This window comes from Bos javanicus, chromosome 2 (assembly GCF_032452875.1).
Source record: "Bos javanicus breed banteng chromosome 2, ARS-OSU_banteng_1.0, whole genome shotgun sequence".
NCBI lineage: Eukaryota > Metazoa > Chordata > Mammalia > Artiodactyla > Bovidae > Bos > Bos javanicus.
Window position 1 is genome coordinate 99,102,808 of NC_083869.1, and position 144,179 is coordinate 99,246,986.

A 144,179-nucleotide genomic window follows, 5' to 3' on the forward strand; every position below is an offset into this window, starting at 1 on the left:
ACTATGGGGTTAACTAAAGGAAGTGGTGCTATTCTGTATTTTATAATCTGAGCTGGTTGCAGAAGTTAGTTTAAAACAGGAACCAGGTTCGATGCATGAAACAGGGTGCTCAGGGCAGGTGCACTGGGATGACCCTGAGGGCGGGGATGGGGAGGGAGGTGGGAGTGGGGTTCAGGATGGGGAACACATGTACACCCATGGCTGATTCATGTCAATGTATGGAAAAACCACTACAATATTGTAAAGTAATTAGCCTCCAATTAAAATAAATTAATTAAATTAAAAAATTAATAAAAATAAAACAGGAATCAATTTGAGAACAAAAGTCACTTAATTTTGAATATTAGAATTGCAAATTGTCGATTTCTGCCAATAGGCCATTACTGTGCTCATGAAAAATAGCCAAAATGGATAAGGCATATACCCTCAGATAACTGAGGGTCCTACTGTCTTTCATCGTCTCTATTCTCTCACTCTAGGAGCCATCCTAACTCTTTTGGTTTCCTTCCTGGACTCTGCCCACACCTCCTTATCTATCTCCCATCTTATGCAGAGCAGACACTCTAAAGTCTTGGCAGGGATGGGTCGTTAGAGAAGTCAGCACTCAGCTTACAGGTACAGAAGTGATCTGCAATAAATACAAATTTTCCTCAACGTTTCTTTTTTCTATTTAACCTCCTTATCTGTGTCATTGTGCATATATAGCAGACACATCCCAACATACCTCTGAAAATGGATCTCTGCTGCTGAACCACTGGTTGACAGTTACGTGCATACAGGGAGTTTTTTTATGAGATGTGGGCTCTTTTTTTCGTTTTTCAGGAATGCATCCATTAGGATAATAGAAACATTCGATAACTTTAAAATTACAAAAGAATAATAATACAGAAATTGACTAGTTGCAATTATACGAAGGCTGTAGCCATAATTGAGTTGCTAACTATGTTGAAATACAATGCATTAATAAGGTAAGAATCAAAGTTTAGGAAAGAAATCCCCTCCACATCACTAAATACATAGTACTGATATGCCTTGATTTTAATTTGTTCTATGACTATGTTGCTTCTGGTTGGTGCTGTGCTTGCAATGGAATCAGCTGTGATTAATTAACTCCATTAGGAAACTCAAGTATGAAATATTTCAAATCAACTCAAAGTGCATATTTGAAAATTATAAATGGTTTTAAACTTTAAAATCAATCCATCATCTTCTCCAGAACTAGGTTTTCCCCAGTATTAATGTTGCCTCCAATTATGCACATTTTTGCATGTTACTATTAACTACGGGTCTCACAGGGGAAAGTCTCAGGCTCAAATTTGCAGTTTTAAGATAATTTATCCATCACTTCTTTTTATAACAGAGTTTTAAGTATAAATACACATGACTTCCTCTAGTGGCTTTGGTACTGCCTTTCTTTCTATTAATAGTTCCTGTCTTTTTGTTTAGCTAGGCCTTTTGAATTTTCTTCAGGAAACCATACTTCAGAAAGCATAGATGAAGCCCTAGCTGCTTCAACTTGGGATTCATCACTGAATTTGAACCAAGTTCACACCCCTGTTTTGCTGTTCCCAGTTAATGATGAGCATGGGAACTTTGGGTAGCAGTGCCCACCCTTTCCTTCCTGCCCAGGACTCATCCAAAGGACAGCCTATGCTGGGGAACTTCCCATTGTTTCAGCCAAAATTTTTGGAGGAATCAATTGCACATGACATCTTCCTACTCAGTCCTTCCTTATCTTTCTCCTTTCACAGGTATCAGATCCACAGCTGGGTGTGACATTTCTCCCCTCCCACTCCTTTACTCTCTCATGTTTATCCTTTACAGGTATTTCCCCCAATAAATCTCTTATACATCTACCTAATTTAGTCTGCTTCTTTGAAAATCTAAACTTTTTATAGGATTATTTCAACTGTCCCTTTAAATGTTAAAGTTTCCCTTGGTTCCATTGTCCACTTTTTGTACTTTGTACCATAACTCATTTTAATTACTTCCATATATACACAGTGTCAGACTTTATTTTTGGGGGCTCCAAAATCACTGCAGATGGTGACTGCAGCCATGAAATTAAAAGATGCTTACTCCTTGGAAGGAAAGTTATGACCAACCTAGATAGTATATTGAAAAGCAGAGACATTACTTTGCCAACAAAGGTCCATCTAGTCAAGGCTATGGTTTTTCCTGTGGTCATGTATGGAAGTGAGAGTTGGTCTGTGAAGAAAGCTGAGAGCCGAAGAATTGATGCTTTTGAACTGTGGTGTTGGAGAAGACTCTTGAGAGTCCCTTGGACTGCAAGGAGATCCAACCAGTCCATTCTAAAGGAGATTAGCCCTGGGATTTCTTTGGAAGGAATGATGCTAAAGCTGAAACTCCAGTACTTTGGCCACCTCATGTGAATAATTGACTCATTGGAAAAGACTCTGATGCTGGGAGGGATTGGGGTCAGGAGGAGAAGGGGACGACAGAGGATGAGATGACTGGATGGCATCATTGACTCGATGGATGTGAGTCTGAGTGAACTCCGGGAGTTGGTGATGGACAGGGAGGCCTGGCATGCTGCGATTCATGGGGTCGCAAAGAGTCAGACGTGACTGAGTGACTGAACTGAACTGAACTGATATATATATAACATAGCATCTTTTTCTTAAGAGGTATCAAGTGTTTATCTTAGATACACGTCACTTTCTGGTCAAACAAAACTGTATGTATAGCTCATTGGTAGACATTTTAGTTTGCAAGACCTACAGGCACCATAAAATCAGCACATTAAGCACTGAGTGTATCAACATTCTGAACACACCAAAACCACTCTCTTATTACATAGGGGCTTCCCAGCTGGCTCAGTGGTAAAGAATCTGCCTGAACTTCAGGAGACTGCCTGCAAAGCAGGAGATGCAGCTTTGATCTTCAGGTTGGGAAGGTCTCTTCGGTAAGGAAATGGCAACCTATTCTTTCCTGGGAAATCCCATGGACAGAAGAGCCTGGTGGGCTACAGGCCTTGGGGTTGCAAAGAGTAGGATAGGACTGAGCAACTAAAGCACACAGCACATTATCTAGCTCAGTAAATTCTAATACTGTCAACTCAGTTACACAGCTGGTATTCCTCTCTGATTTCTCCATCCCTTCATTGAGTCATTACGATTTATCAATATTGCTTTCTGAATACTTCATGCCTCTATGCTTTTCATATTTTGCATCAGCTCTGAGTTAATGTTTACAAAGAGAGGGAAGCTAAATACCAAGTGTCTGCAAGGAGGCTTCCAAAGAGAACCAACCTTATTCAAGATGCATGAGTCCAGGAAATCTCAGCAAGTGAAAGTACCACTTATCTCTAATATGTGTGCAATGTGGGGCTAACGACAGGCGTTGTTTAAAAGTCACTATATGCAGTTTTAGATTCTCCACAGCCAGGCGATTGCTGGATCCTGAAAGTTTCTTCTGAAGATAAACTGAGTCAGAGCAGCTTCAGAATCTAGGGGACTCTGCAAAATACAGGAGGGGTGGGTGCTGATCTGAGAAGCCAAGTGCTATGCCTTGAAAGGCAAAATTCTTCCTCCTGGATACTGCTTGGCTCCAATAACTTTGGTTTGGAGTCAGGCATAAAATCACCACCTTTCGCCTCTCCCCTAAGATAAGAAATTGAAAAAATCTTATTAGGGGGAACTGAACAGCCCATAGCAAAAGACAAAAGACAGTGACTTGAGATGATTCTCTAATTACATAGCTGAGTTCCTCCTGGATCAGATCTGCTAGCAAAGTTCATCAGTGGACAACTTCCACCATAATCACAAGGCTTCCATGTCATTTTTCAGTGGTTTGTCTTAGAAAGAAATGGTCAACCTCCAAACTGCCAACTTCCAGTGTAAGAACAGGCTAAAAACATTTTCCTATAAGAAAGACTCAAAATGTTTAACTTTCATTCATCTTTTATCAGGGAGAAGAAAGAAAGAGAGGAGTTAATGAGAGAAAAACAATGGTTGAAACAGAAATGAGACCCACAGGAGAGACAGGGAAAACCAGAGGGAGAACTCTGCTTACCACTCAGGAGAAATACTCCCACTTGGAACACAGAGGTCTCCTGGAAGTACCCTCAGTGGGTGAAGGTAAGAACAGAGATTGATGTATATGACAAGACACAAAATAGCATTTGGGTAGTTTTATGCTTCTCTTAGTTGATTTGGGAAGAATATTGGATGGAATGCAGGAAATGACAATAATTAGCTCTAGGAATTTTTTTTAAGGAAATATAATCAGAGAAGACAACCTAGAAGAGATCTATGTGAGTACAATTACAATAAGATAAAAATTGAATATGGATTTAACTAAAATTTGTGATACTAAAAATGAAAAGATTCATGAGAGTAAACTAATCTCATTAAATATATATATATTTATACAGGTATCTTAAGAAAAGAGGAAGATGGCTGTTCACTTGAGCAGATGATCTCAGACATTAGTGGGCATCAGAATCACCCGATTGTTGTTTTGTTGTTCAGTCACTCAGTCAACCTTTGCAAAGTTGACTCTTTGCAAACTTCATGAACTACAGCAGGCCAACCTTCCCTGTCCTTCACTATCTCCTGGATTTTGCTCAAACTCATGTCCATTGAATCAGTGATGCCATCCAAACATCTTATCCTCTGTTGCCCCTTCTCCTTTTGCCTTCAATCTTTCCCAGCATCAGGGTCTTTTCCAATGAGTTGAATCTTCTCATCAGGTGGCCAAAGTATTAGATAGAGCTTCAGTTTCAGCATCAGTCCTTCCAATGAATATTCAGGGTTGATTTATTTTAGGACTGCCTGATTTGATCTCCTTGCAGTCCAAGGGACTCTCAAGAGTTCTCCAATACTCCAGTTCAAAAGCATCAGTTCTTGGGCACTCGGACTTCTTAATGGTTCAACACTCACATCCGTACATGACTACTGGAAAAACCGTAGCTTTGACTATATGGACCTTTGTTGGCAAAGTGATGTCTCTGCTTTTTAATACTGTCTAAAATCTGTCTAGGTTTGTCATAGCTTTTCTTCCAAGGAGCAAGTATCTTTTAATTTCATGGCTACAGTCACTGTCCACAGTGATTTTGGAGCCCAAGAAAATAAACTCTGTCACTTTTTCAGTATGTCCCCATCTGTTTGCCATAAAGTGATGGGAGGTTTGTTAAAAAGGGAATTACTGGATCCCATTCTTAGGTGTGACTGAAGAATGTGCATTTCTAATAAGTTCCCAGGCGATGCTCCTCCTGTGATCTGGGACCCTGCTTTGACAGACTGCTATAGGATATTTCACTTGCTATGCTAGATCACTGAATCATCCCTTGTAGCAGAGCTTATTTTTGATAGATCTTTAATAAAGATGCTGGGGATATGACAAACGTCCTTAAAATGTAGTAAGCAAAGCCTTACTCCCTCCAACCTTGCCCCCCATTTACTCACTAATTTTAATCCCTTGCTATATCCTAAGAGGGTGGGGGGAAACTCTTGCCTGATAAATAAAAAGAGATCCAGTTAATGTGCACAGTAAAAGTGACTCTAGGGAAAGGCCATAGAAAAGCAGTAGTTGGTTATATCTGTATGTAATTTAAAGCATGCCATCCCTCTGGATCACATGTATACCTGTGGTGGATTCATTTTGATATATGGCAAAACCAATACAATATTGTAAAGTTAAAAAACAAAATTAAATTAAAAAAAAATAAAATAAATACAACAAAATTTAAAAAAAAAAAAAAAGCATGCCAGAAGAGAATTCCGATCTCTGTGTTAATTTTGGCTCTTTATGTAGATTCCTTTCTTGGGAAAGGACAAGGGAGCACCTGGAGGAGTCCTGTCTTTGGGAATCATCCCGTAGATGCTGAAAATGCAGAACAATGAATTCTGAAACTGAAACAGTAGCTTTGTTTTCCCCTCAAGAATTGAGTTTTAACTATTATCTAAGGGTAAGAAGTCAGAGATGAGTATAGAGTCAGCAAAGATGGGCTTTGTGTGAATTGATCTCTGCTTGATTCCCAACCCCACAGGAGTAGTCTTGGAGCACTCAGCCAGATGCAAGTAGAATTAACCTATATTCATTTCTGGGCTCCAAAGGGGAAAATATCATCCTTAAGTAGCGAAAATAAAAATCACTGAAAAAATAAATGCAGGCAACACTACCAAAGTAAGCTAATTCTTAATTGTAATACTTACCACTCTTAAATCATCTCCTACTTAGGTGCTCTTTTTCAATAACGTATTTTGTTACTGCCAGTTTTCTGCATGCAAAATTCTAATGTAGCATTCGACGGGGAAGGAGGGGGATTGCTTCCATTATAAGCCATCACTTTTTTTCTAGTGTTTTAACTACTTTTCGAAAGCACTTTCACATCTGTTATACTTATAGTTTTACTTTCAGAGCTGAGAAGAAATGCTTTGTTTTGGTTTCTTGGGGCATCCTTAACTTACTGGATTTCCTAAAAGTAGTGCAAGTTTATTGAGGGATAAGTCCCCAGTCCCTCTTCCCATCTAATTACTTAAGTACACACTTCAAGGTTAATCTCCTCCAGCACCCAGCTCTCCCTGGAGGCACCTACAGAAGCTAAGAAACAAGCTGGTCCAAGTTCCTTCACTACAAAGTTGTAAACAAATCAGCAACCTTCTTCTCCTACTTGAGGAAGTACTAGAAAGAGTAGAGGCTAAATATTAAACCAAGTTCATGCAGAGATAATTTAAAGAATTGTAGAAGTGAGTAGATGCTTGTCATTACCTCTCAAGCAAAGCAGTCCTTCTCTTACAAAGAGGCTCCTATGGGTGCTTCCCAGAAAGTGTGTCATTAATCCCAAACTAGTGGTAAGTGATAGAATGCATTACCAAGTTCACAGGTTTGTTTTAAATTCTCATAGCCCCCCCACCCCAGGGCAATGGCACCCCACTCTTTTCTGGAAAATCCCATGGAAGGAGGAGCTTGGTAGGCTGTGGTCCATGGGGTCGCTAAGAGTCGAACATGACTGAGGGACTTCACTTTTACTTTTCATTTTCATGCATTGGAGAAGGAAATGGCAACCCACTCCAATGTTCTTGCCTGGAGAATCCCAGGGACGGAAGAGCCTGGAGGGCTGCCATCTATGGGGTCACACAGAGTCAGACATGACTGAAGCGACTTAGCAGCAGCAGCAGCAGCAGCAGCAGCAGCTCATAGCCCCTCAAACATGAAAGAGGAAGATGTGAGCTGCATAGTGATAGAGGATTTCCTTACTTCCTTTCAATAGATGCAGTATGCATGCAGTAGTTCTTAACTTTATAATTATTACTTTATTTTCTTTGGTCATAAACCTTTTAAGAATCTAATTAGCAAGGGAACTATATTCAACCGATTATTCAATATCCTTTGATAAACCATAAAGGAGAAGACTATTTTTAAAAAGTGTGTGTGTGTGTGTGTATATATATATATATATGTACAGCCCAATTTGCTGTGCAGCAGAAATTAACATAACATTATAAATCAACTATACTTCAATAAAAATAATATTGAATAAAGGAATCCAATTAAATACCCAGACCACTTTCTCCTATCCAAACCTACAAACAACATTTGGCCTATTGTTTCAAGAGTTTCGCAAATTCATTAAAGCTCCTTTTTGAGCCTCAGTTCAATAATTTCTGATAGTGACACACACACTAGATCTGAAGTTAAAACATCTTCCAACCTTAGCCATGTCATTTACAACCGCTTTAGCCTTGTGCAATTGAGCGTTGAAGTTTTCAGATTCTCCATTTGTAGAACTGGCACCATAATGCGTGCCCTGCCTTCTTCACAGAAGAACAAGCTGGAAGTATGCCTTTTGTAACTGTCATGGCAGCCACCGCACCTGAAATAGCACTCTGATCTTCTTGTGGGAAAGTATCCTCCCCTCCCTTAAATAATGTTGGTAGTATGATCAGCCAAGATGCTTCAATATTCCCTGGCCAAGTGGTGGGCACATGACAAAATGTCACACTAGTTACACATTCCCTTGAACCTTGAATGTAGTGACATACAGTCTAAAAATGTTTGCTTCTAGTCACAAAGTGCTGTGACTAGAATCTCTAACTCCTTTAGCCAAAAGGCTGCAGATAAAAACTGGCAGTCAGTTGGGAATAAATAAAGTGCTTCTTTTTTGCCCTTCAGTAATGTTTTATAGGAATAAACATATGGAAAAGCAAACATGCATTGACTTGCAAATCTGGTTATCCATACCAGAAGGTTCACTCCATGAAAGCAGGTACAACATGGTGCCTGTCTTTTCACTCTAGGATGCCCAGCACCCAGAAGAGTAACTAGGATAAAGTGATATTAATAAATATTTATAGACTAAGTGGAATAACAGAATGAGGGGATATCCATGAAATAGGCAGTGGCCATATTACATTGGTTGTTCCAGACCATGTTAAAAGAGTGAATTTAATTGTCTCAACCTACAAGACACTTTTAATCAGAGGTGATTGGATCAGTGCTTAAAATTACATTCAGTGTGTGTTTCTCACCAAGATCCACACTTAACTTTTATAGAAAGTGCAAAACACTATTCTAAGAATTAGAGCATGGTAAAATTATGGAACTAAGAAAAGAAAAAAAACGTAGCCATGAGCTAAGATTACAAATCCCATGTATTTCTTTGTATAAAATATTCTATGATTTGCAAAAACATTGTTATTAATAAAGATAATTTTATTAAATCCCCACAGGAGAAGCAAGGTATCTCATCTTGATGAATTATTAATTCCATAAAAGAGCTTTATCTTTCTTGACAGATTTTTTATTAACACTTTCATACTTATCTGATTCCATGAACTTCTTTACTAGTGAAAGGAAGCATTTACATAGTGAACTGAGTTGCACATGTTTCCTCTGCTAGACTTCTATGCCTCCGTTGTTGAAGCTGCAAAGGCCATGTGGTCAGTGGTACTATCCATTCCAGTTGATAACTACAAGAATAGGAGGACCATATTATAGGGTTTCCAGTTCTCCCATTCAAATAACCTGTCAGTGTAATATGATGCCAATGAAATCTACTTTCATTTTTAGGACTTCACAAAATAATTCTAATATTCATTTCAAAGAATACATGCATTTTCTATGAGAGTTGTTTTTTTTTTTAATAACAACAATGAGTGGGTACCTGCCCTTGATAAATTAAAATAGACTATAATAATTTTTTTAAGTTTTTATTTTGAAACAGTTACAGTTTCACAGGAATTTGGAAAAGAGCAGAGAGATTTTACCCCCATCATCACATCTTAATCATAATCACTATCAAAACAAAGAAATTAAAACTGTCACAGTGTGTGCATTTGGTTTTATGTCATTTTATCAGATGTTGAAATTTCTGTTACCACCACTGCAATCAAGAAACAGGCTATGGTATCATCACAGAGCACTGCCTTAGGCTTATCATCAGCCAGCCTCCTTAGTCTCGTAAACCAAAGACCCTGACCTGAAATATCTAACACTTTGGTCAATGGTGAGGGCTCCAATTGGTCAAACCTCACCTTCCTCATGTACACCTTCCATATCCAACTGTGAAGCCAGTTATCAAAATTATGGGTACAATTATTCATGTCTAAAAAGTAATTTGTAATTGAAAGTATTGAATCATAAATGAAATCAATTCAGAAGGAGATGATTTTGAGAATCCCATGAATGTGGTTTAAAGCAAATAATCACATGCATAAAAATTCTGGAACAAATAGGTGAGTTCAGCCAAGTTTCAGGATACAAGTTCAAGGTATGAAAATCAATAGTGTTTCTATATACTAACAAGGAGTAGAGTTCAAGATGGCAGAGTGGAAGGCTCTGTACTCAGCTTATCTTCTTGTGCAAGAATCCCAAAATTGCAACTAGCTATTGAAAACCATTGAGAGGAGGATGTTGAAACCAAAAAACAGACACCCCACATCCAAGGAAAAAGAAAGTCAAAATGATCAACACTGAAACCTGGTTGATTATATCCTTTTCAGCCAAAGATAGAGAAACACTATACAGTTAGCAAAAACAAGACTGAGAGTTGACTGTGGCTCAGATCATGAACTCCTTATTGCAAAATTCAGGCTTAAATTGAAGAAATGAGAGAAAACCACTAGACCTTTCAAGTATGACCTAAATCAAATCCCTTACCCTTATATAGGGGAAGTGATGAATAGATTCAAGGGATTAGATGTGATAGACAGAGTGCCCGATGAACTATGGATGGAGGCTCATAACAACTGTAAGGGAGGTGGTGGACTTCCCTGGTGGCTCAGACAGTAAAGCATCTGTCTACAATGCGGAAGACCCAGGTTTGATCCCTGGGTTGGGAAGATCCCCTGGAGAAGGAAATGGCAATCCACTCCAGTACTGCTGCCTGGGTTGGGAAGATCCCCTGGAGAAGGAAATGGCAATCCACTCCAGTACTACTGCCTGGAAAATCCCATGGACAGAGGAGCCTGGTAGGCTACAGTCTTTGGGGTCACAGAGTCGGACACAACTGAGCAACTTCACTTCACTTCACTTCAAGAAAAAGAAATGCAAGAAGGCAAAGTGGTATTCTGACAATGCCTTACAAGTAGCTGAGAAAAGAAGAGAAGCAAAAGACAAAGGAGAAAGGGAAAGATTAACCCAACTCAATTCAGAGTTCCAGAGAATAGCAAGGAAAGATAAGAAAGTCTTAAGTGAACAATGCAAAGAAATAAAAGGCAAAATTTTTTAAAGGGGGAAAGCCTAGAGATCTCTTCAAGAAAATTGGAGATACCAAGGTTACATTTCATACAAAGATGGGCACAATAAGGAATAGAAACAGCAAGAACCCTAACAGACAAGAAGAGTTTAAGAAGAGGTAGCGAGAATATACAGAAGAATTATACCAAAAGAAAAGTCTTAATGACTTGGATAACTACCATGGTGTGGGCATTCACCTAAAGCCACACATCCTGAAGTGTGAAGTCAAGTGGGCATTAGGAAGCATTACTACAAACAAAGCTAGTGGAGGTGATGGAATTCCAGCTGAGCTGTTTTAAATCCTAAAAGATGATTCTGTTAAACTACTGCACTCAATATGCCAACAAATTTGGAAAACAGCAATGGCCACAAGATGGGAAAAAGTCAGTTTTCATTTCAATCTCAAAGAAAGGTAATGCCAAAGAATTTTCAAACTATTACACAGTTGCACTCATTTCACATGCTAGCAAGCAATGTCAAAATCCTTCAAGTTAGGCTTCAACAGTACATGACCTGAGAACTTCCAGATGTGCAAACTCGATTTACAAAAGGCAGAGGAACCAGAAATCAAATTGCAAACATTCTCTGGATCATAGAAATAGCAAGAGAATTAAAAAAAAAAAAAATCTACTTCTGTTTCATTGACTATGCTAAAGCCTTTGACTGTGTAGATCACTACTAACTGGAAAATTTTTAAAGAGATGGGGATACCCAACTACCTTACCTGGCTCCTGAGAAACCCGTATGCAGGTCAAGAAGCAACAGGTAAAACCAGACATATAACAGTGGACTGGTTCAAAATTGGGAAAGGAGTACATCAAGGGTGTGTATTGTCACCGTACTTATTTAACTTATATGTAGAGTACATCATGCAAATTGCTGGGGTGGATGACTCACAACCTGGAATCAAAATTGCTGGGAGAAATATCAACAACCTTAGATATGCAGATTACACCACTCTAATTGCAAAATGCAGAGAGGAATTAAAGAGCCTCTTGATGAGGGTGAAAGAGAGTGAAAATACTACCTTAAAACTCAGCATTCAAAAAACTAAGATCATACCGTCATTTCATAGCAATAGATGGGGGAAAAGTGGAAACAGTGACAGATTTTATTTCCTTGGGCTCTAAAATCCCTGCAGACAGTGACTGCAGCCATGAAATTAAAAGACACTTACTCCTTGGAAGGAAAGCTATGACTAACCTAGACAGCATATTTAAAAGCAGACACATTACTTTGCCGACAAAGGTCCAAATAGTCTAAGCTATGGTTTTTCTAGTAGTCATGTATGGATATGAAAGTTGGTCCATAAAGAAGGCTGAGCACCAAGGAATTGATCCTTTTGAATTGTTGTGCTGAAGAAGGCTCTTCAGAGTCACTTGGACAGAAAGGGGATTAAACCAGTCCATCCTAAAGGAAATCAACCATTAATATTAATTGGAAGGACTGATGCTGAAGCTGAAGCTCCAATATTTGGCTACCTGATGTGAAGGGCCAACTCATTGGAAAAGACTCTGATGCTGGGAAAGATTGAGGGCAAGAAGAGAATGGGGCACAGAGGATGAGATGGCTAGAGGTCATCACGGACTCAATGGACATGAGTTTGTGCAAACTCTGGAAGACAGAAAAGAGCAGGGAAGCCTGATGTGCTGCACTTCATGGGGTCACAAAGAGTCAGACATGAATTTGGGATTGAAAAACAAATTTTAACAATTAACATGTAAAAATTAAGTAAAACCCCCAATACTATTATAATTTAAAATGGTTCTTTGACCAAACTTTAGGTTCCTTTGAGCCTCTCCTCTATTAGATCTCAACCTTTATTTTCAGCAGAGAATCCTGCTAAGTCAGTTTAACAAGAATCCTCCTACCCTTGATGCCTCATGACACCTAATATTATCAAGTTCATCATCCATCACTCTTGATGTGTATACCCTCATCCTGACTTTAGTGAAAAATTTTGTTAAGCCAGTTTACCAAGAATCCCTCTACCCTTGATGTCTTCTCATTAATTTTCCATCCACTGTCTCCCTCATTCTGCTCATTGACTATAAATCCCCACTTATTCTTATATTTGGAGTTAAGCCTAGTGTTTCTCCCCAGTTGCAATAGAATTGACCCTTATTACAATATTCTTAGTCTTCCTTATCACTTTAAAACTGTCAGAACAATTTTTCTTTTTCACAATCACATCAAGAAAAATAAAATACTTTGGTATATAGTCTTAAAAATGTACAGGATCTATATACTAAAAATTTGTATCTTTAATGTGATTCCAAGAAATGATTTATTACCCTACTAATGTATTTTGCTAGAACTTCATGTATTTGTTGAACAAGAAAAAAAAAAAAAAACAGTTTTACGGATGGGAGAACTGCTGAGTTAATTGGAACACAATTCTGTACATGAATTATTCTTTGCAAAAATGATGAGTGATCCACAACCATTCTTTTCTCTTAGCTCCCTGTCCAACCTACCTTTAATTTAATATTTGAACTTATAAGAAGTTGGATGAAAGTTGGCTACAGCTCTGGTATTCCTCAGAATATTCTTCATAATGCATTTGAGAAATAATTTTCACTCTCATTGGGCCCTGAAATATTTACACAATGCACAGAAATCACTGCCATTAGATAACACAGGAAAAGCTAAAAGCTTCTGATCGATGATATTCCGCACACCAAATCATAACAAACATGTAGTTATACTAAACATGAAAGATCAGAGAGCTCTGAATAACAGTTTTATCCACATGCCAGAATGCTGTATGCTTTCTGATTTGCAGTGAATGGTTTCTTTTCTTGGACTTTTAGAAAGATACCTTTGTATTTGGGGATTCTGATAAGTATAGAAAGAAAATATAAGAGCATAAATTCTAAGTTATTTCCTAGCACTGCCAAAATCTCTCTACAGCCCTAAAATAAATCTGAGTTCTTTAAGGTTTCCTGTATAATATGGGATTAATAACATGCATTATCTAAGTCTGAGTTCACTGAAAAAAATATGCATTATAGAAACAAATTGCTGCTTTTTTGTCTGCCATCATCTGACTGTAATATGTATCTTCTTCTAATAGAATTTTCTGGGTAATAGAGTTTTTACAACACTGTATATTAACATTCACAATTGAGAGTAAAGGTGCGTGATAAGTTTGGTAGTATCGGAAGCAGAATGAGTTATTCTTTTGTGTGTGTGTGTGTGTGTAATAAAGTTTTATTAAAGTATAAAGGAGATAGAAAAAGCTTCTGACATAGGCATCAGAATAGGGCAGAAAGAGTACCCGCTTGCTAGTGTTAACAATGAGGTTATATAATCCAAAGAATGTCTGGAGGTTGTAAAGACCTCATCAGACCTACTCCCATAATTTAAGTTTTAAGATAACACTGTCCTCAGGCAAGATACATCCTTGTAAAGACCAGGTCTACTCCCATAATTAACATTTTAAAATAACAGAAGGTTGAATCCAAAGACTGTCCTTAGGCAGGATACATTATTGTTATATAATCCTAAGGAATGTGGAGAAAGAAAAAAAGTTTGTCCTTTCTTCCTCCTTGAGAATTCCAGACCCCTCCCTCCTTGGGGACCCCTAGACTCTATCAACCTGCCTAGGAACTGACTCTCTCATTCCTCTGAAGAAAGTTGTTCAAGACAGTGATTTCTCTCAGCCGTGCAAATCATTTCAGGATTTTCTCTTAAGAGATGCCTTATATGGAAAAAAAAAATCATAAATGATGATACATAAGGTTATTTTGGTTAATTTGTAAAGTTGGGTAATGTGACCATAGCAAATATAGTTTCAGTGCTATCCCTAATTTTCTTATTGACTTATCCTTCCTACCAACCCCTATCCCTTGACCCGTCTCTCTCTGTATATCCCTGTCTCTCTGTCTCTCTCTGTCTCTCCCTCGCTGTCACGTGGAGGCAAACATAGAGAAGTGAAAGTTTGCTAGTTATAGTTTTCTGGCTCAATTCCTTAAACTCTACAGACCTAAACATAAAGGAAATTTTTTCTTCATTACTTCATCGTCCTGTAATTTTTTTGTTCTTAGAATTCAGTCTGTATACAAAGAAAAAGAATGTATATAGAGTTTGGCTTCACTTTCACAGTAATATATATATATATATATATATATATATATACACACACACACACATATATATATATATACACACATATATTTACATATTTATCTACCTAGGTAAGGATGTTCAAAGACTCCAAGCAATTAAGGAGACAGAAATAATAACAGTAATAGTAAAAGACCAAGAACCATAGACTGCTGAGGTACATTTTTCTAGGCAATAGAGCAAGGATTCTATCAGGAAGATCAGCACTGGTTTATTTTTATCCTAAATTCTTCTGAGTAGTTAGTTTTTTCTATCTGCTGCTTAAGATTAACTCTTCTTTTTTTGTAGTTAAACTCATTTTGATGAGCAGTGTAACAATATTTCCACTTTCACTCCCCCCCCCCTTTTTCATCCCACTATTTATTCTGTATGGGAACAAGAAAATGGTTTTGTTTTTTTTTAATCCTTCAATATTGTTTATTATGATTCTAGTCATAAACAAGAAACACATAGTCTAAAGTCATGATTTTTAGCAGGATGTGGAAAAAAAAAGATGAGTTGAATCATAAGGCAGTATTACTTAATTGCATGGAAAATTCCCTTAAATGTTCTGGTGACCATTTGTCCATTTGTTGGACTACTTGCTTGTCCAACAAGTAAACAGGGAGCTTGCCTCCCTTGGTTATTTTTGAACCAAATATTATAATTTTTATTAAGTCAAAAATGATAGAAAATTGCTAACCTCATATAATGAATAGATCCCAGAATATTATAGGTCTTTAAAAATAGAAGTTAATTTTCAAAACTTATAAGTAAAATTTAAAACATTTCATGAGATTTGGAGGAAAAAAAAGGAAAAACTCCATGATTTTACCACACAAATATACAAATTTTATAATTATTTCTGTACATATCCTCTCATTATTATTCTCTCTTGCACATATTTTTGCATCATTCTACCTTGAGAGATTTTTGCCCAAAAATGTAACAGTTAAATAGAGAGTGGGTGATAAAAAGGAAACCTCCAGCCTAAGAAATACCACAGTCATGATTCAGTGTTACTAAGATGAATACAACCTATTAAGTGTATTAGGGCATGAGGAAGATTAAGAACAATCACTGTGCATACAACATGAATCCATTACCCCATTTACTTCTTTTAAGTTAGAAGTAAGTTATAACTTACTTGCCAGGCTGAATGAAGCACAAGCTGGAATCAAGATTGCTGGGAGAAATATCAATAACCCCAGATATTCAGATGACACCACACTTATGGGTGAAAATGAAGAGGAACTAAAGAGCCTCTTGATGAAAGTGAAAGAGGAGAGTGAAAAAGCTGGTATAAAAATCAACATTCAAAAAACAAAGATCATGGCATCTGACCCATCACGTCATGGCAAATAGATCAGGAAACAAGGGAAACAGTGACAGACTTTATTTTCGTGGGCCCCAAAAACACTGTAGATGGTGACTGCAGTTATGAAATTAAAATATGCTTGCTGTTTGGAAGAAAAGCTATGACCAACCTCAGTTCAGTTCAGTTCAGTCTCTCAGTCGTGTCTGACTCTTTGTGACCACATGAATCACAGGACACCAGGCCTCCCTGTCCATCACCAAACCCAGAGGTCACTCAAATTCATGTCCATCAAGACAGGGAATCCATCCAGCCATCTCATCCTCTGTCATCTCCTTCTCCTCCTGCCCCCATCCCTCCCAGCATCAGGGTCTTTTCCAATGAGTCAATTCTTCACATGAGGTGGCCAAAGTATTGGAGTTTTAGCTTCAGCATCAGTCCTTCCAATGAACACCCAGGACTGATCTCCTTTAGAATGGACAGGTTGGACGTCCTTGCAGTCCAAATGACTCTCAGGAGTCTTCTCCAGCACCACAGGTCAAAAGCATCAATTCTTCAGTGCTCAGCTTTCTTCACAGTCCAACTCTCACATCCATACATGACTACTGAAAAAACCATAGCCTTGAATAGATGGACTTTTGTTGGCAAAGTAATGTCTTTGCTTTTGAATATGCTATCTAGGTTGGTCATAACTTTCTTTCCAAGGAGTAAATGTCTTTTAATTTCATGGCTGCAATCACCATCTGCAGTGATTTTGGAGCCCAAAAAAATAAAGTCTGACACTGTTTCCACTGTTTCCCCATCTATTTCCCATGAAGTGATGGGACTGGATGCCATGATCTTCATTTTCTGAATGTTGAGCTTTAAGCCAACTTTTTCACTCTCCTCTTTCACTTTCATCAAGAGGCTCTTTAGTTCCTCTTCACTTTCTGCCATAAGGGTGGTGTCATCTGCATATCAGTCAAGTCAGCAATCTTGACTCCAGCTTGTGCTTCTTCCAGCCCAGCGTTTCTTATGATGTACTCTGCATATAAGTTAAATAAGCAGGGTGACAATATACAGCCTTGATGTACTCCTTTTCCTATTTGGAACCAATCTGTTTTTCCATGTCCGGTTCTAACCCTACCTGCATATAGGTTTCTTCCTGACCTGCATAAAGGTTTCTCAAGAGGCAGGTCAGGTGGTCTGGTATTCCCATCTCTTTCAGAATTTTCCACAGTTTATTGTGATACAAACAGTCAAAGGTTTTGTCATAGTCAATAAAGCAGAAATAGATGGTTTTTGTTTTTGGAACTCTCTTGTTTTTGCAATGATCCAGCAGATGTTGGCAATTTGATCTCTGGTTCCTCTGCCTTTTCTAAAACCAGCTTGAACATCTGGAAGTTCATGGTTCACGTATTGCTTAAGCCTGGCTTGGAGAATTTTGAGCATTACTTTACTAGCGTGTGAGATGAGTGCAATTGTGTGGTAGTTTGAGCATTCCTTGGCACTGCCTTTCTTTGGGACTGGAATGAAAAATGACCTTTTCCAGTCCTGTGGCCACTGCTGAGTTTTCCAAATTTGCTGGCATATTGAGTGCAGCACTTTCACAGCATCATCTTTCTGGATTTGAAATAGCTCAACTGGAATTCCATCAAATCCACTACCTTTGTTCGTAGTGATGCTTTCTAAGGCCCACTTGACTTCACATTCCAGGATGTCTGGCTCTAGGTGAGTGATCACACCATCATGATTATCTGGGTCTTGAAGCTCTTTTTTGTACAGTTCTTCTGTGTATTCTTGCCACCTCTTCTTAATATCTTCTGCTTCTGTTAGGTCCATACCATTTTTGTCCTTTATCGAGCCCATCTTTGCATGAAATGTTCCCTTGGTATCTCTAATTTTCTTGAAGAGATCTCTAGTCTTTCCCATTCTGTTGTTTTCCTCTATTTCTTTGCATTGATCACTGAGGAAGGCTTTCTTATCTCTCCTTGCTATTCTTTGGAACTCTGCATTCAGATACTTATATCTTTCCTCTTCGCCTTTGCTTTTCACTTCTCTTCTTTTCACAGGTATTTGTAAGGCCTCCCCAGACAGCCATTTTGCTTTTTTGCATTTCTTTTCCATGGGGATGGTCTTGATCCCTTTCTCCTGTACAATGTCATGAACCTCCATCCATAGTTCATCGGGCACTCTATCTATCAGATCTAGGCCCTTAAATCTGTTTCTCACTTCCACTGTCTAATCATAAGGGATTTGATTTAGGTCATACCTGAATGGTCTAGTGGTTTTCCCTACTTTCTTCATTTAAGTCTGAATTTGGCAATAAGGAGTTCATGATCCGAGCCACAGTCAGCTCCCAGTCTTGTTTTTGCTGACTATATAGAGCTTCTCCATCTTTGGCGGCAAAGAATATAATCAATCTGATTTCAGTGTTGACCATCTGGTGATGTCCATGTGTAGAGTCTTCTTTTGTGTTGTTGGAAGAGGATGTTTGCTATGACCAGTGTGTTCTCTTGGCAAAACTGTATTAGCAACCTAGACAGCATATTAAAAAGCAGAGACATTACTTTGCTGACAAATGTTCATCTAGTAAAAAATAATTTTTTCAGAAATCTTGTATGTATGTGAGAGTTGTAGCATAAAGAAGACTGAACGCTGAGGAATTGATGCTTTTGAACTGTGATGTTGGAGAAGACCGAGCATTCGTTGCACTGCAAGGAGTTCAAACTAGTAATCCTGAAGGAAATCAGTCCTGAATATTCATTGCAAGGACTAATACTGAAGCTGAAACTCCAATACCTTGGGCATCCTATGTGAAGATTGACTGACTGGAAAAAACCCTAGAGCTGGGAAAGATTGAAGGCAGGAGGAGAAGGGGACAACAAAAGATGAGATGGTTGGATGGCATCACTGACTTAACGGACATGAGTCTGAGCAAGCTCTGGGAGTTGGTGATGAACAGGGAAGCCTGGCACGCTGCATTCCATGGGGTTGCAAAGAATTGGACACTCTGAGTGACTGAACTGAACTGAAACCATAACAAATAATCTTGCCACTGAACATAATATGAACTCACTGTCATAAAACTTGCTTCAGAAACTAGGCCATGTCATTCTAATCACCGTGTTACCCTCCTCAACCATGGTGTTATCAAGAGGAAACACTAAATATTCCTTGAAGTAAACCAATTATAACTTGGAATGTCTGTTATCTCTGAAGAAGAATGGCTGTGTTAAATGTGTCTGTGTTTCCATTTATTAATTAAATTAGAAGTCTTCAACTTTTCTAGTGTAATATTAAAGAACACAAAAACTGGAATTTCAGACATAAAATTTTTGATCCTCACCCAGTTTGTGCAGATCCAAGTGTGAAATCCTAGGAAATTCAGTTAAGTTCTCTAATAGGAAATTCATTTCCTCATCAGTAAATTAGAACAATTATTCTAAAGTACTTATCACAGGAACTGTACAAATTAAGCACTCAGTAAGTGGTAGCTATCATTTTTATATGAAATTAGCTCTGTAGGATATTGACGAGTAAGTCAGTATATATTCCAATATGTGTTTGATTCAAGAAGAAAGCTGTTGATTTAATTACAAAGTTATTTCATGCTAAGATAAACACAAATGCTTACAACTGAGATATTTGGTAATTATGTATAGATTATTCTAGGTTTGTTTCTAAAGAAAGCTGAAACTAAGTGATAAAAGAATTAATTCTGTATTTCTTTTAGTAGTTTAGCACATGATAATGCAATTTTAAAAAGAGTAAAAACATTTACTCTGACCCTTAAGAATTAAAGAATTCTTAATTATTTAATTCAATCATTATATTTTAAATGTTGGATCTGTATTTAATTTTATTGGGAAAATAATTTGTCAGTATATTATGTGAGTTGAATAACATTAATAACTACCACTTGCCCCAATCTGCCAAAGTGTATGAAATGCTAACCTACTTCAGATTGGCTAAGTTGTCTGAGATTGTGGTTTCAGTCTGTCTGCCCTCTGATGCCCTCTCTCAGTGCCTACCCTCTTACCTGGGTTTCTCTTACCTTGGACTTGGGGTATCTCTTCATGCTGCTCCAGCAAAGCGCAGCCGCTGCTCCTTACCTTGGACGTGGGGTAGCTCCTTTCGGCCGCTCTTGGGCTGTGCAGTTGCTGCTTCTTTCAAATCCTAAAAGATGATGCTGTGAAAGTGCTGCACTCAATATGCCAGCAAATTTGGAAAACTCAGCAGTGGCCACAGGACTGGGAAAGTTCAGTTTTCATTCCAATCCCAAAGAAAGGCAATGCAAAGAATGTTCAAACTACCACACAGTTTCACTCATCTCACACACTAGTAAAGTAATGCTCAAAATTCTCCAAACTAGGCTTTAGCAATTCGTGAACCGTGAACTTCCAGATGTTCAAGCTGGTTTTAGAAAAGGCAGAGGAACCAGAGATCTAATTTCCACTATCCTTTGAATCATCAAAAAAGCAAGAGAGTTCCAGAAAATTCACATTCCAGGATGTCTGGCTCTAGGTGAGTGATCACACCATCATGATTATCTGGGTCATGAAGCTCTTTTTTGTACAGTTCTTCTGTATATTCTTGCCACCTCTTCTTAATATCTTCTGCTTCTGTTAGGTCCATACCATTTCTGTCCTTTATCGAGCCCATCTTTGCATGAAATGTTCCCTTGGTATCTCTAATTTTCTTGAAGAGATCTCTAGTCTTTCCCATTCTGTTGTTTTCCTCTATTTCTTTGCATTGATTGCTGAGGAAGGCTTTCTTATCTCTCCTTGCTATTCTTTGGAACTCTGCATTCAGATGCTTATCTTTCCTTTTCTCCTTTGCTTTTTGCTTTTCTTCTTTTCACAGGTATTTGTAAGGCCTCCCCAGACAGCCATTTTGCTTTTTTGCATTTCTTTTCCATGGGGATGGTCTTGATCCCTGTGTCCTGTTCAGTGTCACGAACCTCCATCCATAGTTCATCAGGCATTCTATCTATCAGATCTAGGCCCTTAAATCTATTTCTCACTTCCACTGTCTAATCATAAGGGATTTGATTTAGGTCATACCTGAATGGTCTAATGGCTTTCCCTACTTTCCTCAATTTAAGTCTGAATTTGGCAATAAGGAGTTCATGATCCGAGCCACAGTCAGCTCCCGGTCTTGTTTTTGCTGACTATATAGAGCTTCTCCATCTTTGGCGGCAAAGAATATAATCAATCTGATTTCAGTGTTGACCATCTGGTGATGTCCATGTGTAAAGTATCTCTTGTGTTGTTGAAAGAGGGTGATTGCTATGACCAGTGCATTCTCTTGGCAAAACTCTATTAGCCTTTACCCTGCCTCATCTGTATTCCAAGGCCAAATTTGCCTGTTACCCAGGTGTTTCTTGACTTCCTACTTTTGCATTCCAGTCACCTATAATGAAAAGGACATCTTTTTTGGGTGTTAGTTCTAAAAGGTCTTGTAGGTCTTCATAGAACTGTTCAACTTCAGCTTCTTCAGCATAACTGGTTGAGGCATAGGCTTGGATTACCGTGATATTGAATGGTTTGCCTTGGAAACGAACAGAGATCATTCTGTCATTTTTGAGATTGCATCCAAGTACTGCATTTCAGACTCTTTTGTTGACCATGATGGCTACTCCATTTCTTCTAAGGGATTCCTGCCCACAGTAGTAGATATAATGGTTATCTGAGTTAAATCCACCCATTCCAGTCCATTTGAGTTCGTTGATTCCTAGAATGTTAACATTCACTCTTGCCATCTCCTGTTTGACCACTTCCAATTTGCCTTGATTCATGGACCTGACATTCCAGTTTCCTATGCAATATTGCTCTTTACAACATCAGACCTTGCTTTCATCACCAGTCACATAGACACCTGCGTATTGTTTTTGCTTTGGCTCCATCCCTTCGTTCTTTCTGGAGTTATTTCTCCACTGATCTCCAGTAGCATATTGGGCAACTACTGACCTGGGGAGTTCCTCTTTCAGTGTCCTATCATTTTGCCTTTTAATAATATTCATGGGGTTCTCAAGGCAAGAATACTGAAGTGGTTTGCCATTCCCTTCTCCAGTGGACCACATTCTGTCAGACCTCTCCACCATGACCCACCCACCTTGGGTGGCCCCACACGGCATGGTTTAGTTTCATTGAGTTAGACAAGGCTGTGTTCCATGTGATCAGATTGACTAGATATAAACAAGCTCTTCAGAAAGCACCTCCACAACTGTTCTAGTATAAAAATAATCATAGCAGATGATTTCACATCTTACTTTTAGTCATTTAATCCCCACAGCTGTATTTTCCTATGCCTCTTTTTTTTTTTTTTTTAAAGGCAAAATTGACCTTAAATAGCAGTTCTGTCATATCTGTTCTTTGGACATGTAACTGCATCAGCAGCTCTTGGTTTCTGCATATTTGGGGGGATAAAGTACATATAGTCCTGGATAACAGAGCACTTCTCTTTGTGACCTGAGAAGTAATGGTTACCTCTGTTTTTAGTGGGGCTTCCCAGGTGGTGCTAGTGGTAAAGAACCCGCCTGCCAATGCAGGAGGCATAAGAGGCGCAGATTCGATCCCTGGATAGAGAAGGTCCCCTGGAGGGGTGAGTGGCAACCCACTCCAGTATTCTTGACTGGAGAATCCCAGGGACAGAGGAACCTGGCAGGCTATAGCCCATGGCATTGCAAAGAGCCAGACATGACTAAAGCGATTTAGCATGCACCCACCGATTTTAATCAGATCTCCATGACTATGATATTCTTTACTGGGTATACCTTTTATTACCAATCAATGAAATACCATTACTTGCCAGCTCTTTATTACTGAGTATCAGGTAATTGTTAGTTAAGCCCTTCCTTGCATGTCTGTTTTACAAATTGCTGCTATAGTAGTTTTCTTTGAACTTAATCTATACTTGTAACAATAATTTACCCTGTTGCATTTCTCCGAGACTCAGGCCCTCTATCCTAACTTCCTTAGAAGTAGATCTACTCTATCAGCCCTGTTCATACCCAAAACTAATTTTCATCTTTTATCTGCTTTTTCCTAGATAGCAGGACAGGACAGGTGCTGCTTCACAAGGATTCGGTTCAGTTCAGTTCAGTCGCTCAGTCGTGTCCGACTCTTTGCGACCCCATGAATCGCAGCACGCCAGGCCTCCCTGTCCATCACCAACTCCCGAAGTTCACCCAGACTCACGTCCATTGAGTCAGTGATGCCATCCAGCCATCTCATCCTCTGTCGTCCCCTTCTCCTCCTGCCCCCAATCTCTTCCAGCATCAGAGTCTTTTCCAATGAGTCAACTCTTCCCATGAGGTGGCCAAAGTACTGGAGTTTCAGCTTTAGCATCATTCCTTCCAAAGAAATCCCAGGGCTGATCTCCTTCAGAATGGACTGGTTGGATCTCCTTGCAGTCCAAGGGACTCTCAAGAGTCTTCTCCAACACCACAGTTCAAAAGCATCAATTCTTCAGCACCCAGCCTTCTTCACAGTCCAACTCTCACATCCATACATGACCACAGGAAAAACCATAGCCTTGACTAGACGAACCTTTGTTGGCAAAGTAATGTCTCTGCTTTTCAATATGCTATCTAGGTTGGTCATAACTTTCCTTCCAAGGAGTAAGCGTCTTTCATTTTCATGGCTGCAGTCACCATCTGTAGTGATTTTGGAGCCCCCCAAAAATAAAGTCTGACACTGTTTCCACTGTTTCCCCATCTATTTCCCATGAAGTGATGGGACTGGCTGCCATGATCTGCATTAGAGGGATCAATTTTCTACCAAGGACTAGATCCCTCTAGAGAGCACAAATATCTCTTATGATGGGGATGCCACAGTCCCACGTAATTCTCATTCCAATTTTGTGCAGCCTTTGTCCATGGGAAGATTTTCTTTTCATTGTGCCAAAATTTGCTTCTGTAAAGCTCTTATCCACTGGTCCCTGTTTTGTTTCCTGGGTCCAACCAGAAATACATCTAATCTTGTTTCCACATGAAGCTAGAGTCGGCAAGACCTGGAGTCTTATTGGACCCTAAGAAGGAAAGAGTAGCTTGTAACAGCTGTGAAATCACACTACATACACAGCCTATATTGTTTTGCCTTCTTATTAATATTTAAAAGGATATGTTAAGAAAGTGTCTGATTCATTGTTTATGCTATTGTTTGTAGTTGGGACTGGCTGAAATATAACCCAAGTGAGACACCTCTATTAGTCTGCCATAACTGCCTAACACTTGTCCTAGACCGCTGTAGCTAAATACCACACATTGAGTTATTTAAATACAGAAATTCATCATCTTACATTTATGCAACCTAAAAGTCTGAGGTCAATCAAGCAAGCAGGATTGCTTCTGTTGGTTGTGAGCAAAAGTCTGTTTCAAATTTCTCTCCTGAATTCTGGTGGTTTACTGGCAATCTTGGTGATCCCTGAAGTGTAAAAGCATCACCCCAATCATTATCTTCTTGTTCACATGATATTCTCCCTGTGTATCCATAGTATGTCTAAACTTCTCCTTTAGACATACTACGTACATACATCAGTCCTCCTTTATGAAGACATCAGTCATATTAGTTTGAGGCCCAGCATAATAACCTCATTTCAATTTGATCATCTACAGAAATCTTGTTTCCAAATAGAGTTACATTCTGAGGTACTGGGCGTTGGGACTTCAACATATGAATTTAACCTATAACAATAACCACATTTGTATTATGAACTATAATTTCGAGAAAGTTATTAAACACTTTTTTACTTTCTTCCTTGATAAAAGGACTATAATAATAATACTTAACTTCACAGAGTTGTGATGAACTAATATTCACCTTACAAACCACTAGTCTTGAATCATATATAAGTGGGAGTCACTTTTGTATATTTCTGTCATACTACTTGTCTGGCCACCATGGATATACCCCTTCCATTTTTTGTGGCTTCATTTCTAGGATGACAATCCAAGTGGTTCCAGTAGTTCCTTTATATGATTTGACTTATTTTTCATCAGCTTGTTCATTCTTCTCCAAACATGATCCACTTTGACTATAGACCTATTCATTACATAGACATAGTGTGTGCATATGTACTCAGTCGTTCAGTTGTGTCCGACTTTTTTCAGCCCTATCGACTGTAGCCCACCAAGTTTCTCTGTTCATGGAATTTTGCAGGCAAGAATATCAGAGTGGGTTGCCATTTCCTACTACAGAGGATTTTCCCAACCCAGGGATCAAACCTGCATCTCTTGCATCTCCTGCATTGGCAGGCAGATTCTTTATTACTGCGCCATCTGAGTAGCCACCATTTGACTATAATTCTTTTCAAAAAAGGACCCCAAATTTGAAAACAAAATAACACAGTAGAAACAAATTATGATTTTTCTTGTAAATTATATTTATTAATGTTTATTTGGAGAAGGCAATGGCACCCCACTCCAGTACTCTTGCCTGGAAAATCCCATGGACGGAGGAGCCTGGTAGGCTGCAGTCCATGGGGTTGCTAGGAGTCGGACACGACTGAACGACTTCACTTTCACTTTTCACTTTCATGCATTGGAGAAGGAAATGGCAATCCACTCCAGTGTTCTTGCTTGGAGAATCCCAGTGACAGGGGAGCCTGATTAGTTATTTTTCTTCCTTTTCCTTGAAACAGATACTTATATCACAGTGAACTCATGTTGCTCTCTGATGTTTGCTCAAAAATATCCTGTGTTGGTGAAAATGAAAGTGCATATAAGAGGGAAACGCAATATTTAGGAGACGGATGACAGATAGATAGATAGATAGACAGACTGAGAGATTTATTGCAAGGAACTGGATTAGGTAACTGGGTTTATAGAAAGAAACTGGGCTATAACCAGGTAAGCTAGAAATCCATAGGAGAGTCCATCAAGAAAGGCAGACTGGAAACTTCAGCAGGAGCAGATTTTATAGTGGACAAGCAGAATTTCTCCTTCCTCAGGGAAATCTCAATTCTGTTCATAATGTCCTTCAACAGGTTGAATCAGGCTCATCCAGATTATGTAAAATAATCTCCTTTTCATAAAATCAATTGATTGTCAATATGAATCACATTTATAAAATGTATTCGTGTGCATGTCTGCTAAGTTGCTGAGTCGTGTCTGACTCTTTGTGACCCCATGGACTGTAGCCTGCCAGGCTCCTCTGTCCAGGGAATTCTCCAGGTGAGAACACTGAAACGGATTGTCATACTTTCCTCCAGGGGAAAGCAACCCAGGGATCGAACATATATCTCTTATGTCTCCTGCATTAACATCCTGTGTGGTGCTAGTGGTAACACCACAGGGGAAGGCCAAAATATCTTCACAGCATCACCAAAATCCTCAGTAGATTCAGTTCAGTTCGGTTCTGTCACTCAGTTGTGTCCAACTCTTTGCGACCCCATGCACTGCAGCATGCCAGGCTTCCCTGTCCATCACCAACTCCCAGAGCTTACTCAAACTCTTGTCCATAGAGTCGATAACCTCATCATGTTGAAACTGAACATCTCAGGGACTCATTCCCATTCTAAAAACTATCAATGGTTGCCTGAAGTACCATATTCAAAGGGATTCTGAGGTTGTGTCTTGCCTCAGCAAAAAGATTACTTGGTACTGTCTACCAAATGCCAGGGATGAAGGAACAGTTATTTATAACATTTGCTATTCTTAACCTAACATCAAAAATAGATAAATAAAAATACTAGTAATATATGGCCAACTGTGATTTGTTTAACAACAGAGACTCAACGTAATACACCATCAAGAAAAATGCAGCTATATATCACGATGTAAACAGAAACTGTCTAGGGCATACAAAACATGCTTAAATTTTTTCCAGTAGCCAGGTTTTCTATTATATTATGCAATGTAGTAAATTTGTGGAATAATGAAAATAATATCTAAAAGATGTCTAAGATGGATTACATTTTTGTCCTTGAGAACTTAAATTCTTCAAAGTGTTTATAACATACATCAAATGTTTACCACATTGTGCAGTTAGAATAAGTCAGTGGAAAATGGTTAAGAAGAGAGATTTCATTATCTCACCACTTCATTTGAATATTTAAAAAAGTACTTGAAAATCTAACAAATATTTTAATCCATCGTTTTAAAAAGGGTTTTCTTAGACATAACTCTTAGACAAAATACTTAAACTGCAATGTAGCCTTTCATGCATAGTTGTTTCCAGATTTTAAATCCTGTCGTTTCAATATTTATGAAGTCTATATTTTCCCATTCAACTGAGTTTGTTTCTTATGTTTCTTTAAAAAAAAAATAAATATTGAGATCTGTAATTGTGGATGAAATAGTATTTATTTTCATAAAGTTTTTTTTTATGCAGAGATACAGTAAAACTAATTAAAATAATCACAATTGCATACATGTAAAAAAGAGATAAAAGGCAGAGAGAAATGTTTCTTCTATAGGTAAAAATCATATGTAATAAATGACCTAGTTACTGAGAGGACTAAGCAGGTTTCTGTGCTGGGCAGTATGCTACAAAATGACGAGACACAGAACTCACCACATGCAGCTACTCAGAGCAATCATGCATGAAACTCTTTCAAGAACAGTGTCCTGTGACAAGTAAGCCCAAGAGTGTCCTGGATCCTTGACCGTGACTCCATGCTCGGTGAGCGCCTAACACTACAGAAGGTTCTGCAGGCTTGCCCAGCTACTTTCCCAATCTATGTGCACACTCTCCACATTCAGTTTCTTCTAACCCCAAATTTCGTCCCTTCATTTCTCTTTTTTTATGATTATGGACCTTGCTTTATATCTTTTTAAAAACTTTTAATTATGTATTGGGGTGTAGCTCATTAACAATGCTGTGACAGTTTCAAGTGAACAGCAAAGGGACTCAGTCATACATATACATGTATCCATTCTCTCCCAATCCCCCTCCCATCCAGGCTGCCACACAACATTGAGCAGAGTTCCATGTGCTATACAGTAGATCCTTGTTGGTTATCCATTTTAAATAGAGCAGTGTGTACAGGCAACCATAAATTCATTCTCTTAAGTCCTTGAGTCTCTTTCTGTTTTGTAAGTTCATTTGTATCATTTCTTTTTACTTTCCACATATAAGGTATGTCATAGGATATTTCTCCCAAATATACGGGCCCCCAAATATTGACCCTGATTACAGATATTAATCTGTTAACAGAGCTTTATAATGGTTTATCTTCTCTTCAACCACATTTCCCTCTTCCAGTGCTCATATCTATACATCCTGGAAACTCCCAAGCCTGGTTCCTCTTTAATGGTTAGTTTACTTGACAAATGTATATTAAATGTTTGCTAAATGCATGACTAGAGGGCACTGATGATAAAATGGTTTATTGTCCTATATTCCTCAAGCCACTGGCATCTTTCCAATTCCACATCTCTTTAACTCCATAAATTCTCCAAATTTAATGTCCCGTGTTAGCCTTAAATAGATTCAATTAGGATAATAGGTACCAATCTAATAGATGTGTTGAGTTAGAGACAAGCTTGGAAAAGATAAAACCAGTAGTTCTCAGCTATGGGGATTTTGCCCCCAGGGCACACTTGATAACATCTGGAGATATATTTAGCTGTATCAAGTGGAGGAGTAGATGTTAATGTCATCTAGTGGGGGGAGGGCAGGGGCCCTGTTGAACATCTTAAAATGCATGGGATAGCCTTCCCCAACAACAAAGTGTCCAGCCCAATGTCAGTGGTGCCAAGGTTGAGAAATCTTGACATAAATTAAAAGAGACTTAAAATTTCTTTTTGGTGTGGATGAGGAACAAAGACACAGGTGAATTATCGATTTGTATTTTTACTAAAAAGTAAAATAAGCTTACATTTCTGAAACAGATTGTTTATCTAAAAAATAAACTTTCTGATTCATAATTGTTTTAACAAATGTCCAGAACAGGTGAGTATTTTTCTTGAGTCTTCTCAAGTATATTCCAGCCTAAAGGCAGTGGGAAAAAATATGAGCACATTTCAGGATTTTTACAACATCCTTAGCTTTCTGGGAACAACAAATATCAGTTCACCAAATAAACAAGCAAAACCCAAAAGGCATGCCACTCACTGCTCTAAGACTTTTCCTGATTTTTTTCTACTATTGTTAGTTATGAAATTATCTTCTTTATATATCAATATTATTCTTTCAGTCTCATTCCTGCTGTTTTTAATAATTGCTCTTACCGTCAAAATAGCCTAATGATTGACATCAAAATCTTGGCTCATTTTATCAAGATCGATTTTTTTTTTTTTACCTTTATGGTACATAGCTGCAATTGCTGTACTATTTTGAGTTCTTTGTACTCAATTATTTGCAATTGATTTGTATTCTTTAACATTTCAGCAATAAATTGTCCTTTCAGTTGATAGCTATTTTAACGCAAAAATACATAAGAATGCAATTTCATAATAGTTCATCCTTGTGACTAGTTTTTCTGTTCATTTAGCTGTCTTTGCTTGTTTTTGCAAAAATGACATTTAAAAATCACTTTAGAGGAACTTCCCTGGAGGTCCGCTGGTTAGGACTTAATGCTTCCACTGCAGAGGGCTTGGGTTCAATCATTCAATTCCTGGTTGGGGAACTAAAATCCTATATGCTGTGTAGTGTGGCAAAAATTTTTTTTAATAAATTTTAAAAATTAAAATAATTGTAAATTTAAAAATTTAGGTAACTTACACCTGATTTAAAAGAAGGATTTTTATTTTTCACAATTATAATTCAAAAACTTTAAATTATCAAAAGTTCCTGTGTTAAATATTTTATATCCATTGACTCTCTGGAATAGTCATGTTGAGGGGTTTTTGTTGATTTTATTTTTCCCAAGTATTAGTAATCTTTACCTCCACTTACCTTGTTTTGGGAAAAAACGTCTCGTTCTTTCTTAAGTAGGTCATAGCTATGTATATACATGTTTTGTCTTTCCTTTTAGATTACAAACTGCAGAGAAGAAATGGGCCTTTCTCAACCTTATATCTCCTGACACACTCAGCCAAATTTCTAGAAGTTAGAGTTGCATATATAACCATATGTATCTTCTATGTCTGTAATTAAAGACAAACTAAATTGATCTCTAATGCACTAGAGGAAAAAAACAGGAGTAAGTCAAGAGCTTGATATGGCTCTGGCATTAACGAGCATGAGCTACGTGACCTGAGGCAAGTTATATGATCTCTTGGGCATCGAGTCTTTCAGTTTAAGTATTTTTTTTTAAACCATCCACCTAAATATTACAAAGTGAGCAATGAGCTCCCTTCCCATTTTCCCTCAGAGGTGAGTAGAAATAAACGTCCCTTATTCATGCAAAAATACCTGCCGCTGCCAGCTTTAATCAGAGTCTAAAAGGCATGGTCTTCTGGCAGCTGCTCCTATAAGTGGACAAAATAGTGGATGACAGCTTCTGGCTTTGGAAGCCTCTGGCAGTTACAGGTCCTTTCAGTAGAGTCCCAGTGTTGATTCCTCTTCTATTGCTATCCAATCAGCAGTATTACTAATGCTCACTATACCACAGATGACTGGAAAAAGTTCATATAGGTAAATGTAACTGTTGCAAACCACAGGAGAAAATCTGGCAGCAGTTAATAATAAAAGCATCGCTACTCTGCTCCAAACCCACATTCCTGTACTCTTTGTGATTCTGAGATTGAAATGGTGCAAATCACTTCTTTCCAGCTGGCTCTTGGTTAAGCTCTCCTAATAAGGGGCTTAGAAGAAATCTGGAAGGGTGGATGAAAGAAAAAGAGGTTGCTTTTTCCTATTTGCCTTTCCTTTCTGTTAGCATCCCTTCGCTTCCCTTCCCTGGCTGCATCACCCAACCTCGTTTCCAGTTTTTACTCAATTCTCAATACCACCCTCATCATACTTCTCAGAGCTATCAGCCTGGGTGGCTGATGCACAATTTCAGAAGTCTTAGTATGACCTCCAGAGCATCTCTACTCCAAGATTCTGTGTTCTGACAATCCTAATAGTATTCTTTTGTTCCCTTAGCTCCAGCAGCAGTAGTTGCTTCCTGTAGTTGCTAGCTCAGTGTTGCTTTGTTCATCCTTTTTGACTTTGTGTGTGTGTGTGTGTTTTGTCACTCAGTCGTGTCCGACTCTTTGCAACCCCATGGACTGAGATCCACCAGGCTCCTCTGTCCATGAGATTCTCTAGGCAAGAATACTGGAGTGGGTTGCCATTTCCTTCTCCAGGGGATCTTCCCCATCCAGGGATTTAACCAAGGTCTCTTCCATTGCAGGCAGGTGCTTTACCATCTGAGCTACCAGGAAAGGCTTTACTGTCCTTCAATAACTATAAATCCAATTCCTTATATTAATGACATTTTCTCAGACTGTATTAAAACTAATGCAGGAGTTATATTAAAATATCCAAATAGATGCACAAGGCCAAATGTAGTCTATAATGGAAAGTTAAACACTTGTCTAGGGTGTGAAGGTGGAACTCTAGTACCGTGCTGTATATATGAGTGTGTATGTGTCTATGCAGGACCTAGTGAGTGAGAACAAGGCTGTTTATCTAAAGAGCTAAGGAACTTGAGAAATCAAGGCAGTTACTATCACACTAAGAACTTAAGGATTTTTAAGATGGCAAAATAGCCCATCTGCTGACCTCATCCTGTAATACCAACCCTAAACTACAGCGGTAGAAAAGAAACTTGGATTCTATTAGCTAAACAAAATAAAATATAAATTATAAGATAACCACAGAAAGAACGAAGGCTCTCTCTAACTGCCATGTTGTGGGTTGTTGTTCAGTTGCTCAGTCGTATGTGACTCTTTACAATCCATGAACTGCAGCACACCAGCCTTCCCTGTCCTTCACTGTCTCCTGGAGTTTGCTCAAACTCATATCCATTGAGTCAAGGATAATGCATATATGAGGCTATTGATATTTCTCCTGGCAATCCTGATTCCAGCTTGTGATTCATCCAGCCCAGTATTTTGTGTGATATACTCTGCATAGAAGTTAAATGAGCAGGGTGATGATATACACTCTTGACTTATTCCTTTACCAATTTGGAACTAGTCTGTTGTTCCATATCTGGTTCTAACTTTTGCTTCTTGACTTGCATACAGGTTCCTCAGGAGGCAGGTACGGTGGTCTGGCATTCCCATTTCTTGAAGAATTTTCAACAGCTTATAGTGATCCACACAAAGGCTATAGCCTAGTCAATGAAAGAGAAGTAGATGCTTTTCTGGAATTCTCTTGCTTTTTCTATGATCCAGTGGATGTTGGCAATTTGATCTCTGGTTTCAATGCCTTTTCTAAATCCAGCTTTACATCTGGAAATTCTCAGTTCACATACTGTTGAAGTCTAGCTGGAAGGATTTTTGAACATTACCTTGTTAGCATATGAAATGAGTACAGCAATTGTACAGTAGTTTGAACATTCTTTAATATTGCCCTTTTTTGAGATTGGAATGAAAACTGACCTTTTCCAGTTCTGTAGCCACTGCTGAGTTTTCCAAATTTGCTGGTACATTGAGTGTAGTACTTTCATATCATCATCTTTTAGGATTTGAAGTAGCTCAGCAGGAATTCCATTATCTCCACTAGTTTTGTTCATAGTAATGCTTCCTAAGGCCCACTTCACACTTCAGGATATCTGGCTCTAGGTGGGTGACCACACCAGTGTGGTTATCTGGGTCATTAAGACCTTTTTTGTAAAGTTCTTCTGTGTATTCTTCCCACCTCTTCTTATATCTTTTGCTTCTGTTAGTTTCATACCGTTTTTGTCCTTTATTTTGCCCGTCTTTGCATAAAGTGTTCCCTTGGTATCCCCAATTTTCTTGAGATCTCTAGTCTTCCCCACTCTATTGTTTTCCTTTATTTATTTGCATCATTCACTTAAGAAGGGCTTTTTATCTCTCCTTGCTATTCTCTGGAACTCTGCATTCAATTTGCAGGAGGCACAGGCTAAGGCCCAAGATTCAAGGTAGCCAAGGCAGGAGTGGAAGAAAAGAGCTTTAGTTTATTTCTAGTAATCATCCCATTTCTACTATTGCCTTAGAACAAACATTATGTTTTTTACCTCAGAAGTGGGCAGGGACAGTCCAAACCACTAGGGCCTTTGCACAACATCAGGAAAGTTGGAGAATATCAGAGAAATAGGAGGTAAAGAAAATACAAATGGATTGAGATGGCAGCTTCTCGCATTCATTTATGTTCCCCCTCCTTACCCTTAGACTTAATGAATTACAAATCTAAAGAGGATGGCCTTACCCCAGTGCTGGTATTTTGAAAGAAAAAAATAAGATGAAACTTGAGGGGAGTAGTTGCTTGGGACGTAGGAGCAAATAAACATGAAACATGGTCGTTCTATCATTCCCAGGACTCTCTATCCTAGAAAAAAAGTGGAATAAGTATAAAAAGATATGATGATAGGTTCTACCTCTCAGCATTGTTGTGAGGATTGAATACACTAATTCATGTAAATCATTTGGAAAATTCTAAGAATTATTTTAGCAGTCCCTGTTATTACTATTACAATGTTTTTACTTTTGGAGTATTTTTAGAGTATGTGTATAGGTGACAAGGATTCCTACATATTCAGTGTATAATCTAAGTATTATACTAAGTAGTACTTTATATTGATTATCTCACTTAATCCTCACACCAGTTATTTGTGATTGTTTTTCGCCCGTTTTATAGGTTACAAAGTTTATGTAGTTAACCCACGGTAATAAAAGTACAAAGAGGTGGTTCAAGGTGAGTGCTATGATTGCTCATAGCTAAGAGACACCACATCCAATTGTGGACGATTAGCATTATTGACCCCGATTATTGCATATAGTTTTCCTAAGGTCTTAGCCTAGGCTAGTTCGTGCATAGTGGGATGCTCTTTTGTTAGTAGCCTTGTTTATCTTAGAATAGTTTCATTAGTTTACATTTCTCAGGCATCATTCCTATGAGAAAGCATTTTTCTGGAAGATGGTAAAGACAGTGGCACCATTTAATTAATGCCAGAAGAGCTGAAAGGGATCATCTATGTAAAATGTGATGTTTATTTATTTTATTTGGAGGAGAGTTGCTTTACAATGTTGTGTTGGTTTCTGCAGTACAACAATGTGAATCAGTTATAAGCATTGTTGTTCAGTCACTTAGTCGTTTCTGAATCTTTGCAACCCATGACCAAAGCATCCAAGGCTTCCCTGTTCTTCACTACTTCCCAGAGTTTGCTCAAATTCATTTCCATTGAGTCAATGATGCGTCCAATCATCTCATCCTCTGCCCCCACTTCTCCACCTACCCTCAATCTTTCCCAGCATCAGGATCTTTGCCAATGGGTTGGCTCTTTGTATCAGTCTTCCACAGAATTCTATCCATGGAAGACAAAGACTTTCATGACTCTTGAGTCTCATCTGAAAGAAGTTTCTCATGTTTGACCACTCATGCCTGTATAAATCCGGAATGTCCTAAAGTCAAACCAGAGCATTTTGCAATGATTCTCCAAAAAAGAGAGTACATAGTGCATTTTAGAGTCTATTTCTTAAATTGTGATTTGATTAATGAGACCTTCAAAATCTTGAGCATAAGGATCACTGGCATTTTCAAATAGAGAAAAATATCATAGTCCACACAATCTTTTCCATCTATTCAGAAAGCTTTCACTCTTTGGCGGTATAAAAACTATGAATAAGCTTAGGAATATGCTGTCCTTAGTCTTTCACGATTCTTCATACATACTTAAATAGTTGCTTTTTTATATAATTACATAGTAACTTTTTTCTCTATCATCATGAAGAAAGGCAGAAAACTTGTTTTATGTATGATGAGGTGTGAATTTAAGTAGTTAAGCTATTTCAGCATTGGATAGAATGTACTATCCATTCAAGCAGCTAAATATATGTTGTTTATTTTAAAATGGCAAAAACAGATAAACTTGCATATTTTCGGTCTAAAAAATGTTGTTTGGCAAAAAATATCACCTGCTACTTAATATTTTATTTTTATGTGGTCTAATATGTGGGCTAATTCAGATTTTATTCTGAAGAGTCTTGCTTTGCAGAGCAGATCAGAAGATGATTAAGGGACTTCTGTGGTGGCCCAGGGGTTAAGAATCCACCTGCCAATGCAAGAGACATAAGAGATGCATGTTCAATCCTTAGGTTAGGAAGATCCCTTGGAGGAGGGCATGGCAACCCACTCCAGGATTTTAATCTGGAAACTCCCAGGGACAGAGGAGACTACTGGGCTTTAGTCCATAGGGTCACAAAGAGTCAGACAAAACTGATGCAACTTAGCATTCAATGCAGGGGACATGGGTTTGATCTCTGGCCCAGGAAGATCCCACATGCCACAGGGCGATTAAACCTGTGAGCCGCAACTACTGAGCCTGTGTGCTGCACCCACTGAAGTCTGCAATCCCAGAGGTCATGTTCTGCAACAAGAGAAGCCTCAGCAATGAGAACATGAGCACCCAACTAGAGAGTAGCCCCGACTTGCCGCAACTAGGGAAAAAGACTGAGTGCAGCAACTAAGACCCAGCAAAGCAAAAAGAAAAAAAAAGAACCAAAATCTCTCATTGATGAAGAACAAATTCATATGAGATTTGCATTATCTACCCTATATTGCTTTTTTTTTTTAACACTTTTAAATTTTGTATTGTGATATAGCCAGTTAACAAACAAGGTTGTGATAGTTTCAGGTAAACAGTGAAGGGACTCAGCCATACATATATATGTATCCGTTCTCCTCCTATATTGCTTTTTTTTTTTTTTTTTTACTTCTGTGAGACCAAATATCTCCAAATAGTTCTCAATAAGAAGTTTAAATCATGATCCTTTGTAGGACAACATATAAATAAAAAAATTATTATTAGACAGTGAATGAAGTACATCAGAGGAGCAAGACCACATGAAGCAATTGAAACCACTTCACATTTCAATATCCTTCCAAAAACTAAAAATATCAATGCAGAAGAAAATAAATAATTCAAAAATAAATTTTGCAGGTTGACAATAAATCACTTGCTATTTAAAGTAAAAGACAGAAGTTTTTAGGCTAAAGAGAAAATTGCTCTTCCAGCACTGAAAGATGCTTATCAGAATGTGACAGGACAGGGGTTACACGTTTAAATATAACAAGATTAGGCTTTTGATTCTCAAAGTAGAAAGAACATGTTCAGCAGGAATAGTTTTTACATTGCCTACTGGGCTGATTTAGAATCAATTCTATTATCTTTGGCATCAGCTGTGGTTCAGAGATTAGAGATTCTTAGTTTAAAAAAAAAAAAAGAAGTATTGGATTTTAAAATTTTTATTGTTGGTAAAATGCAACCTTATATAGCTTTTATTACACAAAGACTTCACCTAATTTTAGTTAACTTTAATATAAGATGTAATTTTTCAGCTTGACTTTTTAGTGTTTGTGTTAGATATAAAAATCCTATTAAGAAAAGTTTTAAATAAAAAGCCATTTATTATTTTAAAATATGTATTTATTTTCCATTATTTTCTAATACCTAGTGCTAGATTCTTGTTTAGTAAAAGAAACTTAAAGAAACAATTTAAATCTGAATGGCTTATTTTTCTGGGCAATATTTTAATACTTCATTTTTATCCTGAAAAAATATGAAAATATATAATGCAAATGAACATTTACTCTAAGGTCATATTTCTCTCTTTCTCTAATAATTTGACTAGTTCTACTTGAAGTACAGTTGGCACTTGCACAACGCAGGTTTGAACCACCTGTATCCAGTTATGCATGGATACTTTTTATTAGTAAATATTAGAGTACTGCACACTTCCTGGTTGGTTGACTCCTTGGAAATGCAGAGAAACTGTTGACATGAAAGTTTAAATTATACACTGATTAATCCTCATATTGTAAAATAACATCAAGGGTGACCCCTGCCTTTTCCTTGGAATTAAATACCATCAAAGAAACTCTATTTCATTTAAATTTTGTATATGGACTACTTCAGTACGTATGTTGCTATAGACTAAGGGTTTGTGTTCTCTACAAAATTCATGCCAAAATCCTGCCCCTCAGTTTGATAGATTAGAAAGCGGGACTTTGGGAGCTGATTAGGTCATTTCAGTGGAGCTCTCATAAATGAGATTCAGTTCAATCGCTCAATCGTGTCCTACTCTTTGTGACCCCATGGACATCAGTACACCAGGCCTCCCTGTCCATCACCAACTCCCAGAATTTACTCAAACTCATGTCCATTGGGTCGGTGATGCCATCCAACCATCTCATCCTCTGTCGTCCCTTTCTCCTCTGGCCTTCAATCTTTTCCAGAATCAGGGTCTTTTCAAATGAGTCAGCTCTTCACATCAGGTGGCCAAAGGATTGCCGTTTCTGCTTCAAGATCAGTCCTTCCAAAGAACAGTCAGGACTGATTTCCTTTAGGATGGACTGGCTGGATCTCCTTGCAGTCCAAGGGACTCTCAAGAGTCTTCTCCAACACCACAGTTCAAAAGCATCAATTATTCTGTGCTCAGCTTTCTTTGTAGTCCAACTCTCACATCCATACATGACCACTGGAAAAACCATCAATTATTCTGTGCTCAGCTTTCTTTGTAGTCCAACTCTCACATCCATACATGACCACTGGAAAAACCATAGCCTTAACTAGACAGACTTTGTTGGCAAAGTAATGTCTCTGCTTTTTAATATGCTGTCTAGGTTGGTCATAACTTTTCTTCCAAGGAGTAAGCGTCTTTTTATTTCATGGCTGAAGTCACCATCTGCAGTGATTTTGGAGCCAAAAGGAAAATAAAATCAGCCACTGTTTCCACTGTTTCTCCATCTATTAACCGTGAAGTGATGGGACCAGATGACATGATCTTCGTTTTCTGAATGTTGAGTTTTAAGCCAACTTTTTCACTCTCCTCTTTCACTTTTATCAAGAGGTTCTTTAGTTCTTCACTTTCTGCCATAAGCGTGGTGTCATCTGCATATCTGAGGTGATTGATATTTCTCCCAGCAATCTTGATTCCAGCTTGTGCTTCTTCTAGCCCAGCGTTTCTCATGATGTACTCTGCATATAAGTTAAATAAGCAGGGTGACAATATACAGCCTTGACGTACTCCTTTTCCTATTTGGAACCAGTCTGTTGTTCCATGTCCAGTTCTAACTGTTGCCTCCTGACCTGCATACAGATTTCTCAAGAGGCAGATGAGGTGGTCTGGTATTCCCATCTCTTTCAGAATTTTCCTGAGTGTGTTGTGGTCACACAGTCAAAGGCTTTGGCATAGTCAGTAAAATAGAAATAGATGTTTTTCTGGAACTCTCTTGCTTTTTCCATGATCCAGCAGATGTTGGCAATTTGATCTCTGGTTCCTCTGCCTTTTCTAAAACCAGCTTGAACATCTGGAACTTCATGGTTCACGTATTGCTGAAGCCTGGCTTGGAGAATTTTGAGCATTACTTTGCTAGTGTGTGAGATGAGTGCAATTGTGCAGTAGTTTGAGCATTCTTTGGCATTGCTTTTCTTAGGGATTGAAATGAAAACTGACCTTTTCCAGTCCTGTGGCCACTGATGAGTTTGCCAAATTTGCTGACATATTGAGTGCAGCACTTCATCTTTTAGGATTTGAAATAGCTCCACTGGAATTCCATCACCTCCACTAACTTTATTCATAGTGATGCTTTCTAAGGCCCTTTTGACTTCACATTCCAGGATATCTGGCTCTAGGTGAGTGATCACACCATCGTGATTATCTGGGTCATGAAGGTAGTTTTTGTGCAGTTCTTCTGTGTATTCTTGCCACCTCTTCTTAATATCTTCTTCTTCTGTTAAGTCCATGCCATTTCTGTCCTTTATCGAGCCCATCTTTGCATGAAATGTTCCCTTGCTATCTCTGATTTTCTTGATGAGATCTCTAGTCTTTCCCATTAAGTTGTTTTCCTCTATTTCTTTGCGCTGATCACTGAGGAAGGCTTTCTTATGTCTCCTTGCTATTCTTTGGAACTCTGCATTCAAATGGGTATATCTTTCCTTTTCTTCTTTGTTTTTGGCTTCTCTTCTTTTCACAGCTATTTGTAAGGCCTCCTCAGACAGCCATTTTGCTTTTTTGCATTTCTTTTTCTTAGGGATGGTCTTGATCCCTGTCTCCCATACAACATCACAAACCTCTGTCCATAGTTCATCAGGCACTCTATCAGATCTAGTCCCTTAAATCTATTTCTCACTTCTGCTGTAGAATCATTAGGGATTTGATTTAGGTCATACCTGAATGGTCTAGTGGTTTTCCCTACTTTATTCAATTTAAGTCTGAATAAATGAGATTAGCGCTCTTATAAAAGAGACTCCAGAGAGCTCTCTCATCCTTCAGCCGTGAGGACACAAAAGAAAAAAGTCCTCTGAATCAATATGTGGACCCTTACCCAACAGAAAATCTGTTGTTGTTGTTCAGTTGCTAAGTCATATCTGACTCTTTGCAACCCCACAGAGAGTATTTACCTGGATCTTAATTATTGACTTTCCAGTCTTAAGAACTGTGAAATAAATATTTGCTACTTAAGTTATGAGAGTATGGTATTTTTTACTATAGCAGCCCTGAGAGACTAAGACCAGTGTATGTTTGCATGTTTTGTTTTAACTGTTGTAGGTTAACATATATTATCGCTCAACTTCTGCTCTTCTCTGTGAGGAACACTATTTTATATCATGATGGTAAAACAGAAATAACATAAAACTGATTCATGTACAATCCCAACAGATTTACAAGATAAAAACTAGGAATGCCAGGATCTCAGAGACAACTGCGGTTAAAGACTGATTCGCTGGAATAATTTCAATGGTGATGAAGATGAAGAAAAATAATGGGGGAATTACAGAATATTTGTCCTTTTGTGTCTGGCTGAGTTCACTTACCATTATATTTCCAAAGTTCATCCGTGTGGTAGCATCTATTAGAGATTTATCCCTTTTTATGAATGAATATTTCATTGCTCATATATGCTATGTTTTGAATATTGTCATCTGTTGATGAACACTTGGTTGTCTCCACCTTTTGACTATTGTGAATAATATTCTAAGGAATACCGGTATGCAAGCATTGGTTTGAGTCCCTGTTTTCAATTATTTAATATAAATACTTCTGTGGGGTTGCTGGGTCATGTGGTAGTTTTGTTTAGCTTTTTGAGGAAACACCAAACTGTTTACTACTCTGGGTATACCATTCCATCTTTCCACTAGTAATGTACTTGGGTCCCAATTTCTCCACATCCTCACTGACACTTGTTATTTAAATTTTTCTTGATTACAGCTACCCTAGTAAGTATTACAGCTACCCTAGTAAGTATTACAGCTACCCTAGTGAGTATTACAGCTACCCTAGTGAGTATTATGGCTACCCTAGTGAGTATGACGGAGAAGGCAATGGCACCCCACTCCAGTACTCTTGCCTGGAAAATCCCATGGACGGAGGAGCCTGGTGGGCTGCAGTCCATGAGATCACTAGGAGTTGGACACGACTGAGCGACTTCACTTTCACTTTTCACTTTCATGCATTGAAGACGGAAATGGCAACCCACTCCAGTGTTCTTGCCTGGAGAATCCCAGGGATGGGGGAGCCTGGTGGGCTGCAGTCTATGGGGTTGCACAGAGTCGGACATAACTGAAGCGACTTAGCAGCAGCAGCAGTAGTTAAGTATGAAGTGATATCTCATTTTAGTTTTGATTTACGTTCCCCTAAAGACTGAAGCTATTGAGAATTTTTTCATTTGTTTTAGACTTTTTTATCTTCTTTAAAGAAAAGTTTTTGTCTTTTAGATGGATAAAGTTAAAGAAAAATCTTTATCTTCTTTAAAGACAAGTTCTTTGTTTATTATTTTTAAATTGAGTTTTTGTCTTTTTCTTGTTATATGAATTGTTTATATATTTTAGATATTAAACTTTAATTAGAAATATGATTTCCAAATATTTTCTTTTATACCATAGGTTGTCTTTTCATTCTAATGACAGTGTTGTTTGATGCACCAAAGTTTTTAATTTTGATGAAGTTCAATTTATCTGTTTTTTTTTAATTTTCTTGCTTATGCTTTATTAAATATCTAATATATAAGAATTTATAGAGTAAGAAAGTAATTAGAGCTTACCAGAAACTGAGGAGAGGGAATATGAGATGTTACTGCTTAATGGCTAAAGATTTACTGTTTGGAGTGATGAAAGTTTTGGAAATAGATGGTGATGATGGCTGTTTAATATTATGATTGTAATTAATGTCACTGGATTATAACTTAAAATACTTAAAATGGTAAGTCTTTAGGGTTTTCCACATATAAAATAATATAATGTGTGCGTAGAGACAACTTTACTCCTTTCTTTCCAATTCATATATCTTTATTTCTTTTTTTTTGCTTATTTGCTTTGGCTAGGACTTTCCAATACTATGTTGAATAGGAGTGGTAAGAAAGCACTCTTGTCATATTCCAGATATCAGATAATAAGTTTTCAACCTGTTACTGTAGAGTCTAGTATTATCAGTGGATTAGACATACAGTTATAACTATGAGTTGGTATGTTCCTTCTATATCCAGTTTGTTGAGAATTCCTATCTTGAAAGGGTGTGGAATTTGTCAAACGCTTTTCCTGTATTTACTGAGATGATCAGAGGATGTTGTTGTTGCTCAGTCACTAAGTCATGTCTGACTCTTTGCCACCCCAGAGGAGCTTGCCAGGCTCCTCTGCTCATGAAATTTTCCAGGCAAGAATACTGGAGTGGTTTGCCATTTCCTACTTCAGGGGATCTTCCTGACCAAGGGATTGAATCTGCATCTCTTGAGTCTCCTGCATTGGCAGGTGGTTTGTTTACTGCTAGTGCCACTTGGGAAGCCCCAGTGTTTACCCTTAATTCTGTCATTTGTGATGTATTACATTTATTAATTTGCATCTGTCAAGTCACTCTTGCATCACAGATATAAATTTCACTTCACTCTGGTGTATGCTGTTTTTATTGTGCTGTTGAGTTCAGTTCGGGGGTTTCACTGGTAGCTCAGATGGTAAAGAATCCACCTGCAGTGCAGGAGGCTCCAGTTGGATTCCTGGGTTGGGAAGATCCCCTGGAGAAGGGCAAGGGTACCCAACCCAGTGTTCTTGGGCTTTTCTGGTGGCTCAGATGGTAAGGAACCCATCTGCAATGTGCGAGACCTGGGTTTGATTCCTGGGTTGTGAAGATCCCCTGGAGGAAGGCATGGGAACCCACTCCAGTGTTCTTGCCTGCAGAATCCCCATGGACAGAGGAGCCTGGCGGGCTACAGTCCATAGGGTCACAGAGTTGGACACAACTTGGGTACAAGAGGCTTAAGATCTGGAATAAGACAAGAGTGCTTTCTTACCACTCCTATTAAACATGGTATTGGAAAGTCCTAGCCAAAGCAAATAAGCAAGGAAAAGAAATAAAGACATCTGAATTGGAAAGAAAGGAGTAAAGTTGTCTCTACATACACATACATTATTTTATATGTAGAAAACCCTAAAGACTTACCATTAGTGCACACACATGAGTTCAGTTTGTTAATATACTGTTGAGAATTTTTGCATATATATTTTTCAGATATCTTGACTGTAGTTTCCTTTTCTTGTAATGTCCTTATCCAGATTTGATATGGGATAATGCTAACTTGATGAGTTTGGGAATATTCTTTTTCTTCAATTTTTGGGAAGAGTTTGAGACAGGTTGGCATTCATTATTCTTTGGATGTTTGGTAGCCCATTGATCCTGGGCTTTATGTTGTTGAGACATTTTTGATTACTGCTTCAGTATCCTTCATGATTCTTGGTCTACTCAGATTTTCTATTTCTTCAGACCTGGTCTTGGTAGGTTTAATGTTTCTAGGAATTTGTCCATTTTCTTTAGGTTGTCCAATTTGTTGGCATATAATTGTTCATAGAAATCTCTTTGACCTAACAGGCATATGGAGGGTATTCCATCCAACAGCACCAGAATACACATTCTTCTCAGGCATACATGGAATATTATCCAGGATAAATCATATGTTGGGGCACATAGCAAGTCTTAACAAACTTAAGAAGATTAAAATCCTATCAAGTATTTTTCCAATCACAATCGTACAAAGCTAGAAGTTATATAATAAGAAGAAAATTAGAAAATTCACTAATGCTTAGAAATTAAGCAACACACTCCTGAACAATCAATGGGTTGAAAAAGAAGCCAAAAGGTGAATCAGAAAGTATCTTGAGACAAACGAAAATGAATGTGCATGTACAAAATGTATGGGATGCAATAAACCCTTTCTAAGAAAAGAATTTATACAGTAAATGTTCACATAAGAAAAAGAGAAAAATCTCAAGTATACAACCTAATTTTACATGTCAAAAAATTATAAAAACAAAATAAGTCTAAGGTTAGCAGAAGAAAGAAAATAATAAAGATTAGAACAAAAAGAAATAGAAACTAGAAAGACAATAGAGAAAAATCAATAAAATTGAGTTAGTTTTTTTTAATATGCACAAAATTAACAAACTTTTAGCTACAGCAATCAAGAAAAAGAAGACTCAAAAAGAAACTATAAATAAGAGATTACAACAGACACCATAGAAATATATAGGATAACAAGAGGCTATGATGAGCAATTATATGCATAATCTCTCTGTGACAACATTCTGTCTTTATTGGTTCTCTTAAGAAAATTAAAAGCCTCAATATTGTACTGAAAACAGTTGCTTGGATGACCATGGCTTGTCCTCTTGTATTTTATGTTTCTGCTAGGCTCAGCTATTTCATTGCCTCACGTGACAATTTTCTTCACTCTGCTCTGGGCTATAACACTTCTGCTCTCTTTTCTTGAATGGGATACACTCTCTCCTTTTTATATGCTCATCCTCTTGTCCCCTTGACCTTGTTAATTTATTCTTTACCTTAAGTACTCATGTTAGAACTTATAGCCCAGGATATCTTTACCCCCCAGTTTAGTTAAACGATCATCTTGTGCTCTCCTGTTATTTTAAACTACTTACTTCATTGTATTATAATTTCATTTTAAAAATATTTCCATCTGTCCATTGCACCAAATTTAGAACTTAAAAGGTAGACTACTGGATATTTCTCAAGCATATCCCTTGTCATTGCTGTGTTGATTAAGCAAATAAGCTCACTTCCTCTAAGCGGTAAGTTATAATTTCAACATGGGCCCGTCTAATCCAAAGGTCCATAGTCTTTCACTTTATGCTCTCTCATGAATGAAATAGATCATCAGTCCAGGTTCCATGCATGAGGCAGGGTGCTCAAGGCTAGTACACTGGGTTGACACTGAGGGATGGGATGGGGAGGGAGGTGGAAGGGAGGGTCAGGATGGGGAAAACATGTACACCCATGGCTGATTCATGTGAATGTATGGCAAAAACTACCACAATATTGTGAAGTAATTAGCCTCCAATTAAAATTTAAAAATACACGTAAAAGAAAAGAAAAAAATGAATGAAAATGCATCTCATGAATGAAAGAATTTAAAAAATGAATGAAAATTAAACTATACTGACATAGGTAAGATGGAATGGCCTCATAGAACACAATAAAAATAACTTACAGACTAGCTTCCTGATTTTTACATTTTTACATCTACATTGTCCAGCCATACATGCATAAGCCACAATGCTCTCCAAACGTGCACTTGTGTCCTAGTGTTCTGTTAGGTGGAGAGGGCAGAAAGAATTTTTCCTTTCTAGTAAAAATTTAGATGATTTCAGAGTTTATCAAAAACAAACTTACATAGGAAGTGTTAGTGGTAAAGAATCTGCCTGCCAATGCAGGAGATGCAAGAGATGCCAGTTCAATCCCTGGGTCAGGATGATCCCCTGGAGGAGGGGATGGCAACCCACTCCAGTATTCTTGCCTGGAAAATCCCTGGACAGAGAAGTCTGATGGGCTACAGTACATGGAGTCGCATGGAGCTGGACATGACTGAGGCTACTTAGTAATAGCACTAGGAAAAAAAAAAGCTAAAAGCCTAATTAATCTCAGTTATTAACTGCAATGAGAAAAACTGCCAAGACTGTGCTTATTCTAACCTGCCTCTTTTTCTGTTCTCCAGATTGAGAATCTATAACTTATAGTTGAGTTATATAAATTAAATGTAAGGAAGCATCTCGACAGTTTAAAAAGTATTGAGAATGGATAGGGTTTCATTTTTTATTATAATTTTGGTAGCATATCAACTCTGCTAGGTATTACTTAGTATTCTGAATTCTTTGAAAATATATAGCCAATCAACCTTGGATTTTGTCTAATAAAAAGCTCAAATCCCTCCATCTCCAATAAAAAGCTTTCTATATGAATAAAGCATTAGTTCTCCATACTACCAGTGTCATGATATAGAGATGACACCAGGAAGATGAAGAGTTGCAAAAAAGCAGTAGGTGGCAATACCATAGAAAGTATTAATATTAGGATCCTCTGACTTGATTTTCAATCTATGTTGGATCAAATTATGTAGGGTAAATCAACATAGTGACTGTCTATAATCATGCTGAATATTTGAAGCGAAAGAGGACAGCAAATTTCATTTTTGAAAGTAGAAATCGACAAAGTAGAATTATCTAACTTCTTTCAAAAATAGCACTAGAGGACTGATGCTTGATTATGCTAATCATCGCTGATTTTTCTTGTTTTGAATTGGATTTAGAAATAACACTTGGAGTGATTTGCACATTCGTCTTCATTGGGAAATCAGCCAGGCTCCTTAGGCTGGCATTCAAGGCTCTCTTATAGTCTGATGAAAATCGATGTTTGATTTTGACCTATTCCTCTCAGCATACAGCCTTTTATTGGCAATAGTAGCTTACCATGCTGCTCACTAAAGCTGCCTTCACACTGTAGCACCACTTGAGTTACTCTCCCATTCCCAGTTTATAAAAACCTGTCTATCCTGCAGAGTAAGGACTTGTTAAATTGGTTGTACACACGGTGTCTGATACACAGCAAGGGCCCAATAAGTATTTGTCAAAGGGGCCAATAGAAGTATCATTGAATAAGAACTTGTCATCCTTTTCTTGGAATTCAGTCTTGTTAGAGATACCTTATGTCTAGAATATTATGGGGTGCAGTCAAAGAAATCACAATCGTAGGTGATTGTTTTGCTTAAGGGAATTAAGATTTAAATTTTTATTGAAGGAATTTCACTAGAGTATACTTAAAAGAAAGCACACATCACTTTGCCAACAAAGGTCTATATAGTCAAATCTATGTTTATTTCCAGAAGTCATGTATGGATGTGAGAGTTGGACCATCAAGAAGGCTGAGTGCCAAAGAATTGATCAAAATCAAACTGTGGTGCTGGACAAGACTCTTGAGAGTCCCTTGGACTGCAAGGAGATCCAACCAGTCAATCCTAAAGGAAATCAACCCTGAATATTCATTGGAAGGACTGATGCTGAAGTTGGAGCTTCAATACTTTGGCCCCTAGATGCAAAGAGAGGACTCATTGGAAAAGACTCTGATGCCAGGAAAGACTAAGGGCAGGAGGAGAAGGAGTTGACAGAGGATGAGAAGTTTGGGTGGCATCACTGACTCAATGGATATGCATTTGAGAAAACTCTGGGAGGTGGTGAACGACAGAGGAGCCTGGTGTGCTGCTGTCCACCTCTTGGGGGTTGCAAAGAGTCAGACATGACTTAGCAACTGGACAACAACAAAAACTTTGCACTAACATTCTACTTATGCATGAATATTCTTTTCTGAGCTGGGACATCAGCAAGATATCCTAGCCTATTCAAAAAATACGAATAAAATAACTGGGTGGAGATGGGGACTTTCACAATTGATAAGAATGCCAGTTTACCCTCTTTTACTTGACTCGGATTCTGTGTATCTGGGAATTGAATCCTACAACATTGGCTTTGAAGTTGGACAGGCTGATCTGTGCTGCTTTTCAGGTTTGTAACCTTAGTGAAGGATTTGTTGTCTTTGAGCCTTAGTTATCATCTATAAAATACAAATGATATCACATACACCTCACTGTGTCTATAAAGTTGTTTAGAATAGAGTCTGTATTATAGTAGGCATTCAGTAAATGTCAGAGACACATACTTTTTATGGTCATATAGCAAGATATTTTGGGCTTCCCTGGTGGTTCAGATGGTAAAGAATCCACCTGCAATGCAAGAGACCTGGGTTTGACCCCTGGCTTGGAAGATCCCCTGGAGTAGGGCAGGGCAATCCACTCCAGTATTCTTGCCTGTGGAATCCCATGGTCAGGGGAGCCTAGCAAGCTACAGTTCATGAGGTTGCAAAGAGTCAGACATAACTGAGCGATTAAGCATAGCACAGCAGTAAGATATTTGGTTTAAACACTGCTGCTGCTGCTGCTGCTGCTGCGAAGTCACTTCAGTTGTGTCCGACTCTGTGCAACTCCATAGACGGCAGTCCACCAGGCTCCACCATCCCTGGGATTCTCCAGGCAAGAACACTGGAGTGGGTTGCCATTTCCTTCTCCAATGCATGAAAGTGAAAAGGGAAAGTGAAGCCACTCGGTCGTGTCTGACTCTTAGTGACCCCATGGACTGCGGCCTACCAGGCTCCTCCATCCACGGGATTTTCCAGGCAAGAATACTGGAGTGAGGTGCCATTGCCTTCTCCTGTTACTAGACTACTACCAGTAAAATGAAGAATTTAAAATGACTAGGTAAGCCAATATGACATGTTTAATGTCTAAAATTTAAACTTTTAAAAAACAGGAATTGTGCAGTTCAACAAACTTTATTTTGCATAGAAAAAGCTCAGAGAGTAAAAGTAACATAGATAAACCTATGGCAGTTTAGTGTGATAGGCCACATACCCATTTTTATTTTATTTTCTAGTATTTACCTTAAAAACACACATACACACACATAAGTTTTGACTCTGGGTAACCATCACTAAAATTCCACAAAGCAAATTATTTAAGCATATCTGGTTAATAGACATTATGGTATTTGACTCAGAGTTTAGCTGACCTTTTAAGACATTACAGAACCCAACGTAAATTGTAGTTAAAATGGGAACAAGCCAGAATAGAATCCTTAGGTGTCAATAAATGTTGGAGAGTTCATAGCAAAAATTAAAGGAAATTGTAGAGGGTATTGGCCGATTTTTATTGATTCTGGTGTCTAGGATTGTTAAAGATTTGCAGAGCAGCCAAAGTGCAAGTGGAATGAAATTCAAAGTTATGTCTAGTTAAAACTTCTGATAGCAGAACTTTCATACTACCTATTAAAGGCTAAAGCCGTAGGGGTTATGGCTAAGCCAGAGAAGATTGATCAATATGATTTGTTGCCGAATCTTAAGAATTTTTTTTTCTTAATTTCTTACCTCATGTAACCCTCAGCCTTATTGCAACAGGTCATAGAAATCTCAAACCTAATTCAGATGGATAAATTTAGGACAAAATTTGCATAAGTTAAAAATATTGTCCAGTTATAATAACTATAATAGGTATGTATTATGTGTGCTCAGTCTCTCAGTCATGTCTGTCTCTTTGCCTGTGTCTTCCAGCCACACTATTTTCTCTCAGTTTTTCAGGCATGTTCTTCCTGCCTTAGGGCCTTTGCACTTGTCATTCCATCTAACCCACTTCCCCTTCACTTGGTTAACTCTCTACCCTTCAAATGTCTGCTCAAATTTTCCTGATCCTAACAGGCTTTCTCAGGACCCAAGGAGGGTGCTTTATTTATTTTCTTTTCCTCTCTATTTCAAATAGCATTGTCTATGAATATGTTTGTATCTTTATTTAATTGTTAGTTGTTTAACCAACTAAGCTATAAGTTTCATGAGGATGGGGCTCATGTCTCCCTTGCTCCCTGTGTTTCATACCCAGCCTGCTTTCTAGCATCATGTGGATGTACAGTGTTGAATGGAAGAATAACATGTTTGCCTTGACAACTAAGGTGGAACAAATCTGGGATGTGATTCTCAGCCTTACATCTAGCAATGTGGAGATGGAAAACAGAGGCAAGGGATTACCCAGAATTAAAGTAGTGATTGAATATCTACTGTTAGTGTGATGGGTAATGGCAGATGCTTTACTTATTGACACGTAGTGGCAGCTGATGGCCATATGTTAGACCACAATGGGCTTAAATTCTGTTTAATTTGCCTGAGGCCTTGCCACCAACTGCGTATGAGCAACCTATTTAGATAATATCAGACTCTGCTTCCTCATCTATAAAATTAAGATGTTAGTACATTATCATTATTATTATTATAATTAGCAATAACATGGGAAGAACCTAGTAATAATAGTGGTGGAATTTACCTAACTTGACACTTAAGAATGACATTTCTCTCCTGTTCCATCCAGACTAAAATAATCAGTTATATCCGACTCTTTGTGACCCCATGGGCTATAGCCCTCCAGGCTCCTCTATCTATGGGGATTCTCCAGGCAAGAATACTGGGGTGGGGTGCCATGCCCTCCTCCAGGGGATCTTCCCAACCCAGGGACAAGACCCAGGTCTCCCACATTGCAGGCGGATTCCTTACTGTCTGACCACTAGAGAAGCCCAACTAAAATAATTTATTCTTTCATCTCTTTATATACTGTTTCGTTCAACAAATGGAATAAACCCTGCTTCCTATCCTCTAGTTGCTTGCTGGATAAAGAGATATTCAGATATCATAAAGAGACATCCAGAAAAACATCTTCTTCTGCTTTATTGACTATGTCAAAGCCATTGACTATGTGGATCACAACACACTCTGGAAAATTCTTAAATAGATGGGGATACCAGACCACATTACCTGCCTCCTGAGAAATCTGTATGCAGGTCAAGAAGCAACAGTTAAAACTGGACATGGAACAAACTGGTTCCAAATCAGGAAAGGAGTATGTCAAGGCTGTATATTGTCACCCTGCTTACTTAACTTATATGCAGAGTACATCATGTGAAATGTTGGGCTGGATGAAGCCCAAGCTGGAATCTAGATTTCTGGGAGAAATATCAATAACCTTGATCAATGATCAAGATACGCAGAGGACACCACCCTTATGGCAGAAAGCAAAGAAGTAAAGAGCCTCTTGATGAAAGTGAAAGAGGAGAGTTAAAAGTTAGCTTAAAGCTCAACAGTCAAAAAACTAAGATCATGGCATCTGGTCCCATCACTCCAAGGCAAATAGACAGGGAATTGATGGAAGCAGTGACAGACTTTATTTTTGGGGGGCTCCATAGCGACTGCTGATGGTGATTGCAGCCATGAAATTAAATGACACTTGGTCCTTGGAAGAAAAGCTATAACCAACCTAGACAGCATTTTAAAAAGCAGAGACATTACTTTGCCAACAAATGTCCATCTAGTCAAAGCTATGGCTTTTCCAGTAGTCATGTATGGATGTGAGAGTTGGACTATAAAGAAGGGTGAACACTGAAGAATTGATGCTTTTGAACTGTGGTGTTGGAGAAAACTCTTGAGAGTCCCTTGGACTGCAAGGAGATACAACCAGTCAATCTAAAAGGAAATCAGTCCTGAGTATTCATTGGAAGGACTGATGTTGAAGCTGAAACTCCCATACTCTGGCCACCTAATGCAAAGAACTGATTCATTTGAAAAGACCCTAATGCTGGGAAAGATTGAAGGCAAGAGGAGAAGGGGATGACAGAGGATGAGATAGTTGGATGTCATCACAGACTCAATGGACATGAGTTTGATCTAGCTCTGGAAGTTGGTGAAGGACAAGGAAGCATGGTGTGCTGCAACCTATGGGATTGCAGAGTTGGACATGACTGAGCGACTGAACTGATGTACACTCTTTGCAGACTCAATTTTACAGTACTCAGAAATACTGTATTTTCTGTTGTCCCTCATATTCTATATTTATTTAGCTCCCTATCCTCTCTTTCTTTTTAGAAGTTTGAAATGTCCACGTTCAATCTTGAATTTGTTTTCTTCCTCCTAAAAAGATTGTGATTTTCATGTCCTCTTGTCTTTCTTCTCAGGCATTTCCTAGGTCAGGTGAAAGCTCTCCCTGGTGGAAGGGCATACAAGCTGGGTGTATGGGGTATGTCTTCTGGGCAGGTCCAGGCACATTTCCAGGCAAGAAGTAAGACAAAAGCATAGTGTAGATTTCTATTGGAACAGTCTCGGATGTCCTGTAGTCTAGAACTTTAAGACAGTTTGATTAGAATGTGTTGGGGATTAGAGAGAGACAGGAGAGACAGAGCCAAGAGGAGAAAGTATGCTGCATATGAGTAATTTTTCTCAATCTCACTTCCTAATACATGGAGAACAACAAGAATCCATGTAACCTGGAGGTGTATGCAAAAGGTACACTTCCCTAAAGATGGAGAGGCAACATTTCACTTGGAGCTCACTAAGATTTTGCATGTTAAAAGCAAAAACCTAAGAATTTTTTTTCTTTTTTTTTTAAATTTTATTTTATTTTTAAACTTTACAAATTGTATTAGTTTTGCCAAAGATCAAAATGAATCCACCACAGGTATACATGTGTTCCCCATCCTGAACCCTCCTCCCTCCCCATTTTTCTTAAAATGCTGACCCCTTTAGTTCAATCCTTAGTTGCAATACAAAAAGTGATCTTAAGACTTGAAAACCATTATAAAGACTATAAATATTATTGGCAATTTTCTCTATAAGAAAGCATAAGTGTATTTAGGTATTTGAGTTATACATACTCAGAAAGTAAGGGCTATATTAAAGTACCCATAATTCGTTGTATCTAAAAGATTGAAATTTAAATATTTGAATTTATATGTCATAGCGTATTAACATGGTATATACCATTGTATTCTAAGTGCCAGTTTTCACATCTACTCTGTCTTCTGAGAAATTCAAACTGAAAAGACTATAATAGTAAATAGGCTGAGTCTAGGATATGCATTACCTTCCCCTATTGTTAAAGCATAATTCCTCCTGCTTTGCCATCATATGTCACTTTTCTGTTTTTCTAGTGCATTTTTCTGTTGAGAAACCAGTTGGAGCTGGTGAATGCTTCCCCACAGAGAAATTGGAAGTGAAATCATTAGAGAACTTTTGTACATTAACCTTAAATTATTTCATCTTTTAAGGAAATTGAGCCCTAAAATTATTAACTTTTGCTTCATATTCACCACAGTGAATGCTTTTTATTTAATTCTATATTAAGTGAAAACTTTGTTCCTTGAATTCTAATACCATTCCTGAAGAGCAGGAAAAAGCACGCAATTCTAGCACTCCGTCTTCACTGAAAGCCTCTATATTTTACTAAGAAATCAAGCCAAGATAATTACCTCAAGTTTTTTGTCACTAAAAAGTGAAAGCTGAATGGTATCGCACACTGGTACAAATGTAATATTTGTGGTAAGTATGGTGAAAGTTATGTAAAGATCTACTTTGAATTCTGGGGTAGGTACAAAATGTACAGATGTACAAAAGTATTCCTTCCCTTAATTATTCTTGAATTTTCTCTATTACACTGTGAGCTTCCTGAGTGCAGAAGTTCAATTATAAGTTTCCTGTGAAAAGTAGCACCTGAGTAGAATAAATGGAGGGGAAGACAGACAAACAAACAAAGCTAAAACAAAGAAATAAAACAGCACCACTTTATTTAGACAGCAAACCTCTCAGATGCTGGAGGAAGGCTGGTGGAGCTAGAGGATCATTCACTGCAGCTGTCAGTTGTCCCAGTACAAACTTATCCCTGGGAAGAGCTTCTTCCATTTATTTTTCTTACAGATTCCATTTTATTGTTTCTAAACAATCACGTTTTTCTGAAGAGTCACCTCTCAGGATGCATAAACCTTGTCTGAAGCAGTGGCTGCCTTTTCCTACCAGAATATTTTCTACATACATTTGTAAATAGTCTGATGAAAGCTCCCTTTGTTATATATCTTGATATGCTTGAATCTGAGAGGTCACAACTCTGCCTTAGTTTCATTTTTTTATCCCAAATTCTTTCTCATAACAGGTTAAAGTAGGAGCATGATAATACCTGTATATACCAGAAGTATAGGATTATAGCATAATGTTTTGCTTTGAAAATCAACTCCAAATCCCTGAAAAAACTAGCTAATTTTAATGTTCCCATGCTGGTTTATTATAAAGACTAAAACCCATTTTCTATGAATAAGCATATTTATTTGGAAATATTGATGTACATTGGAGAGGAAAATAATTCATCCTGTGTTTTCTCCATCACTATCCCTTATAAATATACAAGTCAACCAGAATCATGACCAGTTCTCTATTTTCATCAATAAAAGTCACCAACAGTGTCAATACTGACAACAGCGTCACTCAATAGTGAATCAAAGGTTAGCTTTTTCAGTGCCCATCAGAACATTTTATCTTTCTGAAATTAGCATGATTCACTCTATTGGTTGCTATTATGTAAAATGCATAAAATTTATATAGTAATTATTAGTTTAACAGAGTTTCAAATTTATTTAAAGTTTGACTCAAATCATTCAAGAGGAATCTCTTTATTTATCTATAAGAGAAATCTATTCTGAGTTGAACAGTAATAAAAAAATCATAAAATTTGTGCAGTTCTTTTTAGTGTACAAAGATTTTTTTACAAACAATAGCACATATTTTCATCATCTTTATAGTCTTCATAGTAATAAAAAACTTTAAAAGGAACTTATTTTGTGACAATCATTGCTTTAACAGTTATCATGAGCAAAAAATGTTTAATCTCACAACAATGTCATAAACAGTTCTATGACTGTCCTTTAAATTATTTATTTATTGATTTATGGCTGTGCTGGGTCTTCATTCCTGTGCATGGGCTTTTTCTAGTTGTGGCAAGAGGGGGCTACTCTCATGTTGCAATGTATGGGCTTCTCTTTACAGTGACTTCTCTTGTTGCAGAGCATGGGTTCTAGGGTGTATAGGCTTCAATAGTTGCACACTGGCTTAGTTAGCTCTATGCTATGTGGAATCTTCCCAGATCAGGGATCAAACCCATGTAAACTCATATTCTAAGAGAATTGGGCTACTAAGAGGCATGAGAGTCCCTTGACTGTCCCTTGGACTGCAAGGAGATCCAATCAGTCCATCCTAAAGAAAATAAGTCCTGAATATTCATTGGAAAGACTGACACTGAAGCTGAAATACCAATACTTTGGTTTCCTAATGTGAATAACTGACTGAACTCATTTGAAAAGACCCTGATGCTGGGAAAGTTTGAAGGCAGGAGGAAGTAGGGACAACAGAAGATGAGATGGTTGGATGGATGGCATCACCGACTCAATAGACATGAGTTTGAGTAGACTCTGGGAGTTGGTGATGGACAAGGAGGCCTGGCATGCTGCAGTCCATGGGGATGCAAAGAGTCAGACATGACTGAGCAACTGAACTGAACTGAAGAAGCATAGCTGAGGTTACAACCAAGACAATTTGACTCTGGAGCCTGCGTGTTTGTCCATTATTTTCAGTCGAGAATATGGGGTTGATGTAACCAAAAAGGCCTTCTAACACTGAGGAAATTTTATAAAACTGGAATTGGAGCTGTAACCTGACATTGAAGCTAACTAAGCTAGTTGGTTGGAGTTGTATTTGCAAAGACAATGCTTAAAGAAATGACAGAAATCAAGACATAAAAATTGAAGATTTGGAGAAGCATAATCAACACATAGTTCTTTGAAAAGGAAATTTAATGATGTAACTGTGTGTATATTTTTCACATATTTAAAACAAGAAAAATGGAATATACTTAAGTATACATTTATTTGTTTAAAAATTATTGTATACTTTATTATACATAAACTGTGGAAAATACAGAATTTCAAAGACATGATCCCTATCCTCAAGGGCCTTATGGTTCAGAGAAGAGGCTAAAGATATGAGAATCTTACACCTTCACAATAATTCATATTTTCAGAGATTTTCTATAAATCATTTTACACCAACTCTGTTAAATAGGTATGTGATGATCTCTCTTTCACAAATAAGTAAACTGAATTTCAGAGAGGTGACATGGCTCATCTAAATTAAAAGTTAATGAATACATTAAGGAGGAGCACACAAAAAAAGACCACAAGAAAGATTTGAACAAGATGATATGGAATTATCAAAAGATATAGATGGAACTATTACAGAAGACTTTATGGAAGACATAACAGAAAATCGAGAATTGCAAGTTAGGTTACTAGGGGTAAAGTAGGAATATGAGCATTTAAGTTTTGCATAACACCAGGAGAAGGACCAAAGAAGGCCAGAAAGTGCAAATATATTCAGACAACAACAATCAATATAATTTCTCTGAAGCTTTGGTAAAGGGAAATGGGTAGGAGAAAATATAGGCAGTAGGATGGAATCAGATTTTGGAGTACTTAGAATGCCTTAAAACTTGTTTTAATTTAATAAAAGACTGAATTTTTTTTTTAATTACAGACATGACATGAAAAGTATCTTAAGAAAATTAATCTGGGACTCTCTAATAGTATAAACTGAAAATGAAAAGATTGGAATCAGAGTCCATTTTCATCTACTTATAGCTTCTCAAATTTTAAGTAGTTATGAATCACCTGGGAATATTGTTAAAAATGCAGATATCAGAATCAGTTAGGTCAGAGATGAGAGCTGAGATTTTGTATTTTTATTAAGCTCACAGTAAATTCTGATGCTCCCTGGCTGGTCTGCTGATGTTGAATAGCAGAGATTCAAATCATCTTCTACCCATGTCTCTGAAAATAAAAAATCATGTAGAGGTTTCCTTCCTATGAGAGGCAAATAGAACCTTGAATTTCCAATACCTGAGGATGTGTAAGTTGAAGCTTGAGTCTTGAAAGATAAATTATGTACTAAAACCTTGACAGAAAAGGACAAAGATAATAAAGCTGTAACTGCCAAATCTGAGCTCAGCAGGCACCCAATGCTAGAAGCCTCTAGCAAGAGCTTACCGTGTTGTGGCATATCCTTGGAAACTTCACAATTACAACACACTTCAATCAGCAATGTCCTCCACAGCCAGCAGGGGCCCAGTACTATCACACCCAACTCTCTGCCTCCCAACCAGACTCAAGGAATCTCAGTGTCAACCATTATACCCTTTTCCTCAGATCCTCGCCTAGCTCTCCTTAGGAAGCTCTCCTTCCTATCTCCTTGGTTTCTTCAGTTCAGTTTTAGTGATAAGCAATGTTTGATAAATATTTGATAAACAATATAAAAATCATCATCATTACCCAAACATCATCAATACCAACTCTGTCAACATGTGACTTCCTCTATTCCATTTACTGAAACTCCATACTTCTGATAAGAAGGCACTTCATTTTTCTTCTAAAATGTGTGTCTCTGATGCCCCACCAAAGAGATGTTATCATTATCATTTTTTACATTTTCTAGATACTTTTGTCATTTTTTTTCAATTTTTATTAGTTGATTTACAAAGTTATGTAGTTTCTGCTGTGCAGCAGTACACATACATATAACTGCTCTTTTGTAGATTCTTTTCCCATATAGTTCCTTACAGAGTATTGAGAAGAGTTCCCTGTGCTATACAGTAGGTCTTTGTTAGTTATCTATTTTATATCTAAATAGTGTGTATTTGTTAATCACAGTATCTCAATTTATTCCTCTTCCCTCCACCCCTGCTTTTCCTCCTGGTGACCATAAGTTTATTTTCTATATCTGTGACTCTGTTTTGTAAGTAAGTTCATTTGTCCCATTTTTTTTTTTAGATTCTACATATAAATGATATATTTGTCTTTCTCTGTCTGAATTACTTCACCCAGTATTATTCAAATATCAGTCCCTTGGACTTACTTGTCTTATTTTTAATAACTTTAAGTCTGTTCATACCAAACTGGACTAAGAACAGAAACTAGAAGTGGGACATCCTAAGAGTCGCCCCACCACACACACACAAATTTAATAATATCCCATGGAATCTCAGAGAGTTGCTCTGGCGCACTACAGTTGTTTAAAGATCTTAACATCCCTAAGAATCACCTGGGATCTTGTTAATAGAACAAATCAATAGGCTCTATATTTTCACCCTGCTTATTTAACTTATATTCAGAGTACATTATGCGAAATGCCAGGCTGGATGAAGCACAAGCTGGAATCAAGAGTGCCGGGAGAAATATCAATAACCTCAGATATGCAGATGACACCACCCTTGTGGCAGAAAGGGAAGAACTAAAGAGCCTCTTGATGAAAGTGAAAGAGGAGAGTGAAAATGTTGGCTTAAAACTCAACATTCAGAAAACAAAGATCATGGCATCTGGTCCCATCACTTCATGGAAAATAGATGGAGAAACAGTGGAAACAGTGTCAGACTTTATTTTTGGGGGCTCCAAAATCACTGCAGATGGTGATTTCAGCAATGAAATTAAAAGACGCTTGCTCCTTGGAAGGAAAGTTATGACCAACCTAAACAGGATATTGAAAAGCAGAGACATTACTTTGTCAACAAAGGTCCGTCTAGTCAAGGCTATGGTTTTTCCAGTGGTCATGTATGGATGTGAGAGTTGGACTGTGAAGAAAGCTGAATGCAGAAGAATTGATGCTTTTGAACTGTGGTGTTGGAGAAGACTCCTTAGAGTCTCTTAGACTGTAAGGAGATCCAACCAGTCCATCCTAAAGGAAATCAGTCCAGAATATTCATTGGATGGACTGATTTTGAGGCTGAAATTCTGATACTTTGGCCACCTGATGTGAAGAACCAACTCATTGGAAAAGACCCTGATGCTGGGCAAAATTGAAGGTGGGAGGAAAAGGGGATGACAGAGGAAGAGATGGTTGGATGGCATCACCGACTCAATGGACATGAGTTTGAGTAAACTCCGGGAGTTGGTGATGGACAGGGAAGCCTGGCGTGTTGCAGTCCATGGGGGTTGCAGAGAGTCGGACACGATTGAGTGACTGAAATAAATAGGCTGTACCCCAAAGATTCCAATTCATGAGTTATAAAAAATAAAACTATGTATTTGTATTTGAAGCATCACTGTGCTAAGTCACTTCAGTATTTTCTGACTCTTTGCGACCCTATAGACAGCAGCCTGCCAGGTTCCTCTGTCCATGGGATTCTCCAGGGAAGAATACTGGAGTGGGTTGCCATTTCCTACTCCAGGGCATCTTCCTGGCCCAGGGGTCAAATCAAACCTCCATCACTTTTGTCTCCTGAATTGTCAGGAGTGTTCTTTACCCCTAGCACTGCCTAGGAAGCATCACCCCAGCTTACTTCAATTTGCACAGTCTTGGATCTCCCTCTAAAAAGCACAAATATAGTCTAAGGAATTCAGAGATTCGTGTTTTTCATCTGTTGTTTTTCAGTCACTCAGTTATGTCTGACTCTTTTCAACCCCACGGACTGCAGTATACCAGGCTACCCTGCCTTTCATCATCTCCTGGAGCTTGGTCAAACTGATGTCCATTGAGTCAATGATGCCATCCTACTTTCTCATCCTCTGTTGTCCTCTGTAAGGAGATGAAATCAGTCAATCCTAAAGGAAATCAATCCTGATTATTCACTGCAAGGACTGATACTAAAGCTCCAATACTTTGGCCACCTGATATGAAAAGCTGACTCATTAGAAAATATTCTGATACTGGGAAAGATTGAAGGCAGGAGGAGAAGTGTCTCACAGAGTTTTTCATCTGGCTTCAATCAAAAATCAACCATGTGACACTGGACATGTCATTTGGCTTGTTTGCGTCTAAGTTTCACATCTGATTGTAAATATGATTATGAATTTTTCAATGTCCGTTCCAGTTCTGTTTATCTATGAATCTGTAAATATCTAATCATCCAACAAATATTAAATGCAAAAGAAAAGCAGTCCAGATAAATACAGAATGAAAATAAGGCAAGACCAAGCAGAGAATTAGGAAGTAAATAAGAAAAAAACAATATTATCAGGGTATAAACTTTTTCTGATTCATCACTTAAGATTAAAGGCAGCATCCTGAAGAATTAACATAACTGCATTTTGCAGCTTCTTCTAAACCTGAGCTATCACATAGTTTTCATATTCTGATACTCTTTCCTCAAGCTGTTTCTATATAAAAGAGCCAGCATGCCATATACGAAGAATGACCTGACTCAGGACAAATAATCCGAAGTCAGACGATGTGAACGGGTTAATTCTAGGACAGGCAAAGCTAGGGGTGTTGCTTCAGACTTACAGATTTCTTTGGCAAAATAGGCCAAGTTTCGTGGGCCTAAATTCTCATCTTTTTCAGTATCCCTGGATAATAATTTAAAGGGAGCGTGATCATCAGTAAGCCTTCTTCCCTGCTAATGTTCATAGTATGGAGAAGCCACCTCTGAATTATGATAATAAGGCATTAGCGTCCACTCTGAATTGCAAGCACACAACTCCTGTTGTCTGCAGTGCAGCTGCCTGCATGTGGTGGAAATGAGAAACTTTTATGAAATAATTATCTTCAGAATAACTCTGAACATTTATGAAATTAAATGCTATTTATTCATTAACATTTGAAAAACCAGAAATATCTTTCCATCTGCCTTTGATGAAATCAGCTCTTTATTCAGTTTGATATTACCACAAATTAGTCAGCTTGCTTTCATAGCCTTTCACGCTCTTCGTTTCCTTTAACTCTTAAAAGTGATGTGTACTATCGCTTAAAGACAATGCTCTCCACTGATGAAACAGCCACAAATTACACAGACACAATATGAGAACCTTTAATAAGCTGAATAGAAGTATTTACAATATGCATCTATGCATGGCTGTCTGAACAGTTTTGCTTAGATTTCATATTTCACTTTCTATGGCTGGTTTGATGGAAGTCTTAAGAGAATAATATCATTTTGTAGCTTTTCATGATTACTATTGTACTCTGTTATAAACTGTATATGCTTCATTTAGATATGCTAAATAGTATTTTTCTTTGTTAATAATGGAAAAAATATCTTTTTGTACAGTGTTCAGAGTGAAAATTAATATTAATATTGTGCTCCTCTGGGTTAGTAAAATGAATTTCAATAACTTCAGCCAACTGTGGAAGAAAAAAATGTTGAAATAAATGGATAAGATTTGGGTGTAAGTTCTAAAAGTGTTTAGCTGATAGTGATCTATGACGAAAGTTGTTTTTATTAATTTATAAATATAAAATTCTTCCATTGTGAGAAAACCAAATCTGTAAAATCAAGCAATGAGAGTTCTATTAGTTTTACATGTTGCAATGATTTGGATTAGAATGGACCTCTGTAGAAGCAGTTCTCCATTTCCTGTAAGTGAAAGAGTTGATTTGATTTCCTATGTTTTGTTTCTTGCTCTTTTTTCCAATCAGGTTCATATCAAAACTACTAGAACTAGTGAGACACCTTCCATAGCTTGCTTCTCTTTCTTTGTATGCCATTTTCAAGATGTAATATTTTAACAATACTTCTCAGCTAAACATAAGCCCCTTAAGCAATTCTAGTAGTTAGTAGTTCTCTATCTTAACAAAAGGTCAAGTCTGAGAAAGGCAGTAGATATATTGAAATTATGTATTTATTCTGTCCAAGCCCTTGGACTTAGGATTTTATAAATGTCATTCTCATTTTGCTGGGCATGTCTACCAGATTCCTTTATTCTCACCTATTTTCATGAGCTTTGTCCTGTAATACATTTGTGAAATATATTTGTGTGATCACCAATAAAAACAAACGCCTATATCTCCAGGAATGAGAATAGCAATGGTATCTACAGCTACCAGACACTATGAACAACAGATAATATCTAGTGGAAAAATCATATACCTGGTTTCATTAAAATTTGATGTCTTTATTTTCCTATCTTAATGCCAAAGGTGAAAAGAAAGAAAAGTGAAGTAGCTCAGTCCTGTCCGACTCTTTGTGACCCCATGGACTGTAGCCTACAACGCTCCTCCATCCGTGGAATTTCCCAAGCAAGAGTACTGAAGTGGGTTGCCATATCCTTCTCCAGGGGATCTTCCCAACCCAGGGATCGAACCCGGGTCTCCTGCATTGCAGGTAGATGCTTTACCATCTGAGCCACCAATGAAGTCCCAACATCAAAGGTAATTATTGTTGATTTTTAAGTGAAAGTTCCTTAGTTGTTTCCAACTCTTTGTGACCCCATGGACTATAGCCCACCAGGCTCCTCTGTCCATGGAATTCCCCAGACAAGAATACTGGAGTGGGTAGCCATTCCCTTCTCCAGGGGATCTTCCCAATCCAGGATTGAACCCAGGTCTCCTGCATTGCAGGCAGGTTCTTTATCGTCTGAGCCACCTGGGAAGCCCATATTATAGTGAAAATGTTGAGATTTTCAACCTGCTATTAATAGAACCTTGATTATCCATCTATTTGTTGACATCATCTTAGCTTTGAATTGAGTTTGAAATGAAATGTATGGTATGTACTGTTGTTAGAATATTTTTGAGTGGAAGTTAAAGAAATTAACACAGGACAGCTTAAGCAGAAACGGGAAATTTATGATAAGGACATTAGTGGTTTCTGAAACCAAAAGAAAAAAAACCCCTCAGATCATATTTTTTTATTTCAAATTTCTAGGAGAGAGTATTTCATAGATCCAGAGTGACCAGGTGGCCTCTATCTAATCACGTGTAGCTAAGGGTGGTGATCACAGAGGAAAATGTTGCCATGAGAGGCCCATTGGTCTAGATGACATGAGGTAAATGAAGCAATTATTTTCTATTGAGCAGATAAGCTAAGAGTTTTCTGTTATAGTATAATTAGTTAGGTTACCATAGGGACTCAAGTGTATTTCCAATGAATTATCATTTCTAATTATCCACTTAACAATTGATTTTAATCATCCATTCCTTTCAATGAAACAAATAAGATTTTCTTTCCATTTTTTGAGTCTAGTCCATACCCATCTGAAAAAATGTCTATTTCTTAATGACTAGAAGATCCCAGGTCAGTCTGAAAGGAGAGATTTGGGTAATTGTGTCTTTGCACTGGCAAAGTAGAAAGGTAATAATTATAGCTAAGATTTGTTGAGCACTTACTAAGTGGCAGGGACCACACAAAGAACTGTACATAATTATTTCATTTAACCCTATGCAGTGGAATTTTATTCCACAGTTATCTTTGAGAAAAAGAAGTAGTGGCCCAGAGAGTCTAAGTAAATTACCCAAATTTGTATGGCTAGTAAGTGGCGAAAGAAAATCTTATCTTAGTCATCTCTGAAACTTGATAACAAGTAGAAGCTAAGTGTTATTTCATGAGAAAAAAATATGTATTGATGTTAGAGCAAAAATGAAGTTAGAAATGATGTTAGAAAAAAAAGATCAGTAAAATTCTTTGTTTCTTTTGCTGTGATTCTGAGGGTCAAATTCCAATATTTTGGTGGTCGTAGTGTGGTTCTTTGCATTTACCTTATTTATTGCTATATTTTATTATTCTTAGAGTAAACTTCCTTGACTTAGCACTTCCCCTCTCTTACAAGCCAGGCACAGTACTCCTCCTTATTTCTCTTCTCAAGGCCCCTGTTGGTCAGGTTGACAATGCCTACATCTGTCTTGCTAAGAGAACCTGGCACCACCTGAGCCTGCATGGGTATTCAGGGAGTGTTTGTTGAGTGAATGGATGGATCAAAATTATTCTTTACTGGTTTAACAAATTCAGTGGTCTTACATTTTCTGTAGAATAAAATTCAAGTTTGTTAATTGAAAGTGTTTTTCAAGTTTTTTGAAAAAAGCTTCAAAGTATTTTTTTTTCAACTGGCTGTGAAAATTATCTCATTACTCACTGCGCATTTTTTCTCCTATCTTGTTTACGGTGTACATCAGAGAATCTCAAAAATTACCTTTCTTCAACAACACACATGCCCTGGGCATGACATATTTCCATAAACACAGCCACTGGCATAGATAAGGATGATTTGTCAGGCACCCTTCACAGCTCCACCTTTTTGCCTCTCACTTGGAAAATCTTTTTTGAATGCTAAGGAGTAGAACTGACATTCTTTTAGTGAACACCTCAATCCACTCTATTTCCAAAAAAAAAAAAAAAAGGAAACTTCAGTGTACTTTAATTATTACTTTTAAGAAATAGTTTGCAGAATATCATTTCATCATGATTCCTTGGTTGAACACCATTTTTAATAGTAAGAGTCAATATCAATTGCCTGCCTTTAAACTCCCCAACAACCTTGTGAAGTAAATATCATTAATCTTCTTATTTTATAGAGGAGAAATTTAAGTTCAGAGAGCCTAAGTAATCTACCCAAGGTCACAAAACTAGTCAGTTTTATGTGTTTTTCAATTTAAAAAAATTTAAGGTGCGGTCAATTGCTGTCAAGGTACTCCCTTTCCCTGTCTGCCACACCCATGTCTTGCTTTGTGAGCTATCTTGTGACATACACACATACACTAAATTTTATGGCTTTCATTACAAATTATATGTTTTCAAGTACTGTGATATTGCTAAAAGAAAAAAAAATTAAATACCTCTTTGGTAGAGCAGATTACACAAGTAAGTGTATATTAGGCATATTTGACACCAGTACATCAAAGTTCCCTGGTGGCTCAGACGGTGAAGCATCTGCCTACAATGCAGGAGACTCAGGTTCGATTCCTAGGTTAGGAAGATCTCCTGGAGAAGGCAATGGCACCCCACTCCAGTACTCTTGCCTGTAAAATCCCATGCATGGAGGAGCCTGGTAGGCTGCATTCCATGGGGTCACAAAATGGGGTCACAAAGAGTCAGACACAGCTGAGTGAATTCACTTTCACATGAAAGTTCTGACCTGATATTGTTTTTGGCACCATTGCTTCACACATTGCCTTATGTTTCAAAGGGAATAGCTCCTTTTTTTATTAGTTCATATCAAGTTCAAATTTTATATTCCCCAAATTAATTAGACCAAAGTCTGTTATGTTTGTTTCACATGGGGATGTGTTTCCTTCAACATTTTCTCTGTGAGCAACTTTGATCTAACTAAATACATATTATCTGGTTAAATACTTTTTGCATCAAAGATTGTACATAAAATTTGGTGAGAAAATTCCCTGATGGTCCAGTGATTAGGACTCTGCTCTCTCATTGCTCAAGGCATGGGTTCAGCCCTTGGTTGGGGAACTAAGATCTCACAAGCTACACTGCCTGGTCAAAAATAGGGAAAAAAAAAAAATTTGGTGATACCTCCCTGAATTCGCAGTTATAATTCCTCTATAATGTTTTCTTAATGATTCCACTTCTTAATCTTTCATATAATAGAAACCAGAGCTGCATGTGGTACACCACATATCACACACACACAGATTATTTCTTTATAAGTATAGCTCTGTGATCCTTTCCTTGGTGAGGCTATTTTGTGGAGCCTCCAACTTTTTCCCAAAATGCTATGGCAAGTAAACATCTTCTGGGGTAGCCCCTTGTTGAATGAGATGCTCTCCTTCAAAAACTTAGTAGCTATCCTCTGCATCTCAATAAAGTTACCTGAAGTATCATAGTGGATAGCAGTTGCTTCTGTGGAAATGTTTACTTCTTTATTTCTTCCTTATTACAACAGAACACAATATTTGTTACTTGGTGAGAATGACCAGTATATTATGGAGAGGCTAAAAACAAAATTTTCAGCTAAACTACCAAACTCAGAATGACTTTTCTTTTTAATCTGCTGGTAATGTTGAAAAATAAAAGAAATAAAATGGATTCTTAATGTTTTTAAGACTTTGCTAAAAAAAAATCCAAAAGAAAAGTTAATGAGGGAATATTATTTGATAGGATGGTGAAAGTGGACAAACAAATAACTTTGGAGAGAAGATAGATGGCTTTAAAGTCAAGGTCACACTGGTGTCTGGATGGACACAAGCAAACAACCTACTGAGACAGCTTTGGAAATGCAGCCAGCGTTGGGAGGTAAATAAGAAACAGGGAGACAAGATAAAATGGATTTTCCTCAAAAAGTCAGGCCAGATTCTTATTAGAATGCCATGATCATTTCTTGAGATACGGAGCTCTCAAGAATGATTAAGAATAAGAGAATTAAACGTCTAAATATTTGGAAAAGAAGAGTGCCTGGGACAGGCATTCTTAACTTGAGTGCTACTGACATTTGAGACCAGATAGCTCTTTCTCATGGGAGCCATGAATTGCAGGATGCTTTCCGGTATTCCTGGCTTCTACCCACTAGCATCCCCTATTATGACAATGAAAGATGTCTCAAGACGTTGATGAACGTGTCTGAGGGAACAAAATTGCTCTCAATGGAGGGCCACTGGCTTAAGGGAATTATAGTCATTAATTTAGGCTGAAGGTGAAAAAGAGACCATAGATTATAATGGATTCTTATATAGAAGATATTATTAACTAGTTTTCCATTCCACCAAAGTGGAAAAGTAGATTTTTGGAAGATTGACAGTGCATCTCAATTGTTAGATTTCTAATAGGTATCCATAGTAAGTATAATTCTGAGGCTGAAGTATTGTCCAATAGAGAAGTAGAATTTTCTGTGGCCTTATACCAACAATATTTTATTAACTATTTTATTTAGCTTACTATTTCATGAATAATTAAATGTTAAATTATTCAAACATGCACTTAATAAGAAGACATATTATGTGTACCACCCATTCAGATTTAATAACATTTGGTCATATTTGTGTGATATATTTTTTCTTGAGATTTTTTCTTTTGTTTACATTTTTGGTATTGTAATTACACCTACAGGGTCCTCGTGCACCCTTCTCACATTGTCCCTTGTCGCCCAGAGGTAGGTAACCAATAATCCGAAGACAATAGATATTCTTTCTGGATGTGTTTTACTTTTACACTTTGATTCTATGTATAATTCACCCATGGCAACATATGGCATTGAGTTTTTGGTGTTTTGTATGTTTTTACATAGGCAGCATCTTTGCGAATCTTTATTTTTCACTCAGCTTTATATTTTCAAGATTTTTTTCATGATGGCATATATAGTTCTTCCCAGTGATACTGGCCACTACAGGAGGTAAAAATAACAAAGAGGAAATAAATAAGCCCCATGATCATGATAGACTCCTACCAGTTCAGGCCAGGGGTCCAGGTTAACAGACAAAGACAACTGCGCCCCAGCCTCTTCCCTTTTTTTGACTGCCATGCAGGGCATGTGGGATCTTAGTTCCCTCACCAGGTATGAAACCCACTCTCCCACAGTGGAAGCACAGTCTTAACCCCTGGACCATCAAGGAAGTCCAAGCCCAGCCTCTTCTTGAGCCACTTCAGGACCATGCCCAGAGTGAGTGATGCCTAGAGGAACCCGAGGGTCCAGTGTGTCCACTGATTTGTGCTTGAGTTAATGACTGTTGTTTCATTGCCATTACTCTGGTCCATGCTCCTGGATTTAAAGTCTTCACGTTGGAGGAGCCTTAGAAAACACCTCAAACTCACAAAAGCAAGGAGTTCTCCTCTAAGATTTGATGGACATGTCTTTAAAATGAACTTTCTTCTCTCATATTAAAGTTCCTTTAAAAATGAAACTTTGTTCTGGGCTTCCCTTGTGGCTCAGCTGGTAAAGAATCCACCTGCAATGCAGGAGACCTGGGTTCGATCCCTGGGTTGGGAAGATCCCCTGGAGAAGGGAAAGGGTACCCACTCCAGTATTCTAGCCTGGAGAATTCCATGGACTATATAGTCCATGGGGTCACAAAGAATTGGATAGAACTGAGTGACTTTCACTTTCACTTTTCTGAAGCTCAGTATGACTCAGGCCCAAGAAGAGTCCGTTAGCAATTTCCCTTATGCTGAATAGATAACCCCTTGCTAATATTCTAGTAGCAATAAAGAGCATGATCCCATAATTCCCAATTTAAGACATATACTCTAACATGAAATGAGGATACTCTGTTCTTTGGATTCCCTATAAAAGCAGAATCTGAGGAATAGCTTTCTTGCTAGTGGTTTATTTAGAAGGTGGAGGACTCCCAGGTGGCACTAGTGGTAAAGAACTCAGCTCCCAATGCAGGAGACCTAAGAAACATGGGTTCAGTCCCTGGGTCGGGAAGAGGAGGGCAGAGCAACCCACTCCAGGATACTTGCCTGGAGAATTCCATGGACAGAGGAGCCTGGTGAGCTACACCCCATGGAGTTGCAAAGAGTAGAATACACCTGAAGTGACTTAGCATGTCCACACACACCAAGGAATAGGAAGGAAGGAATGGAGACAGTGGTAAAAAGAAGGAGGAAAGCCCAAAACAAATGTGTACTATCAAACTGGGCACCAGCTCAGTCCTGCCAAGATATCCCCAAGTCCATTACTGGATGAATCCACAGAAAAGATCAACAGATGGGCTTGTTCTCCATGAGTGAAGGGTTGTTAGCTCCATCTCACTCCAAAATGGTGCATGTATGAGGTCTGGGGAAGTTCCTACAAGAGTGTCATGTACAAGAGAAGACTTAGGTGGAAAGCCTGAGATTCCTGGTACCACTAAGATGGAGAATCCTCTAGTTACATCTACTTGAAGCAGCTTTGACACAGCAGCAACAGGAATAAGAGGTGGACTGAGGGGCAATGTGGAATTTTAAAAATCCAATGTATAGGTCAATTGCAAGTTATAAAAATGTGATTAATGATTCTGGTTAAAAGCCAACTATTTAAGTATCTTCAAGTTTTACAGTTGAAAAAGACCTTTACTTTCAGATGAAACTTTTTAAATCTTGTTTAGTCCAAAATAGTCTCTGCAGATCATATTTGGTTGGAGACACTTTCTTAAATTGCAGTGATTTTTATTTTGGAGAGAGCAGAAAGCAGTGGTAGTATTAAGTTAATTACGTTAAATAGTACAGAAGATAACATTTACAGGAAATCTCTCAATAGGTTTATCAGTAATAATGTCTTGCATAGTTGGCAGTCAGATTCCAGGATAGACCAGATCTAATCTTGAACCAAGAGCGTTCAGAAGCTGAGTCTATCAAGTGATTATCAGCAGTGTTAGAAGTGGGAAGTAATTCAGTAACTATGAAAATAGTATCTTACAGTTTTATTTGCAAATTCAACTTCCAACAGGTACAGTGAGAGAATCACACTATTCACTTCTTTTTCCATAAGTTGCCTGTGATTCAAGAGATGTAATTTAAAAATGCAGATGGATGTACCCCAAGGTCCTACCTACTATCCTGTCTAATTTAAAAATGACACAGTGCAATTCATAATGTGAGAAAAGAAAAAAAAAAAGAAGAAGAAGAAGAAAACAGAAAAGGAAAACAAAAATAAACTATTTTGGATACATTTAAATAGTGCCAATCAATGATGCTGTTTTGTTGCTAACCTAGTAAATATGTTGATCAATATCATGAAAAACCAAATAGCAGACTCTAAGTCAAATGTTATTTCAGAATACTTCATCATTTTGCTAGCCTTGTGCAGTGCTCAAAGTGGGAAATACTTCATATGATCTCAGATATAGCAAAGTTCAGTGAAAAGTCTGGGGAATTAATTCCAAACGTACTCATTAAAGGCAAAAGTAGTTATCTGCTTTCTCTTGTGTATCTATTCCCATTTTACTAGTAGAAATTAAACCAGTGTTTAGATAATTTTATGCTTTTATTGGTTTTAAAGGAATGATTGTACACAGTGATGTGCTAAAAGAGCCCTGATTAAAATCTTGTTTTAGTAAACTTTGTAGTAAGTTAATCACAGGCATTTCTAACATAGCACCTAACTACACTTGTTAAGCCATCAGTAGTCAAGATTCATCATGCCTGTGATCAAATAAATCTTTTCTTAAGATGAAGAGCACAGGCCTTTTACACTTGATTTGTTTTATCACAAAAATAAATGTCAGTGTACATTGTGTAGGATACAACTCACCTCTTTTACACCATAATTCTAACTATACTTTTCTCACCATTAACTTTTTTCTCTGTGATGACATTCCATTTGACTTTGACAGAAATTTTTTTTAAGCTGATATTTAGTTTAAAATAAAAAGAGTTTCAGAACACTGAATCAGTTCAGTTCAGTCATTCAGTCGTGTCCAACTCTTTGTGACCCCATGAATTGCAGCCTGCCAGGCCTCCCTGTCCAGCATCAACTACTCAAACTCACGTCCATCGAGTCAGTGATGCCATCCAGCCATCTCATCCTCTGTTGTCCCCCTACTCCTCCTGTCCCCAATCCCTCCCAGCATCAGAGTCTTTTCCAATCTGTCAACTCTTCACATGAGGTGGCCAAAGTACTGGAGTTTCAGCTTTAGCATCATTCCTTCCAAAGAACACCCAGGACTGATCTCCTTCAGAATGGACTGGTTGGATCTCCTTGCAGTCCAAGGGACTCTCAAGAGTCTTCTCCAACACCACAGTTCAAAGGCATCAATTCTTCGGCGCTCAGCCTTCTTCACAGTCCAACTCTCACATCCATACATGACCACTGGAAAAACCATAGTCTTGTCTAGATGGACCTTTGTTGGCAAAGTAATGTCTCTGCTTTTTAATGTGCTGTCTAGGTTGGTCATAACTTTCCTTCCAAGGAGTAAGCGTCTTTTAATTTCATGGCTGCAATCACCATCTGCAGTGATTTTGAAGCCCCCAAAAACAAAGCCTGACACTGTTTCCACTGTTTCCCCATCTATTTGCCATGAAGTGATGGGACCAGATGCCATGATCTTAGTTTTCTGAATGTTGAGCTTTAAGCCAACTTTTTCACTCTCCTCTTTCACTTTCATCAAGAGGCTTTTTAGTTCCTCTTCACTTTCTGCCATAAGGGTGGTGTCATCTGCATATCTGAGGTTATTGATATTTCTCCTGGCATGTCAGTAATTTTGAGAGAGTGAAAATCTATGGCAGAGATATTTTTCAGAGGAATGGTTAATGTAAGGTAGAAATATACAGCCTGAGAAAATCTTATATCTCTCTTATATAGATCTTTCCTCCTTATATGTTCCGACCCATTTAGTATCTTCATTAATTTGGGGGATTCAATATGTTTTCTACCTCAAGGAAAATAAGGCATGATTTAACTTTCAAAATACTGAAGTAATATTATTTCATTAAAATAGGCAGGTTTATTTATTTTTTGCTTTAAGGTAGTGCTTTATCCAAATGACTTCACCATTAACTTAATATCCTACTGGAAATTCTATGCTAATTTTCTAGATTGTTTACAATACAAGAATGTTAGGATATTAAACCAAACTGAAAATATTTAAAATACTATAAGAGTAGAGAAAAATGCCATTGTGAACAGGAACCATTTTCCATCCGGCTTAGCATTTAGACTGAGGAAGGCATCATAGAACTTGGAGTTTGTTTTTCCAGATGTCAAAGTAGAAATTCACAGGGTATTTTAAAATGCCCAAAGCATTCTAAGTGAATCATGACTGTTCTTCAAAAATATTTTCTAAATTCATTTACATCCCAGGAGTTATTGGTATTATTATTCCACCTATTCTGACTGGCAGAATTTTCCAGGTATTTCCTTCCTCACAGCTAAAACTCAAGTATCTTTGTTAACAAGTCTTCTGGTATATTCCCCAGTGCCTAAAATAATGGAGCTTACATAAAGAACCACCTGAATAGGAGTTGGGTCCTATTGAACTAAGTTCTTGAAGGGCTGCTCTTAAAATTTAAACATAAGCCTTTTGCTAATCTCCCAGTCCTCTAGGTACATTGTTGTTCAGTTGCGAGGTTGTGTCCACCTCTGAGACCCCATGGGCTGCAGCTCGCCAGGCTTCCCTGTCTTTCAGTATTTCCCAGAGTTTGCTCAAACTCGTGTGCATCAAGTTGGTGATGCCATCCAATCATATCATCCTCTGTTACCCTCTTCTCCTGCCTTCAATCTTTCCCAGTGTCAGAGTCTCTTCCAATAAGTCAGCTTTTCGCATCAGGTAGCCAAAGTATTGGAGCTTCAACCTCAGCATCATTTCTCCCAGTGAATATTCAGGGTTGATTTCCTTTAGAATTGACTGGTTTGATTTCTTTGCTGTCCGAGGGACTCTCAAGAGTCTTCTCCAGCACCACAACTTGAAAGCATCAATTCTTTAGTGCTCAGCCTTCTTTATGGTCCCACTCTCACATCCATACATAGTATATAAGGTATATAAGGCTCCAGGCCTAAAAGGCTGCATAGATCACTGAGTATTAACAAGTATATTGGGGAAGTTTCTGAGAGGTAAATTTTGTCTTCCTTGACAATTCCTTGACAGCTAGCATTTTTAACACAATTAATGGAAAGATGTGCTGTATACAGAGAGAATATATCCAAAACCTTATGGAGAATTTTAAAAAACCTATGAAAACCTACTTGTTACTGATTTATTACTGGAAGGAACAAGTGCTAGAATAAATCTAAAATCTATTTCTGTTGTGATATGAAAGTTCTTTACTGAAGTTTTAATAAATTGTAAGAATTAATGTCCAAAGTGTCTATTAAAGTGTCAGTTTTATCATCATCATCATATATAATATTTATTGAGAATTTACTACATATTAAGCACAGTTCTAAGCATTCTATATTCATTACCTTTTCTAATACTTATAAAAACCTTATGTGGTTCTCAGCTTCATAGAGAATGTGCCATTCTGGTAAGTGACATTAACAACAGAGGACATCATGCATTTGTAGTTGCACTAGATGTATGGAAAATCTCTGGACCTTCCTCTCAATTTTGTTGTGAACTGCTTTTTTAAAAATGAGGAGGAAAAAGTTTTTAAAAACACTATTTGAGTTAAGTTATTTTAACTCAAATTTCTAATAAATAAATGATATTCTTAAAAATATTTGTGATTCAAACATACATGGTAGAGCAATAGATCGATAAATACATAGGTAGCAATTACATCATTATATATTAGAGAATTATTGAAAATAAACAACTTTGTTTTTAGGCTACTAACCACGATAACAGAGACTCTGATTATAGATAAAACCTCTACAAGAAAGAGTATTTTCATGATATGTAGAGTGATACAGTGGACACAAAAAGGGGGGTTACAAAGCGAATGACAGTGACTTCAATGGGAAATCATTTCTCCCTCTCCTTCCATTGCAACCTCTATCCACTAAACTCCTGTGGATTCTCAAGTCCCAAGACCAAGAGGTAAATAAATTTATAAGGCTTACAGGACATTTGGATTTCAAAATTAGCTCCTGAAATGAGTCTCAAAAAGGTTTACCACTAAGGCCCAATGAAATAAGATATATATTTGGTTAGAATATGATAATATCTGAGTTTAATAGTACAAGATCAAGTGATTCAAAAGTAGCACCCTGTGTCAAGAAGGTACCCGTCTCCATCAAAATGTAAAAAAATCTGAAGAAAATCTGAGTGAGAATAAATGGATTAAAAATATTGACATTTATTTTCAGACCACCCATTCAGGTTTGACTATGAAAATGTTTTCAAAATATATATCAAAAGGTGTATGCAAAATATAGTTGAGATAGCCAACTGGATATCCATGTCAAAACATCACTGGACAAATGGCCTATTACAAAAAGACTTGATTGCCTTTGATAACAGTTTCATTTTTATAACATTAACAAAGTTAAGAGTGAATTTACTATTCCAAACTTAACTGTGAGCAGTAATGACATGATTGATGATCTTAGGGAAAAGTGACTGTTATCATGGTGAGATTTTAGAACTGCAAAAGAGAATCTAGCAGCATTCTTCAGCATTCTTAAGAAGAGTTCATTAAACTCTTCTTAAGGATATGATTTAATAAGAGTTTCTGACCTGTGCTATAGCTATTCCACCAAGTTGTAGTTCTTGCTTGTCTGGGTGATCCGTTGCTTTGGTGGTGTCTGACTCTTTGTGACCCTATGGATTGTAGCCTGCCAGGTTCCTCTGTCCATGGGATTCTCCAGGCAAGAATACTAGAATGTGTTGCCATGCCCTCCTCCAGGGGATCTTCTCAAACCAGGGGTCAAACCTACATCTCTGGTGTCTCTTGCATTGGTAGGCTGATTCTTTACCACTAGTGCCACCTGGGAAGCCCAGTTCTTGCTTATTGCTTAATGTCATTTTTATTACAATTTGATTATTCAAACAAACAGACAATAAAAGAGTAGCATACTGAATACTTCCCTTCTTTTTAAACCCAAATTATGCTTACACTGTCTCAGATCATGTGATTAAACAATCAAATTTTCAAAACCTCAGTTTCAAAATCCTGTAAAAATAAGAGGACAAGCTGGTACTTTCTTTCATATCAAGCAACTAACAAATTACCAAGCATCTCTTAAGTGCCTACTTTGTGCTAAGAAACTAATGTAGGCAAAAACATTTATTATTTTCCATCTTTCTTTTTCCAACTGAATAATAGTTCTTTCACTTTTTTCATTTAAATAACTTAAACATATACAATGAAATATTGTACTCTAAATGTATATTTGCTTCCAGCCCAGAATTTTATATTTAACCATAGTTAATCATTTTGCCTTTAAATGCTTTTAGATGGTACAATTTGTTCTTAATGCCTTAGCTTTCCTCTTCGGTCACACAGCTGGAGTGTAACGTGAAGGCTCCATGTAGCACGTCTCTCTGGGTGAACGTTTAAAAAAAAATCACAACTAGTAGGCAAAAAGCCATTTTCTCTAGTCAGGCTGTGGTTATCTTGATCTAGCATGACAAATTGGTGTTCCCAGAGTGGCTGCAAAGTAATCAGACTGTGACAAATGGTTTACTTATAGCAATTTGTTTCCATTTTACTGAAAATTTCCACAGTCTTAAAAAAATAAAAAAAAAGATTTTTAATGGTATTTGAACATTGTTGAAAGTGAACTGCATGAAATGGCTGAAGCTGGAATCTAGAATCATTTTGAACTCCCAGGAGATGTGACCACAAACAGGAATTTCTGAGTCATAGAATCTCTAAAGAAGGAACACCTCTGTCCATTGATGATACCACTGAGTGACGCTCTACCCCAGATAGAATCCCTTAAGATTCTGTACTCATCCTAGGCTAGAGGATTCATGGTATTGTGTTCGGCACAATTTGTAGCCTTTAAGGGTGTTCTTTAAGCCCGACAAGATCCCCACTCTTGTTGCAACTAAAGAATATCTGTTTGAGCTTGGATTCTCTAAAGACTGACCCCCTTTTTCTGGACTGGTATTCCCATTCTCTGCCTGCTTATGCTAGTCTTTCAGTAAATTCTACTTTTGTCCTTGGCTGGTGGCTCCAAGTTGACTCAAACTGATTTGTCATACACCTTGACTGACCTGCTTTGTGGCTAATGTCTTCTGTCTCTTTCTTATTTCAGTGAATTTATGGATGTTCTTCAAGTGATGCTTTTACAGACAAAAGACCTTTCTCTTCTTCCCTAGTTTCTTAAAGGAAAGAAGAGATTAGAGAGGGCATGGAGAGGGCAAGGTTTGGTGTTAGGAGTTAACTCAAGTGGCACATGGAGGTCTTGAGTAAGGTGACCGGCCTGTTATCCCGTTTAACCTTGTAAAGTCTGCACTATTCTTATTTCCTAAAGTACATGTTATTCAGAAAGATGAAAAAAATTGTTAGAGATTAAGTATCTTTGAAGTCTTCTTCCTGTCAACTTCCTCAACACCATGCCTTATTTTTATTTCTGTTTATAGGTAGTATGAGGCATTCTTTGTTTTCCGTTGGTCTGTATTATGTGTTACTACAAAAAAAAGTGAGAAAAACTATCTATACATTAGCAGAGAAATAGTTTATAATCTAGAAATTCAATTAAATGGTTTATAATCTAGAAATTCAATTAAATAAAAAGGAAATGATTTATTAAAATCATTGCACTGTTAAGCTTCAATTTGTACATTTCCCATTTAAAGCCATTTGCTTTACTCTGTACTTACTTGCAATTTTTACATTATATTACTCCTTTAATTTTGTTGTTCTTACTCTTATCTAAATATATACTGAAAAAGAAAAATCTCTAAACAAGAAATCCTGTTTTTTATTCTTTATGATATATCTTCAACAGCTGTAGTCATAATGCATCATTGGTAATTTTCATATCCTAACAGAATTTCCTAATTGTTATTGGATGCTCTGTGCACTACTATAGGGTTTCACATAACTAAAAAATAAATTAGTCACAACTCAAAATCTTCTGATGTTCTGTGTTATTTTGGAATCTCTTCTTTTTCTCAAATTGTTTCATTTGCTCCATTAATGATTATTTCTTGGGCTTGGTACATGTGACTCCCCTTGTGCTCTTTACCTTAAACTGTAAGAAATGGTTTGAGATATATGCAATTCTTTGGTTTGTCAACAGAAGAAAAAAGGGAGGTTATTCAGCTTTATTTAAATAACAAATGTAGTTTTCATTTGCCAAAAAGGTCCATCTAATCAAGTCTATGGTTTTTCCAGTGGTCATGTATAAGGGTTAATGAAGTAAAAATCAGTATAAGGGTTTCATACAAAATAGTTTAAACAACTCATGGTCTATTTAGTAACAGTCCCTTTGCACAAATACTATTACTAAACTGATGTGCTTGCCTTTTCCTCATACTATTTAAAAGTTTTTAAATATTTTTTTCAGTTTAAAATAATATACTTTCATTGTTTTAAGAAAGTAGGACAATACACCTTAAACATATAGAGCAATGTATGTCACTTTCTCAAAAAAAACAGGGAAAAAAGAAAGTAGAGCACATAATTAAAGATGCAGATTGATAAAAATGTCTAAGCAATATGGAAAGACAACTAATGACTTTCTTAATCTGTCAGGACTTACATAACAATCCAAAAATAGTCTTCAAGGATTTTTTCTTTTTAAATTTTTAACATAATATAAAATATAGGCTTTATATTTATCAGTAGAGTACAAATATGAAATCTTTTATTTTCATTTATACCTAATAAAATGCCTTTGCATCATCAGTTCAGTTCTGTTCAGTTGCTCAGTCATGTCCAACTCTTTGCGACGTTCATGAATCACAGCATACCAGGCCTCCCTGTCCATCATCAACTTCCGGAGTTCACCCAAACTCATGTGCATCGAGTTAGTGATGCCATCCAGCCATCTCATCCTCTGTCGTCCCCTTCTCCTCCTGCATCAGAGTCTTTTCCAATGGGTCAACTCTTCTCATGAAGTGGTCAAAGTATTGGAGTTTCAGCCTCAACATCAGTCCTTCCAATGAACACCCAGGACTGATCTCCTTCAGAATGGACTGGTTGGATCTCCTTGCAGTCCAAGGGACTCTCAAGAGTCTTCTCCAACACCACACTTCAAAAGCATCAATTCTTCGGTGCTCAGCTTTCTTCACAGTCCAACTCTGACATCCATACATGACCACTGGAAAAACCATAGACTTGATTAGATGGACCTTTTTGGCAAAGTAATGTCTCTGTTTTTTAATGTGCTATCTAGGTTGGTCATGGAGAAGGCAATGGCACCCCACTCCAGTACTCTTGCCTGGAAAATCCCATGGACGGAGGAGCCTGGTAGGCTGCAGTCCATGGGGTCTCGAAGAGTCAGACACGACTGAGCGACTTCACTTTCACTTTTCACTTTCATGCATTGGAGAAGGAAATGGCAACCCACTCCAGTGTTCTTGCCTGGAGAATCCCAGGGACGGGGGAGCCTGGTGGGCTGCTGTCTATGGGGTCGCACAGAGTCAGACACTACTGAAGCGACTTAGCAGTAGCAGCAGCAGGTTGGTCATAACTTTCCTTCCAAGGAGTAAGCGTCTTTTAATTTCATGTCTGCAGTCACCATCTGCAGTGATTTTGGAGCCCAAAAAATAAAGTCTGACACTGTTTCCACTGTTTCCCCATTTATTTCCCATGAAGTGATGGGACCAGATGCCATGATCTTCGTTTTCTGAATGTTGAGCTTGAAGCCAACTTTTTCACTCTCCTCTCACTTTCATCAAGAGGCTTTTTAGTTCCTCTTCACTTTCTGCCATAAGCGTGGTGTCATCTGCATATCTGAGGTGACTGAGATTTCTCCCGGCAATCTTGATTCCAGCTTGTGCTTCTTCCAGCCCAGTGTTTCTCATGATGTACTCTGCATAGAAGTTAAATAAGCAGGGTGACAATATACAGCCTTGATGTACTCCTTTTCCTATTTGGAACCAGTCTGTTGTTCCATGTCCAGTTCTAACTGTTGCTTCCTGACCTGCATATAGGTTTCTCAAGAGGGAGGTCAGGTGTTCTGGTATTCCCATCTCTTTCAGAATTTTCCACAGTTTATTGTGATCCACACAGTCAAAGGCTTTGACATAGTCAATAAAGCAGAAATAGATGTTTTTCTGGAATTCTCTTGCTTTTTCGATGATCAGAGAAAATCACTGAGTATTCAAAAATAGGTAAGATCCATATCTGTCTAAAAACCATTGTGTTCTTTATTGATTTAACTGGATTCTGAATTTGATGGCAAAGTCATAGTGGGAAAACTTTATTCTATGTTGTTGTTGTTCAGTCTCTCAGCCTTGTCTGAATCTTTGTGACCCCATGGACACACCAGGCTTCCCTGTCCTTCACCATCTCCCAGAGGTGCGAAACTCATGTCCATTGAGTCATTGATGCCATATAACCATCTTGTCCTCTGTCGCCCCCTTTTCCTCCTGCCTTCAATCTTTCCCAGTATCAGGGTCATTTGTAAGAAGTTGGCTCTTTGCATCAGGTGCCCAAAGTATTGGAGCTTCAGATTCAGCATCAGTCCTTCCAAAGAATATTCAGGGTTTATTTCCTTTAGGATTGACTTGTTTGATCTCCTTACAGTCCAAGGGACTCTCAAGAGTCTTCTCCAACACCATAGTTCAAAAGCTATGTGTTGCCACTTATTGCTTTTGAGAATTTGTTTGGCCAGGCATAATAAGAATGGGTTGGGAGGGGAAGAATGTTGACTTTGCTTTCAAATTTTAACACAACGTCAGTCCACATTATAAACATTAGTAAAATGATGAAACATATCATTTACCCGAGCAGAGACACATCGCAAAATGACATACTAGTTGTGACTAATGCAGGCTGATGGACACTTTATCCAGAGTAAAGAGAATTTCTTAGGCTTTGCTCCTTCCAGTCAGATTTGGGTGGGTTTTTATAAGATTCCCAACTCTCTGCAATGACCCCATAGTCTTTCTAGTCACCTTGAACATTATGATTTCATTAAGAGAAGAGATTTCATTAAGAGATTTATTAAGATATTGATATGGAGATCTTACCACATATAATCCTCCACATTGCTTATTTGCTACTAAACTCAAAGGATGTCACCCATCCTCTGTCAACATATTCCAAGTGAATCCAATAAAAGTAAACTAATCAGAAATCAAAAAGTCAACTCAATTTCTGTATGATTTTCTGAAGATCTAATCTATATACTTCCCAAGGATTTTAGTTTGTTAAACAGCCATTCCATTAGTCTAATGATGTCTCTTAAGGAATATGTCTGCATTAAATTATTGCTATATTTCTTCCTTCCTGAACGTCCAGAGAATTCTCTTGAAACACAAATACGCAGCGTCTATTCACTTGTATACTTACCAAAGAATGCTGCTTACTATTCTAATAAGAGCAAGAACCTGAGGATAATTACTTCAGTTATACTTCTCTTTCCTCTTATTGTTAGCCACCCCCAAATTCAAGGCCATCTTTTAGTGATCCTCTTAGTATCACATTGCATAATTATCTTCTCCAGTTCAATTCCTCCTTTCACAGTTGGCTTCTCCTTTTCAACAGCAGCTGCTTGAACCCTCATGCTCTTACCATTATGCTCTGTATCCTTAATCACAGATACTATTATACCATTTCTGTGATAAAGGATACCATTATTCTCTGTATCCTTTATCACAGAAAACTTCTGTTACCTGATTAGATTTGAAACCTGGATCTCCCTTGAAAATGTCTCTTCCCTTGTTCCCAGTCAAGTGAAACCTTTTTGTACTTTCACACCCAAAGATCATGATAGCTTGGTGTCAATAATCTCCCAGCTCTCAAGTATTTTTTGTAGCTCAGAAGGTAAAGTGTCTGCCTACAATGCAGGAGATCCGGGGTTTGAGAAGATCCTCTGGAGAAGGAAATGGCAACCCACTCCAGTACTCTTGCCTGGAAAATCCCATGGACAGAGGAGCCCGGTAGGTTACAGTCCATGGGGTCACAGAGTGGACATGACTGAGCAACTTCACTTCACTTCACTTTATGCAAAAATCACTCTTTTCTTGAGGCTCATGATGACTGAGCTTGCTATCATTTATTCTTTTGATTGACATTATCCTCTATAGTCTTGACTACTCCTATCATTCTCTTTGGACTTCGAAACCTAGCTTTCAGAGTTCTTTACTCCCATCAACCATCATCAACTGAGTAATTTCTATATGTAGATAATCTTTCTAACAAATAGCATGAAAGATGGTTGACTTCAGTATCAATATCATTACCACAATCCCACTCCCTCTAAATCACTTTCACACCAATACTATGAACATGGTCTCTCACACTCTTATATGAAATCATAAAATCCAAAACATAATCACCTTACCATATCTCCTGCTCATTTTGGTCTCTCACTCCTGTTCTTTCATTCATGATGTACAATGGATTATCTTTCCCTCCACTTATCGTCTGCTACCCTTCTTCATAGATTTATGTCATTTTCCCTCTTTGCTTGAATCCTGGTAGGTTTTTTTTTTTTTTTTTGCAATAACGTTTTTGCTAGTATCCCAACATTTTCATTCCTTCACTTCAAAATCATTTTCAAATTATCTGTTTTTTGCTGTTCACAGATTTATGAATAGTTAGACAAAGTAATCCAGTTGTGTGAATTTTTGCCAATTATTTGGTCTCCAGATGGGTTTTCAGCAGAGCTCAGCAACTCTTCTTCTGGCTCCTGGTTCTGTTCTCTCCCTAGTTTCTCAAAAGTGTCATTTCTAAACAAAACTAATAACTTTATACTTCATATTCCACAACAATTTCCTTCAGTTTCAATCAGATATCTTGCTTCTTAATTCACAGAGAAACTTTCAGGCTATTTTGTATGATATTTCACTAATCCATATTCACAAACATATAATACTTTCATCTTTTAAAATAAGTTATTTGTTTTCTTTCCTTCTATTTCCTGATTCTGCTTCATCAAAAATAGCCAGGGCTTGTCTAGTGTTTTAATTCATGAATGATTTGAGTTAGGGGCTTAAAAGGAGGAGATGTCTATATTTTTGCTTGTCTATTTTTAAAGTTGAGATGAATAAATAGATTGTGATAAATAAGCTACAACAATACAATGAGTGTCTTAGGGGAAGAGGAATAACCTTGGAAGGAAAGTTATGTCCAACCTAGATAGCATATTCAAAAGCAGAGACATCACTTTGCCAACAAAGGTTCGTCTAGTCAAGGCTATGGTGGTCATGTATGGATGTGAGAGTTGGACTGTAAAGAAAGCTGAGCCTCGAAGAATTGATGCTTTTGAACTGTAGTGTTGGAGAAGACTCTTGAGAGCCCCTTGGACTGCAAGGAGATCCAACCAGTCCATTCTGAAGGAGATCAGCCCTGGGATTTCTTTGGAAGGAATGATGCTAAAGCTGAAACTCCAGTACTTTGGCCACCTCATGTGAAGAGTTGACTCATTGGAAAAGACTCTGATGCTGGGAGGGATTGGGGGCAGGAGGAGAAGGGGATGACAGAGGATGAGATGGCTGGATGGGCATCACTGATTCCATGGATGTGAATCTGAGTGAACTCCAGGAGTTGGTGATGGACAGGGAGGCCTGGTGTGCTGCGATTCATGGGGTCACAAAGAGTCGGACACGACTGAGCGACTGAACTGAACTGAACTGAAACTTAATAATAAGAAGAATACTTTTGATCAAGTCAAAAGAAAGCAAAAAGGATGAGGGATAAAATGAATATGGAACAAATAGAAAATAATATACCAAGATTTTAAGATTTTATAGTTAGACTTAAATAAGTCAATGACTACACTCATGCATGTTGCTCAGTCGCAAAGTCATGTCCAAATCTTTGTGACCCCTTGGACTGTAGCCCACCAGGCTCCTCTATCCATTAGATTTTCCAGGGAAGAATACTGGAGTGGGTTGACATTTCCTACTCCAGAAAATCTTCCCGACCCAGGGATCAAACCTGAGTCTCTGCATCTCCTGCACTGGCAGGTGGAATTCTTTACCACTGAGCAACCTGGGAAACATTAAAAGGATCCAAATTAAAAGATTAGATAGTAAAACAATACTCAGCTATAAGATCATCACAAAATAGAAGTTGAAAGAAATGCACATAAAGTCTGAAAGTTGGAGAATAAAAAAGATATACCAGAAAAAAACTATTCTACTTACAGAAAAATATAATTGACAGCAAAAAGCATATTAAAGATACACGGGAATTTTTCAAAATTTTAGAGGGAATTCAATAGTAGTATTTAGCAATTCTAATTGTATACATTTAAAGCAACATGGCTTTAAAATATATAAAGCAAGCGAGAACTAAGAGGTGCAAGAGATAAATCCACTTGTATTTTAGATTTTTAAATATATGAAAGAATTATTAGACAAAATTATTCTGTAAGCACATAAGAGATCTGAAAAACATACTAATTAACTTTAAAAATGCTAACTAACCTAGTAGATAATTATAGAACATTACACTACAACAATGCAGAATATACAGTATTTTTATGGGACATTTACCAAAATTTACCACATCCTGGGTCTTCCAGCAAGTCTTAACAAAGATCAAAGAATTAAAATGGTAAAATCTTGTTTTTGACCACAGAGAAATTAAACTACAAGTGGAGAACAACAACAAAAAAAGAACTGGAAAACTGCCTAAAGTTTGCTAATGTATTAGCATACCCCCAAATTATCCCACTAACCAAACAAGAATTCACCATGTATAATAGAAAATATATTAAATTGTGGGATATAAGTAAGGCCAAAATTTAAAGAAATATATAGCCTTAAATGTGGGGCTTTCCAGGTGGATCAGTGGTAAAGAATCTGCCTCCCAATGTAGGAGACCTGGGTTTGAACCCTGGGTCAGAAAGATCACGCAGAGAATGTAATTGTAACCCATTCCAGTATTCTTCCCAGGATAACCCTCTGGACAGAAAAATCCGGAGGGTAGCAAAAGAATCAGACACAACCAAGTGACTGAGTACATATTGCCTTAAATGCATATATTAATATATGGAAAAAAGCTAAAAATTATGATTAAAAATATATCTTTAAAAATTAGAGAAATAGCAAGTTAAATCCTCCCCAGAAGAGGATGGAGAAAATAAACTTTTAAATAATAGAAATTAATGAAGTAGAAATAAAACTGGAATTCTAATAGATTTCTTAAAAGATTCTAAACTGGTGGAAACCAGGGCCAGGACTAGGGTGAGGCAAATGCAACTTGGGCACAAGATGTAAGCACACACTCACCGTCAGAACTCATTCTCACTTGCATGATCCAAAGAGTGAGTGTCTCCTCAAGGTCATGCAAGTAGAAGGTCAACCCTGAGTACGAGAACCTTCTTAGACCCTGTGCCCTAAGTGTTTATCTAGCTCAACTGATTTTAGTTCTGGCACTCATGGAAATGGCAACCCACCAGTATTCTTGCCTGGAGAATCCCATGGAAAGAGGACCGAGGCAGGCTACCGTCTATGGGGTTGCAAGAGTTGGACAAGACTTAGCAACTAAACCACCACCAGCACTCATGCAACCAGTTTGGAAAATGGTTTGGCTGTATCTGGGTATATCTGAGCATATACATATCCTGTGAACTATCAATTCTACTTCTGGCTATACACTCAATAGCAAATGCATACATATGTTCACCAAACAACAAAAGAATGTTCATAGCACCATTATTTGAAATATTCTAAAATTATAAACAGCCCGAATTTCCATTCATAGTAGAATTAATACATAAATTGTGGTAGTTTGATATAACATGACACTATACAAAAACAAGGAATGACTTACTGTTACATGCAAACATGGATAGGACTCACTGACATAATATGCAGACTCCAGCACTCATAGGTATAAGTTCTTTCATACAAAGCTCAAAAACAAGCAAAATTAATCTGTGGTGATAAATGTCTGACTAATGGTTACCTCTGAGAAAGGGGAATGATTTTCTGAGGTGCTGTTAGTGTCTCCTCTTGATCTCCATTGTTGTGACATATGAATATTCACATTATTAAAAAATGGCCAGTTTTCTTCAATGTCAAGTAGGGATCAGGTTTAACAAGAAGATATGTGGTGTCCACAATAAATATCAATACAGAGTAGTTTTATAAATGGCACGCAGATCATGATATCTGTGTGTCAATGTTTCTTTTCACTGTCATTGCTTTAGGATAAACCTCTATGGCTTTCTACTATACAAAACTCTAGCGACACCAGCAATTTGAAAACAAAAACCTAAAGAACTTTACAGTAGCATATTCTGGTCTGTAATGAAATCTTAGAAGAAGGGTAGAGATGTAAGAAATTTTATGGGACTGGCCTAAGAGGGAAAAATCTCTTTTCTATTTTATTTCCTCAACATAGCAACTTTCATTTCTCTTTCACTGAACATAATACCTTAGTTTTCAGTTTCAATTTCAATCAAATATAGGCCAAAAGTGGTAGCAGAATCCCCATTAGCCTCACTACCAACACAAAGTACAAAAATTCGTAGAACAAAATACCATAAGAACTGTCTGGCAGTAAAAATGACCCTGGTATTTCCAGTTTACCTGAAATAATGCTCTGAAGTCTTCTGCCTTGACTAGCATTCAAATAAAAATGAAATGTTATATAAATTTTTTCTTAAAAATATAAAATATAAGAGTAATAAGCAGGTAAATTCCCTCAAACATTTATTACATCTTTAAACTGTATACATTGATTTTCCACCCTGATTTTACACTTGCCCAGTACCCACATCTGGGCCAGACTCAGAACTTTGTGGTATCCTAGAAATAGATCCAACTCCATAAAGCATTAAGAGAAAAATAATATTTAACTGGAAACTGCATGGGGATACAGGGAAGAAACTGACATAGTATAACTCCAAGAAATTTAATCAAATTTCTATTAGACATCTCAATTTTCACCTGAATGCTTCCTGCCCTCTGGTGTCTCATCAACATCCTTCATTAACTGAATGGTGACTCCCGTGGTAAGTTTTGGTGGTGTTGGTCAGTCACTGAGTCATGTCTGACTCTGCAACTCCTTGGACTGCAGCACAACAGGTTCCCCTGTCCTTTACTATCTCCTGGAGTTTGCTCAAATTCATGTCCATTGAGTTGGTGATGCTATCTATTCATTTCCTCCTCTGCTGCCCCCTTCTCCTATGTGATAAATTAGACAGACTTATGACAGATCTCTCTTCATCCAAATATACTTGCTTCTTTTAAGTGTAATACCTTTTCTTGTGTCATGAGACTGAAGTCACGAGTCAAATAGAAAACTAGACTCAAAGATGTGAAATGACTTTCCTCAAGTTTACATCAAATAATTATGAACTTGGAATCAAGCCCTTGACACACATTTTCTGTTACTTTTCCATCACTCACTAGGTTCTTTATATAAGGCATTGTGCTGGATTCTGTGACAAACACAAAAGATAAACTGGACACAGTTCTTGCCTTCAAGTGGTTAAAAATATAATGAAAAGGAAAAATAGATGTGTAAATAGTTGTAATTTAATAAAGGATATGAAACATAATATAGGAGAATTGACACATCATTGAACCATAGAGAAGAAAAAGAGTAGTTCTGGAAAAGGAGCAAGAAAAGATGAGTATGAAATAGTTTTTTAGAAAGAGGTGACCTTTCATCTGGTGAGTAGCCTGGTTTTGAATAGTTGCCAGATATGTTTATTGAATTCTAAGAATATTAATTATTATTTTCTGAACTACATGTCTGTTATTTATTTTCTTTCCAGCTAAATTAAATCTCACCAAGTTTCCCAAATAGTCTTATTTTCTTTTCTTATCTAAATAATGTCTGTCAATCCTTAGAGCCACAGGGCTTTCCTAGAACATATAACATTTTACAACCTTGTGGAAGCTGTTACTTATAGGCCCTAAAATCTAATGTTTAATTTTATTTATTTATATGTGGCATTTGGCAGAATATCAATATCTGAACTATGTGAATCTGTCATCAATCTAATGAAGTATTGATGCTAAAATACCCAGAGAAATAAATCATTAGTCATTTGTACCAAATGTATCCATCTTTGTCTTTAATATCCTTAATATTATTCACTGTTACTTTGAGTCAAATACACTAGTTGAATTTATTGTTATAGGTCATATTAGTATGAGGATTTCTCCAACTGTAATTGATGAAACACTAGAAAACCATTTTTTTTTTTTGGATGGGGGAAGAATTAACTCTTATTAACCCACTTTCCTCTTGCCTGTAAGATTGAACCCTACATTTCACTCCTGCCACTGAAATATCTTTCAAATATGTCTACTTTTTCCACCTCTATTATGACCAACCCAGACAGCATATTAAAAAGCAGAGACATTACTTTGCCAACAAAGGTCCATCTAGTCAAGGGTATGGTTTTTCCAGTAGTCATGTATGGATGTGAGAGTTGGACTATAAAGAAAGCTGAGCACCAAAAAATTGATGCTTTTGAACTATGGTGTTGGAGAAGACTCTTGAGAGTCCCTTGGACTGCAAGGAGATCCAACCACTCCATCCTAAAGGAGATCAGTCTTGAGTGTTCATTGGAAAGACTGATGTTGAAACTGAGACTCCAATACTTTGGCCACCTGATGCGAAGAGCTGACTCATTTATTTTTTTTTTTTCTAATTTTATTTTATTTTTAAACTTTACATAATTGTATTAGTTTTGCCAAATATCAAAATGAATCCGCCACAGGTATACATGTGTTCCCCATCCTGAACCCTCCTCCCTCCTCCCTCCCCATACCATCCCTCTGGGTCGTCCCAGTGCACTAGCCCCAAGCATCCAGTATCGTGCATCGAACCTGGACTGGCAACTCGTTTCTTACATGATATTTTACATGTTTCAATGCCATTCTCCCAAATCTTCCCACCCTCTCCCTCTCCCACAGAGTCCATAAGACTGTTCTATACATCAGTGTCTCTTTTGCTGTCTCGTACACTGGGTTATTGTTACCATCTTTCTAAATTCCATATATATGCGTTAGTATACTGTATTTATGTTTTTCCTTCTGGCTTACTTCACTCTGTATAATAGGCTCCAGTTTCATCCACCTCATTAGAACTGATTCAAGTGTATTCTTTTTAATGGCTGAGTAATACTCCATTGTGTATATGTACCACAGCTTTCTTATCCATTCATCTGCTGATGGACATCTAGGTTGCTTCCATGTCCTGGCTATTATAAACAGTGCTGCAATGAACATTGGGGTACACGTGTCTCTTTCCCTTCTGGTTTCCTCAGTGTGTATGCCCAGCAGTGGGATTGCTGGGTCATAAGGCAGTTCTATTTCCAGTTTTTTAAGGAATCTCCACACTGTTCTCCATAGTGGCTGTACTAGTTTGCATTCCCACCAACAGTGTAAGAGGGTTCCCTTTTCTCCACACCCTCTCCAGCATTTATTATTTGTAGACTTTTGGATCACAGCCATTCTGACTGGTGTGAAATGGTACCTCATAGTGGTTTTGATTTGCATTTCTCTGATAATGAGTGATGTTGAGCATCTTTTCATGTGTTTGTTAGCCATCTGTATGTCTTCTTTGGAGAAATGTCTATTTAGTTCTTTGGCCCATTTTTTGACTGGGTCGTTTATTTTTCTGGAGTTGAGCTGTAGGAGTTGCTTGTATATTTTTGAGATTAGTTGTTTGTCTGTTGCTTCATTTGCTATTATTTTCTCCCATTCTGAAGGCTGTCTTTTCACCTTGCTAATAGTTTCCTTTGATGTGCAGAAGCTTTTAAGGTTAATTAGGTCCCATTTGTTTATTTTTGCTTTTATTTCCAATATTCTGGGAGGTGGGTCATAGAGGATCCTGCTGTGATGTATGTCGGAGAGTGTTTTGCCTATGTTCTCCTCTAGGAGTTTTATAGTTTCTGGTCTTACATTTAGATCTTTAATCCATTTTGAGTTTATTTTTGTGTATGGTGTTAGAAAGTGGTCTAGTTTCATTCTTTTTCAAGTGGTTGACCAGATTTCCCAGCACCACTTGTTAAAGAGATTGTCTTTAATCCATTGTATATTCTTGCCTCCTTTGTCAAAGATAAGGTGTCCATATGTGTGTGGATTTATCTCTGGGCTTTCTATTTTATTCCACTGATCAATATTTCTGTCTTTGTGCCAGTACCATACTGTCTTGATAACTGTGGCTTTGTAGTAGAGCCTGAAGTCAGGTAGGTTGATTCCTCCAGTTCCATTCTTCTTTCTCAAGATCGCTTTGGCTATTCGAGGTTTTTTGTATTTCCATACAAATTGTGAAATTATTTGTTCTAGCTCTGTGAAGAATATCGTTGGTAGCTTGATAGGGATTGCATTGAATCTATAAATTGCTTTGGGTAGTATACTCATTTTCACTATATTGATTCTTCCAATCCATGAACATGGTATATTTCTCCATCTATTAGTGTCCTCTTTGATTTCTTTCACCAGTGTTTTATAGTTTTCTATATATAGGTCTTTAGTTTCTTTAGGTAGATATATTCCTAAGTATTTTATTCTTTCCGTTGCAATGGTGAATGGAATTGTTTCCTTAATTTCTCTTTCTGTTTTCTCATTATTAGTGTATAGGAGTAGCAATACTCATATCAGATAAAATAGACTTTAAAACAAAGGCTGTGAAAAGAGACAAAGAAGGTCACTACATAATGATCAAAGGATCAATCCAAGAAGAAGATATAACAATTATAAATATATATGCACCCAACACGGGAGCACCACAGTACGTAAGACAAATGCTAACAAGTATGAAAGGAGAAATTAACAATAACACAATAATAGTGGGAGACTTTAATACCCCACTTACACCTATGGATAGATCAACTAAACAGAAAATTAACAAGGAAACACAAACTTTAAACGATACAATAGACCAGTTAGACCTAATTGATATCTATAGGACATTTCATCCCAAAACAATAAATTTCACCTTTTTCTCAAGTGCACATGGAACCTTCTCCAGGATAGATCACATCCTGGGCCATAAAGCTAGCCTTGGTAAATTCAAAAAAATAGAAATCATTCCAAGCATTTTTTCTGACCACAATGCAGTAAGATTAGATCTCAATTACAGGAGAAAAACTATTAAAAATTCCAACATATGGAGGCTGAACAACACGCTGCTGAATAACCAACAAATCACAGAAGAAATCAAAAAAGAAATCAAAATTTGCATAGAAATGAATGAAAATGAAAACACAACAACCCAAAACCTGTGGGACACGGTAAAAGCAGTCCTAAGGGGAAAGTTCATAGCAATACAGGCACACCTCAAGAAACAAGAAAAAAGTCAAATAAATAACCTAACTCTACACCTAAAGCAACTAGAAAAGGAAGAAATGAAGAACCCCAGGGTTAGTAGAAGGAAAGAAATCTTAAAAATTAGAGCAGAAATAAATGCAAAAGAAACAAAAGAGACCATAGCAAAAATCAACAAAACCAAAAGCTGGTTCTTTGAAAGGATAAATAAAATTGACAAACCATTAGCCAGACTCATCAAGAAACAAAGGGAGAAAAATCAAATCAACAAAATTAGAAACAAAAATGGAGAGATCACAACAGACAACACAGAAATACAAAGGATCATAAGAGACTACTATCAACAATTATATGCCAATAAAATGGACAACGTGGAAGAAATGGACAAATTCTTAGAAAAGTACAACTTTCCAAAACTCGACCAGGAAGAAATAGAAAATCTTAACAGACCCATCACAAGCACGGAAATTGAAACTGTAATCAAAAATCTTCCAGCAAACAAAAGCCCTGGTCCAGACGGCTTCACAGCTGAATTCTACCAAAAATTTAGAGAAGAGCTAACACCTATCCTGCTCAAACTCTTCCAGAAAATTGCAGAGGAAGGTAAACTTCCAAACTCATTCTATGAGGCCACCATCACCCTAATACCAAAACCTGACAAAGATCCCACAAAAAAAGAAAACTACAGGCCAATATCACTAATGAACATAGATGCAAAAATCCTTAACAAAATTCTAGCAATCAGAATCCAACAACACATTAAAAAGATCATACACCATGACCAAGTGGGCTTTATCCCAGGGATGCAAGGATTCTTCAATATCCGCAAATCAATCAATGTAATACACCACATTAACAAATTGAAAAATAAAAACCATATGATTATCTCAATAGATGCAGAGAAAGCCTTTGACAAAATTCAACACCCATTTATGATAAAAACTCTCCAGAAAGCAGGAATAGAAGGAACATACCTCAACGTAATAAAAGCTATGTATGACAAACCCACAGCAAACATTATCCTCAATGGTGAAAAATTGAAAGCATTTCCTCTAAAGTCAGGAACAAGACAAGGGTGCCCACTTTCACCATTACTATTCAACATAGTTTTGGAAGTTTTGGCCACAGCAATCAGAGCAGAAAAAGAAATAAAAGGAATCCAAATTGGAAAAGAAGAAGTAAAACTCTCACTATTTGCAGATGACATGATGCTCTACATAGAAAACCCTAAAGATTCCACCAGAAAATTACTAGAAATAATCAATGACTATAGTAAAGTTGCAGGATATAAAATCAACACACAGAAATCCCTTGCATTCCTGACTCATTTAAAAAGACCCTGATGCTGGGAAAGATTGAGGGCAGGAGAAGGGGACAACAGAGAATGAGATGGTTGGATAGCATCACCGACTCAACGGACATGGGTTTGGATGGACTCCGTGAGTTGGTGATGGACAGGGAGGCCTGGCGTGCTGCGGTTCATGGGATTGCAAAAAGTCAGACACAACTGAGCGACTGAACTGAACTGATACCTAGGTATTTCCTATGGTTGCTATAATTACCACACAACTAGTGCCTTAGAACGACATATCAGTATTGGTTTATAGCTCTGGAGCTCTGAAATCCAAAATAGGATTCGCATAACTGAATCAAGGTGTCAATGTGCCTGCATTCCTTCTAGTCTTTCTAGGGTAGAGTTTAATTCCTTGCTTTATTCAGCTTCTTAAGGCTTCTTGTATCCCTGAGTTCATGGCTGCTTTCCTCCATCTTCAAAATCAGCAATGTAGGGTTTTCAAATCTCTGACTCCAACCTCCTGTTTTGCCTCCCTTTCACTTTAAAAGACTGTTGCAATCACATTGAGTTCATCCACATAGTCCTGGGTAATCTCCTTAAATTCAGCTGATTAGCAACTTTAATTCCCTTTGAAACTATAATCCCCTTTGCATAACATAACCTATCTCAGGTTCCAGGGATTAGGATGTGAAAATTTATGACTTTGTTGTTGTTTAGTCACTAAGTCCTGTCTGACTCTTTTGTGACCCAATGGACTGTAGCCCACCAAGCCTCTCTGTCCATGAGATTTCCCAGGCAAGAATATGGAGTGTGTTGTCATTCCCTTCTCCAGGAATCTTCCCGACCCAAGGATCGAAACTGCATCCCCTGCATTGGCAGGTGGACTCTTAACCACTGCGCCATCAGGGAAGCCTTTGGACATCTGTGGAGGAACCATTATTCTGCCTTCCATACTACCTACAGTCATGATTCTGGCTGCAATTAGCCCTGAGTTGAATTTCTGCAAGAGTCTCTTAACTGGTCTCCATGCTCCCATTCTCCTCCTCGTTGGGACACTGCAGTCAGAATGATCTGGTCATGTTATTCCTCCTACTCTTCAAAACTTTAGAATAAAATTCAAATTCTTTAACATGAATTTCAAGGTTGTACGTATCTGTGCTTATTCAAGTTCCTAGTGTCCTGATTCTTCCTCCCATGCACGTGTCTTCCACTTTATCCTCACAAAATGAGTTTCATCTCGCTAGATGACCCACAGTTTCTCCTGTCTTCACATGTTATTTCTGTTCCCTGAAACATGCTCTCCTTTTTACCCCTTATAATAGCTAATTCTGCCTCATCTTTCAAATTTCACCTTAGGTGGTATTTCCTCTAAATATTTTTCCTTGACAACTTTCCAAACACACAAATACACATGGATGTTTAGGCATTTCTCATACATAATCCTTTAGAACCCTCCACTTTTCACATCAGAACACTTAACACACTCTAGTATATTATAAAAGTAATACCTTTTTATATGCCTGCATTCCTGACTTTATGACAAACTCTACCAAGACAGGGACTTTGTTCATCTTATTCAAGGTTGATTGTGTCTCTACTATGTGGACCACTTTCTGGAATGTGATAAGTACTCAGTAGTCATTTTTAACTGTTGATAATCCAGAAGAAATAGTCATTCCTGCCCCCTTCACCACCATCATGTTTCAGTCCCTCGAAATGCAACTCTCTATATTCTCCAACCATAAAATATGCATGTTAACTGTTTGTAGATGTTAACATTTTACTTCAGTTGTTGAGTGGTGTCCAGTATTTTCCCTTGTGATCCATGTGATTATTCTTTAATGGAAGGAGTAAGAATGCAGATAGTCTATAGACAATTGATGTCCCTCAGTAGCCTTTGCTCAAAAAGGTGAAGTCACTGCTAAGCGAAATACCATAGTTGGGTAATAGTTCAACCCACTTATTTGCAAATATGGACCCAATTGTTAGCCTGAAGGTAACTCAGACTGGTAACTAAGCTCCAAACTTATGAACATGTGTGTGTGGGGGGGGACAGGGAAATCAAAGAAGTGATTGAATAATAGGGTAGAGAGGAAGAAGAGATAATTCTAGGAGAGAACTGAATGAACTCATACATAAATAAAATCTGTGGATAAGCTTCAATGTGTCATCAGTGGCCACCATGTCATGAGAGGAGTAACAGACTCCTCTTTTCTAATATTTTATTTAACCATATTTTCTTGGACCGCAAGTACACAGAATTAAGATATTAGAAGTCTTTGTTCATCACATATCATTTCTGAACAGCTATCATCATTTCTCAAATAAGGATTATAAGCCATATTGTGGCGCATTCTGCTCATAATAGGCAAATCATTGAGTGCCTCCTGTGTACCAGACAGTGCATTAGGACCTTGCCCTTATGCAAGTATTAGCATCTTTTTTGGTAAATCATCAGAAACAGTTGATTGTTCAGTGTGGTCCAACATTACCCCTGAGGATATTTTGATAATAATGCAGATGTTAGTGTCAGGAGCCCTGGGGGAAAGTGGGAACATTTACAATTGAAATTCAGGTGTGTAATGACTTTTTCCATGGAATGCAGGACTGCTGCTGCTGCTGCTAAGTAGCTTCAGTCGTATCCAACTCTGTGCGACCCCATAGACGGCAGCCCACCAGGCTCCCCTGTCCCTGGGATTCTCTAAGTAAGAACACTGGAGTGGGTTGCCATTTCCTTCTCCAATGCATGAAAGTGAAAAGCGAAAGTGAAGTCGCTTAGTCGTGTAGGACTCTTCGCGACCCCCTGGACTGCAGCCTACCAGGCTCCTCCGCCCATGGGGTTTTCCAGGCAAGAGTACTGAAGTGGGGTGCCATTGCCTTCTTCGAATGCAGGACTAGTAGGACATAAAACAGGGCCTCTAGAGAAATCCATTACACAGTTAGAAGACTAGTAGAATAGGCAGACTGTTCATAGCAGCGCACATATTGAAGAGTATGATGATTCCAGGTATCGTGTGATACCATTACTTCACCATCCACCAGCCTGGTTCTCTGTTCTACTTTCAGATGAAGAGAACATTTACTGGGGCTTGAAGTTTCTTTTAGTGGAACCCCATAGGAAAGAGCTGGTGACAAAAGACATTTCCCTGCTGGTCAAGCAAGAAAAGCCCAAGAGACTGGAGTCAGGCAGGGTCAGGACCAGGACTGAGAGACACCCCCAGGTTCCCAGGAGATCCAGGGCATTTAACCTTCAGTTAAAAATGGAGTGGAAAGCAACCAAGTAGGAGGCCAAAGTTCAAAGAATCTAAAATAAAAGGACAGGAAAGGACAACATGGGCATCAATTGTTAGGATGAGCACCAGATTAACCTCCTTTCTTTTCTTTTCCAGACTTGACTCCTACACAAACAAGTGCATACTGTACCAGAGACTTCTAAAGGGAATAATTAGGAATGGAACAATAACAATAACCAATTACATCTGTTGAATACTTAATATTATCTCATTAACTCCTTACAACTGACTTTATTTTTCTGGGCTCCAAAATCACTGCAGATGGTGATTGCAGACATGAAATTAAAAGACACTTACTCCTTGGAAGGAAAGTTATGACCAACCTATACAGCATATTAAAAAGCAGAGACATTACTTTGTCAGCAAAGGTCTGTCTAGTCAAGGCTATGGCTTTTCCAGTAGTCATGTATGGATGTGAGAGTTGGACTATAAAGAAAGCTGAGCACCAAAAAATTGATGCTTTTGAACTATGGTGTTGGAGAAGACTCTTGAGAGTCCCTTGGACTGCAAGGAGATCCAACCAGTCCATCCTAAAGGAAATCAGTCCTGGGTGTTCATTGGAAGGACTAATGTTGAAGCTGAAACTTCAATACTTTGGCCACCTGATGCAAGAGCTGATTCATTTGAAAAGACACTAATGCTGGGAGGGATTGGGGGCAGGAGGAGAAGGGGATGACAGAGGATGAGATGGTTGGATGGCATCACTGACTCAATGGACATGAGTTTGGGTGGACTCCAGGAGTTGGTGATGGACAGGGAGGCCCGGGGTGCTGCAGTTCATGGGGTTGCAAAGAGTCGGACATGACTGAGCAACTGAACTGAACTGAACTGAACTTACAACAACCAGATAAGATTGATAACTACAATGAAGCTCATTTTTTTTTTAAACAAATAGTACTTAGGTTAAGAAGCAGATTAAAGATAAAGCCTACCACAGAGTAAGCAGAGGCTCAGAGCACTAAGAAACAGGGAATTACTCTAAATATCTTTCTCTTTCTTTCATAAATTGACAGTAGCAATGAAAAAGGGAATAATCAGGGCTTTTCCACTGTGTGCTCCATAAGTGAGTCCACTTAAAATTGTGTGTGCTTGTGTGTGTATATATGAAAAAATAAAGGAAGAGATAATCAAGAATGGGTTGTCACTATGTCATCATCATTGGGGGAAAAATGAGAACGTTATTTTTCCTTGATATTCTAGCCATCCTAACTTCAGGACTACAAAAATATGCTATAGGCATTAATAGATAACTGTGTTTAAGGAAACATACACACATTTGTGAGGGTTGCTTGTGGAACCTTGATCTATAGTTACTGAATACATGTGATTTGTCAGTTTCGGACATGAATCTCTCCAGTCGTGGCACAAAACCCCAGGCTGGGCTGCAACAGCTAATGAGTATTGCTGTGGGGAGCCACCTTCTTACTGCACTTGGAGACTCTCTGAGGAGTCCTTGGCTAAGATGTCAGTACATGCTCTCAATGACAGCCCTGGGAGTCTCGCTCTCCTTGCCCAGAGAACTAAGGAATTGGTGCTTTCCCAGGACCTTGAAATAACTATCCAAATGTGAGAAAGAGACCTGGAGATCTTGAGGCTAGCATGAATGCCCAGTGAGTCTTTCACATTTCCAAAAGTCGCCACATGACCAGCACACTCACCCCTTGAAGCTGACTGAAATTTCCTTCTTTGAGGCTGCCTGGGTTTTGCCTTTGAAGTTTAAACCTGAGAGCAGTTATCTGCCAACCGAGATAAGCACTCCCAGGGCTTCCACGGGCAGCCAGTCCTAACAAAGAAGGAATAAGACCTCTGAGTGCGCTTTGCCATCTACCAAGTCGCAGTGGAAAAGAGAGTAATCAGGGTTCTTTCTACAGGGTGCTCCAAGAGTGAATCCAATCAAATTAAAAGAAAGTCAAAGAGAAAAGATAAAATAGCTTCAAAAGAGAACCCACAGCTGTAGACTTGCCTGTCAATCAGCAGGAGTCACAAGCCAATCAAAGGTGAAATAAAAAATTTTGTTTGAAAGAAAATGCATTGGAATCAATTGCATTCCACCAGAGTAGGGGAAAGAGAAAAAGTCAACCCATACTGGGGGCAGTAAAGCTGATAATCAATCTATACATTTAAGCATATCAGTAAAAAGTATATACACCCATCTGAATGCAGGATTTTTATGTGTCCAGTCATGATTTTGGCATCCTCAAAGGCTGTTGTCCCTGATCTAAAAAAGTTAGCATAACCAAGAGAATGAACAAAACTCTTAAGCAGTAAGTACATGAGCTATTTCAGTAGACTAATTTAATTTAGCAATTTGTGTGATTATTTTTTCCTCACTGATATAGGAGTATGCTTGCCCATCGTAAAAAGGTAACTAAAGTCTTATGTACCTCAGTATAAGGAATTTTTCAGTTCAGTCACTCAGTCATGTCCAACTCTTTGTGACCCCATGAATTGCAGCATGCCAGGCCTCCCTGTCTATCACCATCTCCCGGAATTCACTCAGACTCACGTCCATCGAGTCAGTGATGCCATCCAGCCATCTCATCCTCTGTCATCCCCTTCTCCTCCTGCCCCCAATCCCTCTCAGCATCAAAGTCTTTTCCAATGAGTCAACTCTTCGCATGAGGTGACCAAAGTACTGGAGTTTCAGCTTTAGTATCATTCTTTCCAAAGAAATCCAGGGCTGATCTCCATTAGAATGGACTGGTTGGATCTCCTTGCAGTCCAAGGGACTCTCAAGAGTCTTCTCCAACACCACAGCTCAAAAGCATCAATTCTTTGGCACTCAGCCTTCTTCACAGTCCAACTCTCACATCCATACATGACCACAGGAAAAACCATAGCCTTGACTAGATGGACCTTTATTGACAAAGTAATGTCTCTGCTTTTGAATATGCTATCTAGGTCGGTCATAACTTTCCTTCCAAGGAGTAAGCGTCTTTTAATTTCACGGCTGAAGTCACCATCTGCAGTGATTTTGGAGCCCAAAAAAATAAAGCCTGACACTGTTTCTATTGTTTCCCCATCTATTTCCCATGAAGTGATGGGACCAGATGCCATGGAATTTTTATGCTTATTAAAAAAAAAAAAAAAAAAGAACTAGTGCCCAGGGTAGAATTTTCCAGGCAATACCAGCCAGTCTTTGCTTCAGGAAAGATCAGACTCACTTAAGCAATGGAGGTGCATAAACCTGTGAGCAAGAAGAAAATGAAGGCATGGAAAATCGAATATTGCCTAGATAGGACAAAATTGGTTAGCTTTCTGAAATGGAGAGAGGATAATGTCTGAGGAATTTAAGTGTCAGGAACTTGTGACTAACTTGCATGCAACACCATTGGGTCAGGAATGATAGCAGTGAAGGATGCTTACTGAACACAAGTTGAGTCCTTGACAATACTACACCTGAGTATTTTGCAGTTGGTGGGATGGACAGCCTTGTGAGGAATCTGTATCATCTTGGAGTATCAAGTTAAGGATTTTGAGATAGCGAGATTTTTTTGGATTATTTAGGTGGGCCCAATGTAATCACAAGGATAGTTCAAAGAGAGAGAGAGGAGGATCACAGTTAGAGAAGGTGACATGAGGAAAGAAGCAGAGACAGGTCTTCAGAAGCAGAGAGTGGCAAATGAAACACCGCTGAATTTGAAGATAAAAAAGAAACCACAATCCAAGGAAAGCTGTGGACCTCCAAACTCTAGCAAAACAGATCAACAGATTTTCTAAAAAACTCTGAAAGAAACCAGTCCTTGTCAAATCATTTTGAACTTCTCAACTCCAGAAGAGTAAAAATGATCTGTTGATATTTTTGCTCTTTTACACCACAAAGTTTATAGCTATGCCTTATAGGAGAAATAGGAACTTACACTATCATCTTCTAAAATCAGTATTTTTCTTTTTTAATAATCTACAACACTACAGAATACTCTGCAGCTTTTATAAGCAACAGACTACACATAAGCAGAGAGCCATGGGTAAATCTTACATAAACACAGTGCTAAGTGACATAAAATAAGAAAGGAACAAGCCTGTAGCTTAATATATATTACAAAATGGTACCACATATTTTGCAATTTTGCATAATTAAAACTTCAACCAAGTTGCTTTTGCGGACAGCATAGAAATGGGAGTAAGGAGAGAATGGGAGTAAAAGCGAAACAAAAGCAACTAATCAAGAGGATATGACTCTACTTTCGGTACTTCAGGTTCAAATATTAAAAAAAAACAAATAACAAATATACAGTTAGTCCACTATATTTTAAAATAGAAATTTAAATTCTATCTTTCAAACAATAGATATATGAAGGGACTTGACATTAAATTCAAAACCTAGAAGAAATTATGATTTATCTCAGCAAGCAGAAGCTCATGGAAATTTACCATATTTTATGGATAAGCAGAGTCAATGCAAATTTAGTCTGTAAGAAGAAAAATGTCAATTTTTCTTCAGTAGGTGGTTTTTTGATCCTCGTGTTTGTAATGATCACTTTATCTTCTACTCTCTTACATCCTCTGTTTTTCCTTCTAGAAGTGAAACACGTCACTGACCATTTTGTAAAAGTGACAGTGACTCAGTAAGAAAAAGTGCTCTTTCATCTCAGGGGAATTTATCCTTTTTAAAAGGAGATCAAGTTGATATGTTGATATCTTGGGTCTAAGAATTATTGGCTAATGAATTAACCTGATGACAATTAGATGAGAATCCTCTGAATCCACTTGCAGGTAAGACCCATAAAAAGAAAGTGTGAAAGGAGAGAGGGAAGGAGGGAGTAAGGGAAAAGAAAACATAGACCTGTAGCCACCACCATTTTGGACTCCTTTTTCCTATTTTAACTACTTAATAATCTCAAGTCAAAAGTATTTTTAAAAAACACAACAGTAATCAGAAGACTAAAGTATTTTACAGAGCATATCTCAGTTGTAATTTTTAACTATATACCTAAGGAAAATTTTGACCTACTGAAACAACAAAACCCATCTTCTAGATTTTGAAAACCTTTTTTTGATTTTTTTCTTTTTTTAAATTTATTTATTTTTTAATTGAAGGATAATTGCTTTACAGAATTTTGTTTTCTGTCAAACCTCAACATGAATCAGCCATAGGTACACATACATCCCCTCCCTTTTGAATCTCCCTCCCATCTCCCACCCCACCCACCCCTCTAGGTTGATACAGAGTCCCTGTTTGGGTTTCCTGAGACATACAGCAAATTCCTGTTGGCTATCTATTTTACATATGGTAATGTAAGTTTCCGTGTTACTTTCTCCATACATCTCACCCTCTTTTTAATGTAATAATTCTATTTTGTAGGGAGAGGTGAGCCTGGTGAGACTCTGGACAACCGATTTTGAGAATAATTAGTTGCTGTTTGCTGCTGCTAAGTTGCTTCAGTCGTGTCCGACTCTGTGTGACCCCATAGACGGCAGCCCACCAGGCTCTGCCGTCCCTGGGATTCTCCAGGCAAGAACACTGGAGTGGGTTGCCATTGCCTTCTCCATTGTGTGAAAGTGAAAGTGAAGTCGCTCAGTTGTGTCCGACTGGTAGCAACCCCATGGACTGCAGCCCACCAGGCTCCTCCATCCATGGGATCTTCCAGGCAAGAGTACTGGAGTGGCTTGCCATTGCCCTCTCCAGTTGCTGTTTATCTTTGTATAATTCAAATGAAAGCAATTTCCACTTTTTGTGTATGTGTGATGTGTTCTCTTATGTTTGTTTTAATGCTAACTACAAAAGGGACTCTGTAAAGGAACTAGCATTAGACATGCTAAAGAAAAGTCAGTTTTATCCAAACAATGCACAAATGTTGTGGATGGTACCAATAAAGTTTTGGAAATAATTTCCTTTAATTTTAGGAGAAAATAGAATAGGCAACTTCCCAGATCATATATGTAATTCACATTCCTTAGCAGTAATTTGGCAACGTTACATGTGAGATGGATCCATGTGATGAATCAGCTGTCCAAGGATTGAAAATTGTGATATAGAGGACAGTTGTCTCTTTTTCCTTTCATCTCTTACAGCTGAAATGTTCCTCCTCCATCTCACCCAAAAAGTATACACATTTTCTGTTCAAGAAAGAGTACAGAGAGAACAAAATTCCTCCTGTGTTAAAAAGTAACTCCTGAAGCTCCACAAATAAACATCTCCAGGTAAAGAAAAAGAAAAAAATTATCTTGTTTTCATTTCATGAATTTCCAAGCAATGAAAACATAAAATTTTATAACCTTGATTGTCACAGAAAATAGGAAAATCCTGGGAGAGCAATGGGTATATTATGCTCAAGATTGAAGCCTCAGTGGAGTCACTGTAATTTCTTCCTACTTTTCACAGAATATGATTGCTTTTTAAAAAAAGTAAATTAATTTTCCAATATAAGCTGTTTTTGTTCTCTGGTGGCGATGATTCTCCTCAAATAAAATGAATCAAATTGCTCATCAACTATGAAAATACTTTTAAAAACATTCTGACAAAAAGAGAGATAGGTTTCAAATATTATCAGTCACTCTTCTGCCCAGAGAAGTAACCTCAAGTATACTTATGGAATAACTAAAAAAGAAAATCCTTTGGAAATGTTTTTATTATTTTTAAAACTAGACAATGGGTTTCTTTCTTCCTTTGTTTGAACCAGCATTCCTACTGAGCACACTTTTTTTCAATACAGATTCCATTTTTTCACAACTCAAAATTCAACTTCAAGAGTTCCTACACTCTTTCTTTGGGGATCAACACTTAATGGTGGTTATACCTATCCTTTAATTATTTTCTAGCATGTAACTAAATGACCTTAACAGCTCACTTGAATCTGCATTTCATTTGCATTTGAAGCTCCTTCTTTGTTAGTTATAATAAACTATTATATTGCAATTCAAATAGATGTATTCTATCTAGGCAATGGCCATGAGTTTAAGAAAAAGCTCAGAAAATTTTAGTGTACAATAAGAATGTTTCACAGTCAAAATTATGTAAAACTGACCTTTAATTATTTTTTAGGTGATAACAAGGAGTATGATTTGAATGATACAAACATTTTACTAGTTGAGAACTTTAGGTTGTCGACATCTGTTGACAGATCAGAATTTGGGGAATGTTTAGAATTTGCTACATGAAAGATATCATGTCTTGCTTTGCTATTCACCTTGATCAACTGAATTCAAAAATGTAATAAGCAAAGGAGAGTAAAGCATTATCTTAGAAAACATAAAGATGTATATAATTTTTCTGTGGAACTCTTATTTTATAAAATAAGTATCTTGATTTTTCTCTCTCATTGTCTTTTACATCTATTGTTTGGTGTTTTCTAATTATACCTAGGTAATTAAACTTTTAACTTATATAATATAATCTTAGTGAATAAATTTCCATCTCAAAATATAATAAAATCAACTTCAGTTTTATTTTAAAGTCTGATTTCTCTCCCTTTCTGTAGCTTATGCCCTATGCCATATGAATTGTGTTTCCATGTCTAGTTTCTCTGCCACAGAGAAACTCAGAATAAATTTAGAATCACACTACTAATCTTTATATATCCAAAGACCATGGCCATTTCTTTATCTTTGTTGTTGTTGTTGTTTGGTCTTCTATGTTTCATATTAAAATTTTGACACAATTACAGTTATTCCCTCAAACAAGTTTTCCAAACCTTCCAAATACTAGGCACCCTTTTCTTTATTTATTCTTTTTTTTTTTTTTTCTTTTTTGGTCACACAGAGTGGCATGGGGAATCTTAGTTCCCCAACCAGGGGTTGAGCCCATACCACCTGCAGTGGAAGTGTGGAGTCTTAATCACTGGACTCCCAGGAAGTCCTGTGCTGTACTTTCTAAAATCTAATGTCTATAATTACTCAGAAGAGGCTGCATCCAGAGTAGGGATTAAGCAGTCTCTCCAATATCCAACAACTCCATACTATCTACCCAAGCCTTAGGGCCTCCTTTTGATTCCTTGCATTAGTCTTTAAAACAAAATTGTCAGAAGTTTGCAAAACCCTTTGGCAGTCTGCCTCATTTCTATTTCCTTTTAATCTGGTCTGTAACTAACATGTTAGCCATACACAGGCCTACCTGATGATCATCCCCTAGTCACAAAGAGGCAGACATGACTGAGTGACTAACATTTAAAATTATCATTATGCTTAAATACTATAGTACAATAAAACATACTCTGTTTGGAAAGAATAAAGGAAGGAAGTGGCTAAGAGAAAACTTGGGGGCAGAGGCAGGATATTAATATATGTGCCTGAAATTTCTTCTTCTGCTCTCTGCACAGCATGAAATTTCTTCCCTTCCTTGTCTCACCATGTCCTTGTCTCATTCCTCCCTTGGTCTCAGCTTTAGTGACTGAAGTCTGCCACCTGCAAGCTCGGGTCTGCCCAGTTTTAGTAAGGCTGGTGTCAGCCTCAAACTGTCTGAAATTGGTCAGACTATTTGAGCTCTAAACACTCTATTTTCCAATGAGTTCCAAAAAGAATTTTTTTCTTCTTCCAAGTCCAAAGTGTAGGTTATTGATTTCTCTCCAGTCCCTAACTGAGCCTGAAACCTCACCCTGGCCCTACCCTTAGAGTACTTGCTTGAGCCATGAAATTTTATCTAGCCTTTGCCAATTTCCTTTTTGCTGTTGAAACAAGATCCCACTCCCATATCCTTAAGCATTGGCTAAGACCTAGCTCCAAATCCGATGGACTTTCTGGCCTTTAAGAAACCGCTTGCCTTACCATAACTGTCGTCAATTTTAACAGCTGGCTATTATTAACTCCAAACATAGTGGCTTAACCCAACATATTTATTTAGCTCACAATTCTGGGATTGAACAATTTTAGGCTGGGCTTAGCTGTAAAGCTATTTAGTCCTCAGCTGTTCACCTAAGTATTTCCTCCAAAAGATTGACCTGGGCTTGTTCCAATGGCAAAAGCAGGAATTCAAGGAAGATGAAAGAATTCAAGGCCTTTTGAGAGCTAGACTGTACTGACACACCATCACTTCTGTCACACTCTTTGTAGCAAAACAAGCCAGCTCACATTAATAAGTAGGGAAATTCATGAAAGGAATGACAAAGTTTTATTGAAAATTATGTCAGTATATGAAGGGCTGAAAAGTTGGGAAATTTTTATGGTCGATATATTACTTACTGCTCAAAAGTATACGGGGTGACTCTGGATGACTGAATGACTCATTCTGGATGACTTTGGACACTAGTTCTGGTGTAATTCCACCTAAAGTCACAGTGCCCTTTTCGGATACCATATTTGAACTTATTTCTTCTACTTCTGGCTATGGGTTTTCCTGTGGTCATGTATGGATGTGAGAGTTGGACTGTGAAGAAGGCTGAGTGCTGAAGAATTGATGCTTTTGAACTGTGGTGTTGGAGAAGACTCTTTGAGAATCCCTTGGACTTCAAGGAGATCCAACTAGTCCATTCTGAAGATCAGCCCTGGGCTTTCTTTGGAAGGAATGATGCTAAAGCTGAAACTCCAATACTTTGGCCACCTCATGCGAAGAGTTGACTCATTGGAAAAGACTCTGATGCTGGGAGGGATTGGGGGCAGGAGGAGAAGGGGATGACAGAGGTTGAGATGGCTGGATGGCATCACTGACTTGATGGATGTGAGTCTGGGTGAATTCCGGGGGTTGGTGATGGACAGGGAGGCCTGGTGTGCTGCGATTCATGGGGTTGCAAAGAGTCGGACACGACTGAGTGACTGAACTGAACTGAACTTCTACTTCTTAGAAGAAAAAAAACTGCATCATCACTGGTTTATCTAATTTTTAAACTTCTGGTCGAACTCACTCCCGGATTTATTGTTTTCCCCTATGTACTTTTTCTAACATATGCTGTTAGCTAACTGTCAAGCAATAATGAAACATGTTTATATTAATATTTGGTGGGTTTTATTTTCTTCTGTGGAACACCACCTTAGGGAAATTGGATCAAAAGTGCTTATGAAAAACTGAGTCAATCAAGGCAGCTATTTGCCAGAATGAAGAGCCTCAGTAATTAAAATAGTAGTCTTTCGGCCCATCTTAAAGTGTTCTGACATACTGTTCTCCCTACACTAATATCATTTCTGAGGTATATTTGGAAGTTGTCATGTATTAATATTAAAGATCAAGGTGAGGAACCAATAGTGGTTTCTTATCTTTGGGATAGCCAAAAAAACAAATTTCCCTAAGGATATAGAATAAGTTTCATTATTCAAGCAAAATCAAAACTAAAAAAAAAAAAAGTAGGGGGGTAGCTTTTGTATCTCTGGTGGTTAATTGGTGTGCCATCAATAACGTAATTAAATGACCACAGACTTACTGAGTTGCAACTCTACTTGAGCAACTGTATGTATTGAAATAAAATAAAATGAAAATATGTTAACAGTTTTTATTATATTAATAGCTATCATTTTTTTCAGCAATACTTTGAGCATTAATGGGGCTTCCCTGGTGGCTCAGCAGTAAAGAATCTGCCTGTAATGCAGGAGTTATAGGAGTTGCAGGTTCAATCCCTGGGTTAGGAAGATCCCCTGAAGAAGGGCATGGCAACCCACTCCAGTATACTTGCCTGGAGAATCCCATGAACAGAGGAGCCTGGCGAGCACCAGACCATAGGGTCGTAAAGAGTCAGACACAGCTAAAGCAATTTAGCACGCATGTTGAGCATTAATGTAATTTTTCTCATCTAATTTTTACCACCTCATGTTGGGATCCTCCCAACCCAGGAATCAAACCCAGGTATCCCTCATTCCAGGTGGATTCTTTACCAGCTGAGCCACCAGGGAAGCCCAAGAATACTGGAGTGGGTAGCCTATCCCTTCTCCAGTGGATCTGCCTGACCCAGAAATCTAACCGGGATCTCTTGCATTGCAGACAGATTCTTTACCAACTGAGCTATCAGGGAAGCACCCTCATGAAATAGATGCTACTATAAGCAATTTGCATATTAGGAAACTATGATTCTAATAACTAATTTTCCCAAGAGGTATGTAGCTCTTAAATCTGGGAATTTGAAGTGCAGGCTACTTAACCTTTATACCTGTCCTCTTAACCATTGTATTAGAATGCTAATTTCACACTGTATTATAATTCTGGGTTCACAGGAGCTATGAAAAAGTGAAAGTCTTTTCATATTGATTCTTTTTTGGCTTGAACTGAATCTCCTATGAGATTCCAAAGTTTCTGGAAAGTGAGGAGCTTGCAGGGACACCAGTTTTACATGGTATGAAAAGCAATATGCTTACTTCCCACGTACATACATGTGAAAATGGATATGGACATATACACACATACATGAATTAAGAATGAAATTTCCATTCTTGATTCTCCTTAGGTACAGCCATTCTAGGATGAGTAAATTTTTCTAGCGCTATTTATAATTTTTAAGGCTTTTAATAAATTATATATTTTTAAAAATGGCAAAGCTAATACAATATTGTAAAGTTTAAAAATAAAATAAATTAAAAAAAATAAGTATTTATTTCAAGATAATCATGGTGATTTAAAAATCAAATAAAGAAATTTCAGTTTAATATGAAAAATACTAGTTATCCAAAGTTCTGTTTTTAATGGTCAAAAACTACCAATTAAAAAGAGCAATGATGAAAGGGCACAACCTAGAAACAAGCCATGGGTTAAACTGCATCGTATGACATCCTTTTAACTAACACACTAAAATACTGAATGAACTGGTAGTGGTAACATACAGGTGGTGACATTTCAAGGATAAATCCTAATCTAAGGGATAATTAGCATTTATTCAAGTACATAATAATGGAGTTTTAAAGGAAAATGGATCCACTGGGCTTGTTTACTCCCTTTTTAACATATAGAGGGCATTTTAATTAACTCTATTGCCTTTAGTGCATTTCCCAGGTGTGAGAGAAAACATTTTAGTGCCTGAACATAAGTTACGAAAAACCAATGTATTTTCTTCATATTTTTTGTTTTTTCCATTCCTTTTAAAAGATAACCATAATCTTATTTATTTTTAGCAAATAAAAAATTAAATGTGCATTTAAATATGCACAGTATATACTTATTCAAATCCTCTTCCTGGAGACAACTATTATTAATGGATTGTGAAGATGATTTTTAGAACCATTCTTTGTGTGTATAAGATAAACAATGTATATGATTTTCTTTTAAATTTTTAAGCAAATGATAAATTTTAAATGATTTATTCTGCACACTTCTTTTTATGCTCAGTAATGCATAAAAAGGATATTGTTCCACATCACTACAAAAAGCTTCTTTGTTCATTTAGTTGGTTGTGTAGTACTCCATTGCATGGATGGCAGTACCACATTCTTCATTTAACTAATTCTTTATTGACAGGCCTTTTGGTTGTTTCTGATCTTGTTTTTGCCTTTTCTTGCACTTTAGTTTATATTCCTACCACAATAATGGCTAATTTAAACATAAACCATAGAGGGATCCTGAAAAGGTGTCAGCAAAGTAATGAATGTGTCAAAGACTGAGGGTCAGGTCAGAAGAGGCATCAGCGAACCATCTTAACAGGGCTCTTGAAGTTGCTGGTGGCTTGGAGCTGCTGCTGGTAGACCACTGAATGGATCTTGAAACCATAGAGCCTGGACACAATCTGGTTGGTGGGCCTCTGTCCAGTACTTGGGTGTACCGTGAAGAGCATGTGAGGGAAACCAGTGCCAAAGTAGACGCCATCCATGTGTTGGTGCCTCAGTGACTTATGTGTGTACACATCCAAGCATTTGAGGCAGTAGAACTTACCATGGCCTCACTTGGGATGTCTGAAAAGCCACTAGGAAGCATTGGTTGGTTTCCACAGTACACACAGGCTCAGTAGCCAAAGTCTTCCTGTTGGTACTCTTCCAACATCTGGGCAATGCCACAGCTGATGAGGATGTATTGTTATTCAGTCACTAAGTTGTGTCCAGCTTTTTGTGATCCCATGGACTGCAGCACACCAGGCTTCTCTGTCCTTCACTATTTCCTAGACTTTGCTCAAATTCATGTCCATTGAGTTAGTGATGCTATCTAACAATTTCATCCTTTGCTGCCGCCTTCTCCTTTTGCCTTCAATCTTTCCCAGCATTAGGGTCTTTTCCAGTGATGCAGCTCTTCACATCAGGTAGCCAAAGTGTTGAAGTTAAAGCTTTAGCATCTGTCCTTCCAGTGAATATTCAGGGTTGGTTCCCTTAGGATTGACTGGTTTGCTCTCCAAGGGACTCTCAAGAGTCTTCCCTAGCACTGCAATGCAAAAGCATCAATTCTTTTCAGTACTCAGCCTTCTTTCTGGTGCAACTCTCACATCCATGCATGACTACTGGAAAAACCATAGCTTTGATTATAAGGACCTTTCTTGGCAAAGTCATCTCTCTGTTTCTTAATACACTGTCTAGGTTTGAAATAGTTTTCTTCCCAAGGAGCAAGTGTCTTTTAATTTTGCAGTGATTTGGGAGCTCAAGAAAATAAAGTCTGTCATTGTTTGCACTTTTCTCCCCTTCCATTTGCCATGAAGTGATGAGACCAGATGCCATGATCTTAGTTTTTTGAATGCTGAGTTTTAAGCTAGATTTTTCACTCTTCTCTTTCACCCTCAAGAGGCTCTCTAGTTCCTCTTCACTTTCTGCCATTAGAGTGGTATCATCTGCATATTTAAGGTTTTTGGTATTTCAGCTGCCAATCTTGATTCCAGCTTGAGTCATCCAGCCCAGCATTTTGCATGAGGTACTCTGCATAGAAGTTAAATAAGCAGAGTGACAATATACAGCCTTGACATACTTCTTTCCTAATTTTGAACCAAACCATTGTTCCATGTCCAGTTCTAATTGTTTCTTCTTGACCTGCATACAGGTTTATCAGGAGACAGATAAGGTGGTCTGGTATTCCCATCTCTTGAAGAATTTTCTACAGTTTGTTGTGATCCACATGGTTAAAGACTTTAGCATAATCAATGAGGCAGAAAGAGATATTTTTTTCTGGAATTCCCTTGCTTTCTCCACGATCCAACAAATGTTGTCAATTTGATCTCCTGTTCCTCTGCCTTTTCTAAATTCAGCTTTTACATCTGGAAGTTCTCAGTTCACGTACTGCTGAAGCCTAGCTTGAAGGATTTCAAACATAAAGTGAGGATATAGCAGGTGTGGGTCCATCTGTAAAGCATTTTGGCTGCCTATTCAGTCAGGTCATTCCTGTTGGTGTTGTCTTCCAACTCCATAACCAGCCCCAGGTTCAAGATCATGTGTAGTCTATAGTGAGGCACCTTCTCATTGAGTCCAGTGACATTGAATCCATCCTAGATGTAGTCTTTATCCACTAAACCGAAGAATTCATTTCTAAGAAGCCCACAGAACCAGGAAATCCAGGACACCTCCTCTGAGCGGCTAGTATTCATGTGACTGGACAGGAGCTGGGACCAGGGAGCCTGGAGGTGGGGTGGAGGAGGGCGCAGAGGGAAAGGAAGTTTCTGCTTCCAAGAACCATGGCGATGGCTACAACACAGCCTGAAGACCCAACTGCAGTCTCTAATCTTTTTTATATTACAAACAGTTATAACCCTGGATCTCACCTGCACCTTTTAAGTCTACTGCATTGGCAGGCAGATTCTTTACCACTAGCACCACCTGGGAAGCCCTTTATTACAACAATACATCAACAAAAAAAACCTCATAGGAGTCGTTCTCAAACATACAAGTGTACTCATGGGAAAAATACCTAGCGGTGGAATTGCTTTACAGAAGGAGACGTGTTTGTAATTCCTGCTGCCATTAATCAAAGTGCATTCCTACCAGTTTCCTGCAAGTAATAGAGTGCCAGTCTCTGTATACACTTGCAAACTAAGTTATCAAACTTTGAGGATTTTATAAATTCGGTTGACTAGAAATTTTATAACAGTGTTGTCTTAATATAAATTAATCTTATTATGAATGTACTGAGCATCTCTTTATATGCTTAATTGTATCCTTCTCTTTTATTTCATTTTACTGGTCTTGTCCCAAACTTTTTGATTGGCAATTTAACTTCTTTATTTATATTTATTCTTATTTGTTAATCTTTTAAGGGCATTAAAATATTTCTAAATATAAATAAGTTTCCTCTGATCATCACATTGACTCTGTCCCTAGAATTCTTTATTATTATTATTATATTCTCAGATTTTTAATTTTTGATCTTATCTCATTACTTTCCCACCCATGGAACAGGGATTTTGTCATCTGAATTAGTAAAAATTTATAGTTTTACTGTGTTGACATTAGGTGACATACGATTTCTACATTTAGAGAATGTATGGAAGTTTTAGGGTGATAACATGTTAGTTTGGGCACCTATGAGAATATTATGTATTCTTTATTCTTAGAATTTAAAATTCAACCTACATCCATTACATCATAGCTCTTGGTAACCAAGGGGCATCTATTAGATATACCTTATTTTACTTGCAAAATGTATACTGTTACTTGTGTTTTATACACTAGAGGTATCATGGATTAAGAGTAGTGAGCATTGCACCACAGAGAATGACTTCATATTTTTTCTATGTAGTAGTTAATCTCAGCATGGACTTATGGATTCTTACTGTATACAAAGTATTCTAACTCATTACTGTTCTTAATTATTTTTATGTTCATATTGCTCCATATGTGGGAACTCCTTCAACCTGGACCTTTTATTTTGAGACTTCATCTCCTTCAGTGAAAACACATAAATCCATCTTTTTTTTTAGCACCTCCTCACTACTCACTTTGTTATACAAGACAGGTTTCAGGTTCAGGTTCTACTTTTCTTTCTCCAGCATTGTTGCTAAGTCGCTTCAGTCGTGTCCGACTGTGTGTGACTCCATAGACGGCAGCCCACCAGGCTCCCCCGTCCCTGGGATTCTCCAGGCAAGAACACTAGAGTGGGCTGCCATTTCCTTCTCCAGTGCAGGAAAGTGAAAAGTGAAAGGGAAGTCGTTCAGTCGTGTCTGACTCTTCGCGACCCCATGGACTACAGCCCACCAGGCTCCTCCGTCCATGGGATTTTCCAGGCAAGAGTACTGGAGTGGGGTGCCATCGCCTCCTCCAGCATTAGAATCAGCTATTTCTCCAAGGTACCCTGTCTCCTTTTAGTGGGGAAAAGTATTTAAAAACCAAGATATGGATGCTCTGCGTTCTCCTTGCTCCTCCTCATGCATCATTGTTTCTAGACCCTTTCAGTGGATGTATATATATAGACATACATATCTATACAAGCAATTTTCCTAGGGAAAGAGTGGAAATAGAAAGCATTAGAATTTAAACCTAATCCTGTTCTTTTTCAAAGGCTCAGCTATCAACTTGTTTTTCCATTTATTTAATAAGCATTTACTTTTTACTTATACTTTTTTTTAAATTTAATTTATTCAAACTGAAAAAGAAACCCACAGTATATCCATTTCTTCCACACCCTCTAACCCTCACCTTTGGCTACCACCAATCTGTTCTTTGTATCTATTATCTCAAATGGTGAAAGGACAATAGATATATTGGTTTAAGTTAAATACATTATTTATGTTGATTTTACTTGTTTATTTTTACTTCTATTAATGTGGCTACTATAAAATTTAAAATTACATATATGGTCCACATACGTCTAATAAACAGTGATACACTAGAGGGTAAAAGCATGAGGATCCAGAAAACAAAGCTGCTAGAGAACACTTAGCCCACAAACTTCTCTTGTTTGTCTGTGCAATGTTAAACAAATTTAATTAGTGGAAAGAATTTTTATACATAGTAAATATATATTTTATATTATAATTTTGGAAATATTGATACCTGGCTTCTTTAGAAAAAATAGAAAATGTGGTAAAAACGCATTCATAAATTCACTTTGCATGGCAAAAGTTTAGTGGAACTGACAGTGGCTAGGTCACTAGCCCCATTTAGAGATCTTCCTTTTGCACAGCCCGACTGCCAAAAAAAAAAAAAAAAAAAGAGAAATCACTCTACCAGACCTCTGAAGACATTCATGTTTGAAATCCTTGAGGCATATGACAGGATGATGTAAAAGAAGTAAGGATTTTATCCACTAAATTTGTTCTGGCAAATGTGCTCTACATTGGGTGATTTCCATTTTTCTAGCTACAAAAATTGATCAACATTTTATAAGGTAAAATTCCACTGAGCATTTTAACAACTGTTCATAAATTGGGCAACAAAACCAGAACAAAGCAACATCTTGCGTTGTGGTACAGGAAATTCTAATTATATTTAATGTAGAGTCTACTCCTTTAAATCCGAAGAACCTCCCAGGTCTTCTCTGCACTATTGGCCTATATGACAGGCTTTAATTAGCACAGATTTTTCACGTTCATGGATAGATTAGAAATTTAGAAGTACTTAATGGAAAAGGTCTTTTACCTTGACCAGTCTGAAATTGCAGTTAGAGGACATTTGCTTGCTCTAAAGGCTGACTGCATATAAATATATGAATATTAACACATGCATACAAAAATGAAGTTTTAGGATTTTTACCAAAGGAATATTTATTTTGATCCAGTGTTAACACCCTTGAAAATGTGAGTGGCACCTCTGTGTAATAACTATGAATTAAATATAACTAGATTGTTTGGCATCCATTCAGGCATCATAGCTTTACTTTTGCCTGCTGAATTAAAGAAAATGAGGCCAAAAAAATGTGATCTTATTCATCTTCTACTCTAGCTTGCTCCATATATGTAACTTCCAGATGTTAAAAAAAAAAAAAAAAAAAGCCAGAAACCACAATGAAATAGAACTGGGAGACCAGAAGGGGGAGCTCCCATCCACTGAGATGATAGCAGAGTTCAACAGGGAGAAGAAAGGCCTCTCCTCTTTCCTGGCGAGGATTCAGCCAATGAAAAGCCATGGATTCTTGCTTATTTTAACTCTCCCAAATTCCTTTCCTATCTATAAAAGTATTCTCCTTCCCTTGCTCTGAGGAGACTTGCACATTTCTCACCAGGGTTGCAGATTCAGACCTGCAGTTCTCTGTAACTCCTGCGTAAACCCACCCTTGCTGGAGAAATATCTGGCATTCTGTTAGTTTCAGGTCAACATTTTGGTGGCCTGTAAGGGGGCCAGAGAAGACTCCCAAAGATTCCAGGGCTGGTGAGCAAATAGATTTGGTACTCCACAATTAGAGCCCATTGCCACTCACTGATTTTCTCATCAACCTTGAAGGTGAAGGTAAATCTTTCTTCTGAATCTGATCTCGTGCACTCTTCGGCTCTGAAGCTCTCCAGGCTTCATTTGTTGTTGTTGTTGTTCAGTTATGTCTGACTGTTTGTAATCTTATGGACTGCAGCACGCCAGGCTTCCTTGTCCTTCACCATATCCCAGAGTTTGCTCAAACTCATGTCCATTGAGTCAGTGATGCCAACCAATCATCTCATCCTATGTTGCCCCCTTCTTCTCCTATCTTCAATGTTCCCCCTCATCAGGATCTTTTCCAATGAGTGGCTCTTCGCATCAGGTGGGACAAAGTATTTGAGCTTCAGCTTCAGCATCAGTCCTTTCAATGTATATTCAGGGTTGATTTCCTTTAGGATTGGCTTCATTTGGGGTCTATTTAAAGATTTCATCTTTCTGTTTAGGGCCTTGATTTGTATTTGAGTACCTGTTTGGCACTTTTGTACTGCTTGATATCAGACTACTTAACTGATAACCTTTAGCCTATTCCCTTCAGAAAAGGAGCTGCTTCTTTTAAAGTTGGCTAGCTTTTGTTATATTCCTTCAGGAACAGGGGTTGTTTCTATGAAATAGTACTCAGTTTCTCAGCCTTATCCTCTTCCCTTTTTTAATAGTCTTTTTAAACTCTTTTTTTTTTTTCTTTTAATTTGTTCTTTTGGCCACACCACCACAAGGCATGTGGAATCTTAGTCCCCTGACCAAGATCAAACCTGTGCCCCATGCATTGGAAGCATGGAGTCTTAACCATTTACCACCAGGGAATTTTCCTGGCTATTCTTTTGGAAGAGCTATTCTCTAGAATATGACTGAAAAAGCCTTCTTTATGGGTCCTCTGGAAGTGAGATTTTCTTTTGAATTGGCTGGGATAGGCTTGCAAGTTGTACGTATTGAGCTATTTGTGCTGTAAGCTGGTTACACAGTTTAAAAAGTATTTTGTACCCTACAGGAAAAACTTCTAGGAAATGGGATCCCTATTATCCAAGTGTTAAAAGTCTTGATCCTTCCTCATATACAATTATAACTAAGTGGATCAACCTCACTAAAGGCAATTTAGAAGAGCAGTGACCATTATTGGGAAATTTTTGAAATTCCCGAACTTAATTTCCTTAAAATTTATTTGGACTACAACAGCGTCAAAATTTTCCGAACTGAGGAATGTTTATTTCAATTGGTATTTTGAGACTTTCCAAAGTTGTCAGAATTATAAAATTGCCTCTCCACAAAATAAGATTTTAATATTAATTGAGGCATACAAATGATTAAAGAAAAATAAAATGAATTCCAAAGCCTCAGTCCCATTTTCCTTTGCTTCTTTATATCAGGCTCTGCTTTGGGCACCAACAGTTCTCTCTCCCTTGGTTTCTTGTGGCCAGAATCAGCGATCTTCCTTCTTTCCTTTTAGACTGCCTATGCTCCACTGGACCAGGAAATGACAACCTACTGCAGTATTCTTGCCTGTAAAATACTGTGGACAGAGGAGCTTGGTGGGCTGCCGTCCATGGGATTGCAAAGAGTCGGACACAACTGAGCACACACGCACACAGATGCATCCACTATATCCTCAATTCCCTCATGCTAATTCCCCAGCCAAACTTCCCCATTTCCTCCGAACTTGTCAGAACCTGTTCCTTTAAAATTAGGCCTTCTGAGGATCCAGAGGCTAAACTTTTAATTTCTTAACCTCCCTGGACTAAAACTGAAACTTCATCAAAGATTTTTCTCAAGTAACCTGAGATCCTCCCAGATTTGCTGAGAGACTTAATATAGTCATTCAAACTATTACAACCTGGTCTCTTTGACTTATAAGTCAGCTAGTGCGTATGATTGCTATTGAAGGCCAGGCCTGACATTAAACAAAAATCGCTAATTGGGAAAATACTGAAAAGTCTGTAGATTTACAATTCAGAGACCAGCTAGCTAACTTATTGTATGAATAGGCTTCAACAATTGCCAGGCAACTTTGTCAAGCAATTTCTAGATCTTTTCCTAAATCTGTTGATTGGAACAAAATTCAGGTTTGCACACAAAAATCTGACACATCTTCTTGTGCATATTACAATTGATTTCAGATTGCTTTTAAAGAAAATTTTGGTCTCTAGATGTCGATTTCACTCAGGTAGCTTTAACTCTAGGTTTATTAATACCCTGAAGACAGAAATTTCCCTTCTAGTAAAAAGGACCAGGGTGGAATGGGAAACCATGTCCACTCCAGATTTAATCTGGCAAACCAGCTCTCTCATACTCTGCATGAAAGAAAGATCACCAAAATTCTTAATCCTCAAGTCCAGTAAATGAAGGCTCCTGAAAGAAATGAGAACCCCCTTAGTCTCTGCTCTTACAGCAAAGAGCAAAGACATTGGAAAAGAGATTAGTACAAAGGCAATCTCTTTAGGCATCTTCAGCCTTTCTAAAGTCCTTTCAGTTCTCCATGATGTGACTCCAAGCAACTACGAGGCTCTTCCTAATCTTTCCTTTAAATCAGCCTAGAGAACATTTCCTCAGATTGGGGGTGAATCTCTTTCATTCCTAACAGATATCAGAGCCACAGTCTCATGCTCAACCCCACTACCTCTGCCTCTGAGTACTAAAACAGTTCAAAGAGTAGGAATCTCTAACTTGTTCTCTTTTGTTTAGGTCCTTTGAGAGATGCACACCATTTTCTCCTTAATTCCTTTACCCCTACTGTTTATTAGACTGACACTTCTTAATATTATACCAGAATTTACTTTTCCCAGAAGGGGGAAATAATTCTAGGACTTGACAGTAATATCAAAGACACCAAATGAATTAAATGACTCTTTGGCATCTTTTATTTGTTCTATCTCTGATGGTATAACAGCTGATTCTGGAAACATTGATCATTTGTCCCTGTTGAGTCAGCTACCACTTTCCTATGGACAAAATCTCCAATTAAGGCTGGCAAAATTTGCAGTGCATTTTCCATCAAGATTAAACAGATCCCTGAAAACTTCCCAGAATTAATCAATAGCCTATAAATAAGGGAGCCCTTCAAGGTGTAAAGCCCATTATAGAAGATCACAAGGCTCAAAACTACATTATCCCTATACTAGCCCCTGTAACATTCCCATTGTACCAGTAAGAAAATCTAAGAGCCAAGGATGGGGGCTTGTCCAGGACGTGTGAGTAATAAACAACATAGATACTGTTGTTCCTAACCTTGTATGTTACTAAAATCCATATCCACTGAAAGTAAATTCTTTACTATAACTGATTTATGCAGTGCATTCTTTCATATTCCAGTTGATGAAGGTAGACAATCCTTTGTTTTGTTTTCACCTGGGAAGAAAAACATTTTACCTGGACAGTGATACCAAGAGACCTCCTTATTTCTCAAAAATCCTGAAGGCTGATCTGGATGACTTAAATTTCCCTAGAGGTTCTGTTTTGTTACAATATTGCAATATGTAGATGATTACTTCTTTGTTCTCCCTCTCAATGCCCCTCACAGAAAGACAGCTTCCTCTTAAAAAAGTTTTTAGCATTAAAGGGACATAAGGAGTGCCAAAGAATTGATGCTTTTGAACTGTGGTGTTGGAGAAGACTCTTGAGAGTCTCTTGGACTGCAAGGAGATCCAACTAGTCCATTCTGAAGGATATCAGCCCTGGGATTTCTTTGGAAGGAATGATGCTAAAGCTGAAACTCCAGTACTTTGGCCACCTCACGCGAAGAGTTGACTCATTGGAAAAGACTCTGATGCTGGGAGGGATTGGGGGCAAGAGGAGAAGGGGACGACAGAGGATGAGATGGCTGGATGACATCACTGACTCGATGGACATGAGTCTGAGTGAACTCCGGGAGTTGGTGATGGACAGGGAGGCCTGGAGTGCTGTAATTCATGCGGTTGCAAAGAGTCGGACACGACTGAGTGACTGATCTGATCTGATCTGAAGTTTGGCAAAGAAAAATTTCCATTTGTCAAATAAACAGAACAAGGGCTACACTTAGATTGAGATAGACTTCATGGTATCCTATTAATAATTTGAGGTGAGATGTGAAGATAGAGAAATAGCTACGTGAAGAGCAGAAGAATGTATCAAGTGGAGGAAAAGCATGTTCAAAACCCTTGAGGCAGGAATGCTATTTCTGGAACCAAAGGAAGTCCAGGATGGCCATGACAAGTCTTGACCTGATGACTCAGCCTGTAGGTGATGGAGCAGGCCTGGCTGGGCACCATCATCCTGACTCTGGCATGGCACCTTTGCAACAAAGGCAGCTGGACCCCTCTCCCAGGTGCTCTCCATATGCTTAGCATCAGACAGTCAGTCCCCAGCACTTACCTAAATCAACAAGCCTAGAGGTACTAAGCAACCTCTGGTAGTAGAGATTTCGCCTCCCTTAAAATAAGTTGAATATTCCTCTTATTTTGGCTTTAAAAGGCCTACCCCGTCTCCTATATCCAACTTTCTCACCCAGAGCAGAAACTCTGCCAAGTTGCCCTTCTTGCTGGGCAAACTTCTCTAGTCAGTGCTCACTCTTTTATCTCATTGTCTTTACTTTTTTTCTTCAATATTTGAACAGCAAGAGGTAGAAAACAACATAGATAAATCGAAGACGTAGGAAGTAAATAATATAGGCACAGAAAGAGGTTTGGATCTCATTTTAAGTGTAAAGTCAGATTATTGAAGGATATTAAGTGGGAAATGTGACAAATCCTGTTTATATTTTAAGATGATTTTTTTTCACTCTTATGCACAAAGTAAATGTTTGAAGATAGGTAGGAGTTAGAGAACAGGGACCAGGGATGTTACAGAGGGAGGTGCGTGTGGGTATAGGAATAAGTCTGAACTGAATGGATGTGAGGTCAATATGTTGAATTAGTATGATCAATCTAACAATAAATGTTGTCAATTTCAACAATTGATGAGGAAAAAAATCAATATTTATTGAGTGCAAGCTACTTTATATGTTTCCAACATTGAATCCTTACACGACTCTGTGAGTATGTGATTGAGCTTATTTTATGGTTAAGAAAATGCAGACTCACACAGGTTGCCTAAAGTCACATAGCAAGTAACTGAGAATTACTGTGTTTGCACTCTCACATATATAAATCCAATTAATTGCAGAACATTTTTGACAGCCTGTTGTTTAGCAAACTTATACACTCTTACCCAGTGAAAGGAAAACAAATGAAGACTCAAAGACATCTTAGGTCTTTGTTTACTGTAAATAAACACTTACATTTTGGAGTTATAAAATTATAATTCAAATGTCTAAGGTGTTTAATTTGATATTAGCAATTGGATTTGTACAACATATACTGCAGTCCTATATCTAAAACATAGCTTTTAAATTCTACATAAAGCTAATGGAGCAAACCATGTTGAATCAAGCATGCATCTCCTTTAAAAAATAGCCCCAGCTGGACAACTCCAGCATTTTCAAAGGTGGAAATGGGTAGGAGATAGTGGAAGAAATCAAGCCACAATCTAAATAAAGTACTATTGATTTGTTAGTAGCTTTGCTAAAGCTCTTTCTGTTGGATGACTAAACAACATGGGCACTAGTCAGGAAGATGGATTACTACCCTCATGGTTACGCAAGCAAATCACCTTTCGATCTGAACCACGAACACTCTCTTACTGTGTACCCAGCCTTTTTGTCCTTTCCCAAGCTCCCAATCTTGGTGGATGTGAGACAAAATTCATTTTGTGTCCTAAAGCACGTCTTTCATTCCACATGTCCTTGCTTTTTGTTTGTTTGATTTTCTATTTCAAACCAAGCTCTTGGTATTTGTATCCTTTTAGTGCAAGTTGGTCATTTAATAAGGAAATTATTCTTAGCTTTAGAATGGAAAAACAAGCACATTCTGCCTTCTGAGAGCTTCCACTGGGGCACACAATCGCCCATGCTGTGGGCAACTGGCTACTAAAATATATCTGCCTCAAATGGTACATTGGAGTATGCAAATCCACCTTCTCAAAAACAAAGAAACTTTCAATAACCCTGGATTTGATCTTCCGTTTCTTCCTTTCTATCCCTGCTTCACACCCCACTCTGGGAAGATTGCCCCAGTGGAAATGTTTTCTTTATGCCTCAACCCCCCACTTCCATGAAATTAATTAAATGATGTCATGCCTCATTTTATCTGATTTGGAAGCAATTCATCACCCTTTTGCTGGCTGTTATTAGTCCAAGCAATCAGCATATTAATTCATTTGTGAGAATAAGCTCAAGGGTAATTACAGTGAGGAGGTTTAATGCCTAAACGTGTTAATGTCTGTAATCAGAAATATTTTCTCAGTACGGAACAATTGTTAGACAATTACTGCTGGATATGATTGCCCTGGTAGACAACAGACGCCATGTCAGGAGGGAAATAGCAAAAGCTTGTTTTGCAAGTACTGTATTATCAGCAAGTTCTCTCTTTTCTCCCTCAACAATATTTTCTGCTATGTTCAGCTCACGTATAGCCATCCTAGTCCTTACTCTTTACTTTGTTGATTAAGTAAAAAAGTTGCATTTGTTATGTAAAATGATCACAAGAGACAGGTTGGAATTTTCTGAAAGTCGTACCCTTTTCTTATTCTTTCTCTTCTGGTGCTTTGATTTCTTTCTATATAAAATTATAAACTTATTAACTTTCTTTTACTTCCCAATATACCCTAGAGTCTCTATTACCTAATTGTTTTTCCTGTAGTGAGAAGATTCTTAGATCTAACTGAATATCAAGACCCAAATATTCTTAACAGGGAGCAGTTCTTCTCAATTTTCAAGTCGCAATAAGTTGGATCTATAACAATGGGAGAACTTGATTATTGATTATCACTCATTACTCTGCTGGAGCTATTTTGAATGTGAATTTTAATTTACTTTCTATTACTTTTTGCCTTTTTTTTTTTGCTCAAAGCCTTATGATATAATGAAAAACAGAAATGAGGTCATAGTTACTGCTTTACATGGTATTGCTTTCCTAGACCTCTTTTAGGCATGAATGAAATTGTATCTTGGGCTTCATTGGTGGGTCAGTGGTGAAGAATCCACCTGCCAATGCAGGAAATTTGGGTCCAATTGCTGGGTTGGGAAGATCCCCTGGAGAAGGAAAGGGAGTGCAATCCACTCCAGTATTCTTGCCTGGTAAATCTTATGGACAGAGGAGCCTGGTGGACTACAGTCCATAGGGTTGCAAAAAGTCAGACAGGATTCAGCGACTGAACATGCACCCACGGGATCATATCTAACTGCAAGGAACAGAAAAAGCAATTCAATATTCCTTAGCAGCAACTCATAAAGAAGATTGTGATTTTGATGGTATAACTGAAAAGTCCAAAAGTAGAAAAGTTTTCAGTATGTTTGTATCAGGATTCTGGTTTTGCTTACTGTAATTCTCTGGTCTCCACATCATTATGTGGCTTTGAGCTCAGAATGACTTTCCGTATGGTTCCAAATGGCCATAATCCCAGTCCTTGGGCTTCCCAGGTTGCACTAGTGGTAAAAAGCCTGCCTGCCAATGCAGGAGACATGAGAGATATGGGTTTGATCCCTGAGTCAGATCCCCTGAAGGAGGGCATGGCAACCTACTCCAGTATTCTTGCCTGTAGAATCCCATGAACAGAGGAGCCTGGTGGGCTAGGATCCATAGTTTAACAAAGAGTTGGACATAACTGAAGTGACTTAGCACACACGCCTCAGTCCTCAATCCTGACACCTGCGTGCAGCCTTTATCTGTGTTTCCCCAACCATCAAGCAGAACTTATGGGCCCCTCTCTGATGAATCAACAGAGATAAAACACAATTCACTGAACCAGTTGCTGTTGCTGCTGCTAAGTCGCTTCAGCCGTGTCCGACTCTGTGCGACCCCATAGACGGCAGCCCACCAGGCTCCCCTGTCCCAGGGACGAGGGACTCTCCAGGCAAGAACACTGGAGTGGGTTGCCATTTCCTTCTCCAATACGTGAAAGTGAAAAGTGAAAGTGAAGTTGCTCAGTCGTATCCAACTCTTAGCGACCCCATGGACTGCAGCCTACCAGGCTCCTCTGTTCATGGGATTTTCCAGGTAAGAGTACTGGAGTGGGGTGCCATCGCCTTCTCCCCACTGAACCAGTAACTGTGGCCAAAAGAATGCCAAGCACTCACTGGTTTTGGTTAAGTATGAAAATAGAACCTAAGTCTATCACCAAGGCTAGGAAAATATGGGTAACAGAAAGGGTTTATGGCATCAGGACCTCCGGTCTCAACCAAACTGCTTGACTCGAATACCATGGAAAAATCAGGAAAGCACAGAGCTCTCAGTATATAAATAGTTTATTCATTTGAACAAAAGTGATAGAGAAATGCTTATAAATTTGATAAAATTGGAGATTCCAGTGCTTGAATTCTTGTTTGTCTGAACTCGAAAGCAATTCATTCATGGTTCAGGAGAACAGAAACCATTCTATGTATTCCAAAAATGAGGAGGTTTAATATATCACCTGATGCAAATGGCCATCTCACTAAAAAAAAAAAAAAAAAAAACAGATGCTGGGAAAGATTGAGGACAGGAGGAGAAGGGGATAACAGAGGATTAGATAGTTGGATGGCATCACTGACTCAATGGACACAAATTTGAGCAAACTTCAGGGGATAGTGAAGGACATAGAAGCCTGGCATGCTGCAATCAATGAGGTTGCAAAGAGTTGGACACGGCTTAGCAACTGAATAATGAAAAACAGAGGCTTTTACTCCTGGGGAAAGGCCATGGGTGAAAGTCAGGGAAGCTGCCATATGTCATTTCAACTTTAGCATTAAAGCCAGTCATTCTCAAGAGCTCTCTGTGAATCTCACATTTGCCTACTCTCCAGTATGAACTCCCTCTGGAAAATAATGATCTCTTCTGTTCTTCCATCTTCCAAACCTCACTTAGGAGCTTCTCACTATCCAGTTCTAACGGAACCAAAACAGGAAAGAGATTCTGGGAAACGTAGTTCCTAGCTTTTCTTTTGCAATGCCCTATAATGGAACAACGGTACTACTGAGTTGACACAGATAATCCAACACAGTATGTTTAATGGTTTGTTTTAAAAAAAAAAAAAAAAAAGCTTCATTAGATGTCATTTATTTATTCAGCATAAAATTTACCCATTTAAAAACTACAATTCAGTGCTACACACACACAAATACACACACACATGCACACAAAGTTATCCAATAATCACCCAGTCTAATTTTCAAACATTTTCATCAACCACAAAAAGGAATTCTTGATCCATTAGCAGTCATTTCCCTATTCCCACTTTTTCCCACCCCCACAAACTACATAACTACTAATTTACATTCTGTTCACTCACTTTGGAAACTTTATATGAAAAGAATCATTACCATATATGATCTTTTCTTTAGAATGATGTTCTCAACTTTCATTCATGGGTGACTTGTATAAGTACATTATTCTTTTTACTGCTGAATAGTATTTCATTTTATAGATATATCCCATTCTGTGGCTTCGTCCCTCATTCCTCACTGTAAGCATGTGAGTTGTTTCCTCTCTTTGATTATTATGAATAATGCTGCTTTGAACACACACTTGTACATTGTTGTGTGGATGTATATTTTTATTTCTTTTGGTAATGATGTTTTCTATTATTCAAAGTGCTTTCTACTGTGAGGCAGTCCCCATGAGATTCTTGTGGTATCAAAGCTGTAAGATCTTGACTCATTTTTTAGCTCAGCCATTTCTCAGGATTGTTTATGTAGCTGGCTTGCTTACTACCTGATATAAAATCATGAGATTCCTTAAGTTCCAGATTCCTCACCTGCAACATGAACCCACAGCATGTGCAGCATCTGTCTAGGTCTAGTGTGCTGTCCCATGGACTTGTGGGTAGGGAAACTGGTACAGTTCTGCTGATGCTCATGCCACTGGCTTTGCTGAAATAATCTTGGTCGGATCCATTAAATCTCTGTCTACATTCAGTGCTTATGGCAAACTGTAGCCACTTTACTTCTTACCATACTCTCTGGGTTTGGAAGTATTAACTATTTCATATTAAGTTTCATTGGAACCTCACAACAAACCTATAAGAATATTGAGGACTAGAAAAATTGGTCACTTGACTTAAGTCACAAAACTAATTGAATCACTTATATCTACTACTTCCTCATGTATTTCTTAATGAGAAGTAGTTAAGAACCTCAAAAAAGAATATGTCCCAATAACCTGTCCCTAGAGACTACCTTTAACCTAAGTAGAGATTGTAAAGTAATTCAGAGGACAAAATTATCACCCTAAAACTAAGCATATTCAGATTATCTTTATTCGATGTTTATTATATCTATAGGCTCCTGGTTTTTCCTACTTAATCTGTGTGTTTATTACTTTTTACCTCATGAAATCCTACTTTTGAGTTGATTTACTTTTATGCAGAATAAATGTCTAAATTTCTGAAATTTGCCTACATCTTTTGACTATATGATCTGTGACTTTTACATGTCCCTAACATTTACAAACCTCTCTTGGAACAATGCCCCATAATGGAATAATATTCTATCCTGATTTTAAAGTATCTAATTAACAAAACACTGTAATGTCATGAGCCAATAGTAAAAATGAATTTTCAAGATGCCTCTATTACTATATAAATGCCATTCAAATCAGTATTTATGGCAGAAAATTTTCTTGTGAAAAAATTTTAAAATATTAACCAGAGAGATTTCTTGGTTTAATTTGAATTCTGCCAGCCTCAAGGATTCTTGTTGTACAAGGGGACATCCCATTTTGCTGTGTGGCACTGCTCTGTACTGCTGTTTATATAACCATGCTCTTTGCTTTAGAGCAGCTAACATGGAAAACATTTGCATGGAGGATATAAAATGTGCAAAACAAAATAGAGGGCTTAATGGGCTATTTATTTAAGTCAGAAACTTTAAGCAGTTCGTGCTCAGATTCTTTGAAAATATTAAATTCACATGGCACTTCTAGGACCGTAAATCCATGACTAAAGTGTAATGTATATGACAATTAGCTTTTATATAGGTATCAGAAAGCCAGTGCTCCTTTCTTTATTGTCTCTCTGGACTTGGATAAGTCAATGAACCACTCCAGAAGCTCAGTTTTCTTATCTGCCAAACAGACTCACTCATTCATTCATTTTATTCCCTCACTCAACACATATTTATTCAAATTTAATAAGACCAGATTCTGTGTTGAGATTGATGAAGACAAATATGTAAATAAAGTCTAACTTAAAAACTCACTATATAGTAAGAAACAAATTCTATAAATAAGGAATTCAGTACAATGAGGGCAATCAATATACAGGGGACAAAAAGGAGTAGGAATTTGGAACTAGTCTATGAAGAGTGAGATGAAAAAATTTCACAGAAGTCATAGAGAGTTTAGTCTCTCAAATCCAACCCAAAATTCAGATTGTGAGTTTGCAAAAAAGAGAAGAGGACCCTTAAAGGGTTGTTGTTAAATAACTAACTTTAAATGAGCCAATATTTATGTTAAGGCTTTAAAAGTTTTTAAACTTCAATTAAGACAAAGTAAACACAATTGTAGTGAAATGAGCACAGATCAGTCTTGGAAATAAACCTAATCATAAATTTCTCTATATAAATTTGTACCAGAGTTCTTTGCAATATTTATTTAAGTAATTAATAGATTTATCTGTTCTAAGAGTAGTAGGGCTGGGGTTTATTAGTTTTTAAAAATCACTATTCTTATATAGTATAATGGTAAAAGAGACAGATAGATACACATTAGGAAGGAAGGGAGGGAGATGGGAAGGAAGGAAGGATTAAATTATAAAATGGTAAGAACTAAGAGGAAAAATCATGTTAAAAAGATGAAAAAAATCAAAAGAAATATTTTGAATAGAATCATCAGGGAGGAACTCTGATAAAGTGATTTTTGAGAAGAGATTCCAATGAAATAAGAAATTAAGCAAATACAACCATTTTGGAAAGATACTGCTTTAGCAAATGACGGTTCTGTATTTGCCAGCAACCAAAATTCCCTGTCTTTAAATCATATCGATGTATCAAAACTTCCATCTTGGGTTGACGTAATAGTTGGTCTCCAGTTTTACACTTGAGCTGCTACAAGTTACTAAAAAATTTCACACCACCAAGTAGCCAAGTAGAGAGGTCTTCTGCTACCAACTCAGTATCCCATTCAACGGAGTCCTGGGTGCAACCCAATATTCAAATTTCTACAGCCAGATTTCTACCAGAGTCTCCACCATGGTAACCTCAAAACTTTTTCATACTCTGCCAAACTTTGAGCTTGCTAAACTCATCTGTTCCTCTTTCTTTCCTCCTCCTTTGTGTAAAATAAATAAATATGTAACATTTTTAAAACTGTATAGAATTCACTAGTTAGGTACTCTTGCAGATTCTTCCTACAAACTTCTTACATATGCAATCTAACTTTCCTTTTTCTCTCCTGTTTTTAGTAGAAAATGTGTTGCCTTTGCAATGTCAACCCAATCCTTAAATCTATGCTTTTATCATGAGCTTTGCTTTTTCTTATAACTAATCTTTTCCTCCCTATTGCTTTTTATCAACACAAGCACAATTGATTTGTTTGTTTGTACCTTAAAGACCTCCCTTGGGGGAGGAAATGGCAATGCATTTCAGTATTCTTGTCTAGAAAACTCCCTGGATGGAGAAGCCTGTCAAGCTACAGTCCACAGAGTTACAAAATGTTGGACGTGATTTAGTGAAAAAACAACAACAAACAACATTTTCTTAACCCACCTTTGCATGCTTCCATTTAGTCCATATTCATTATTTCTTTCATTTAACTTCAGTTCACTTCAGTCACTCAGTCGGGTCCGACTCTTTGCGACCCCATGAATTGCAGCACGCCAGGCTTCTCTGTCCATCATCAACTCCTGGAGTTCACCCAAACTCATGTCCATCAAGTCGGTGATGCCATCCAACCATCTCATCCTCTGTCATCCCCTTCCCTCCTGGCCCCCAACCCCTCCCAGCATCAGAGTCTTTCCCAATGAGTCAACTCTTCGTATCAGGTGGCCAAAGTATTGGAGTTTCTGCTTTAGCATAATTCCTTCCAAAGAACACCCAGGACTGATCTCCTTTAGAATGGACTGGTTGGATCTCCTTGCAGTCCAAGGGACTCTCATGAGTCTTCTCCAACACCACAGGTCGAAAGCATCAATTCTTCGGCACTCAGCTTCTTCACAGTCCAACTATAACATGCATACATGACCACTGGAAAAACTATAGCCTTGACTAATGGACCTTTGTTGGCAAAGGAATGTCTCTTCTTTTGAATATGCTATCTAGGTTGGTCACAACTTTCCTTCCAAGGAGTAAGTGTCTTTTAATTTCATGGCTGCAACCACCATCTGCAGTGATTTTGGAGCCCAAGAAAATAAAGTCTGACACTGTTTCCACCATTTCTCCCTTGATTTGCCATGAAGTGATGGGACCAGATCCCATTATCTTCGTTTTCTGAATGTTGAGCTTTAAGCCAACTTTTTCACTCTCCTCTTTCACTTTCATCAAGAGGCTTCTTAGTTTCTCTTCACTTTCTGCCATAAGGGTGGTGTCATCTGCATATCTGAGGTTATTGATTTTTCTCCCGGCAATCTTGATTCCAGCTTGTGCTTCTTCCAGCCCAGCGTTTCTCATGATGTACTCTGCATACAAGTTAAAAAAGCAGGGTGACAGTATACAGCCTTGACGTACTTCTTTTCCTATTTGGAACCAGTCTGTTGTTTCATGTCCAGTTCTAACTGTTGCTTCCTGACCTGCATACAGGTTTCTCAAGAGGCAGGTCAGCTGCTCTAGTATTCCCATCTCTTTCAGAATTTTCCATAGTTTATTGTGATCCACACAGTCAAAAGCTCTGGCATAGTCAATAAAGCAGAAATAGATGTTTGTCTGGAACTCTCTTGCTTTTTCCATGATCCAGCCGATGTTGGCAATTTGATCTCTGGTTCCTCTGCCTTTTCTAAAACCAGCTTGAACATCTGGAAGTTCACGGTTCATGTATTGCTGAAGCCTGGCTTGCAGAATTTTGAGCATTACTTTACTAGTGTGTGAGATAAGTGCAATTGTGCAGTAGTTTGAGCATTCTTTGGCATTGCCTTTTTTGGGGATTGGAATGAAAACTGTCCTTTTCCAGTCCCGTGGCCACTGCTGAGTTTCCCAAATTTGCTGGCATATTGAATGCAGCACTTTCACAGCATCATCTTTCTGGATTTGAAATAGCTCAACTGGAATTCCAGAACTTCCACTAGCTTTGTTCATAGTGAATGCTTTCTAAGGCCCACTTGACTTCACATTCCAGGATGTCTGGCTCTAGGTGAGTGATCACACCATCGTGATTATCTGGGTTGTGAAGATCTTTTTTGTACAGTTCTTCTGTGTATTCTTACCACCTCTTCTTAATATCTTCTGCTTCTGTTAGGTCCATACCATTTCTGTCCTTTATCAAACCCATCTTTGCATGAAATGTTCCCTTGGTATCTCCAATTTTCTTGAAGAGATCTCTAGTCTTTCCCATTCTGTTATTTTCCTCTGTTTCTTTGCACTGATCAATGAGGAAGGCTTTCTTATCTCTCCTTGATATTCTTTGGAACACTGCATTCAGATGCTTATATCTTTCCTTTTTTCCTTTGTTTTTCACTTCTCTTCTTTTCACAGCTATTTGTAAGGCCTCCCCAGACAGCCATTTTGCTTTTCTGCATTTCTTTTCCATGGGGATGGTCTTGATACCTGTCTCCTGGACAATGTCACAAACCTCCATCCATAGTTCATCAGGCACTCTCTCTATCAGATCTAGGCCCTTAAATCTATTTCTCACTTCCACTGTATAATCATAAGGAATTTGATTTAGGTCATACCTGAATGGTCTAGTTGTGTGCCCTACTTTCTTCAATTTAAGTCTGAATTTGGCAATAATGAGTTCATGATCTGAGTGACAGTCAGCTCCTGGTCTTGTTTTTCCTGACTGAATAGAGCTTCTCCATCTTTGGCTGCAAAGAATATAATCAGTCTGATTTCGGTGTTGACCATCTGGTGATGTCCATGTGTAGAGTCTTCTCTTGTGTTGTTGGAAGAGGGTATTTGCTATGACCAGTGCATTCTCTTGGCAAAACTCTATTAGCCTTTGCCCTGATTCATTCCGTATTCCAAGGCCAAATTTGCCTGTTACCCCAGGTGTTTCTTGACTTCCTACTTTTGCATTCCAGTCCCCTATAATGAAAAGGACATCTTTTTTGGGTGTTAGTTCTAAAAGGTCTTGTAGGTCTTCATCAGTCAGTTCAGTTCAGTCACTCAGTCATGTCTGACTCTTTGTGACCCCATGAATTGCAGCACACCAGGCCTCCCTGTCCATCACCAACTCTCAGAGTTCACTTAAACTCACTTCCATCGAGTCAGTGATGCCATCCAGCCATCTCATCCTCTGTCGTCCCCTTCTCCTCCTGCCCCCAATCCCTCCCAGCATCACAGTCTTTTCCAATGAGTCAACTCTTTCCATCAGGTGGCCGAAGTATTGGAGTTTCAGCTTTAGCATCAGTCGTTCCAATAAACACACAGGACTGATCTCCCTTAGAATGGACTGGTTGGATCTCCTTGCAGTCCAAGGGACTCTCAAGAATCTTCTCCGACACCACAGTTCAAAAGCATCAATTCTTCGGTGCTCAGCTTTCTTCACAGTCCAACTCTCACATCCATACATGACCACTGGAAAAACTATAGCCTTGACTAGACAGACCTTTGTTGGCAAAGTAATGTCTCTGCTTTTGAATATGCTATCTAGGTTGGTCATAACTTTCCTTCCAAAGAGTAAGAATATTTTAATTTCATGTCTGCAATCACTATCTGCATTGATTTTGGAGCCCCAAAAAATAAAGTCAGCCACTGTTTCCACTGTTTCTCCTTCTATTTGCCATGAAGTGATGGGACCAGATGCCATGATCTTCATTTTCTGAATGTTGAGCTTTAAGCCAAGTTTTTCACTCTCCTCTTTCACTTTCATCAAGAGGCTTTTTAGTAGGTCTTCATATAACTGTTCAACTTCAGCTTCTTCAGCATTACTGGTTGGGGCATAGACTTGGATTACTGTGATATTGAATGGTTTGCCTTGGAAACGAACAGAGATCATTCTGTCATTTTTGAGATTGCATCCAAGTACTGCATTTCAGACTCTTTTGTTGACCATCATGGCTACTCCATTTCTTCTGAGGGATTCCTGCCTGCAGTAGTAGATATAATGGTCATCGGAGTTAAATTCACCCATTCCAGTCCATTTTAGTTTGCTGATTCCTAGAATGTAAACATTCACTCTTGCCATCTCCTGTCTGACTACTTCCAATTTGCCTTGATTCATGGACCTAACATTCCATGTTCCTATGCAATATTGCTCTTTATAGCATGGGACCTTGCTTCTATCACCAGTCACATCTACAACTGGGTTTTGTTTTTGCTTTGGCTCCATCCCTTCATTCTTTCTGGAGTTATTTCTCCACTGATCTCCAGTAACATATTGGACACCTACCGACCTGGGGAGTTCCTCTTTCAGTATCCTATCATTTTGCCTTTTCATACTGTTCATGGGGTTCTCAAGGCAAGAATACTGAAGTGGCTTGCCATTCCCATCTCCAGTGAACCACCTTCTGTCAGACCTCTCCACCATGACCCGCCCATCTTGGGTGGCCCCACATGGCATGGCTTAGTTTCATTGAGTTATACAAGGCTGTGGTCTGTGTGATTAGATTGACTAGTTTTCTGTGATTAGCATTTGTTTGTCTGCCGTCTGATGTCTCTTGCAACACCTACCATCTTACTTGGGTTTCTCTTACCTTGGACTTGGGGTATCTCTTCATGGCTGCTCCATCAAAGCGCAGTCACTGCTCCTTACCTTGGACGAGGGGTATCACCTCACAGCCACCCCTCCTGCCCTCATTTAACTTAGTTAAGTAAATTACTTTATTTAATATATCATGGCATTGTGCTAGACTCTGGAGATACATTAATGAGTAAAATCTAAAATAAAATAAAGACATGTTGTATGATAATCAAAAAATGATACTACTAGATATCACATTTCAAATTGTGATTCATGTTTTAAAAGAAAAACAATGCTGCAAAGAGAAGTCCTCTCCTTTAAAAACTAAGATAATCTAGAAATTCAGGGAACACATCCCTAATGGAATAAAAGGCATCGGAACAGTGAATGTGGAAGGAAGATTTTCTGGTGCAGGGAGCAGTGTGTGCAAAGTCCATAGTGCTAGAGAATTCTACAGCAATATCGCTGGAGTAAGGAAAGCAAAGGGGTGTAGGAGCAAGAGGCCTGGGGAAGCAGACAGCTATTTATCTAGAACAAAAGGTAATCATAGTCTATCTTAAGGAGGGAAATGGTGCTATCAGCTTTAAGTTTGGAAATATTTCTTCTAGCATGGCAGAGGGAGTGAATTGGAGGATAGGAATAGATGCAGAAAGATCAGTTATTCCAGAATTTAGAAATCTGGGGGGAAAACATGATGGTGTATTCATCTAAAATGGTGGCAGTGATAGGAATTGCTTCAGGATAAATTTAGGAAGGCAAACTGAAAATGTGTGTCTATGATTGGATGAAGGAAGGAAATATGAAGCTTGATACTCAGTTTTCTGGCTTTTACAACCAAAATATAGACTGACTGAGGTGGGGGTGTCTTGAAGAGGACCAGAATGAAAACAATAGGTGGTCACCACATAAAGTTTGAGTTCCATGAGTTTCATTTCCAATACCTTAGCTATCTTCCCCTTTCTTGCCTGAAATCCTCCATAGAATCCTAGCACCAAGTTGCTAGGAAAGCAAGGTGTGAAAAATATACAGTTGTTTAAAATTGAATTTTGCATATACTTTCCAATTGACAATATCTCTATATTTTAAGCATTTTTTTAAAAGTTTTATCTTTTAGGAAGTTATTTTTTAAGCAATTTCATGGAATGTTGATGAAATTAAAAGTTACCTTGGCTCAGATTTGTTTCCATATTGGGTTTGGTTTATTGGCCTTTACATCACTCCCTGAGTTATTATTCCTCCCTTAAACCTAAGTTTAAGGGAGGAATAATAATGATAAGCCAATTCTTGACACAGAACAGTTCAATTTTTTATGAGATGTTGTGCCCAGCAGAGAAAGGAAAAGAAATCATCCAAGATAAGAACTTTGTGAAAAGGTGAATTAGGAGATTAGGAGGGAGCTCTTGTTTCCATGGTGACAACTATACTTCTATTATTCCTTTCAAGAAGAGAGGTGTATTTTGATTTACATGGTAGAAAATACTAGTAGCATCAATACTAGTAGCATGATATAGCATTCCTATAAGCTGGAATGTAAATATTACCAGCTTCTTTTGTTAGTTCATAATTCAATATGTTTTGCCTAATGCAAACATAGCAGTCACTACTAAAAGGAAATGTATTGGAAAATTTTAAGAAATACTAAGATTTTCTACAGTATAAAGGTCATAAAAAATCAACTTGTTTTCAAATATGAGGTTTTCTTTTGAAACAACTTTTAAAAATAAAGATTAATTTAGATATCTGATCTAGTGAAATTTTCCCAGTGTAAAATACAAATAACATTGTTATTTAGTTCAAAATATTAAAGATAATAAAAAAATCATAATAATGCAAACAAGTTCCATAATACTAAGTGAAAATATAATGTATTATCCAATCAAGGACTTTTAGAGTGTAAAATGGGATAATAAAAATAATTTTGAAATATAGACTTATTTAAACAGTTTATTGAGTAGCAAATTGGCCTAACTGTATTGGTAGATTTTTAAATTCTAAAATTGCAAATATAACATAATTTAATGAATCTTAATGGAAAACTCTTATTGTTGTTGCTGTTATTCAGTCACTAAGTCATGTCCTACTCTTTGTGACACCATGAACTGTAGCATCCAAGGCTTCCCTCTCCTTCACTAAGTGTTAGATCAAGCTCATGTCCATTGAGTTGATGATGCCATCCAACCATTTTAACCTCTGTTGCCCCCTTTTCCTCCAGCCCTCAATCTTTCCCAGAATCAGTATTTTGCTATGAGCTGGCTCTTTGCATCAGGTGGCCCAAGTATTGGAGTTTCAGCTTCAGCATCAGTGCTTCCAATATCCAGGGTTGATTTCCTTTAGAATTGACCGATTTGATCTCTTTACTGTCCAAGGGACTCTCAAAAGTCTTCTCCAGCACTAGAATTTGAAAGCATTAATAAAATCAGCCTTCTTTATTGTTCAACTTTCACATCCATATATGACTATTGGAAAAACCGTAGCTTTGACTATATGGCCCTTTGTCAGCAAAGTGATGTCTCAACTTTATAATATGCTGTTTAGGTTTCTCATAGCCTTTCTTCCCAGGAGCTAGCGTCTTTTATTTTCATGGCTGCAGTCACCATCTTCAGTGATTTTGGAGCCCAAGAAAGTAAAATCTGTCACTGCTTCCACTTTTTCTCTTTCTATTTGCCATGAAGTGATGGGACCAGATGCCATGGTCTTAAGTTTCTTGAATGTTGAATTTTAAGTTTTTCATTATCCTTTTTCACCTTCATCAAGAGGCTCTCTAGTTCCTTTTTACTTTCTGGCCTTAGAGTGGTATTATCTGCATATGTGAAGTGTTGATATTCTACTAGCAATCTTGATTCCAGCTTGTGATTCATCCAGCCCAAATTTCGTATGATGTACTCTGCAAAGAAGTTAAATAAGCAGGGTGACAACATATACCCTTGATGTACTCCTTTCCCAATTTGGAACTAGTCTACTGTTCCATGCCTGGTTCTAACTGTTTTCTATTGGCTTGCATACGGGTTTCTCAGGAGGCAGGTAAGGTGGTCTGGTATTCCCATCTCTTTAAGAATTTTCTTCAGTTTATTGTAATCCACACAGTCAAAAGCTTTAGCACATTCAATGAAGCAGAAGTAGATGTTTCTTTGGAATTCCCTTGCTTTTTATATGATCCAGTGGATGTGGGCTATTTGATTTATGGTTTTCTGCCTATTTAAATCCAGCTTGTACATCTGGAAGTTTTCAGTTCATGTACTGTTGAAACCTAGCTTGAAGGATTTTGAGCATTAATCTTGCAAGCATGTGAAATAAGTGCAGTTGTGCAGTAGTTTGAACATTCTTTGACATTGCCTTTCTTTGGGATTGGAATGAAAACTGACCTTTCCAGTCCTGTGGCCACTGCTGACTTTCCCAAATTTTCTAGCATGTTGACTGCAGCATTTTTAACAGCATCATCTTTTAGGATTTGAGATAACTCCTCTGGAATTCTATTTTATCACTTCCACTAGCTTTGTTTTGTAGTAATGCTTCCTAAGGCCCACCCAACTAAAAACTCCAGGACGTCTGGCTCTAGGTGAGTGACCACACCATCATGGTTATCTGGTCATTATAACCTTTTTTGTACAGTTCTGTGTATTCTTGACATCTCTTCTTAATCTCCTCTGCTCCTGTTATTTCATTAATGTTTCTGTCCTTCACTGTGCCCGTCTTTGCATGAAATGTTCCCTCGGTATCTCCAATTTTCTTGAAGAGATCTCTAGTCTTTCCTATTTTATTATTTTCCTTTATTTCCTTGAATTGTTCCCTTAAGAAGGCTTTCTTATCTCTCCTCGCTATTCTCTGAAACTCTGCATTGAGTTGCATATGTCTAACCCTCTCATTTACCTTTTACTTCTCTTCTTTTCTCAGCTATTTGTAAGGCCTTCTCAGACAACCATTCTGCCTTCTTGCATTTCTCTTGTTGGGGGATGATTTTGGTCACTGCTTCCTGTATGATGTTTTGAATCTCCATCAATAGCTCATCAAGCACTCTATCAGGTCTAGTCCCTAGAATCTAATTGCCACCTCCACTGTATAGTCATAAGGGATTTGATTTAGGTCACACCTGAATGGTCTAGTTGTTTTCCCTACTTTCTTCAATTTAAGCCTGAATTTTGCAATAAAGACCTCATGATCTGAGCCACAGTCAGCTCCAAGACTTTTTTTTTTTTTTCTTTTTGGCTGACTGACTAGAGCTTCTCCATCTTCAGCTGAAAAGAATATAATAAATGTAATTTCAGTATTGACCATATGATGATGTCCTTGTGTAGAATCTTCTCTTGTGTTGCCATAGAGGGTGTTTGTTTGGCACTACTTTGTTCTCTTGGCAAAACTGAGGGTCTCTGCAGAGGTGTGGGTTGGTAGTGGCCTGCCACCCAGACAGGTACACTGGCAGCAGCAGTCCTGAGAGGTACATGTTGGCGTAAGTCCTTTTGGAGGTCACCTGTAGCCCTACCATAGAGCCTGTAGACTCCAAGACTGGGCCACCTCAGGCCAGAGATCTGATTAATATTGTACAATATTACAGTATTAATACTGTACAATATTAATTTTAATAGTTTGCAATTGAACATTGGATTATATGTGAAAGGTAATTAGCAATATTTCATGTCTCTTTTACCAATTCTTTCCAGCTGAAACAATGCCTGTCTTAAAAGATAGCATGTAAGATGTCCACTGACAAAGCATCTCTAGACACAAACAGTTGAGAGTGTCTGACCCATTCCTGTCTTGACTGGTGATGGTAGAAGTATTTAAGGCTGCTCCCTTTGCTGGCCACTTGGTGTGCAAATTATGCCACTCTGGCCCTTGAAATGCATGGAACTATGAGACCTAGAAGCAGTGAGAAACCTGGTGTACATAAAGTATATGTGGAAAATAGAAGTGGGGCGATTTTTTACAGTGTATGGAAAGTAGCTCAAATGTTCTTGCTGTAGTGGGTTTTGCTTTTAATTGTATGATACCAGTCTATAATTCTTTGCTTAATTGTTCATGAATGCTTTTTTTATTTGACAATAATTCCTTTTGGAAGCAGTAAGCTAAAATAAGAGCCTATGACAATGAACACTTAAGTACTGAATTTCTTTTTCTCAAGGAAGCCTAGATTTAAAAAATCTCCTACAGCAGAAGGGACAGATCTCCTAGGCCTCAAACACAATAGTCTCCTCTTGCATTTCTTCTTAGAGGTTACAGAACATAATGGAAAGGGATACAGACATCAACTGTCCCTGTATCATTTACCTAGCTCTCAGCTGCACCTTTGGAAAACTCAGCAGTGGCCACAGGACAGGAAAAGGTCAGTTTTCATTCCAATCCCAAAGAAGGCAATGCCAAAGAATGCTCAAACTACCACACAATTGCACTCATCACACATGCTAACAAAGTAATTCTCAAATTCTCCAAGCATCGCTTCAACAATACTTGAGCCATGAACTTCCAGAGTTCAAGCTGGATTTAGAAAAGGCAGAGGAACCAGAGATCAAATTGCCAACATCTGTTGGATCATTGAAAAAGCAAAAGAGTTCCAGAAAAACATCTATTTCTGCTTTCTTGACTATGCCAAAGTCTTTGACTGTGTGGACCACAACAAACTGTGGAAAATTCTAAAAGAGCTGAGAATACCAAACCACCTGACCTGCCTCTTGAGAAAGCTATATGCAGGTCAGGAAGCAACAGTTGGAACTGGACATGGAACAACAGACTGGTTCCAAATTAGGAAAGGAGTATGTCAAGGCTGTATATTGTCACCCTGCTTATTTAACTTCTATGCAGAGTACATCATGAGAAATGCTGGGCTGGAAGAAGCACAAGCTGGAATCAAGATTGCCAGGAGAAATATCAATAACCTCAGATATGCAGATGACACCACCCTTACAGCAGAAAGTGAAGAGGAACTAAAGAGCCTCTTGATGAAAGTGAAAGAGGAGAGTGAAAAAGTTGGCTTAAAGCTCAACATTCAGAAAACAAAGATCATGGCATCCAGTCCCATCACTTCATGGCAAATAGATGGGGAAACAGTGGAAACAGTGTCAGACTTTATTTTTCTGGGCTCCAAAATCACTGTAGGTGGTGATTGCAGCCATGAAATTAAAAGACGCTTACTCCTTGGAAGAAAAGTTATGACCAACCTAGACAGCATATTAAAAAGCAGAGACATTACTTTGCCAACAAAGGTCCATCTAGTCAAGGCTATGGTTTTTCCAGTAGTCATGTATGGATGTGAGAGTTGTACTATAATGAAAGCTGACTGCTGAAGAATTGATGCTTTTGAACTGTGGTGTAGGAGAAGACTCTTGAGAGTCTCCTGGACTTCAAGGAGATCCAACCAGTCCATCCTAAAAGAAATCAATCCTGAATATTCATTGGAAGCACAGATGTTGAAGCTAAAACTCCAATACTTTGGCCACCTGATGCGAAGAGCTGACTCATTTGAAAAGACCTTGATATTGGGAAAGATTGAAGGTGGGAGGAGAAGGGGATGACAGAGGATAAGATGGTTGGATGGCATCACCAACATGATAAACTTGAGTTTGAATAAACTGTGGGATTTGGTGATGGACAGGGAGGCCTGGCGTGCTGCAGTCCCTGGGGTCACAAAGAGTCGGACATGACTGAGCGACTGAACTGAACTGAACAGCTGCACCATCCTTCCCACTCCATTGTCACCACCCAGTGCAGGCTCCTCTCATCTCCTTGATAAAGTGTTGCTAAAGTCACATCATTTGTCTGCTTGTCTCCTCTTTCACTCATTCAGTCAGTTATCCTCTTGCAGTCAAACAGCTACCTGGTTACATTTACTGTCCAAAGAACATGAAATACTCATCTTGTCTTTGTTCACATAGTTAGATCATTTTCATGTTTCAAATACGACCTTAGATTTACATACTTCTCATAAGTCTTCTCTGAATGCCTAAATCTGAGTAAAACCCTCTGTGCTTCCACTGGCCCAGGTTATCCCTATGGCTCAGATGGTAAAGAATCTGCCTGCAATGTGTGAGATCCAGGTTTGATCCCTGGGTCAGTAAGATCCCCTAGAGAAGGGAATGACCACCCACTCCACTATTCTTGCCTGGAGAATTCCATGGACAGAGAAGCCTGGCAGGCTACAGTCCATGGGATTGCAGAGTCAGCCACAACTGGGTGACTGTCACTTCACTTCACTTCAAGAATAGAATGATTACTATCACTCCTTCAATTCATGTGTTGAGGTCCTTAACCTTCCAAAGTGATGGTATTTGGAAGTAATATCTTTGTAAAGTAATTAGGTTTAGATGATTTAACAAAAGTGAGGCCCCTGTGATGTTGTTAATGTCCTTATCAGAAGAGGCAGAAACTAGAGCTCTTTCTCTCTCATATTAGGATACAGACAGAAGATGGGTGTCTGCAAGCCAGGAAGAGGGTCCTCAGCAGGAACCAAGTTATCTGATATGTGCATCCTGGATTTCTCAGCCTCCATCATGTGAGAAATAAATTCCTGTTATTTAAGCAATCCCTTCCACAGTATCTTGTTATAATAGCCCAGGGAGACCAAAACACTCCATTTATGTCTTCTACGATGTTAAATAAGTAAATACATTGCAAATAAATATATTTGCAAATATTGCAAATATCCAGCCTAGAGGCCTGCATTACCATGTTTATTGATAGAAATGTCAGGTGCCTAAAACCCTGTGAAACTATTTTCCAGAGGAGCTTTGGACACTGGGAGTACTAGGGTAGAGTTGCACAACAAAGGTTTATTCTAAAGACATGTCACCCATTTATGATTGACTAATTACCTCTCATTCAAGTCTGAGTTTAATTTTCATATCTATTAGCTAGTAAGGATGCAAAAAAGCCAAAAGATTCTTAGATGTTATAAAAATTTTAATATTCTCACTACCAAGGCTAAAAGTATAAATTTCAGGAATGGTGATGGAGAAATGGAGACAAAATACTTCATGAATACTTAGACACAAAGTGACAATGAAAACAAGATACATGGCTCTCAGTAACTAGTATGGGAGATATATGATTATAGTAAAACAAAGTGGATTTAGATACTGAAAAGGACTTAATACGAAAAGATAGAGAATTTCAAAACTCATCTCCCATGGCAGGAAAAAGTGGAATAAATAATGGTCCTGGTTAAGATAATAAATATGATCCTTGATGAACAAATACAAACAAAAAATTATACAGGAGTATAGATGGGTTTCCCTCGTGGCTCAGACACTAAAAGAATCTGCTGCAATGCAGGAGACCTGGTTTGATCCTTGGGTCAAACCTTGGAGGAAGATTCCTTGGAGAGGCAATGGCAATCCACTCCCATATTCTTGCCTGGGAAATCCCATAGACAGAGAAGCCTGGCGGGCTGCAGTTCAAAGGGTGGCAAAGAATCAGACATGACTGAGCAGCTAACACATAGAAGGAGGAAGAAAAAGAGAAGGAGTGAAAGGAAGGAGGAAAAAACTGAAAGTATGAGTTAATCAAAAGGTGGTAAAGCCCAGCAAATGGCATGCATCAGGGAGGATGAAAAACTCAAAATCCAGTAGCATGTGCTTTCTGCAGACGAACTGCTAATTTCAAGTGATTTCAATATCCATTTAACATAACCCAACAAACTCTAACAGTGCCTTTAGGACTTACTTTTATTTAAATTGTTTGTTAATTTTATTATAGCTGTATAATATAGTGATTTATGCTTAAAAGTATGTGATGAAACTACTTGAGTCAATTTATTTCTTACTGTCAGTTTTTAGTGCCTTCCTCGAGTCTTTTCATGTAAGAGACATCCTTTCTTCCTATTTTTCACTTTTATGCTCTTTGATAACACTGGGCCTTCTCCTATTGTATTCTGTGCCCATATAACACTGTTTGCAAACAAACTTAACAGCTTTGGAGAAGGCAATGGAACCCCACTCCAGTACTCTTGCCTGGAAAATCCCATGGATGGAAGAGCCTGGTGGGCTACAGTCCATGGGGTCTCTAAGAGTCGGACATGACTAAGCGACTTCACTTTCACTTTTCACTTTCATGCATTGGAGAAGGAAATGGCAACCACTCCAGTGTTCTTGCTTGGAGAATCCCAGGGATGAGGGAAACTGGTGGGCTACCATCTATGGGGTTGCACAGAGTCGGACATGACTGAAGCAACTTAGCAGCAGCAGCAGCTAACAGCTTTAGTCTTATAAGGCTTAATTATCTCTGAATAATTGTTGCAAACAGTATGTCCCAGTACAAGGAAATAGTTTTTAGATCTACCTTGTAAATCAGTGAGAAGTCACACTTTTGAGAAATAAATAAACCAGAGGGATAAACATAGCTTTCATATACCTTAGACCAATGTTGCTTTAAACAAACAAACAAACAAAAACAAGGACAGAGGCATAATATGAGTCCATATCTCAAAATAAACAACAAACAAGCAAAACACTAAGCAATTTCAAGGGAAAAAATAATTGTCTATTGGCCAAGAAGAGCCAAAAAAGGAAAAAAGTATAATCTGGTATTGAATCTATCCTAGCAGCTTGTTAGTATATAGAATAAAATTTCCAAAGACTGAATGAAATTACCCAGTAGGGTGCACTGACATTATTTTGAGTCTGAATTTAGCAAGACTGATTGTCCTGTTCAATTCCATGCCAAAGCTCTTTGATTCTTTTTATACTCCTTGATTGTTTTATGCTAACCTATCCTGAGATTTATATTTCTTTGGTGGATATTGTTGAAATGGGTTCAATTTATAATAAAAATCTTATAGCTTAAATTTAAAAGGGAAAAGGGAAAAAGCCTTCTTGATTTCTTCTACACACATATCCACCAGATGGGTAAGATGTCTTTAAACTAAAATCTGATATGTTAGTGCTCTGACTAATGCTTCTTAAATCTGAAAAATAAATTCATGACTGTACTTTAAAACCATTTTTGCAGTGTTCACAGGAGCCATCTCCATTACAACATTATTTCTGAATTTTTCATTTGCTGCCATGGGCTGTTCACATTTTCTACATCCATCTATTACTCTCAGACAGCTTACTTCAGCAAATTGAAGTGGTTGTATTTAAAAAAAAAAATTCTATGGTCATGAGTGTCTAGCCTTGATGTTACCCAAACTTTTATGAAAATCTAGGAAGTAAGAAAAGGATACAGAATTTTTCTTTAGAAGTGACACTGAAGATACAGACTGGTTTTTGTGTGCTAGGTATTCAATGCTTTCATGCCTCCATGTTAAGATGTAAAAAAACATTTACAAGAGATAACAAAATCCTTCTTGATTCCAAATTGAACTTTGAAATTCTTTTTCCTTTACTTAGTTATTCTTTAATCCTACACAAAGCCATACCCAGGCAAGCACTGTGCTTTGGAATATGTGTAAGCTATTCCATGCTGAGTACGAAGTAGTGAATCGTCATGTCCTCATTGGAACATCTTTCTCCTCTTCCTTTCCTGATATTTTTCTCATCTATCTTATAACTCATGGTCATCAGTTTTAGCATACTTTTTGCCCTTATTGTAACCTCTCATTATTTTATGAAGGATTTTTGTGTGTTTCAACTGGTCTGGGAAAAGCACATCTTTGAGTAGATCCACTGAGGCTTTATCTCTATAGTTTTTCAGTTGCTAAATTATGTCCAACTCTTTCCGACCCCATGAACACCAGGCTTCTCTGTCCTTTACCTTATCCTGGAGTTTGCTCAAACTCATGTCCACTGAGTCACTGATACCATCCAAACATCTCATCATCTATCACCTCTTTCTCCTCTTGCCCTCAATCTTTCCCAGCATCAGGATCTTTCTTTTCCAATGAGTTGTCTCTTCGTATCAAATGGCCAAACTATTGGAGCTTCAGCTTCAGCATTGGTCCTTCCAATGAATATTCAGGGTTGATTTCTTTAGGGTTGACTGGTTTGATCTTCTTGCTGTCAAAGAGCTTTCAAAAATCTTCTCCAACACCAATTTGAAAGCATCAGATCTTCAGCACTCAGCCTTCTTTATAGTCCAGCTCTCACATCCATACATGACTACTGGAAAAACATAGCTTTGACTAGATGGACCTTTGTTAGCAAAGTGATGTCTCTGCTTTTTAATATGTTGTCTAGGTTTGTCATAACTTTTCTTTCAAAAGACAAGCATCTTTTATAATTTTGTGGCCACAGTCACCATCTGCAGTGATTTTGAAGCCCAAGAAAATAAAATCTGTCACTGTTTTCATTTTTCCCACATCTATTTGCCATGAAGTGATGGGACCGGATGCCATGATTTTCATTTTTTGAATGCTGAGTCTTAAGTCAACTTTTTTTCTCTCCTCTTTCACCTTCATCAAGAGGTTTTTTAGTTCCTCTTTTCTTTCTGCCATTAAACTGGTAACCTCTGCATATCTCAGTTTGTTGATTTTTCTCTGTAGTTACATATGAATAGCCACCATGACTGAGCCAGGTTAGAGTGGTTCCACTATAAATTCATCAACCCCCAGCTGTCCTGGGACTTCTACAAGGCTCATTCCTAGGTCTCTCCCTGTCTCATTCTTAACTTACCTAAACTTCTGATCCCATCCCTGCCTATCCCTTCATCTGCTATCTGTAAATAGGTTTTTACATTTACATGTTTTATTCAGATTTATCCCCCAAGCACTCACTGGCATATTGAGATGCCTAAGACGATGTCTTAAGGATGCTTGCAAAGCATCCTGTATAAAACTGAACACATGGCTATCTCTCCCAAGCCAAAAAGTGCTTCATTTTTAAAATTTTAGTCAAAGGCAACACCATCCATCTAGTTATAATAACCATGAATTCAGGAGTCATCCTTAACACCTCCTTCTTCAGGAGCAAATTCAGTTACAAGAATATACATATCTACATCCACATGTATATCTGCCTGTGTGCTAGGCCACTTGAGTAGTGTCCAATTCTTTGCCACCCTATGGACTATAGGGGCCAGACTCTTCTGTCCATTGGAATTCTCCAGGCAAGAATACTGGAGTGGGTTGCCATGCCCTCCTCCAGGGTATCTTTTTGACCCAGAGATTAAATCCAAGTCTCTTATTTCTCCTGCATTGGCAGGTGGGTTCTTTACCACTAGCACCTCCTGGGAAGCCCCATATGTATGTCAGTGTCTACCTATATCATCTTCACTTCCTTATATCACAATTACCACTCCTTATCTAAACTGCCATCATCTCTTAGTTGGACCACTGCAAATAGTCTGTTAACTGGTTCCAGCCTTTACTTTGGCACCCTTTAAACTGTTCTTTTCACTGCAGGTAGAATTATTGTTGTTCGGTCGCTAAGTCATGTCAGACTCTTTGTGACTGAACAATAACAACATGTAGAATAATAGATTCAAATGCAATTCTGGTAGCTTACTTTTTCTGCCTAAACCCTTCAATAGGTTTCCAGTGTTTTTAGGAGAAAGGTCAAAAAATACGTTTTTAATGGTCTGAGTAGTCCAAACTGTATTTAGCTTCCAGAATCACCTCAAACTTCTCTCTGCTTTCTTCTCATTGGCCAAAAACCCATCTTTTCTCTGCCAGGAATCCCTTAGCCTGGTCCTTTATATATTCTATTATCTCTCACTGATATGCCCTCTCCTCCCTTTTTTATTCCAATTATTACAACTTATCCCTTTATATTTTAGCTAAAATATCAATTACTTGAGATTTTTCCCTGGCCACCCTGACTAGGTTCAATTTCCCATTACAAGCTTTCACAGAACCAAATAACTTTTTATCACACTTAACAATTTTTCAAATTGACTTTGTGTGTCTCTCCATTAGACTATAAGTTCCAAACAGCAAGAGTCTGTTTTTGCTGTAGCATTGATTTTTATCCCAAAACTCTAACATACTGTTTATTTCACATGTCTGCAATTTGCATGTTTGTGTGTGTGTGTGTGTGTGTGTGTGTGTGTAAATAGATTATTGAAGCTAAAAGTAGAGATGGAAAAAGAATACACCTCTATGGTTTGAAATCTTCATAAATTCTCCTTTCCTGCTTCCTTACATTGTCATCAGATTGTCATCATCATTGACAATATTCACCAAATGCTTGCTGTGTACCAGGTATTGGTGTAAGGATTTTGCATGCATTAATCAACGGAGAAGGAAATGGCAACCCACTCCAGTACTCTTGCCTGGAGAATCCCATGGACAGAGGAGCCTGGGAGGCTGCAGTCCATGGGGTTGCAAAGAGTCAGACACGACCGAGCGACTTCACTTCACTCACTTCATACTTTATCACTGGATACACTCTCTGTATCCCCAAACACATTTGGAATAGTTATTTAAAATGACAGATAGTATACAATGGTGAGGTATTGTATAAGTATTCTTCATTATTAAATTGGTGTTGGGTATCAAAAAATACCCTCTTCCAACAACACAAGAGAAGACTCTACACATGGACATTACCAGATGGGTCAACACAAAATCAGATTGATTATATTCTTTGTAGCCAAAGGTGGATAAGATCTATACAGTCAGCAAAAACAAGACTGGGAGCTGACTGTGGCTCAGATTATTAATTACTTATTGCCAAATTCAGACTTAAATTGAAGAAAGTAGGGAAAACCACTATACCATTCAGATATGATCTAAATTAAATCCCTTATTATTATACAGTGTAAGTGAAAAATAGATTTAAGGGACTAAATGTGATAGACAGAGTGCCTGATGAACTATGGATGGAGGTTAGTGACATTGTACAGGAAGGAGACAGGGATCAAGACCATCCCCAAGAAAAACAAATGCAAAAAAGCAAATGGCTGTCTGAGGAGGCCTTACAATAGCTGAGAAAAGAAGAGAAGTGACAAGCAAAAAGGAGAAAAGGAAAGATATACCCATGTGAATGCAGAGTTCCAAAGAATAGCAAGGGGAGATGAGAAACCCTTCCTCAGTTATCAGTGCAAAGAAATAGAGGGAAGAAATAGAATGGGAAAGACTAGAGATCTCTTCAAGAAAATTAGAGATACTAAGGGAACATTTCATGCAAAGATGGGCACAATAAAGGACAGAAATGGTATGGACCTAACAGAAGCAGAAGATATTAAGAAGAGGTGGCAAGAATATACAGAAGAACTACACAAAAAAAGATCTTCATGACCCAGATAATCATGATGGTGTGCTCACTCACCTAGAGCCAGACATCCTGGAATGTGAAGTCAAGTGGGCCTTAGGAAGCATCACTATGAACAAAGCTAGTGGAGATGATGGAATTCCAGTTGATCTATTTCAAATCCTAAGTGATGATGCTGTGAAAGTGCTGCACTCAATATGCCAGCAGATTTGGGAAACTCAGCAGTGGCCATAGGACTGGAAAAGGTCAGTTTTCATTCCAATCCCAAAGAAAGGCAATGCCAAAAAATGCTCAAACTACCACACAATTGCACTTATCTCACAGGCTAGTAATGCCCAAAATTCTCCAAGCCAGGCTTCAGCAATACATGAACTTTGAACTTCCAGATGTTCAAGCTGGTTTTAGAAAAGGCAGAGGAACCAGAGATCAAATTGCCAACATCCGCTGGATCAAGGAAAAAGCAAGAGAGTTCCAGAAAAACATCTATTTCTGCATTATTGACTATGCCAAAGCCTTTGACTGTGTGGATCACAATAAACTGTGGAAAACTCTGAAAGAGATGGGAATACCAGACCAGCTTTTCTCAAGATCTGCTTCTTGAGAAATCTATATGCAGGTCAGGAAGCAACAGTTAGAACAGGACATGGAACAATAGACTGGTTCCAAATAGGAAAAGGAGTATATCAAGGCTGTATATTGTCACCCTGCTTATTTAATTTATATGCAGAGGACATCATAAGAAACACTGGGCTGGATGAAACACAAGATTGCTGGGAGAAACATCAATAACCTCAGATATACAGACGACACCACCCATATGGCAGAAAGTGAAGAACTAAAGAGCCTCTTCATGAAAGTGAAAGGAGAGTGAAAAAGTTGGCTTAAAGCTCAACATTCAGAAAACTAAGATCATGGCATCCGGTCCCATCACTTCATGGCAAATAGATGGGGAAACAGTGGAAACAGTGTCAGACTTAATTTTCTTGGGCTCCAAAATCACTGCAGATGGTGACTGCAGCCATGAAATTAAAAGACATTTACTCCTTGGAAGAAAAGTTATGACAAACCTAGACAGCATATTAAAAAGCAGAGATGTTACTTTGCCAACAAAGATCCATCTAGTCCAGGCTATAGTTTTTCCAGTAGTCATATATGGATGTGAGAGTTGGACTCTAAAGTAAGCTGAGCGCCAAAGAATTGATGCTTTTGAACTGTGCAGTGTTGTAGAAGACTCTTGAGAGTCCCTTAGACTGCAAGGAGATACAACCAGTCCATCCGAAAGGAAATCAGTCCTGAATATTCATTGGAAGGACTGATTTTGAAGCTGAAACTCCAATACTTTGGCTACCTGATGGGAAGAGTTGACTCATTTGAAAAGACCATGATGCTGGGAAAGATTGAAGGTGGGAGGAGAAGGGGATGACAGAGGATGAGATGGTTGGATGACATCACCAACTCAATGGACATGAGTTTGAGTAAACTCTGGGAGTTGGTGATGGACAGAGAGGCCTGGCATGCTGCAGTCCATGGGGTCTCAAAGAGTCAGACACCACTGAGTGACTGAACTGAACTGATCAAAAAATAATAATTCTTAAAAAAAACCCTGTGATATCTGTTAATTAAGTGTGTGTGTGTGTGTGTTAGCCACTTAATCGTGAGACCCCATAGACTGTAGACCCCCAGGCTCCTCTGTCCTTGGGAATCTCCAGGCAAGAATATTGGAGGGAGTTGCCATTCCCTTCTCCAGAGGATCTTCCCTGAGCTACCAGGATAATGTGCTACTTGCTCAGTTGGTTCACTCTTGTTCAACTCTTTGGGACTCTATCGACTATAACTCTCCCGGCTTCTCTATCCATGGGATTCTCTACGTAAGTATACTGGAGTGGGTTACCACGCCCTCCTCCAGGGGATTTCCCAAACCAGGGATCAAACCCAAGTCCCTGTGTCTCCTGCATTGCAAGCAGATTCTTTAACATAGAATCACCAGGAAAGCTGGTCAATTAAGAACATTTAAATTCAAATCACAGATAGAACTAAAAAATAATATAAGGATTTTTATTAATATATTTCATCTCCCAAATTTGAAATTATTCTAGAGGTCACATTTAAAAGTGCATTCTCTCCTTAAACAATGTTCTTTTAAAATTCAAAGGTTAATTTCCACTCATTAATCTTGTGATTCTAACTTTAAATAATGTTCTGCAGCCTCTGGTCCAACTGTCCATGTCTCCTTGCCAGAGCCCACCCTTCTTAGTGAGGATGTTCCTAAGAACATCTGTTCCTTTCTAAGAACTATGTTCCAATATAACATAAAAACACAAAATTTCATTCTCTTAAAATTCTTGGAAGTGAATAGTGCATTAGTTTTCTAATAGCTGATTTTCTAATTG

At 38.0% G+C, this 144,179-nt stretch overlaps 1 pseudogene; it reads right to left on the reverse strand.

Annotated features, from left to right (window-relative positions):
- Positions 1-105,277: 105,277 nt before the first annotated feature.
- LOC133235754 (casein kinase II subunit beta-like) lies at positions 105,278-107,296 on the reverse strand (annotated as a pseudogene).
- Between the last annotated feature and the right edge of the window lie 36,883 nt (positions 107,297-144,179).